Genomic DNA, 129,345 nt, shown 5'->3' with positions numbered 1-129,345 from the left:
AAAAGGACAAAATGGACCCAAAACTGAACAGGAAGTTCCTAAATAAAGGGCCCCTCCCTTCATCAAAAATTGTTCCCTAGTGTTCCAAGCAAGTTATTTAATCTTCATAATAAAGTGAATAAAAACACACTGACCCCACCAGAAGGATTCAAAGCTGTTGTTTCTCCACACTTAACAAGTACTAGTCACAAGCCAAAAAAAAAAAAAAATCATTTATCTTACTGCAGAAAGCAGTGAGGTGATTTCTGAGTCTTTCCTGTATATTATAGAGACTATAATTATTTTATTCGCAAGGAACCATGTTTGCATTTAGTGAGGTAACTCAGAAACTCCAAAAGACCTGACTGCTGATGGACATCTGGGGAGGTGTTCCATCACTGTATTTTTTAATAGCTCAGCAAGTGACCCGGCTACTCAACCATGTTTCAAATGGCAGCACGTGTATTCCGCAGTAGTCCTGAATATGACGTTTTTTCTGGGTTTCTCTGCTTCACTTACAAAAATAGTGCTCAGGGCTGTCTGCGAAGCACATAGGACTGTGGGGGTAGCGTTGCGTGGAGGTCTTGGGGATTTGAAAACACACCCCTGCTCTGCAGGAACATAAAGAGTCCCAGGATGGTCCACGAAGGAGATGCCCGCTGTGTCTCCAACTAAGTCCTGAGCCTCTGAAGGGCAGAACTGGAGACCTATGCTTAATCACCCACAGGACCTTGGCAGCCTGGTATCAGCCATTAACGAGTGCACGTGTCCCAAACAGGAACTCACAGAGGTGCTCAAGTTGGCCCTGTAAGTGGGAGAACAGAACCCCCCTGCCATGTGATTAAGAGAGACCACAGGGTTTTTTTATTATTATTATTTTATTTTCATATACAAAAAGATAAAACTTGAAATAGTTCTAGATTTTTCCTCCTATTCTGTTGGGGTGTGGCTGCTTCTTCACACGGGGGGTTGGGGGTAGGGGGGTGGGGACTACATTCACATCGGTTTATTTGAGGACCCAGTGCAGAGTTTAAGCAGCAAAACCCCAACTTAGCAGATCTAATTTCAAACTTGACACTCATTTCTAAAATTACCACAGTAAAAAGGAACAAAGATCCACTGCAAATGAATGAACTATGATACAATGTTCTTTCCAAAATGTCTTCATTTTGCAACTGTAATTACATGGATGTCTGCTTTAGGCCATTTTAGGTGTGTGCGGGTATTTAATATATATATATAGGTGTGTGTATTTTATATATATATATATTATATATATATAAAGCAGCACACTTTTCAAATCCAGACAGGGTAACAGCAACAAGCTTAACTCTGTGTGTGTATATATATATATATATTTTAAACATGATACTTTAGTATAACTTTTGTTAATTCAGTAGTACAATCTATTTCTGTTCTACAAAATTTTTATTGTATAGCTACAAGGGTGAAAAGTGACCTATTACATTTACATCTCACATATCCTGGTACACAGTACTTATTGAATTTGAGCCAAAAACAAGAAGTCTTTAGTTTTAGCACTTGAAGAGCTTCCTCAACTTCTACTGTCTGAAATCATATCCTAGTCACATTTCCAGAGTTTGCAAATTATTCATCATTGTAAACGGCGAGAAACAGGTGAATCCAAACTTTTAATTACAGTTTTATATACAAGTTAGATAACACAGCTCAAGAAGACTTTGCTATCCATCCTAAACCCAACACACACATTCTCCACAAAGGTATTAGACAAGTCTTAGGGTTTTCTGTCTTTCCCTTACAATAATACAAACATTTAGAAGGAGCTGGTAAAACTGATACATTACGATGGCAAATGAGAGGTGACATCTATTGGTTCCAAAATTGGTCCTGCAAATGTACCCTGCTGTGTTCTTTAACTGTGTGTCTGTTGCAAGCAGAAGCTCTTTTCACAAGAACTGACATCAAACTCAATATAAGTTGAATTTACAGTACTGTATGAAGTTATTCAGATTCAAGGACAAATGTGGAAAAATGTTAACACATGGAAAATTTGGCCTTTGATGCTACCATAAATATGTCAAATTCATAAGCAGATTCTTTTTGTACAGTTGAAAAATGGCATCATGTGGATTTGTGGTGTGGAACTGAAATCTCAAAGCATGTTTCTCATCTGCGGTAACCCTCACCCCCCCAATTCTCAAGTACCACCCAATTTACTTTTGCATTTTTACAGAATTCTAGAAGAAAAATAAAATGGAGGGGGCAGGAAAAAAGACGCTGGCATTTTAACAAGTCTTCCTCTCCTAGGAGGTCGTCAGGCTCTCAGATGAGGTCTCCTAAGAATCTCTGCATGGTCACTGGTTCTCAGACGGCCTCTCGAAAATGACCTGGACACCTTCCAACTCAAACTCCAGCTGTTGCCTCATCCTACTCTCACCTCTGCCGCTGCTGGTAAGATTTCTATGAGTGCGTTTCTCGCTTATGGAAAAACTATTTGGCGAAACAGACACTTAACTTGTGGCAGTACTCTGAGAAAGCCTCAGCTAAAGCCCCTGCAGAAAGCAGGGCGTGCACTCTGAGGGCTGCGTTGGGACCCAGCGGGGACACGCTGACCCTGCTGTCCCACGACCAGCAGCCCCGGCCAGGCAGGCAGCCCACGCTCACAAGGGCCTCACAAGGGCCGAGTTACCACTTTAATCTTGGTATGCCATCTACGCCCTGGAGACGCAAATTCAGATGTGGTGACTGCTGGTTAATTAAACTTTCTGAACTGGTTTAAAAAAAAAAAAAAAAAGGCTCTTTAAAAATATATATATATATTTATTTAAAATACATCAAAATGACAAACAGCCATAACCCGCAAGGCCTAATTTCACAGCAACGTATGCTACAGACATCTTCCCAAAATGCACTGCGGTGGATGGGGTCGGTTGGGGGTTCGATCCTGCCATTTAAGGGAATGTTCTACACTTGAGCTTTAGCGACTGGATGTGTGTTACAAAGAGCTCATTTTCAGAACTCGTTTGTGAACAAGGCCAACCTACTGAATCACCTTGCCTATTCAGACACGAGAATACTGAAAATGGCAGGATTCAGAGTGGAGCACGGGAAGCACCGTTCAGATGACACTCAAGACCCATCCCACCACAGGGCCGCGAAGAGCTTGCCAGAAGCCCCTTTTTTTTCAATCCTTGGGAAGAGTTTTACTTTAAAACAAACGAGTACCCATACTCGGCAGGGTTCCCGCGTGCGTGTGTGCGTGTCGCAAGCCTGCAGTTTCGAGAGGACCCAGACGGTGACACTGTTCCAACATGCGGTCTGAGGTAACTGGTTCTTAACACACCTGGAGCACAGAACTGCATCCAGAAAATACAGCTGGGAAAAAGGAAAAAGGTGGGATTTCTGGCTAGAAAAGACAAGTAGAAAAAAGCTTACAGCAGTTGCTTTTGGGGGGAGGCGGGTGACAAAAACAAAGGCACAACAGAATTACATTCCAAGACGCGTGGCTGGAGGGCAGACAAACGTTCTGTGATGGGGAACAGGCAAGCGCCGAGGGGCGATGCCCAGAGTGCTCCTGGATCCGCCGAAACTCAGTTCATTCAAGTATAAAAGGGGTGGCGTAAAAACTCTCGGCCAGACCGAAAAGAAGCACAGCAGGTTTAACAAGACACATCAGAGACTCTCCTGAAACACCGTCCTGACCAGCGCACCTTTGAACCCAGCGGCTGAAGCCAGGCCTTCAGCAACTGTGGACACAGAGTATCAGCTACATGCCTGACATCTTATACAACCCCGTCAGAAAGGCTCACCCCAGTGACCATCCACTCTCCACCCAAAAACCTAACAGGTAAAGACTGCCTTCCACATCACGGCAGTGATGCTGACCTTTGTAGGAAGAGCAGGAAAACCTTGTAGACGTTGGGCAGAGGCCCTGCTGGCATACGGTTCGGAGCCTCCTCTGCGGGCTCCAGGGTTGCTCGCTAGACTCAAGCGGCCCAGCCCCTCTCGCCTCCCAGCAGCCTTAATAGAGCAGACAGGCAGGCCGGGCAGCCCTCCATTTACTCTGATCGCAGTGTCCAGACACCATGCCCCTCCCTTTCCGAACAGAGAATTCTCTCCTGAAAAACTGGATAGTTTGGTCTGAGATCATTCGGTTTGGCAGATTTCTCCAATCACCGAATCCTTGTTTTACCCATTTGTTGCCTGAATCTTACTCGAGTCCCAAGCCACCCTAATCTGCACCCTGGTACCATTTCTGTTCCCCGAAACCCCTTCACACCACTACACCCATGAGAGTAACTTACAAAAGAATTATTCACCTCAGAACCGTTTGTTCAAAAGAAACCTCAGGAGGAAGCACGTATATAGAGCACACGGCAGGATCTTCTGGCCTCTCCCAGCCCCTCTCCTCAGCAGACTGCCTCATGCAGACAGTCTGCGAGTGGAGTTTTGGGCCAAACAAGACCCATCGGTGGACTGCAATCTGCCAGTGTATCAATGAGAAGCCACAGGAGCGCTCAGGGACAGCCCCACACCACTCACACTCCAGTGTACACTTATCTTGAAAGGTAAAGCTCATGACTCTGATTACAAAATCATTCTTACTCAAACTCACTAGACTTTATAAAAATAATCTGTGGTATAAAACAATCTCCACACTGTGCAGAAGAAATCTGTTGGGTGATATAACTAAATATATATGTAGTGCTATAGATTTCTTAAAGTAAAATTTCAAGTGTTGTTATCTCTATTATATAACCTATTCTTTTATTTACAATGCTACCTAACAACATTCTAATGCGAACGTGATTGGGAGAATCCAGGAATGAGCCCGCGCCCAACCCACAGCAGAAATTCCCAGGGCTCAAGACAGGACTCCTCCATTTGCAAAAAAAGACCCATCCACATCTGCCTGAAAAGCATGAGCTAATGGGTCCTATTTTTTGTAACTGTGAGCTTCAAAATGTAAACTTTACAAGTGAAGGAAACGCGTTTCTATGGATGTCCAGAAAAGCCCACAGTTGTAGAATCCACTGCACACACACGTCTGCGTGTATATTTCTTTAGTGTCCTGTAGTTGGCTTGCAGTAGTTCTTAGAATTGCCTAGGCTCCAGACAATCCAAAGACACTCCTGGAAAGGGCAGTGCAAAGCCCATCTCCACATGCTGGCATTTAGAGAATATGTGTTTTAATTCATGAGGAAAAAACACTTGTCTTATCGCTACGAGCTGCCATAGGAGCAAATAAAATCTCACTGGTTTTGGCACTACAGGGATACATGGAGGATCACAATCACAAAGTCCTGCTTCATTCATACCTGGAAGATACCGTCACAACGATGTAAAAGCTGGGTAAGAATTTTCAGTAGTGGTAAATCCTTTCAATTCAAAATTCTGTCCAAACCAAAGTTTACAGTGAACACAAAATGAGTTTAAAACAAGAATACTCAAAATATCCCACTAGATAATCTGGACTTCTACTTGATGGTAATTTGTAGTTCTCCTGGACCCACTGCAGTCATCCCTCTATATGGAGGGTTGCAGGGTGGAGATCCGAAATCCACTGATACAGAAACCTCTTGTATAAAATGACGTACATTTGAAATCACCTCCAGATTACTTATAATACCTAATATAATAAAAGACTATGTAAAGAGTTGTAAATACAATGTAAGTACTATGTAAAGAGTTGCCAGGAAGTGGCAAATTCAAGTTTTGATTTTTGGAACTTTCTGTAATTTTTCCCCCCAAATATTTTTGATTCGAGGTTGGATGAACCCGAGAATGAGGAACCCATGGATGCGGAGGGCCAACTGTAATTGTTTTTCAAGTGTGGCTGAGTCACATGAATAAATTTCCAAGGGAAGGGGTGCATTTTAAAATTCCATTTATTTTTGCTACAAAACTAAATCCTCTTTAAAAAAAAAACAAAACTTCCCCAAGCCTCCTAAAGGTCTGGGATACATTCATAGGTGGATTGCTGGTTGCAAATTAACTGTCAAGAATCTTACTTAAAGAACATGCCTATAACCCTGAATTCATTGTTTACAAATCTAGACTAAGAAGAAAAACAAACAGTTCATCAACGGAATCACTGGGCCGGTTTTTTTGCCTAAAACATAACTCCTGATTGAGACTTGAACTCATCATTCCTAGGCTGAACACATTAGCTGCTGAGTATTATACTAGTCCAGCTTTTGTAAACAGCCATTGACCAGAAAAAGCCACCTTGTCTCCTTTTCTTTTTTGGCCGCTTGCCCTGAACCGAAAGGGGAGGGAGTGGGATGGGGTTGAGGGCGGGGGTAGTCAGTCAGTTCCCTGTGCTTCTTGAAGAGTCAGGTCTGAGGCAGGCCTGGCCATCTCTCCAAAGATTCAGCAACAGCTGGGACTGACAAACGGAGTTAACTCCCAGAAAATGCTTTCCAGGTTAGGTATTTTTTTAGTAAGCCAAGTTCTCTGTGATAATGCCCGGCTGTTCAACTGCTAGGATGCATTCTCAGTCACATGCCACTCTTTGCGACCCCACAGACTACAGCCCACCCGGCTCCTCTGTCCATGGAATTTTCCAGGCAAGAATCCTGGAGTGGGTTGCCATTTCCTACTCCAGGGGATCTTCCCCACCCAGGGACTGAATCCACGTCTCTTGCATTGCAGGAGATTCTTTACCACTGCGCCACCTGGGAAGCCCCTTCACTTCTAGTACCAATTCTAAAAACTTACGTACGTACGCTCACTATATTACTTCAAAAAAAACCCACGAAATCCCTGTATTGCCAACAGATGCTGGGAACTTCACATTGTATTCTCGAAAAGGCAGAATTCCATTTTCAAGAGAGCCATCTAGTCCACCCACCCCAATGGAACAGCCCCCTCCCTGGCCTCATGGTTCAGAGTACAGGGACCACGGGATGGGGCTCTACATACACGACATATGGTGGACCCTCAATACACGGCTCGGCCTGCCATGGAGGAAACGTCACACACGCAGCCCCAGCACCCAAAGAGGAGCAGCACGGCGGCCGGCTGGAGAGAAAGGAGACAGAGAACTGCAGGATGCCGTGCTCAGCTCCCCAAGGCAGGGACCGGCCATGACAGGAGGGTCGGCCTGGTCCCTGGGGCGGAGAACCACCTCTGGGCCTGGAGATAGCAAATTTTTCCCTTGGCTGAGAAAGCAGGAGTGGGCGGCTCAAGCATCCTGAGGCTGTCCGAGGCTGCACAAGGTCCCTCTTCTTCTGGACACATGCCGCCCCCTGCAGACAGGATGAAGTCTGCATCAGAAGCAGCTGGCACGTGTAAGGAAGCCTCCCCAGCAGGACTGAGCCCTTGGGGTCCCTACTGAGAGCCAAGAAAACAAGAAGTCCATCTGAACACCAGGCTCACGGCGCTTACCCCACTGCCACCGGGCTGGGTCTCCCTTCCTCCTCAGAAGGACCTGGCTGTGGCCCTCACCCCAAGTAATTCAACCAGAGAAGGACTCCGGGGAAGGACCAACGGCCCCAGGATGTGCTAACGCCCATGCCCTTCCATGGCCTGTGATGAAGAGTCCTCTGCAGGACACTGTGACACAGCGACCTCTGTCCCCACGTGTCTCCTCCTTCCCTTGCTCACTCCTGGCTCCCTCTGGCTCAGGAGACCTCCCCTGCTGCTGCTGCTAAGTCGCTTCAGTCATGTCCGACTCTGTGCGACCCCACAGACGGCAGCCCACTAGGCTGCTCTGTCCCTGGGATTCTCCAAGAAAGAACACTGGAGTGAGTGGAGACCTCTCCACGAGTGACCAAAGAGAAGACACTCTCCACAGCCAGGAGCCTGACTGGACAACAGCACACTCTGGAGGAAGGGGCAGGGGTCCTGGGCCACTTCTGTCCTCTGACTTGGCCACCCTCCTATCCTGAACGGGGCAGGGACGATGAGACCAGACTCCACAGCTCGCACTCTTCCACAGAGCTTGGAGGGAAAGAGAAAAAAAATGTAGGAGTGATATGAGCTCCCTGGAAATGGAGAGTGCGTGAAGCATCTGTGGAGATGAGCACAGGCTGAGCCCCACAAGCCTGTCGGCACAAGCTGGAGCCGCGGATGGCTGGTTCCCCAGAGGATTCGTGAGGACAAAGATGACTTCATCAGAGGCAGAAGAGCCCCCCAGGCCCCAGCGGCATGTCGGGAGAGAGACGCCCACCTTCTCCTGGCCACGATCATGGGCAGGGACACTTGGCACAGCACGCCACCAGAAGCCCTCTGCCAAGACACGCCACCCGGGAGCCAATTCCTGACACCTCATTCTGGTGCCACGGCCCCGAGGAAATGACAGTGGCTGGGCACAGGGCCAGCAGAGGGGGACCCCAATCCCTGCCTCAGCCTAAAGAGGCCCCATAGCAGGGCAAAACTTGCTCTCAGGAGAATCAAGCCAGCACACAAAAGAAAAACTGCCCAGAGGAAACCTAAAACCAAACAGAGGCTGGGCTTCAGTGTTCCACACGGGATAGGATCAGGGATCTGATCATTCCTGTCGGAAATCAGCTACATTTCTTAGTGGTTTATTTGTTTCTTCTGAGGATTGAAAAGTAGAGATGCCCAGCACTGCCTACCTAAATAAGGAAAAAGCTGGAGAAACCAGATATGGCACTTTTTAATAAATATTTTAAAGCTTCTGAAAGAAATAAGTGGAAAAGAAAAGCAACTGCTGTAAGGCCTGTTTTGCTGTTAAAAATCATTCCGAGGGAAGAAAAAATACCACAGCACAAAATAGTTTTAAAAAGAAAAGGAAGAAGAAATAGACAAATAACTTACTAAAAAAAACAAAAACCTGTCCCTGGAGCCACTCTGGCCAGCTCACATTTTGACCCATGAAGCAAAGCTCACCTCCCACCGCACTGTGTCCAAACACGCAGAGGAGGACCCAGCCTGGGGGGCCCAGCGCCCCCGCCACCCGGCCCCGCCGTCACAGGCGGCCCGGGCAGTGCGGCTCCAGGGACCTGCCGGTCAGTTCCCCTCGCGCCACCGCTGATTTGCTTAAGAAATTAAGTCTCAAGTAAAATTACCTCATGGGGGTCTAAAGGCCACAGTTTTCCCAGGTTAAAGTGGGGTCGCCTGTCATTCTGAACAATGACCTCTCAAGTCGAGGGAAACAGCGGAACCTCCAAAAAACTCAGGAGGAGGCAACCCCCCTTCTCACCCCAGTCAACCTCCCCCATTGCCCACCAACTCGCCTACCCTCCAGGTGAAGAGATCCAGTTTTCAAATAAAATGGTCTAAAGCAATGGGAAGGAAACGCCTTCACAATAAGAGTGATGAATGCCCAGACTCAGCCCAGACAGCCAACCCACAGTGGATGACAATTATTTACAAGGGGATGTTATCAACGAAAAACGGGAGCATTCCCTAGAAGACTCACAACTTTTTTTCTTTTTCTCTATTTCTTTTAAACTTTCTTGTCATAAAAGCCAACTTACATTAAAATATACTTACTACGAGACAACACAACTAATAAAATATATAATAAACCTTACACAAGTAGAAAATTCTGAGGTATTTCTGGTTTGAGGTGGTCTGTGGTCGTGAAGTTTTAATTCTTTTACTTTTCAAAATTTAAACCTCGGAAGCCACATAGCAAAGCGTTTGTGTGGATGTGTGTGTTTTGTTTTTCTTTTAAAAATTTGCATGTTTCATAAATTAAAAAAAAAAAGTCAAAGGTTGAAACAGCAGCATTAGGAACATTCACTGACGAGAGCAAGGTTATGGCAAAACAGAGAAACGGTTTTTTCGAATATGCACCTCTTGTAAGGGGGTCTGGAGAAAGCTGTGTCCACAAGCTACATAAAGGGACAGACAGAGCCAGCGCTGCAGGACTCTGGGGCTCTCCAGAGAGACAGGCCTTGGCCAGGCCAGACCCAGGAAATCCTCTCGCCCCGGCTGTGCAGGGCGCCCCCCCGTGGCCATTTCCCTGAACTGCTCCAGGAGGAAACTATTTCAACTTTTCCTCCATTATAGATATTTACAGTATAATGTCTCATGAAGACTGTACTCACTAAACCGTGATGATTTCTACCCTCGCCGAACCTTAAAATCAGGGTAGAAAAAAATATTGTGTCCTATGCCCAAGCCCAAATGGGTGAAAAGAAAAACTGGACAGGGCACACAGATGGGCCAGAGCCACACCTGATTTCAGACTTTCTCCAAACCCCGCTCTTGCCGTTCATGCTCGGCCTCATGTGATCCTTCCCCTCGATTCCGGGTTACCTGAGAAGTAGTCTCATAGCAAAGGATGTTGCTCCGAGTGTGCCCGAGTCCAGTGTAACTCTGCTCCAGAACCCACCCCCAGCTCCGTCCTCCCCTCCAGTCCAAACCATCCTCATCCTCAGCCCAGTTTTTCCTCGGTCAGGACAACACCCGTTAATCCGTGAAAAGACACGCCTGCTGTTTCTTAAACTCACTGTCTAAAAAGGGAGAAAAACACAGTAAAAGGCGAGGCGGGAGGGGGATGAGGGCAGAGGGAAACTCCTCCCATGAGGAAGATGTGTTCTTATGTAACAGTCTTCAAAGGTTCCTCTAGGTAGAGTTTGCAGCATTAAGTTTCCTAAGACAGGATGGGTTTCTTTGTGTCACAGGTTCTGAGAAAACAAACAAAGAGAAAGCGGGGAAAAATGGACCCCGAAGGGCGGGAGGTGGCCGAGGCTCTTCAGCATGGCGCTGGTTCTGCATTCACAGCTCAGCACCTCAACGCCTGCTGACGTGTCCGCTGTTTGCGATACAGTAGAGCAATGTGCTGGTAAAAACTGATCCAATCCAAAAAATAATATTAATAATAATAATTATAATAATTATAATAATAATAAAAAGTCAAGGTAAAATAGCAGCTGCATTTTATGTGTTTGTTGGTATTATGGGATTTCCAAAACAAAACACAACTTTTTTTTTGTTTTTTTTTCCTTTCCTCTTCAGATCTACTGAGTCTGGAGATCCACTCGTGTCCTGGGCTTAGATGCTCGACTCCTTCGGGGGCAGGTCCACATTGGTGACGGAGGTCACCAGGGAGACAAGACAGTCCGAGGTAGTGCCGTTGACCGACCTCCGGATCAGGGACACTCGCTCCTCCACACAGCCCGCAGACAGGCGAGCCTCTGCATCGTGGTCCCAGCACTCCTCGATGGTCACGCAGAGCTGGGCCAGGCCCTGCATGCCGGCGGAAGAGGGGAAACACATGCCTTTGCTGGTGGCCCTCAGTGAGGACAAGCAAACCAGTGATGTTCCTGAGGACTGAGCCCACAGGCCTGTCCACAGGGGTCTGGGGCAAGCTCCCCTGCCAGCAGTCAGCATCCTGAGCCCACCGGCCTCCTCCACAGCCCCCAGGAAAGGGCCACGGAACCTCAGTACTCAACAAGGGAGTCCAGGGCCCCACAGGGCTGCCTGCCTTGGAGTGGTGACACTGCAACAAAATCTCAGGCAAAACCCAAATCACACAGGGGCCCAATGTGCAGTTACAGTGGAGACAGAGGGGGACTTCATCCCACCCTTTTCCCCACGGCCCCCAGAACCTCCCCAGAGTCCAGGGAATGTGGCCTGACACCCTGTGCTGGAACCAACTGCGTGTAGCTGGAAAAGGCCGCAAGATGAGCAAAGTGCCCATCCATACCCAGGAACAATCCGGCCTGCTTGGCACTAGGCCACACTCAGACCCCTCTGGACCTGTTCCACATCAGAGAACTGGACTGGCAACCGCAGCATCTCTGCCCTGAGAAACTGAAAGTCTGAGGCAGAAGGTAAGGCCCCACATCCCTCTCCCTGTGCCTAAATTTTCTCCATTTGCAGTCTTGGGTTTCACAGAGCAAGCAGCATGGCAGCAGAACCTGACCTCCACAGGTCAACCCCTGACCATGTGGGAAGAGGGCTAGCCCCCAATGGTGTCCTTCTGAATTAACCCTAGGGTGCCAGGGGAAAAGGATTCAATGGAGCTCAAGGCAAATATCCAAGAAATGTTAACGGTTTCCACAGCTGGGGTCTTTTGTACATGTCCCCAGATTGGAGGGGCCCAGATGCCACGTAGCTCAGCCCAGGCTCAAAAACTTGATGAGGGCAGGGAAAAGCGATTACTTCATCAGAGCTAAGCCATATTAAACACTTAAGTGATAGGTGTCCTGCCCAGTGAAGTACAGCAACTCCTTAAATCTAATACTACCCTGAGGAGACAAGAGCTCAGAGAATTAAAGCAATTTGCCTGATGTCACCCAGCTACTGATGGACAGATCCAGGACTTCCATCCCATGTGTCAGGTCCCATCACTCTCTGGGGTCAAAACCAGAGCCGCCGCCCCAATTGGAGAGCACTAGCCCGCACAGACACTCCCCAGGTGGAAGGGAGGCACTGCCCCGGCGTGAGGGGGGGCCGGTCCTGCGGCCTGAGCCCTCCCCTCTGGCCCTGCCACACAGGACGCTGGGTGAAGCTCCCCTCCTGGCGTCAGCATCCTGTGCCCACAGCCTCCTCCGCAGCGCCCCCCACCGGCCCTCACCGGGTGTTTCAGCCAGTGATCCTTGATGGCGGGCCGCATCTTTTTGTGCACCACCACCTCCTGCAGCTCCTCCAGTGACGGGTGCTGGCCGATCTCCTCCTCAAAAGGCAGCATGTACTCATCCACAGGTCCTGGAGGAGAGAGTGAGTCCCGAGGCGGGGTTGGGAGGGGGTCACCCGACTGCCCCACTTCTCCCCCACCACACCCAGGACGCTCGGGGCTCCTGCCCTGCTCACCATCGGCAGCTTTGCAGCGGGACACGAGCTCCCACAGCACCAGCCCCATGGCGTACATGTCGATGCGCAGAAAGGCGTCTCTCTGGAAGTTGATGGCTCCCTCGAGCACCTCGGGGGCCATGTACCGCCGCGTGCCCACCTGCGTGAGGACAGGGGAGGGGCTGTGGTCACTAAGCATGTAGAGATGCACTCACAGGACATGGGAGCTACAGCCCGTGTGCACAGCAGGGTCATCGACAATGACAGCTGTCCCCGATGGTCGTGGGGAGGAGGGGGCGGGGAGCCTACAAGGGGCACGATGCAATGACGACTGTGAATATGACTCCAGACAGTAGTAATCTACCACAGAACCGCTGCCTCTTTACTCCATCAACACCACAAGGGGCTCCACAGATAATGTGTATTTTACTGACTGCCACCAAAAATAGAAGGCGGAGAATAGTTCAAAATATTAACAGCAGTTTTTTTACGATGATCTGCTCAGGTTTAACTTTAGGTTACTTTTTCTCCAGGTTTTTGATTTGGATTCTTAATATACACTTATTTATTTATCTTATTTTTATCTTGTTTAATAATTACTGAAAGAGGGAAGGGAAATCTGTTTCTCGCTGACCAGCACAGGAAGCCATGCCACCCTCCAGGCCTCACCTCCCCACTGGTGAAATGAGAGCATAGCCCCTAGGGTTCTCAGACAACTCTGAGCTCACGGGGTGACCCCTGTCCCCTGCCAGCTGACACCAGAAAGGCAATGTCCACCCTTGTCTTCTATCCCCTGAGGCTCGTCACCTGCCCGTGAGTGTCCCCCGGAGGTTTCCCTGGCTCAAACCGAACAGCCAGGCCAAAGTCAGCCAGCACAGCAGTGAGGTCACTCTTCAGCAATACATTCTTGCTCTTAAAGTCCCTGTGGAGACAGTGGACTGAGAGGGAGCCGAACCTGTGGTCCGATCGACCTTGCTCCTGCCTTCCCACCTGGACTCCCAGAGCCCTAAGCCGGGGCCCATCCCACCCTGTGGGGAGCAGGGTCTGCACCAGGTTGGAGTTCCACGAAGCCACACAGGCAGGCAGCTTTAGGACACTCCCCTCCGTCAGTGTGAGAATCCCTAACTGCACTCCGACCAGAGCTGTCACAGCAACGCCAACCCCCGTCTAGTCCCCAGCATCAAAGGCCAGCCCTCACATTCTCAGAGGGTTTGAGGAGGGGCACTGCAGCTGGGGATGTGTTTCCTGGCAAGAATTTACACCGTTTGGGATGTAAGTGAAAAGAGAAGTTTCAATGAATTTGCCTGATTCTGAGCAGGCCCCAGAGCAGAGGTCCCCAACCTCCACGATCTAATGCCTGATGATCTGAGGTGGAGCTAATACAGTAATAATAAAAATAAAGTGCACTGAAATGTAACATGTTTAAATCAACCTGAAACCACCCTCACCCCAGTCCATAGAAAAACTGTCTTCCACAAAACTGGTCCCTGCTGCCAAAAGGTTGGGGACTGCTGCCCCAGAGGTTCGGGCTGCTCTGGAGGTGGTGCAGTGGGCGCTGGGGTTGCGCTCAGCCCTGCCTTTCCCTAGCAGGTCCTCAACTTCCTCATGCCTGTCTCAGCCTTACTCTAAGGACTAAACTGACGGACGAGCCACCCCGGCACACTTACTATGCACTATTGTTAGCCTGGACCCAATGAAGAGTCAGCATTCAACCGTGTTTGACCTACAGAAACGGTAATTTCCTACAGTCAATGCCCTATGTCATTCATGTTATGCCCACTGTGGCCCTGCAGCTTTGAACCCCAGAATCTGAGGCTCCCTCACAGTCAGAGAGGAGCCTCCCTCCCACACTAAACTAGGTCATCTTTTCTGTGCTGCTGTTCCTTCACCTGTAAGAAGGGCTGGGGAAAATAGTACTTATGTCACAGAGCAGTTAGGAGGCTTAAAGGACTTGGCATTTCGGAGTGTCTAGAGTAGTGCCTGCCACTGTGATAATGTAACAAACAGACTGGCTCTCAAAGCACCATCCAAGGACTCCAGAGAATCCCCGAGACTGTTTCAGGGGATCTGCAAGGTCAACATTCCTTTCATAATAATCCGTTATTTGCCTTTCTTAAAGCTCATTCTCCCAGGACTACAGAGTTTTCCAGAGGCTACATACACACGTATACACACGTCGTCACTCTGACAGTTAACAGGATATGTATGCTCTAATACAGCAAGGATCAACGCACAGAACTCCAACCAGGGACAGAATCAGCACTTCCTTCTGTGGCCACTGGAGGGCACCAGAGAACCAGCTTGCAAGACCACAGCCTGAGCAGACAAGGGTGGAAATCAGGGGAAGGGCCAGGGTTGCCCCTGACACACCACAGAGCGGCTAAGCATGTTTATGAAACTGAGAACCACCCCCACCGGGCCCTGCCCTCAACCTCTAACCCTCTCTGTGGCTCCAGGTCAAGAGAAGAGAGGGCAACTGCTAACCCAGGTACCTGTGGGCAATAGATGGCTTGTGGCCCTCGCCCCGGCACCAGGGCACATCCTCGTGTAGGTATGAGAGGCCTCTAGACATCGTCTCTGCCACGTGACACAGTTCGTTCCATGTGATGATGTTCCCCTTGAGGTAATCCGTGAGGGAGCCCTACGGGAGACAGCACAGGCTCTGGGCACGCGGGCAGGACCCAGCCCTGACCCTGAAGGGCAGTACCTGTGGGTCAGATGGCTGAGCTCCCCACCAGAAGGTTGGCACTGACGAGGCCAGGAGGGGCTGGGAAGCGGGTGATATCAGACAGTGATAATCATGAAGTCACTACTCCTGTTTGCAAGAACTGATCCCAGGGAGAGGGGCTCTTCCTGCAGACACTTGTGTCCACACCCGTGGAGGGGGACCTCGGGGGAAGCCCACGGTGGGTCCATGGTCACCTCCCGCGGGAGCAGGGTCCGCAGGGCAAGGCTCACCTTGTCGTGGAAGGCCGTGATGAGCCACAGCTCTGCCTCCAGGCTGGAGCCTCGCTTCTCAGCGGCAATGAACTGCAGCAGGTTCTCGTGCTTCATGCCAGGCGTGCTGAAGATCTCCCGCTCACTCTGCCACGACTGCTTGTCCTGAAGCAGGGAGGCGCAGCTGAACCCCACCGCAGCCACGCCGCCTGGCAGCTTCCCACCCGCTCCCAACCTCAGCCTGTCAGGGGGCAGGGCAGGACTGAGCCGGGCCAAGGACCACAGGCCAGCGGTGAGCCCTGAGATCACTAAGGCCAGCACCTGATTTACGACAGGGGGCACTGAGGTCCAGAGTGACAGAAATGAGTGGCCCAGGACCACCCAACCAACGAGAAGCAGAGCAGGCCTGGTTCTGCCAAGTGTCCTGGGCAATGGCTCCGTTAGCCTGTGTCCAGGGCCTCTAAGCAGAACCTGATGTCAAAGCAAAACCCTGAAAACCAGGGTGGACTGAAGTTCTGCAAATCAAGGTTTCACAAAGCTCTACCCTAGGCCCGCCACCCGCAATGGGGCCCATTCCTCTCACCCCGCTTACACAGGGTATGGACTGCTCTTGGGCAAGAGGGCTCAGGCCCCAGCCAGATGACCTGGAGACTCCCCCCACCACAGGCAGACACACACCTGGAGTGGGAAGATCTTGACAGCCACGAAGTCGTTCATGAGCTGCGCCTTCCAGACACAACCAAAGCGCCCCCGAGCCTTGATCTCCAGCAGTTGCAGAGGCTTCAGGCCCACCAGAGGGGACGGGGGTGGAGGTCCAGGGTCCTAGGGAGATCCAGGGCTTAACAGGATCTGGCCGTAATAGGATCTACCCCGCCCCACCCCGAGCCACCCCCGTCTCACCTCGTGGATGTCCACGTGGCCGTAGGGGGGCTTGCGATGTCGGTACATCCAGAAGGCGAGCAGGGCAATGAGGGAGAGGCCCCCGACGGGCAACAGCGAGTAGGCCAGCACAGTGAGCAGGGTGGGGGCTGTCGGGGGTGGCTCGTACGTGACTAGGGGACACACGGAGCCCAGCGTCACACAGTGCGCCTACCTGCGCACCTCCAGAGCCAGACCAGAGACCCCTGCAGCCGCTCCCCACCCCACGCAGAAGCCGAGCATCTGGGGGCCAAAGCTGGCCCACATCTGCTCCCCCCACGCCCTCACCTTCTGGGCCGCCCGCCTCGGGCAGGTGGGTGAAGCGCTCGTTGCAGAAGTTGCCTTCGCAGCAGCAGAAGTACACCTGGGGGTTCTCCTCGGTGGCCACGCACTCCTGCCTGGAGGCACAGTTTCCCATCCACAACTCGGCTGAGGAACAGACAGACTCCCAGGGCGGCCCAGCCAAAGCCCTCCCCACAGACAGAGATCCTATGGGGAACCGTGGGGGTCGGGCTCCCCGGAAGCGGGACGCAGATCCAAGGTGGGGACAACCCCTCCAGCATCACTGGGGACCTCAAAACCCGGGAGGGCTGGGACCCGGCGACAGCCCATGTGGACTCCAGACTCCCGGCCTCGGGGGTGCCGGCACCTGTCGTAGCAATTGAAGTCGTCCAGCCAGCAGCCTTTCTTGACGAGCTCGATGGTGCCCGAGCTGTTGCGCCAGGAGGCGTAGCAGTGCAGCCGCTTGTCCCGCTCGCCCTCACAGCGCTCCAGGCCGCTCTGGTTGGTGCGCTCCAGCTCCCAGTTGGCGTTGTAGTAGATGCACTCCCGCGTCTCGGCCTCCCCGCGCCCCGAACCTGTGCCCAGGAGGCAGCTGCTGCTGAACCGCCCCAGGCCCCTGGGCTGGAGGAGGGGCGGGCACAGACTGGCAGCCAGTGCGCAGGGAGGGGATCGGCCAACACCCGGAGCTCCGGGTGCCTCCCTGCAACCCCAGGCATGTCAGAATCACCGTGTGTGCTGGAGTGGGGCGGGAGGGTGATGCTAGACATGCCTATTCCTGGGCCCAGCCCAGACCCTGCCAACTGGAGTGGGGGCAGGATCTGTGTTTTAACCACCCCCTTTGTCCCAGGTGGTTTTCGTGCAAAACTCGGGGACCACTTTGGAGAAACTAGGAGCGCAGCTTCCTGCCCATGTCTCTGTCTTGTCTCAGCAGCTCTGCTAGCGAGAGGTGGGGCTGAGGGAATGGGATGGAAACGCTGTGGCAGGGCCCATGCTGGTGCCAACGATGCCCACACCTCCCCCTCCCCCCGCCCACCTGCAGCAGCATCGGCAGCTGCATACTCTGCAAAGCCCCCAATCCAGAGGGCACACAGGACCCACTGCATCCATGGCAGCAAATCTAGTGGGGGTCCTCTGGTGACCTGTGGGCCGGACCCCCAAGCTGGGCTAAAGACAGGTGCTGGGCACAACCCCACCCTCCTTCCTCCGACTGCAGCACACAACATTGCCAGGCTCTTGAATATGCTCGGCTTCCAGGCTTCACACAAGTTACTACCTCTGGCTGCAAGACGTTCCCCACTTTCTCCTTTAAATGTTGGCTCTTCTCTCTCCCTGGAGGCCAGGCCAATTACTCTCCACTTCCACAGGCCTTTGCACTTCCTCCATCACCTCATTTATCCCCTGTGACTAATTGCCTGTTGCTGTTTAAAGGGTTTTTCCAGACATTCAAAAAGTATAAAAATAATGCAACCAAAGATAATCCCCCCAGAGACAATAACATAATAAACACTCATATAAGAAACAAAACATTACAAATGTGCTTGATGATTGCTTCCTAATCCTGTGGGCTTCCCCCACAGGACTGCAAAGCTGATGCTTTGACAGCAGAAACCTTAACTGTCTTGAGTGCTAGAACCAGGTCCAGACACAGGCTGGAAAGATGGGCAGAGGCACCGAAAGAAGGATGGACCAATAATCAGACAGAAGGACATAGTTCTCTCCTGGCTGGAGCTGGATTGTCAAGGGAGGGGAAAACGAGGGATGGCCTCAGCCTGCAGCCCAAGCCCTAAGGTCCATCTGCGCTCAGACAACAAGCCTCCGCGCCCCGTATAAAGCTGGGAGCCCGCCGAAAGAGAGAAGTCAGCACACAGCAGGAGTGTCCCAAGCTTGGCCCAGCTCTTCTCTCCAGGCTACTGACCAAGCAGGGACCCCTCTGGCCACTACTGTGAGCAGGACCCATGCGGACAGGGCTGGGAACTCCAAATCTCAAGGCTCCAGTTAAGACCCAGGGCTCAGGATGACCGTGGACCCACACCTGACAAGATCCTCCTACACGTGCATGCATGCTAAGTCGCTCAGTCGTGTCTGACTCTTTGTGACCCCATGCACTGCAGCCCGCCAGGCTCCTCTGTCCATGGGATTCTCCAGGCAAGAATACTGGAGTGGGTTGCCGTGCCCTCCTCCAGGGGATCTTCCTGACCCAGGGATGGAACCCATGTCTCCAGCGCCTCCCGCACGGGCAGGCTGTCCCTTACCACTAGCGCCACCCGGCGAACCCCACACACCAACTGAAAAAAAGGGGCCTCGACCCCATTCAGGTCCTGGTTTGGACACCTCCTGGCAAGTGCCCCAACCACCTCGTGCCTGTGTTTCCCCACTCGGGTAAAGGGGATGCTAACGAACCCACTTCCTTGGCTGTCCCAAGAATGACTTGAGTTATTGCATTTTAAGTGAGAAAGATGCCTGGCACCATCACTGTTATATCAGAGTCAGACCCCTCCCCACTGCCAACGCCATTTCGTCACAGCACAAGCCCCCCGCCCCGTCAGGCTGGGGGTGTGCACACCCACACCTGCAAGAGCTTTGTCCCCCAGGGGGACTCGGGGAGACCGGGAGGCTGCATGCCCCCCCACTCCCAGACTCTGCTGCCAGCTGGAGAGGAATCCCCCTCCTCCCTCCTCCCTGGCACTCCTTCTGCACACACTCAGCTATTTATAGCCTCTGGCAACACTCCAACCACAAGGCCGCCTCCGCCTTTTAATAGACACAGGGCTCCTGCCCACGCTCATAGAGCCGGGGCCCCCTACACAGGAGGCTCCCCCAACCCCCGCCCATTCACCCATCCCAGCAGGAGAAGAAGCTGTGCCCGCACTTGCTGCCTCAGAGCCCAGAGGGGCACCTCCCCCGAAGACATGAGGGTAAGGGGTTCATTCTACCCCGAGCACCAGCCGACCTGAGCACTAGCCTCTCAAGGAAACAGGTATACAAGCAGCAGTGTCCCCAAGAGGTGGTCCTTATGTTCCAAGGAGTCTAAACCTCGGTGGGAAGACACCCCTGGTGCTCCCCAAGCCCCCAGTCCAGGCGAGACACGGAAACCCCAATCCTGGACACACAGAACCACACGCAGATTCCACTCGGAACCCACGATCTGAAAGCAGGATGGACCTGAATAGATGGGCTCTGACACGCAAGGTCTGTTTCCCAGGCCAGCTGGCCTTGGATGTACCCAACTTGCACTTGGGGAGACAAGGGGGAAATCTAATGGGGAGACAGAGAGGGCTGGAGACCTGAGGCAGACCTTGGGGGGAGGGGGTGCAGCCGGAGCAGCCACGCCTCCCCTGGGGTCCCCCGAGCTCTGGGTCTAGGGAACATTCAGCTCAGCCAACAGCTCTCAGAGGTACCACAGACCCCAGCAGCCAGCCGGCCACTGCACTCTGCCCTTGGTTCCCGGGGCTCCCTGAACAGCCCCGCCTCCCTGTGGGCGCAGTCCCCCTACACTGTTGAGTGGTGAGAATGGGATGCCAGCCACCACCCACCCACCTCAGGCACCAGGTCACCACCCCCGCTCCCTGCAGGAGCCACCAAGCCAGAGAGGCGGCCAAGTGAGGCAAGCCCAGCTTTCTCCCACATCGTCCAGCCTCCAGGTCTGCGCAGAGAAGAGAGGCAGCCCCCACCCCGCCACACAAGCGCACACAGGGGTCAGGCTCCCTTCCCTGGAGGCTGTGCTCTGGGCTCCCCTCACCCTGCCCCGAGGAGGGACCTGCCCTTAGCCGAGCACCCGCTGTCACCACAGGCTCCTCCAGAGCAGCCAAGGAGGGTCCTGAAGGTGGGGGCGCCCAGCGGCAATACCCGGATCTGAGTTTGTGACTCCGCCTCCCCCGGTCCACACAGGATGCTCTTCACCATCTTCCCCACGACCAGAGTAGGATGGCTGGTGTGTGCGGGATAAAGGGAACCTAAATGGAGGTGAGGAGGAGGGCTGGAGCACACACACACGTGTGCACGCACTGTGCAATGACACACACATACAAGAGGCAGGAAAGAATCCCAAACTGGACTACACCCATCTCTGAACTTCTCCCACACAAGAGAATAACTCTACCCAAGATGTTTATTAAGTGTCAAAACCAGGTTTTGAGCCCAAGGCTGCCTTGCTGTGGAGTACACACGCTCTTCACCTGCTCTTGACACCGCTACTCTCGGTGTTAGCAAACAGCTCACTGTACAGTCAGACCACCACCTCAGGGCCCACCCTCCTGTTGGACCTCGAGGGTCCCTGACAATGCTTGCTGCCGTGAGCCCTGCCGCCATGGGCCCTCCTGGGGTCCCCTGTGTGTTTTCTCATGAGCGGGTGCTCCTCTAGGGGATACACCACGGGTTAGAGGTCAGAGAAGGGGGACACAGGGATGAGCATCTCCAACTCACAGGTCACGGTCACACTGTTCTCCCACGTGGATGTACTCTGTACGTGCCCAAGAGACTCCAGACCCACTGAGCCACCCCGAGCCCTGCGACGTGCTAACCGGAGCAGGGTGAAATCGGACGTCACGGTTCTGATCCCCATTTCCTAATCGCTTGTGAAAGTGGTCATGCGTGTGTGAGTCAGCTCCTTCTGAAAACTGCCTCTTCACATCCTTTCCCGTTTTTCCACTGGGCTGCTTCTCCTTTGGGTTATAGAAATTTTTTATATGTTCCAATAAAACTTTTCTTACTACAAAATAACCCCTTTCATTTGTTTGTTTGCTCCTTGCCAGAAACCCTACTTTAATGTGACGCTAACACAGTTTTATGACATTTCTTGTAGTTAGTATTTTCCCAATTTATCTTTATCCAACTCGTACTTCAAATCTTTCTGTATCTCTTTTTATCCCAACTCAATCTAATATTGTCTTTGATCTAACATTGAATCCCGGGTCCAGGAAGATTCCACATGCTGCAGAGCACTAAGCCTGCGCAGCAGAACTACTGAAGCTACATGCTCTAGAGCCCGAGCTTCATGACAAGAGAAGCCACTGCAAGGAGAAGTGCGCACACTGCAACCAGAGAGCAGACCCCGCCCGCCACAACTAGAGAAAGCCTGTGCACAGCAACGAGGACCCGGCACAGCCAAAACCCCCGACTCTAGTCCCATTACAAGTACCGCTATGAAAACTGGAGCTATCAAGGGAACATTTCATGCAAGGACGGGCACACTTAAAGGACAGAAATGGTAAGGATCTAACAGAAGCAGAAGAGATTAAGCAGAGGTGGCAAGAATACACAGAAGAATGATACAAAAAAAGGTCTTAATGACACAGATAACCACGGTGGTGTGATCACTCACCTACAGCCAGACATCTTTGAGGATGGGCCTTGGGAAATGTTAGTACAAACAAAGCTACTGGAGGTGATGAAATTCTAGCTGAGCTATTTCAAATCCTAAAAGAAGATGCTGTTAAAGTGCTGCACTCACTATGTCAGCAAAATTGGAAACCTCAGCAGTGGCCACAGGACACTCCAATCCCAAAGGACAGTGCCAAAGAATGTTCAAGCTACCACATAACTGGGCTCATTTCACATGCTAGCAAGTTCCTGCTCAAAATCCTTCAAACTAGGCTTCATCAGTACTTCACCTGAGAACTTCCAGATATGCAAGCTGAGTTTAGAAAAGGCAGAACAACTAGAAATCAAACTGTCAATATCTGTTGGATCATACAGAAAGCAAAGGAATTCCAGAAAAACATCTGTTTCATTGACTATGCTAAAGTCTGGATCACAACAAACTGTGGAAAATTCTTAAAGAGATGAGAATATCAGACCACCTTACCTGTCTCATGAGAAACCTATATGCAGATCAAGAAGCAACAGTTAGAACCAGACATGGAACAACAGACTGGTTCAAAAACTGGGAAAGGAGTACAACACCTGTATATTGTCACAGCAAAAACAAGACCAGGAGCTGACTGTGGCTCAGACCATGAACTCCTTATTGCCAAATTCAGACTTAAATTGAAGAAAGTAGGGAAAACCACTAGATCATTCAGGTATGACCTAAATCAAATCCCTTATGATTATACAGTGGAAGTGAGAAATAGATTTAAGGGCCTAAATCTGATAGATAGAGTGCCTGATGAACTATGGAATGAGGTTCGTGACATTGTACAGGAGACAGGGATCAAGACCATTCCCATAGAAAAGAAATGCAAAAAAGCAAAATGGCTGTCTGGGGAGGCCTTACAAATAGCTGTGAAAAGAAGAGAAGCAAAAAACAAAGGACAAAAGGAAAGATATAAACATCTGAATGCAGAGTTCCAAAGAATAGCAAGAAGAGATAAGAAAGCCTTCTTCAGTGATCAATGCAGAGAAATACAGGAAAACAACAGAATGGGAAAGACTAGGGATCTCTTCAAGAAAATCAGAGATAACAAAGGAACATTTCATGCAAAGATGAGCTCAATAAAGGACAGAAATTGGTATGGACCTAACAGAAGCAGAAGATATTAAGAAAAGATGACAAGAATACACAGAACTGTACAAAAAAGATCTTCACGACCCAGATAATTACGATGGAGTGATCACTCACCTAGAGCCAGACATCCTGGAATGTGAAGTCAAATGGGCCTTAGAAAGCATCACTACAAACAAAGCTAGTGGAGGTGATGGAATTTCAGTTGAGCTATTCCAAATCCTGAAAGATGATGCTGTGAAAGTGCTGCACTCAATATGCCAGCAAATTTGGAAAACTCAGCAGTGGCCACGGGACTGGAAAAGGTCAGTTTTCATTCCAATCCCAAAGAAAGGCAATGCCAAAGAATGCTCAAACTACCGCACAATTGCACTCATCTCACACGCTAGTAAAGTAATGCTCAAAATTCTCCAAGCCAGGCTTCAGCAATATGTGAACTGTGAACTTCCTGATGTTCAAGCTGGTTTTAGAAAAGGCAGAGGAACCAGAGATCAAATCGCCAACATCCGCTGGATCATAGAAAAAGCAAGAGAGTTCCAGAAAAACATCTATTTCTGCTTTACTGACTATGCCAAAGCCTTTGACTGCGTGGATCACAATAAACTGTGGAAAATTCTTCACGAGATGGGAATACCAGACCACCTGATCTGCCTCTTGAGAAATTTGTATGCAGGTCAGGAAGCAACAGTTAGAACTGGACATGGAACAACAGACTGGTTCCAAATAGGAAAAGGAGTTCGTCAAGGCTGTATATTGTCACCCTGTTTATTTAACTTACATGCAGAGTGCATCATGAGAAACCCTGGACTGGAAGAAACACAAACTGGAATCAAGATTGCCGGGAGAAATATCAATAACCTCAGATATGCAGATGACACCACCCTTATGAAGAGGAACTAAAAAGCCTCTTGATGAAAGTGAAAATGGAGAGTGAAAAAGTTGGCTTAAAGCTCAACATTCAGAAAACGAAGATCATGGCATCTGGTCCCACCACTTCATGGGAAATAGATGGGCAAACAGTGGAAACAGTGTCAGACTTTATTTTTCTGGGCTCCAAAATCACTGCAGATGGTGACTGCAGCCATGAAATTAAAAGACGCTTACTCCTTGGAAGGAAAGTTATGACCAACCTAGATAGCATGTTCAAAAGCAGAGACATTACTTTGCCAACAAAGGTTCGTCTAGTCAAGGCTATGGTTTTTCCTGTGGTCATGTATAGATGTGAGAGTTGGACCACATGTGAAGAAGGCTGAGCGCCGAAGAATTGATGCTTTTGAACTGTGGTGTTGGAGAAGACTCTTGAGAGTCCCTTGGACTGCAAGGAGATCCAACCAGTCCATTCTAAAGGAGATCAGCCCTGGGATTTCTTTGGAAGGAATGATGCTAAAGCTGAAACTCTAGTACTTTGGCCACCTCATGCGAAGAGTTGACTCATTGGAAAAGACTCTGATGCTGGGAGGGATTGGGGGCAGGAGGAGAAGGGGACAACAGAGAATGAGATAGCTGGATGGCATTACTGACTTGATGGACATGAGTCTGAGTGAACTCTGGGAGTTGGTGATGGACAGGGAGGCCTGGCGTGCTGTGATTCATGGGGTCACAAAGAGTCGGACATGACTGAGCGACTGATCTGATCTGATCTGCTTATTTAACTTATATGCAGAGTACATCATGAGAAACGCTGGGCTGGAAGAAGCACAAGCTGGAATCAAGATTGCCGGGAGAAACATCAATAACGTCAGCTATGCAGATGATACCACTTTAACAGCAGAAAGTGAAGAGGAACTAAGGAGCCTCTTGATGAAGGTGAAATGGGAGTGGAAAAGCTGGCTTAAAACTCAACATTCAAAAAACGAAGATCATAGATGCCGTTTCCATCACTTCACGGCAAATAGGAGAAAAAGTGGAATCGGTGACAGATGTTATTTTCTTGGGCTCCAAAATCACTGTAGACAGAGACTGCAGCCATAAAATTAAAAGACGCTTGCTCTTTGGAAGTAAAGTTATGACAAACCTAGACAATGTATTAAAAAGCAGACACATCACTTTGCCAACAAAGGTCTATACAGTCCAAACTATGGTTTCTCTCGCAGTCATGTACAGATGTGAGAGCAGGACGATATTGAAGGCTAATTGCCAAAGAACTGATGCTTTTGAATTGTGGTGCTGGAGAAGTCCCTTGGATTGCAAGATCAAACCAGCCAATCCTAAAGGAAATCAACCCTGAATATCCATTGGAAAGACTGATGCTAAAGCTGAGGCTCCAATACTTTGGCCACCTGATGTGAAGAACTGCCTTGCTAGAAAAGACCCTGATTCTGGGAATGATTAAGGGCAGAAGGAGAAGGGAGCAACAAAGGATTTGATAGCTGGATGGCACTACCAACTCAATGGACATGAGTCTGGGCAAATTCCGAGAGACAGTGAAGGACAGGGAAGCCTAGCGTGCTGCAGTCCATGGGGCTGCAGAGTTGGACACGACTTGGCGACTGAACAACAGCATTTAAATTTGTTTTTTCTCTACCGTTAAGACCTTTACATTATCATTGTAGATCCCATTTCAGGGACTTCCCTGGTGGTCCAGTGGCCAAGACTCCTTGCTCCCAATGCAGGGGGCCTAGGTCTGATCCCTGGGCAGGGAATTAGACCCTACATGCCGCAAGTAACACCTGGCCCAGCCAAATGTATGCCTGTTTTAAATTCCATTATTTCAGCCACTTCTGGTCTGGAAGTAATGCACCCTATTTCCATTCCATTGTAAGCTAAGCTTTAACATGTACATTTATGCTAAAAGCCGAACGTTAATCAACATCTCTCCTATCCCTTATTGGAACTTCACTGTTCTAATTACCTCCATCCAACCTACATTAAATTAACATATTTGTGTTCCACGTGTAACCGATTGTTCATCTTCTTATCTGCCTCCCGAAGCAGATATATTTGGGTTTTACACAGTCGGCATCTTCTTCTCAGCTCATACATCCATCAGTTGGTCTGCGCACCCATTCATTCTGGAACTCCACTCTTCCTTCCAAGACCGCTGTCCTTTCCACGGAACACCTTCCTTCAGTACAGATCTTTGGATAAAGAAGCCTTCTCTCTCTGAAAATTTGTCATTTTGTTCTTTTTCCTAACTGACTCTGTTCTTGTTCCTAACTGACAGTTTAGAAGAACATAACCTTTTAGGTTGAGTTATTTTCTCTCAGCATCTTGAAGGTATTATTCCACTGTCTTCTGGCTTTCACTGTTACTGCAGAAAAGTCTATGATTAGTTTACCTTTGTAGATATTCTGCCTCTTCCCTCTGGTTGCTTTCTTAGATCTGCTTCTTGCAATTTCACTAATGAGCTGTATGTTTAAACTTATTTGTACTGCTCAGAGGCATGGGCTTATGCAGTTATGTGCTAAGTCGCTTCAGCTGTGTCCCCATGGACAGTAGCCTGCCAGGCTCCTCTGTCTATGGGATTCTCCAGGCAAGAATACTGGAGTGGGTTGCCATACTGCTCAGAAGAATATGCTTTTAATCTGATGATTCACATCTTTCACTGACTCTGAAAAATTCTTTGTTGTTGCTCAGCCACTAAGTTGTGTCCGACTCTGTGACCCCATGAACTGCAGCACACAGCGCTTCCCTGTCCTTCACATGGCCCAGAGTTTGCTCACATGCACGTCCATCGAGTTGGTGATGCCATCCAACCAGCTCATCCCCTGTTGCCCCCTTTTCCTCCTCCCCTCAATCATTCCCAGCATCAGGGTCTTTTCCAACAAGCTGGGTCTTCCTATCAGGTGGCCAAAGTATTGGAGCTTCAATATCAGTCCTTCCAGTGAATATTTAGGGTTGATCTCCTTTAGGATGGACTGGTTTGATCTCCTTGCTATCCAAGGGACTCTCAAGAATCTCCTCCAACACCACAGTTTGAAAGCATCAATTCTCCGGCGCTCAGCCTTCTTTATGGTCCAACTATCACATCCGTACGTGAGTACTGGAAAAACCACAGCTTAGACTATACAGACCTTTGCCGGCAAAGTGATGTCTCTGCTTTTTAATATGCTGTCAAGGTGTGTCATGGCTTTTCTTCCAAGAAACAAGAGTCTTTTAATTTTGTGGCTGCAATCCCCATCTGTAGTGATTTTGGAGCCCAAGAAAATAAAATCTGTCACTGTTTCCACTTTTCCCACATCTATTTCTATCTCCCTGTTCCATGTTCTGACATTCCTATTACAAGCATCAGACCATCAGATCAGTCTCTTAACTCTGCTTTCATATTTTTCAAATCTGTGTCTGCTGCTGCTGCTGCTAAGTCACTTCAGTCGTGTCCGACTCTGTGCGACCCCAGAGACGGCAGCCCACCAGGCTCCCCCGTCCCTGGGATTCTCCAGGCAAGAACACTGGAGTGGGTTGCCATTTCCTTCTCCAATGCATGAAAGTGAAAAGTTAAAGTGAAGTCGCTCAGTTGTGTCTGACTCTTAGCGAACCCATGGACTGCAGCCCACCAGGCTCCTCTGTCCATGGGATTTTCCAGGCAAGAGTACTGGGGTGGGGTGCCATCGCCTTCTCCGAATCTGTGTCTAAACACCATTATAGATAATTCCACAGATCTAACTTCCAACTAATTAATTCTCTTTTTAGCTGGGTCTAATTTGCTATTTAGTTCTAATTAATTTATAAATTCAATTAATCTATTATTTTATTTTGACAAGTTCTACTTAACAAAAAACCTTCTTGGTCAATTTTGATACTTCCATTTCTTGTCATACTTCCAAATCTCTAGTTTATATAAATTCCATAATTTAACTTCCTAAACATCTATTTATCCCACTTGTTACTTTTGATGATTTTACTCATGGAATCTTGTTTCCCTGTGTGTTTTGGAATTTTGGATTCTGTTTTTGGATACAGAACTTATGTTCAGTGGCGGCCTTTTCTGTGGGAATAAAAAGTGAAGCCAAGTTTGAAGGGGCAAACTTCCAGAAATAATTTATATTTTGCTTCTGCCAAATTCTGCCAAATTCTCTAGGACATTACCAATCTGGAATCACTGTAATTATTCAACGTCAGGTTCCCAGGAAACACAGATGGTATAAACTTCAACTCCAAGCTCATGGAAGCACACAGATCTGTTACAAATTCTCAAAGGAAACTACCCACCTCCCCAGCAATCAACAATACATCTATTCCCTTTATCAGCAAAAGAATGCTCCCTCTTGTCCATACTTTCACTGAATGAATAACCCTGCAGAATCTTATCATGTGAGAGCCTCAGTCTCAGTTCCACATCTTATCTCCTGCGCCTCACACCCTGCTACCACCCACATCTTGAAATTATGGAAAGAGGCAAAGTCCCTCAGGAAAAAGCAGCTTTAGCCAGTGAAAGGGCACAGCTCTAGTTTCCAGCCCACTCTTGCTTCTCCCTCTTTTATACATGCAAGTATGCATATACATTTAAAAAGGATATTCGCTATACTTTATCCAGCATTTCCATGTGTCTTGTATAACGAGGTTTTTTGGCTCTTCTGTTCACTATTATTGCCAGAAATGCAAGTTCGGAGCAGTTTTCAAGGCTGACAAGAGGAGCTCTATCAGCCTGCATGCTAAGTCACTTCAGTCGTATCCAACTCTTTGAGACCCTCTGGACTACAGCCTGCCAGGCTCCTCTGTCCACAAAATTCTCCACAAAATGGAGTGTGCTGCCATGCCCTCCTCCACGGGATCTTCCCCACCCAGAGATGGAACCCGAATCTCCTGCATTTCCTGCACTGACAGGTAGGTTCTTTACGACTAGTGCCAGCAGAACAAGAAATCAAGCGAGGTCACCTCGAGTCACATTCAACTTCGACTTTGTAAATGATTCCGTAACACCACCCACAGAACAAGGTTGGGCCAGTGAGGGGGCGGAGGATTTCCCTGGTGGCTCAGTGGTAAAGAATCCGCCTGCCAATGCAGGAGACAAGGGTTCAGTCCCTGATTAGGGAACATCTCACATGCCACGGAGCAATTAAGCTGCACCACAACTGCTCAGCCTGCGCTCCGGAGCCTGGAAGCCAACTACTGTAGCCCGTGCGCCCCAGAGCCCTGCGCCAAAGAGAAGCCACTGCAGCCAGAGAGGAGCCCTGCACTCCGCAACCAGAGAACCCCGAGCAGCAACGGAGACTCAGCACAGCCAAAACTAAAACATACAATTAAAAAAAAAAACACACACACAAGGGTGCAGGACCATTCTCCACAACACCTGCTTTTCTCCAGAGCCCATCATTCCTGAAGGACACTGGCAAGAGAGCTTGTAGATAAAAGGTCAAGGATTTTACACAAATGTTATTTTTGCTCCCTCCTGTAATCCCACTAAAACCACAGCAAAGAAAAGGTTTTTAAGGCATAAACCCATAAAGACAAAAGGAACAGCAAAGAACCACAGAAGTAAAGTTCTGAAGCCGGAAAGCAAATACGCGAGTGGCCAATGGCCACACGGACTCCTCAACTAGCTGCACAGAAAGCTGAGAAGCAACATGATTTCTACCACCTAACATCTTCATCCCACTTTAGAGTTTGTCTTCTTCTGGCTCCGCCTCCACTCTATATCTTTGGAGTCCCAAACCAAAAAGAAGGGCTCACTATACTCACCCTCTATTTAAAATTCCAATTCCTGTCTTCCTCGCCCCGCAAGGGTGTCAAGTGCAAGGCTCAGCCTCTCAGTTGCCCACGTGGAACTGAAAACAGACTCAGATGTAAAAGTCACCACCCAGGGCCTCTGCAGTCACACAGATCCTGGCCTGGTAGGTATTCCCTATCTTCTTAGCTGTACAATGCTTTCAACCGGAGGTATTTTCTCTGTTCGTCCATCTTTTCCAGGTGCCTTCAGAAAAAGGATTGATACTGATCATCAAAAGAGGGAACCTCCGTATCTACTTTGACCCAGATTTTAAATATATTTTCAGGACTATATATAATAGCTCAAGAGGACACCTCCATACATACACGGCAACTGAGATCACCAGTGCAGATAAGACTGCCCATCTGCTACTGCTAATCTGCTAAGTCGCTTCAGTCGTGTCCGACTCTGTGTGACCCCATAGACGGCAACCCATCAGGCTCCACCGTCCCTAGGATTCTCCAGGCAAGAACACTGGAGTGGGTTGCCATTTCCTTCTTCAATGCATGAAAGTGAAAAGTGGAAGTGAAGTCGCTCAGTCGTGTCCGACTCTTAGCGACCCCATGGACTGCAGCCTACCAGGCTCCTCCGTCCATGGGATTTTCCAGGCAAGAGTACTGGAGTGGGGTGCCACTGCCTTCTCCAAAGACTGCCCATAGAAAGTGTTAATCAAGAACACTGACCCCAAAGCAGGGTCCTGAAGAAAGTTAACTTCCCTTCCAAAGGGTAAGTCAAAGGCAAAACAATCCCCTTTCAACCAACTTCATTATTTTAGACTCTTGTGAACTGAACTGCATCTCCTTGCCCTCAAATTCGTAACCGGCAATATGACTGTACTAGGAAATAAGGTCTCTGAAGAGGTAATTAAGGTCAGTCAAGGCCACATGGGTGGGGCTCTAATAGGAATTCTGTCCTTATAAGAGGAAGAGACACACCCAGAGAGAAGGCTGTGTGAGGACAAGCAAGAAGGTAGCTCTCTGCATGCCAAGGAGCAAGAGCTCACCAGGAACCAATCCTGACAAAATCTTGGTCTTTGATTTCAAGCCTCCAGAGCTGTGAAAATTAATTTCTGTTACTGAAGCCCCCGAGTCAGTGGTATTCTGCAGCCTAAGCAGATTCCTACCCAGACAGCGCCCATCACCTGTGCAATGTGGGAAAGCTGGCTGGGACGTCACTCACGCTAGAAACAGTACCCACTGACACCCAGCTCCACAAACAGGGCCTGACAAGCGGGCTCACACAAGGAATCCCAGGAAAACAGCAGTGAAAGAACAGAGTGCATGGTGGGGAAGGAACTCGGACAGCAGGGGCTTTGGAGAACAAGCCATCTCAACCTGCCCTCTTTCATTCTTCAGCCAGTCAGGGCAGAAGAGGGTGCAGGGGAACAAGCCACACGCCCATCCAGGAACTGAAGCTCACGCAGCCCCTTCTGCTGTGAAAAGCCTCTCCCCAGACTCCAGGCCCATTCTTCTACAAGTTTCTCCCATCCTCCCTACCTCCATTGTCGCCACACGTGAGACGGGATCCGGCCACGCCCAGAACTTGCCGAACGCACTGGCTGCACCAGCAGAGCCTGCCCCCCACAACCTTCTGCAAGAGCCTCAGCCCCTCTGGGCATGGAGGCAGCGTGGAGCCTGACTGGTGAGCACACACAGACGCACACGTGCACGTCCACCCTGAACCCGGACGCATCCTGGTCGGTCCACGGCCACCTCCATCTGTTGGCACAGTGACTCAGACGTGGGAAGCAGCCTCTCTGGAGCTCCTCAGACACCAGGTCACTGGAAGTGGACATCCTTCCTGTCTGGGCACCCTTCGTGAGGTGGGCGATTTCCAAGCTCTGTAACCTACCATTACACAGGGACACAAACACACATATACACAACCACAACACAGCATAACCGTGTGTAATCGTTTCTCGATATCTATATTAAAATTCAAAACATACATGCCCTGTGACTCCGAACTCTCTTCTTGTCATCTATCCTTAGCAAGCAATCTGCATAAACTGTGAGCAATCAGAAAGTCCATCAACAGGAGACCAGACAAAACGCAGCCTATCTCTGAACTCTGAAATTTCACACTATTAGAAAGACTGAGGTGGATGCATAAACACTGAAAAAGACTGCCAGAGCAAGTCTCTGAGCTTAAAAAGCCATGACAGGGACTTCCCTGGTGGTCCAGTGGTTAAGACTCCACGCTGCCACTGCAGGGGACACAGATTCAATCCCTGGCCAGGGGAACTGAGATCCTGCATGCCATGCAGTGGGGGAAAAAAACACACACACACCACGAAAACCACATGTGACAATGTGGATGCAAGTTACGAAACATGGTGAGCAAAAGATGGGGACACAAACCGTTCACCCTGCAAGATTACATCCTTTTAAAGCACAATGGCAGCTTCCCTTGTGGCTCAGCTGATAAGAATCCGCTTGCAATGCAAGAGACCTGGATTCGATCCCTGGGTTGGAAAGATCCCCCAGAGAAGGGAAAGGCTACCCACTCCAGTATTCTGGCCTGGAGAATTTCATGGACTGTATAGTCCATGGGGTGGCAAAGAGTCGGACACGACTGATTTTCACTTCACTACACTTCAAAGCACAATGACAGGCTAAACTAACATATGCTATTAAAAAAGGGCAGTGGTTACCCTCCAGGGTTTAGGGGTCAAGACTGGAATGGAGAAAAAGAGGGCTCAGTGGGGAGGGGGCGAGCACCTTCATCTGGATGCTGATGACATCAGCATATTCAGTTTGTGAAAATTCCTCAAGCTGTCACTTAGAGTAATTACACTATCATATACGTAATTTACACTTCAGTTAAATGTTTGAAAAAGGGTAATACCATTTTAGGTTAAAAAGAAAAAAAACAGCTTTCTGTCTTTCTCTATGTCTAATACTTCTATAGATACACAGGTTAAACTCCACCAACTGTGAGAAGGCTCATTTCTGGAGGAGGATTCAGAAGGCAGACAGAGCTGGCAAAAGAGACCATGGGTTCGGTTCCCCTGTAATATCTAAATTTCTGCAACTAAATCCATGTGTTACTTATAAAACTAAAAATTAACAAAAATTTTAAATGGGACAAGAAGTTACGGCCAAAGTGACTATTACTATCAACTACACCCCAGATGGCCCACCAGGAGACCCCAGGATGAGCGCAGGTTTGGAAGGGGCTTTTCAGGGAAGGGAGACAGGACTGTCTCCCGACGGAGTCCTGCAGGACTCACTCTCAGGTCGGGGTGGGGGCTTCACAGGAGGCACCAGCCAGGTGGGAAGGGAAACCAGAATTCACCTGACTCCTCTGCCCCTCTATTTTCTAAGCTCCAGAACAGATGAACCCTGATTCCCTTCTGCCCTCAGGGCACCAAGGGCTCTCCTCTAACCCCTACTTTCTACTGGTAAAGAATCTGTCTGCCAAGGCAGGAGACATAAGAGACGTGAGTTCAATCCCTGGGTCAGGAAGACCCCCTGGAAGAGGGCCCGGCAACCCACTCAATATTCCTGCCTGGAGACTTCCATGCACAGAAGAGCCTGGCAGATTACAGTCCGTAGGGTCAGAGAGAGTCAGATGTGACTGCAGCAACTAAGCCGGCAGGCTCGCACTCACTCCCACCCAAGCTAGCGGTTCCAAGGGGGGCTCTGGTCTGCCTGGCCTGTGAGGCCCCAAAGGGAATGTCAAACTTGGACAGGAGGGTAATTCTCAAACAGAATACAGTAATGGTTTCTCAAGCCAGGGTTGCCAGTCCAAGACTCTGAGAACTCACGCATGCTTTCCGAGTCAATGAGGGGAAAGGGGGAAGGAGAGTTGTCAGTGATACTGGACGCTAAAAGGCATTGTCCTCATACCTGCAAACACTGTGCTCCACTACACAGGCCAGGGGGAGAAAACATCCTGGCATCAACACTCAAGAGCAGCAGCTTCCAGGTCAGCCTCCCGTTTTCATTGGTGCTTGTCTAGGAGGCAAGCAGAGGCCCCTCCCTCTCCTCGGATGGACAGACAACAGCTGGTCTGGTCACATCTTCCCCGAAACGCTGGGCCACCAGCCCCAGGAAGCAGCCTCCTCCATCCTCCAGCCAAGTGCTTGGGTTTCCAAGCAGCCTTCCTTTTCCTTCCCCAGAACTAATTTTAGCCTCCTTGGTTGTCAGAGTGGAACTGAAATAGTCGGCAGAGGAACGTTTGCAAACAAGAATACGCACGCACCTCACAAAACGCCTCAGCTCCAGCCCAGAAACCGGCCAGAGAGAAGTCACCCCAGTGAGTGGCAGGCCAGACCCCTAGAAGCCACGCACACCCCACCTGGGGAGGAGGAGGACTCACATCCGCCCACACTGGGGCAGCAGCCTTCCTTTCCCACACCCACTCCCAGCGATCACGTGCCCATGCTAGGGCCGCCAGTCCCTGAGAGAGTTTGAAAGAGGCACATGTATGTGCACAGCTAGACAGGGAGAACCAGGGCAAGGCGTGGGGCTGTCCAAATGCAGCAAGCCAAGACTAATCCTGGGCCAGGGGAGGCCCAACGAACTCCCCAACAATCAGCCTGCGTTACCAGCCAGCTTCCAGCGCCTACCATAGTCTCAGACAGAGAGAGCACTGAGAAATTTCACCGTCAGGCTCAGAAGGGACCAGCGCCCTCCCCTCTCCCCCATCCCCACCCAACAACCAAGGCATCCAGGGGCCGGACCACAAAGACCAGGCGCCTCTGGGGCTGGGATGGCAGGCCGCAGTTTGGTGGAGAAAGCCCAACAAGGGGGAGGTGTTTATTCCAGAACAAAGAACAGGTGACAGAATGGAAGGGAAGAGAAAAAAGATGAAGAATCCTGAGACGGCAACAAAGTCCCCTTTGGGAAGACCCAAAAGATGGTAGTAGAAAGTCTCAACACCAACAAAATAAATAAATAAATACAAACAAAATAAAAACCTTTAAGCACTTCACACACCACACAGTAGCGACAGAGAGCACTTGGAAACTGAAGCTTTGGGGACTGCTTCCTCCCACTCTGTAATAGTGCTCAGTTCAGCAAGGTGTATTTTGCTGATCTCAAGATCAGAGAGGAGACCCCCGCAGAAGGCTCCGGAGTCGAGGTGCGAGTAGATTGGGGGAGGAGGGGAGGAGGAACAGGGAGCTGCCAGTCTGCCAAGAACAACCAACAGGCGCCGGAAGAGATCAACCCCCGGGTCGGGGCCGTGGTGCCGGCGCCCATCTGGTCTCCAGCCTCCAGCCGCGCTGCCCACCACACCTCCCCAGACCCAGGTGGAGCTGCGCAGCCGCCCCATACCTTTGGGGAAAGGCGGCGCCCGCGCCCCGGTGTCCACGGCCTCGGAGCCCCAGGCCCAGGGCGGCGGTGGCTCCCCAGGGTGCTCGGCGGCCGGCCCGCCCGCAGGGCTCGCAGGGGAGGGCATGCCCGGTGCTCCGCTGGGCCCGCGTCGGCTGCCAGGTGCGCGCACAGGGACACTGAGCGGCGCAGAGGCCCGGCCAGGGCGGGCGAGGCAAGATGCGAACCTGGCGGTGCACTCAGAGTGGTGGGCGGGGGCGGCAGGCAGGCGGTCCGGCCACCCGCAATCGCCGCCTCCCTGAAACCTGAACCACTTCTGGGAAAACTCAAGGACGCCAGGATTCTCTCCACGGTGGCCAGCGGCACTCCTGAAGCACAAATTTGAACCAAACCCTGACGCTGAAGCAGGAATCTCCCAGACTTTTAGAATCCAACCTTCCGCCCTGAATCTTATGAGGAGAGTGTGACTGTGTGTGTATGCGCCCGCACGCTGGGGGGAGGGAGTAAGGAGGATGGTATTGTGGGATCTCCCACAACTCTCTGTCCCTTTAAAATCATGAGAACATTCTAGATCAGGTTCTCAATCAGGTGATTTATGCCCTCTCCACTCCAAGCATTTTTGGTTTTCCGGATTACAAGTGCTATTAGCATTTTGTTGGTAGAGGCCAAGGGATACTGCAAACCATCCTACAATGAACAGGACACCCGCCCCCCTTCCCACCTATACAAACATCAAAGAATCATGGGATCCAAATTGTCAACAGTGTCAAGGTTGAGCCAGCCAGGACCCTGCCTGAGGGCTGTGTGTCCAGTGTCATTCTCAAAAGAAGGATCCAGATTAGTCACTGCCTACCTAGGTCCCCAGATCCCAGTCTTTGGTAAAGGGCCAGTATTTACAAATAGATCTAGGGTACTCTGGTCCTCACTTGCACTATGCTAAGTTCCCAGGTAGGAGGCTGAATGCACAGGCACTCAAGAGAGGGCTTCCTGAAGAAGGGGGTGGGGGTGCGGGGTGCGGGGAGGAAACCAGGGCTGGCATGTGGACAGTGGGCAGGGTCACACAAGGCAGAAGTAAAGAGAAGTCACGCGCAGTGGCTAGAACATGGAGGTGGAACCCGCCCGGTGCAGCATGCCCGCCAAGGACAGCACGTTGTCCCCTGAAACAATGGGCAGGGCAGGCCGGAGAGCCAGGCCTTCACAAAATCCCACCCAGGGGGCCACAGTTACCTGGTATCGGTGCAAACAGTGAGTGTGCACCGAGTATGCACTCACTCTCACACGCACTATTTGCATTTTCCTGGGGGAAAGATCCACAGCTCTCATCAGATCCTCAGAGTGTACGATGGGCGTGCTTCACTGGGTTCCCCGGAAAGGAAGTTCCTTAGGCTAAGTGCCAGAAGTCCAGGTGCTACCTGGGGGAATCAGGATGACCCGAAAGACCCTGCAGAGTAGTGGGTGGCCATCAGGGCCTCGTGTGTTTTCACCCAGGTGGACAGCCTGGGAGGCTGGGTGAGTGTCTCACATCATCTACCTTGGAAGCGTCTGTAAGAGCTGAGGAGAGTGCCCGCTTTTCCCCAGGGGGCAGCCCGGCCAGCCGGCCAGGGCAGAGCCTGGAGTGCTTAGCAGGTACAAGGACACGGACACCCTTCCCCGGGAAAGGGTACTGGTGGCCTGTAACTCTCTGGTCTGTGTCCCTGAGAGCTACCACTACACTGGGCCTGAGAGTCACTTCACTCATTACATACACACATCCCCCCGAGGAAATGGAGCACGTCTTTGGGTGGGAGAATAGTTGTCTACGAGGACAGCAGGGAGCAGTCAGGGCTTGCACTTTCTGGGGACAGACAGAAATCCGGTCCTCCTCCCCAGCCAGGGGCCCCTGACATTTCACTCAGCATACTCCAACCCACAGGCCCTGATCTAAAGCCCAAGCACACAGACAGAAGTCAGGATTCTTGGGGGATACACAGATGCGTGTCTGGGATATCCTCTGCAAGGCAAGAGCCAATGACGTGTTTCCCAAAGACATTTGGCCAGGCACAGATCACAGAAGACTTGCAAAACTCACTAAGGCTGATCTTGTATCAAGCACTGTATACCATGACTGCAGCATCCATTCTGCCTTTTCAAATAGGCCTGCATCATCTAATATGGTAGCCACTAGCAAAATGAGGCTACTGAGCATCTAAAATGTACAAAGTCTGAACTGAGACATTCTGCAAGTATAAAATATGCCGTGGATTTTGACGACAGTACAGAACGTAAAAAGTCTGTTTTAATACTGACTACAAGTTGAAATGACTGTTATATACATTAGGTTAAATAAAATATACCATTAAAGTCAATTTGCCCTTATTATGGGCTGAATATGTCCCCTCAAAATTCTTATGTTGAAACTCTATTGCCCAATGTGATGGGATTTGGAGATGGGGTCTTTGCAAAACATCAGAGGTTCATGAGGGTGGAGCCCCCTTGATGGGGTTAGTGAAAGCAAAAACAAAATAAAACAAAACACAGTGCGCCCAGTATCCCCACCTGAAGCACCAGGAAAGGCCATGTGAGGATTCAGTGAGAATACAGCCATCTGTAAGCCAGCAAGACAGCCTTCACCAAAACCTGACCATGCTGGCATACTAACCTCAGACTTCCAGCCTCCAGACTGTGAGAAAAGAGTTAAGTCACACAGTCTGTGGTATTTTGTTATAGCGGCCTGAGGAGGCTAAGACACACCTGTTTCTTTTTCCTTTTATTAACAAAACTACCAGAAAAGTTTAAAGTCTTCTATGTGGTTCCCTCTATATTTCTGTTTGACAGTGCCGTCCTAGACCTTCCTTCTACCAGGAGGTGGGGGTACTTCTAAACCACAAGCCCAGGGTTTGAAGGAAGCACATCCAGGAGGATGGCGGAACAGGAGGACCAGCTCTGCCCCGACCGGGGTCTGCTGAGGCTCCTCCCATAGTTCCTCACAAGTCAGGCAGTGGCCACCAGAGGACTGGGACCACAAGAGACACGCAGTGACTCCCACCTTCCTACAGTAAAGAATCCGTCTGCAATGCAGGAGACCTGGGTTCGATCCCTGGGTTGAGAAGATCCCCTGGAGGAGGGCATGGCAACCCACTCCAGTATTCTTGCCTGGAGAATCCCCATGGACAGAGGAGCTTGCTACAGTCCATGGGATCACAGAGTCGGACATGACCGAGCCACTAAGCACACACACACAAGCACTGCCCAAGCCAGCGAAGAGCATGGAAATCCCAGGGACCCAATCCCACCCTACCTCACCTAATCAGGCGGGGACCTGAGACTGGTCAGGACAGAAGAGTTAATTAGGGAAGAGGCCACCCCTGAAGGCCTGGTCTTGGAAGACCACAGCACCTCCAGGAGGAATCCAGAGACAGCCACGTGAGCCGCTGCTTGCCTAGTAAGTAGGCTAGCGGCAGCCCTTCCCTCTAAAGGCCAATGTCTTCCTTCACTTCAGAGATCTCACTTGGGAGAAAAGCATCTCAAAGCAAAACTTCAAAGGCAGAGAAAGGAACAGGTTCAACACTTTGCTTCTGTGACACAAGAAATGGCTCCAAAAGACCCATGACCCCCTTCCATATTGTGCCCAAGTACCAATAAGGGGCAGTTTCCCAGGCGGCTAGTGGTAAAGCATGCGCCTGCCAATGCAAGAGATCCAGGTTGGCTCCCTGGGTCGGGAAGATCCCCTGGAGGAGGAAATGGCAACCCACTCCAGTATTCTTGCCTGAACAATCCCATGAACACAGAGGAGCTTGGCGGGCCACAGTTCATGGGATCGCAGAGAGTCGGACAAGACTGAGAACGCATGCATCCACCAATAAGGAGTCTTCCAGTCGCTGCATTCAAGTTACGCAGCCCAAGCCCCACAAGGAGAAGTTACTTGCCTTCGGTGGAGAAGGCTAAGCCATGATACACCGGAAAAGAGGCCGGTAGAGTGGGAGTGGGGAAAAGGAGATCCGGGATCCCCACCCCCGCAGCAGCCCGGGGATCCCAGCCCCGCCCCTGCACTCCCGGCCCCGCCCTTAGCGGGTTTCCCAGACTCTAAGCTGCTGCCACCGCGGGCGGCAGGGGACCCGCGCTGCATGTGTAATGGGGGCTGGGAACAAAGACGCACAGGACCAGCTCCCCGGCTGCCGCGCACCAGCCTAAGAGACCGTCCCGGGCTTCTCCCTGAAGCTTTAATGCGCTGCTTCCCAGGGCTGCCCAGAGCCATCCGAAGCCTAGTGCGGAGCCTGTCCGCGCGCGCACACTAGAATAGGGCGCGTCCCAGTACCGCTCAAAGAGGAAAAATCTGTGCGCCGGCCAGGGAAAAAAGCGATCTCCCAGCGGAACTCCGCGTGTATATACACCCGCACCCACCCACCCTCAGCCGCCAGCACGCAAGCCGAACGCTAGCCGGGTCACCCGCCCCCGCCACGTGCTTTCCTAGAGGTCAGAACGAAGAAGGACCTGTTGGTTTTTCTTCTCGCCCCACCTCTTCTTCCAGGTGCCTCAAAACAAAGCAGTTACTCGGAGTGACCGCACCTCGCGTACCGGGGCGCCGCAGGGAAAGCGGGCGCAGGTGGGAGCTGGCGCCAACGGCGCGCCTCCCGGAGAACACCACGCAGACGTGGTGGGGTGGAGTGCAGGAGACTCCTCTGGGCTGTGTGAAGCGGCCCGCTTCGCTCCGCTACACCTAAGTGGCTGTGAGGGTCGCGCAATCCTGCCCCCAGCCGCTGCTGGACCTACAATCCCACTACCTCCGTATAAGATCTGCCCGCCCCTCTTGGCCACCTTCCCCATGCTCCGATTTTCGTCTCACTCTCCCTGGGCTCCACGCGCCCATATAGTCTGAACCCCGACCCTGGGGTCGCCTCCGCCAACGGGAGCCCCGCAGGCCGCCGCACAGGCAAGATCAACACCCCCCCGCCAAGATCAGCGAGCGGGGCGCCCTGCGCGCCCCCTGTCCCCGCCCCGGGAGGTGCAAGCTGGATGCAGGTGGCGCGGCAAGGAGGCCGCGGGCCCGCCCTTTGTTGGTAAACACCGCGCGGCGCCCGAAGCCGCTCCGCGCGCCCTTCCTGCGCCCCCCATGCCGCGCCTCGTTCTTACCGGCGCACAGCGATCCCCAGAGGAGGGCGAGGGCCGCCCAGGGCGCCGTCATGTTCCGCGGCGCCGCCCCGCGGACACCCGGAGCCCGCGGGCAGGGCCGCGCGGCGCTCCCGGGGCGCGCAGGGCCCGGCGGCGGCTGCGCTTTCCTTCCCGCTCCTTCCTTCGGCCTCGTTCCCCGCGCGTTTCCTGCGCCTTCGTCCCCGGCAGCGTGCAGGCTCCAAGGGCCGGACGGCGGGGCCGGGCTCAGGGCCGCTGCGGGCGGCGCAGGCTTCGGCCCGGGCTCTGGGACGACGCGGGGGCCGGGGGGCGGCGGCGGGGCGCAGGCCGGGGCGCGCCCGACTCAGGCATCGCGCGGCGGGGCTGGGCCCGGGCCCCGGGCACAGGGGCCGAGTCCGGAGGGGCCATGAACGGGGGGAGGGGTGGGGGGGAGGGGAGCTGAACCGAGTCCAAAATGGCTCCTGAGCCGCGGCCGCGGAGCCGAGCCAGCGGGGAAACCCGGATGTTGGATACAAAGAGGCGGGCGAGCTGGGAGGGGAGGGGGAGGGGAGGCGGGCCCTCCGGCCGCGTGGTCCGCGCCCCCCTCGGGGGCGGGGCCGCAGATAAACAACAAACGAAGGCCCCGCCCCCCGACCGGCTTGGTCTGGAAGGCGTGTGCAAAATGCACGACCCGAGGGCGAGGCAGGGCGAGCTGGCAGGATTGGGTCCTGGACCACTTAGCCTCAGGACCCCGGGACCTCGTGGCCACGGCACTGTGATTCCTGCTTTGCACTCGAGCCCAAGCTCCCGAACGCATGCTGCTTTGCGACCGCGGAGAGGCTGGGTCGCCCCGGTCTCGGGCCTGGATTCCCCTCTGCGCCTCCGTCTCCCTACCTGAGATGGAGGGCACAGTGAACCACAGGAGTCGTGTCTGAATTGATAGGCGAACTAATCTGCAGGGGAAAAAAAGGCTGATTTCCCTAAAATGACAAGTGGTCTCTTACGTCTGTAACCCAACCCCAAACACACACAAAGGCACAGCTGGGGATCTTGAAATTGGACATATCCCAGGGAGGGAGAGTGGGAGCCCCGCCCCCGCAGAGCAGCGGCAGATGGAATAGGGCCTCCAGCGACTCGCCTCTCTACCCTTAACCCCACCCCACTGCCGCTTTAATCTGCACGTTCAAAACTGTTCTCAGCTCTTCCCGTAGTGGAGCTTGTCCAGCGAGTGTCTCTGCTACCCTCTTCACTCCCCAAATGGCTTCTTGAGAGCTCCTTGTTTTCTGTGTCGGCTTCTACCATCCTTACCACAATCAGGGCTTGGGAGGGTCATGATGGAGAAGGAAATGGCAACCCACTCCAGTATTCTTGCCTAGAGACTCCCATGGACAGAGGAGCCTGGTGGGCTGCTGTCCATAGGATTGCAAAGAGTAGGACACGACTGAAGCGCCTAAGCAGCAGCAGCAGATGAGGCTCCCAGCTAAAGAGGGAAAGCCAGCTCACATCTCAGGGATGAGGGGCAGAATCCTTCGGTACAGAAATGGTCCTCTGGCTCCTCCTGATTCGCCACAACCTTTCTTGGAGCAGGACAAGAGGAGCCAGGCTCGAGGTGGAGCCTGGAAGTCTGAGTTGTTTCACTTCTCTGAGCCTCAGTTTCCTTTTACAGAAAGCGAGGAGGCTAAATAAATAAAGGGGAAAATGTGAGTAGGCTAGATTCCTTCCATGCTCTACATTTTTTAAATAGCAGAAACCTTATTCAAACGAGATCTTATGTAAAAGTCCACTTTGTAGAAAGTGTATCAGTGAAGTTGAAATGAGGGTCCACCACCCCAAGTTTCCACAGCACTAAGAACACCTAGAGACCACACTTCGGAGTCACTTACAGATTATAGGATGCTATACTGATGGACTCGACAAGAAAAGCAACTGTCATTTCCTTGGAAGGGAAGATAAATCACTGCCTCCTTCCTGCTGGAAGGTAGCGGCCATGATCTGTGTGCCAACAATTAGACTGGCTGCTGCTTCTCTGCTACTCCACACCAGGTAGGGTATCACAATAAAGGCTCAGGGTGGTCTAAACAGCCAACACATCTGTGTCTTCCACCCTGGCATCTCTGGGAACTTCAAATTCATATAACCAAATGCCTATCTGACATCTCTATTGGGCAGCCTATCAGGTATCTAGAACTTGCCCTAACTAAAGCAGAGTTCCTCATTCCCCAATAAATCTACTCCTCTAGTTGTGCCTGTCTGAATCAATGGCATAACCAGCCAATAGTTCAAGTTGAAGTTTTATGTAATTCTTGATTCCTCCCATAACTCAGTCCATCAGCAACCTAGTTTCAGAAACCCATCCACCATCAACCCACTTCTCTTCCCAATACACTATCACCGCGCAGTATCTCACTTGCGGACCCCTGCAAGAGCAGTGAACTAAAATCACGTCTTGTTACCTTCTTTCGTTCTTGCCTGGCTATATGTTCTGGACAGAAATTGAAATGATCTTTTCAAAATGGGACTCACTTCACATTCCTCCCTTGCTTCAAATCCTCCCATGGCTTCCTGTTATGATGGCTAACAAACTGGTATGTGAACAGCCCTACTTCCTCCATCATCTCATCATCATCAGCCAGACACACTGACCTACTTTCTGTTCCCAAGACACATTAAGGTGGTTTCTGCCTTAGACCCCACCCCCATCCCAAACTCCCCACTGGCAAGGCTGGAATCCTCTTCCCATGATTCTCTTGCAGAGCTGAAATCCATGGTGTTAGGCTCATAGGATTAGCCTCTGTCTCGACCACCATTTGCTCATGTGCCCACAGGCTGTTTGGGAAGGTGATGCTGGGTATCTGAAATATCAGGCATGAGATGACGGGAAGTTGAAAGGCAAAAACCCAACAAATGTCCACTCTAAAACTTATGGCAGGGAATTCTGCCATTCAGGAATTCTGTGTGTTCAAACTACTCTTCCCGTTTTCTTCCTTCCTCAGTGATCAAGGTGGGAAACCAAGGGGTCAGGAAGAAACAGCTGAGCATGGCATCCTTCCATATCAAGTTAATGAGAGAAGACAGAAGACTATAACGTTATACTACTTGGTATCTGTATACTTATAACACATTCTATTGTGAAGCTTAAGTGCATTCAGTTGGCAAGATAAACTCTTAAAGGAAGCACAATTTTTGTAATTTTATTTAGAGACCTCTTTACTTAAACACACAGAAGTAGCCCTAGCCTGTTTCAGCTCACGAAGGCCCTGATTATAGAGATATACCATAGGGGGGAATTATGAGAACTATGGGAAACATACATGAGTATATATTAGTGGGTAATTTAGGTACATTAAATTACCAGTACATTAATCAATTTATGGGGGCTAACATTAATTGGATGGGTGTATGGGGTTTTTTTGGCAATACAATTCTCCCCAAATATATCCATTTACTTCCAATCTGTCTCATGTGCCATCAACTTCAAAAGTTATTTCCCAGACATTTCAAAACTGTTTTTTCTTTCTTGTCCCCACGGTTCTTCTTCCCACCCTGTCTTAACTTGGTGGTGGCTACCTTGAGGTCAACTAAATTAATTGGCTTGGATGGTAATTAGGTAAAAAGGTAACTCTCCATAGCTCTTATAACAGATTAGATTATGCTATGCTAATAGAAGAAGCACAAGCTGGAATCAAGATTGCAGGGAGAAATATCAATAACCTCAGATATGCAGATGACACCACCCTTATGGCAGAAAGCGAAAAGGAACTAAAAAGCCTCTTGATGAAAGTGAAAGTGGAGAGTGAAAAAGTTGGCTTAAAGCTCAACATTCAGAAAACGAAGATTGTGGCATCTGGTCCATCACTTCATGGGAAATAGATGGGGAAACAGTGGAAACAGTGTCAGACTTTATTTTTGGGGGCTCCAAAATCACTGCAGATGGTGACCGCAGCCATGAAATTAAAAGACGCTTACTCCTTGGAAGGAAAGTTATGACCAATCTAGACAGCTTATTAAAAAGCAGAGACATTACTTTGCCAACAAAGGTCCGTCTAGTCAAGGCTATGGTTTTTCCAGTAGTCATGTATGGATGTGAGAGTTGGTCTGTGAAGAAAGCTGAGCGCCCAAGAATTGATGCTTTTTATAACTGTGGTGTTGGAGAAGACTCTTGAGAGTCCCATGGACTGCAAGGAGATCCAACCAGTCCATTCTGAAGGAGATCAGCCCTGGGATTTCTTTGGAGGGAGTGATGCTAAAGCTGAAACTCCAGTACTTTGGCCACCTCATGCGAAGAGTTGACTCATTGGAAAAGACTCTGATGCTGGGAGGGATTGGGGGCAGGAGGAGAAGGGGACAACAGATGAGATGGCTGGATGGCATCACCGACTCAATGGACCTGAGTTTGAGTGAACTCCGGGAGTTGGTGATGGACAGGGAGGCCTTGCGTGCTGCGATTCATGGGGTCACAAAGAGTCGGACACGACTGAGCAACTGAACTGAACTGAACTGATGCTAATAGAAAATCCCCAAACCCCAGTGGCTCAAAACAACAAAATTCATTTCTCACTCATACTGTAAGTCCACTGGGGGTCAAGAAGCAAGCTATACTCATTATAGTAACTTAGTGACATTGGCTAATGGAGGCTACATTTTGATACACGCTTCTACTATTGCAGAGAGAGAGAGAGCCTGGTAAATTACATTTAAGCTCTTAAAATTTCTACCAGATTCTGAGAAGATAGGGGCTAGGTTGGTGGCTGCATACCAACCTAGCCCCCAACCTTTTGAATCTTCCAAAATTCTCACAGAGTAACTACATGGAAGAAGAAAAGAAAGAACAGAAAATCCATGTACATTTACAATAAAGCCAGGTGACAAGGTTTCCCCCAAAACACCAAAATACAAACGAACCGAGATAACTACCAACAGCAATAAAAGCTTCATGGACTAGTCTCTGTGCAAGGGGAAGCTGAGGAATGGGGTGGAAAAGGTACCTGGGAAATGCAGAATCCCAAAATAGCTAAGAGATATTCACTGGAAAGCATTGACTCAGTAACTTAAGAACAGTAGGCGAAACCAGAAGGGGTTTTCCCCTTCAATTCAATAGTGAGTGAATCAAAGAGCCTCTGGTAAGAACAGAAAAAACTAGAATAGTCTGTCCTTGTGAACTCTTAAAACTGACAGGCCAAGCCTCCTTTTTAGGTCAGGCTCCTACAAGGTGGAGAAACCTCTGGAAGTGCTGGATAAGATGTTTTACTTCCAGTTATTTGCCCTTCGGAGCCATGACAAGAAAACTGGACAAAAGATAGGAGTCAACTATCTTTGGATTTTGTACCATCCTGAAATCTCTGTGAAAAGAGAAATAGTTGAAGTGAGGCTTACGATTGCCCCTGCTTTCTGCCTGGAGACACATTCCGGTCCACAGCGCAGGGAGTGCATTAAACAAGCAGAACCTGGCCGCCTTGCAGAGCTGGGATCAGAGAGAATGGTTGGAGATGGGGAAACTGAAGGAGCAGAGTGGAGAGAGGAGGGCCCCACATTGAGAAAGCTGGAGGTCTGCAGACAAGTCTCCTCGGGGCTTTTGCTGAATTCAAGGTGTCACATCCTTAGAATCAAACTCCATGAGGGAAGCAAGCAAGCAAGCTGAAGAGCTCCAAGCCTGGCACAGAACACTTTTTATTTCTAACTGGTTAAAGTGGACAAGTCCTTACTCAACACCCAGGACACTGAGAGTGAAGACTCAGAGAGTCACTCCAAGGGCAGTGGGGCTGAACCAGCCCTAGAGTCAAGGCTACTGTAAATCCACACTACCAAGCCTTGCTGTGATCAAGCTGGTCTACAAGTAATTTAAATACCTACCAGACAACAGGTCAACCCCTTTTTAAAAGAATTCAACAAATCTGGCTTTGTACCATGAAAGAATTTACAATGCCCAACATTTAATTTTTAAAATTACTAAATATGAGAAGCAGCAGGAAAAGGTAACCATCAGGAGAAAAATCAGTCATTAGAAACAGACAGAAATAGCACAGATGATGTTACTATCAGTCAAGGAATTTTTAAAAAGCTATTATAAACATGCTGAAAGACATTTGGAAACAGGAACATCATGAAAAGAGAATGAAACACTTCAGAAATGGACTTTCGGGAGATAAAAGAAATACAGTGTCGGGGACATATGTATGCCTATGGCTGATTCATGTTGATGTTTGGCAGAAACCAACACAATTCTGTAAAGCATTTATCCTTCAATTAAAAAACAAACAAAAAAGAAACATTGTCTTTTTTTATTGGGTAGAATTGACATTTTTTCCCTGTATTTTTAATTCATTTAACTGTTTTATTTTTATCAGTGTTACAGTATTATAAAGCTATACGTCACCTATCACTGTTTTAATTATATCCTATAGATTTCATTATCAATCTTTTTTCTCTCCATTAATTTTTCTTTTTAACACATTTCTATAAGTATTTTATACCCAGGTCTTGAACATTTTTAGTTTTTATTTTTGCTCCACTGTGCAACTTGCAAGATCTCATTTCCCCTACCAGGGATCGAACAGAGACAGTGAAAAGTGCCGAGTCCTAACCACTGGACCATCAGGAAATTCCCTCAATCACTTTTCTGGACACTCTGAAATTCTGCTTTATGTTTTCCCTTTGCCCCGGGTACTCTGACTTGCACGTTTTACCTTTGCAACAGAGTTCTTTGAGGTTATAAATATATACATGTATAATTTTTTTTTTAATTTATCTATTTATTTACTTATTTGGCTACACCAGGTCTTAGTGGGATTTAGTTCCCTGACAAAGGATCAAACCCAGGCCTTCTGCATTGGGAGAACAGAGTCTTAACCACTGGACCACCAGGGAATTCCCATGACAGCTCTTTATACTGTCCTCTTTTTTTTTTAATTTAGTTGTTACTTCTACCTTGTCAAAACATGTACCATTTGATACTCTTCTCCCACCCCAATCCCCACTTTCACTTTGGTCTTAGATCTAAATCGATTCAGTGCTCACTAGCAATCCTTTTGCTGACGTTTCCCCAATGATCTCCTAATTGGATGAGGCTTGATTTAGTAGAATACTGAGGAGTTATGTGTACAATATTTCCTGAGCTATTGCATGATTAAAACTTTTTAAAAAACATCCTTGATACTTACAGGGCAGTTTAGCTAGACACAAAACACTCCGTTCATATTTTTTCCCTGAGTTTCTTGAACATGTTGCTCCACTGCTACCTCGCTTTTTGATGCCAACCTGATCTTTCTGGAGACTTTTCTGGCCTTTTGGCCTATAGAAAATCCCCCTCACCTTCAAAGGATAATAGTTTGCTAGGAAGTATCTCAGCTGATCATTCTGAGTCAATTTTCCAAGTAACTAGACAGGCCTATTCAAGACACGAATTCAGATCTTGTTTCCAGGACTTCCTCTTTGGATAGTTTTAAATATTAAGTCTGTTTCATTGTTTTATCTTTTGGCTTCAAGACTCCAATTTTGCCCGTGTTAATTTTTCCTTGCCTATCTTCTCTGTCATTTTCCTTCTGGGCCTTTCCAGCTCTTCACGTTGTTTTTGCTGTCTTAGCTTTCTTCATTCTTATCTTCTATATGATGTATAGTACTTGCAGTCATTCCTATTTTCATTTGGATATGTTGTAATTTAGTCATCATCTAGGGTGATTTTATCTTTCTGTTCAAATTCTTTCCCAAGCTTGGGCCATTCTCTTTTCACCTTATCTGTTGTTCACATTTTTATTCTGAGTTTCTAGATTTCTGATCTGTGGTATTCTTTCATAGCCACAATTGTTTCTTATTTTTTGAAGTTCATGTTAGAGGGTTGGTATAATTTACCTTCTGTTGCTTTTTACGTGAAGTATTTCATTAACTTTAAAAGTTATGGTTCTCACTTTTCTTCTCATATTTGTATAATCAGCTCCTTTTTCTGTTTATGTTGATATCCCTGTAATAATGGGCAACTCTATGGGGGCAGGGGTAAAATGAGTGGATTGAGCGACTTTCTCTGTTTTTTGGTAGGAGACTCTTGTTTGTTGGTTGGTAATGGAATTTCTTTAATAAGTAATGTCCAAGTGGTGGTGAGGTGGGGGGAGAGTTCTTCTGAATCTTTGACCTGCTGTTGATGGGCTGTGATCTTCAGCTTCTTGCTTCCTTTTTTTGCCTTCATCCATGGAGCTTAGAAGGGTATCACTCCCTTTCCAGATGACTTCATCTTTTTCAGATGTGATATCTCTTATCCTACTTAAACCTCTAAACTCCTTCCCTTGACTTCCCACTAGTCTCTGCTCTGATCCTCTAAGGTCTCAAACCTGTTGCAGCATTTGTGTCCTCTGGATGAGACCATGAGTAATTTGGTTTAACCCAAGTCCAACTTAGGTGCAGGCCTGTAGCAACAGAAAAATCTGGAGGATTTTTCAGGAGGCAGGTCACAGAGGACTTTCTACGTAGGCAATTTCAGCAAGGAATAAAAGGTTCTGAAGTAAAACAGGGAGGGATGGAGAGAAAGGAACTACTTTTAAGGGATTACTGAAGGAATAACCAAAGTTACTTGGTGACTGATCTGAGGTGGGAAAGCAGATATCTGAGTTCTAAGTTTGGGTTCCTGAATGAATGAATGGATAGATGGTGGTACCAATTCACTGAAACACGAACTCTGGACGAGGAGGTTTGGGGAAGGGCATGTGAAGATAAGTTGCTTCTGAAGTACCCCTGTGAGAATGCTGACCAACTCCAAAGAGAGTTCTGGCTGGAAACACAGAGCTGGGTATAACTAGTATTTAAGGAGCAGTTGAAGTCCAAGGCTAGTTGAAGTCATCCAACAAGAGGGGACAGAATCGGAGGGAAGGAGGAATGAGAACAGAGATTTGGGGCCCAGCAATAATTAAAGGGTAGACAGGGCAGAAGGCTCAGTAAAGAAGGAAGAATGAATGATAAATAAGGAAAGTGGGTGGAGAAGAAAAAGTAACCCACTCCAGCATTCTTGCCTGGGAAATCCCACGGACAGAGGAGCCAGGTGGCTACATCCATGGCATTCAGAGTTGAACATGACTGAGCACACACGCGCACAAGGAAAGCAGGAGAAAAGCTGGAGGCAATGGCTATCAGAAAGAAGACAAAAAGAAGAAGAATCACTGCAATGGACTAAGACATGCAAAGTATGTTAAATGTATCATACTAAAAACCCAATTGCTTTCAGAGGATGCTTGGGGATCAACTTATCATCCTGAAAACTGGTGAATAAAGAGGAAAGAATCTATTTATTTTGCTTTGTCTTTCCCAATCTGCTGATTTAGGTCCTGAAAGGGGAAAAGTCACAATTTTTCTTGGACATATCCCAAGCTCAGTGTTATCTTGCCTCCTGGGATAAAGACAGGAAAAGAGAGATGCTTTCCTGCCCTGGGCACAACGGCATGGGGACACAAGCAGCCCATCTGGGTTCAGGAGGATGTGCTAAGGTGGGCTTTAAGGTGGTCCTGGGCAGGGCTGGAGCACCGCAAGGAATCAGGTGGGGAAGCGGGGAGGGCAGAGCTGCCCAGAATAGAGAAGAGGATCCCAGCTTTCCAAGGCCACATCTCCAAGTGGGGCGGGGGGCCTGGGCCTGCAGAATTCACTCCGGAGGCCCCCGGGTCTGGCTCAGGATTCTCTGCTCAAGCATGGCATACCGCTGGAGGAGGGCCTCATAGACCTGGAGAGGTGGAAAGAGCAGTTTAGGATGGGGAAGGGAAGGTGCCACTTACATCTCTTTGCAAATTACAGTTTAAAAACTTTTCCATCCCGCTCACTGGCAATTTAACATTTTTGCTGGGCAGACAAAAGAGAAGTGTCAATTCGCAAAAGATGAAACGGTAGTAGTTCCCCAACCTGTAGTTTAAGATCTTTAAAAAATGGGAACTTGAGACAAGAAACCAATTTTTGTTCTTAAATCTACAAAACATTAAAAAATTCTGATGAAAGTGCCTGGAAATGACTGTCTCTTTGCACAGTTGGTAGAAGTTGGCAGTGCAACACTTTTGGAAATCACCTCAACTTTATTTACATTAGGATAAAGGGGCTCAAAAATGCCCATAGCTTTCGACCTGGTTATTCTACTCTGCAAAGCTCCCCTAAGGAAATAATCCTAAATGTAGGGTGCTAGGTACACCAAGGGTCTTCTCAGACACCACTAAACATTCAGACTCATAAGACTACTCTGGGTTACACCCTGACCCTCAACAGAATATACTGGAGAAACGTGAGTGCTGGCACAGTGCTGAAGGGGCCCATGAACAGTCTGTACAGGTGTCCAGGGAAGGGTCTCTTTGCCTCCCTGCCTTCTTCCCTCCCTACCCTCCAGGTCACAGCTCAGATGCAAGGAGATGAAATCCACATCTTACAGGTGCACTAGCCTCATTTCCCACAGAAGTATCTCTCCCAACACCTCCGTGGGCAAGAGACGTGCCTGTAAGAGGTCACAGCACTCAGGCAGCCCTAAGTCTGACTTACCCTTAGGTATCTGTGTTTTCCCACTTATGATGCAATTTCCTCATTCAAGGCCATACGGCCATAAGCAATGTTGCCTAGTAACACTGTTGACATTCCATTTTTATTAAGTCTCAAAGGAAACAGAGCTGGAACATTAACCAAAGGTCAAATTCTCATGCAGAATAGGGAGAGGTTTTGTTAATCCTTTACCCACATAGGGTTAATTATAATAATCAAAAAAACTAGAAGCAACTGCTCTTAAGACATGGAAAATGCTTGAGAAATGTGGTTCATCAGCCAGTCAGAATATTATGTAGTCATTAAAAATAACATGTAGGCACATTTTTCAGAATATAAATACTTGGTTGTATTTATTGGTTGTAAAAATCTATAGAATTTTAAAAGTGGGATAAATCTGAAAGAATGCTTTAACACACAATCAGGCAAACTGTGACTTGGGGGAATATTTCTTGATGAAAATGAGGCATAAAATGGAAAGTGAAGAGACCTTGCAATATAGAATGTGCTATGCTAAGTCACTTCAGTCGTGTCCAACCCTGTGCGACCCCATAGACGACAGCCCACCAGGCTCCCCTGTCCCTGGGATTCTCCAGGCAAGAACACTGGAGTGGGCTGCCATTTCCTTCTCCAATGCATGAAAGTGAAAAGTGAAAGTGAAGTCACTCAGTCGTGTCCGACTCTTAGCGACCCCATGGACTGCAGCCTACTAGGCTCCTCCGTCCATGGGATTTTCCAAGCAAGAGTACTGGAGTTGGGTGCCGTTGCCTTCTCCGAATATAGAATGTAGAGATTTGTAAAATTAAAATCTGTCAATAGAGTAATAGTTGCAGATATTCAAACAATAAAGACTGTGGCTAAAAGAGCTAAAAGAAAAAAAACTAAAATGGACTACAAAATTATGTATATAGTGTGCTGTATAATAAAATAAAACCCAAACCAAAAAACCAACAAGGGAAAAGTGGCCAGAAAGAAACACAAGTCCACATTCTTCCTCTTTATTCCTTTTATCTAAAGCTCTTTTCGCCTGTAGCTTGCACAAGTGTAAGCCTTGCGGTTCAGGTCAGTGAGTGTTACAGATAAGACATCACAGACCAGCAACACTGAAGACCAGGGATCCATATTTCCATGGGACTCACATATACCACCAGGAGGTCATGCCAATCTCAATTGGCTTAATTGGCCCCTAAGCCAAGGACTTTAGCAACTGATTATGCAACAGGGCCTCTGCCCATGAACTCAATGGGGAAGTAAGGGGGCCTTTGATCTCCTCTCCAAGGAGGAAATTGGAACATTCAGCTGAGCCTACAGAGAAAATACTGTTCCTGTCTCAAGTTTCCACTTGAGCATACAGGTGCGTCATAGAAGGCAAACAGAGGATGCTGCCCGGCTCTCAAGGTTGTTTACAATCCAGTCCTCAAATAAGTCACTTGTGCCTACAATCACAGGCTGTCACTGCTTGCCACCTAGTGCTGAGAAGGATTCTGAGGTTGCACTTGGGTTTAAAGAGTTCCACGAGCTTTTAGCGACCGGTCATAAGCAAGCCAGGGAGAGTGGCAGGACACACGCTGAGTATTCGCCACCTGTCAGGAGGCAGTCACAGCCGTTTGTTACCCTAAAGCTTTCCCCAGCTACGTTCTTCCTTGCTGGCCTCCTTCTAGAGAGGATAAAAGAGCAGCCAGACTACCCCAGGCTGACCGTATAACCAAGGGGTCATCTGCTGGAGGAGTTGCGGGGAACAGAGTGGTAGGTTTCTCCCTGATAAGCAAGAGTGTGTGAGGAGGCCCTCTCTGCCCAAAGGCATGCTCTGATTCCTGCCTGTGAATACAGCTGTGGGCATCAGGATGTTAGAAGCAGCTGCACACATCCCTGGTCATGTGGCGTATACCTAGCACAGCACTATCCGATACGGTAGCCACAAGCTACATGCAGTCCTGAGCGCTTGAAATGTGGCTGCTGCTGCTAGCAGAAAATACATACCAGATTTCAAAGCTCATCCACACACACACACACAGTAAAATATCACACGAGCAACTTTTCTTATCAATTACATGTTGAAATGACAGTATTTTGGACATTTTGAATTAAATATATTAGTCACTTTTTTTTTTAATGAGAATACCAGAGAATTTAAACGACATACGTGGCCCTCATGATGTTCCCTTTGTCCACTGATGACCTGGAGAACGTCAAAGAGCCTGACCCCGAGCCCTGACACTGCTGAACCACTGAGCCAATACTAGCAACACCACCGACCTCCTGTTGTACAATAAACCCATGCTAGGCAAGGGTTCTTTTTAAGCCTCACAATGAGTAGGTTAAAAGCAGGCTGGACAGAGTTCCCCCGTTCCCAGACGAAGAAACACAAGTTTGCAGATGAGGAGGAGGCAGGTAAAGGTCATGTGAAGGTCACATGGAGAGGGAGAGGCACGATAAGAATCAGAACTCAAAGGCCCTTTATCTCAAGGCAGGCTCTTTTCGACTGCACTGAACTGCCTTTTAAACAGGACACACAACAGAAAGTAACGGAAGCCTGGGCAGACCCCTGTGGGCGGGTTATCTAGTCACCTGGAAAGCAGGAGCTTCTGCTCCCAAGACAGGCGGGGAGACAGTTCTCCAGGGTGTCTCTACACATCTTGTGACAGCTTTTGTTCCTGACTATCTCTTCAAGGGTGTCTGTATAGCAAAAACCCTGGGAAGATGGAGAGAGGGGAAACTGGTGTGCCGATCAGAATCAGAAAGATAATGACCCCTTTGAGGGCCAAGGCTGGACCGGTTTGTTGGCAGCTCATTTATGATGCTGGGGGATTCCTAAGCTTGGGGTCCCCTCAGCTGGGTCACAGACACAGTGAGAGCACACTATCCACGTGGGTCCACTCCACTCCGCCCCACGGCTCTTCAAGGCCAAGGAACACCGATACAAACGTGGAGCCTACACTGCCCGCGGTACTGACAGTAATAAAGCCGTCTGTTTGGGTCGCCCCTGCTCCTGGGCTCCAAGAACCTTCTGCAAACTGGAAACGTGGTGCAAACTGTCCAGACTGCCTCTCGCTACAATTGCGTAACACTCGAAAGAGTCATCCCAGCTTCAGAACTTCTGTAGGATTGGCCGAGGGCTCCACTGAGATGGCACTGCAGCAGCTCCTCTCCCACCTCGGCCCAGCCCTGCCTCTTTGCCCTTGCACAGATGCAGATTCCAAGAGTGTCCCCTCATAAATCTCCTACATGTGAAAGTGTTAGTTGCTCAGTTGTGTCCGACTCTTCGAGACCCCATCTGTAGCCCGCCACGCTCCTCTGTTGATGGAATTCTCCAGGCAAGAATACTGGAGTGGGTAGCCATTCCCTTCTCCAGGGGATCTTCCCAACCCAGGGATCGAACCCAGGTCTCCTGCATTGCAGGCAGATTGTTTACTGTCTGAGCCACCAGGGAAGCCCATAAATCTCCTGCTTCCTCATCAACAACTCAGGGTCTGCTTTCCAGGGTAGCAACTTGTAGCAAGTGGGGTCTGTGTTCCCCAACTGAGGAACCACACAGTTGTCTTGGATCCAGACTTCAGATCTGAGCGGTAGAAGCCCAGCATGTCTTATGCTTAAGTGACAGAAATCTTTCAGCGGCTTCTGTAATCCTGTGAATTAGAAACAAGCACCCACTCCAAGGCATCAGAGCAAGGAAGATGTGCCCAGTGAGCCATCTCATCCCTGGGGCTACAAGATTAGAGGTATCTCTGAATCTCAGAGACAACCTGCTTCCTTTGCTGTTTTTTTGACAATTAAAAAAAAAAAAAGTAGATTTCCTCTTCAGTTGAGCACATCAACTGTAATGGAGGTGACAAAGAAAATACTTACCTTTTGGAAATAAGAACCTAGTGGGTTTTTCACAATGCAAGTGCCACAGATATATTTGGATGGTCTCTTACCTGAGACGCTCCTGGGGTTGGGGTCGCAACTAATCTGGGATTTGGGGCTAACTTCACAATCTCTGCGAAGGGCATGTCTGTTCCAGCTGCAAGGCCTAGAAGGGACAGCTCATTTTGTGTCAGTGCATATTGCAAACGAAGGCGTTACCCGGAAATAGCATTTTTATCTCTGGAGTGAGAATATGTTCTAAAACTGGATTATGGTGACAGTTGTACAACTTAATAAAGTGTTTTGTTTTTTTTCTTTTCCTTTATATTGGCTGTGCTGAGTCTTTGTTGCAGCACACGGGCGTCTCTTGTTGCAGAGTGCAGGCTCAGTTGCTCCGAGGCCTGCAGGATTTTAGTTTCCCTATCAGGGATCAAAACCATGTCCCCTGCATTGGACGGTGGATTCTTAACCACTGGACCACCAGCAAGTCCCACTACTTAGTAAAGTTACTAAAACACACTGAATTGTATAGTCAAGCATGGGTGATTTTTTATATATTATACAATTGTACCTCCATAAAACCATCTTAAAAAGGGGGAGAAAGAGAGGAAAAGTTTCACAAGCAGCCCTCCTTCTCAGCAGGGCCTAGTTTGTCTGAAGTGCATGTTAGGAGGCAGCTAACCTCTGACCTCTGACAGAGGGGAGGGTCTGCCTGCCTCCCCTTCCTCACGTGACTCCACTCTCCCCATGGCTCACTGCATTGCAGTCACCCCAGCTTCACTCAATTCCTTCTTCCCAGAGCCTTTTCACTGGACGGAATGTTCCCTCCTCTCTTTTCAAAGAAGCGGCCTCTAAGAATATCCCTGCCACCCCTCAGCATCTTCCGCTTTCCTCAGGGCGTGTCACACTGCTGCCACAGATTCAAGGTCTCTCCCTTCCTGAGGTGGAAGCTCTGAGAGGCCAGGACTTGGTCTCCACTGGAGCCCTGGTGTCTAGCACTCTGCCGGCATCCAGGAGGCGCTCAGTAAATGCTCACCAAGCAAAGGAGAGATGGGGCTGGAAAGAGGGAAGGCGGCTGGAGATGGGCAAGGAACAATGAGGAATTTCCAAGCAAATTAAGGAGCAGTATCAGACTGAAGGGAAACTCAAGACCACCAAGAGGGAAGGAAGGCCCACTAAAGACGCGAGGCCTTCCCTCGGAAAGCTGGACTACCCCAGTCCAGAGCTGTGTGGATGAGGGGCCAGGGGATGGCGGGGTGGCCCCAGAGAGACTTCTCCAAAGATTGTGGTCCCCCTCCACTCACAGCCTCGCTTTGTGTGACTGGTTTTTGTCCCTAGACATAGCTGGAGAGAATGGACGTGGACATAAAGTGGAAACTGGTATTCTAGGACTTAGCTCAGGTTTTTGTTTTAGATGGTAGCACAGGGCAGGATCTGTAGGTAATCTCTGGCAACTAAACAGGCGCAGAAGGGAATTCCCTGGCTGTCCACTGGTTAGCACTCGGCACTCTCATTGCCAGGGCCCGGTTCAATCCCTGGTCAGGGAACTAAGGTCCCACAAGCCAAGCAGCGCAGGAAAGAAGAAAAAAGGTGGTACAGAAAAATAAGAAAGAAAAACAGTGCAGAATAGTAGTGGAGGCCCCAAAGAGCAGTTCCTTTCCTGTTTTGGCAGAAGGAGTATAAAGTGAACCCCTCTGAAGGCTGGAAGCTTATGGAATGGAGTTTTCAAAGTTCTGAGAAAAACATTTTAAAGTCCTTTGTCCAGCCAAGGTAGCATTCTTTGGGAGGGTGGACATATAAGCCCTCAGAAAAGTATCACCTACTGAATTTTTTTCTTAAAAATGTATTCAGGCTGTATATTCTAACAAAACTAGCATAGAAATGAAGAAGGAAAAAGAAACTGAAGGGAGTCACCAAAGAAAAAAAAAGAAAAGAAAGACAAAGTCAAAGGTATGTGTAGATAAAAAGTCAACAGGATGTAAAGTTTGATTAAAAACAAGAGTCTAGAAATAAATTGCCCAATGATCTTTATACGGAGGTGGCACCATGTGGGATGAGGCAGACAGGGGTGAGGGAAGGGAATGAAAGAGTAAGAGTTTATTAAGAGAAGGCTACGCTCCCTGATTAATTCTCAATGTTCAAAGAAAAAAATACAAGGTTAAATAGGTGTGTTAAGAAGTTAAGGATAAATGTGCGAAAAATGGAACCGCCAGAGGGAAAGGACACAGCCCTTGAGGTACATGGGTGGGCAACCTGAGCAGGCAGGGGACGCGGCAAACGGACCACATGGGTGAAACAACATCCCTGTGGGCCTTTGCTGCTCCCCTAGTTTCTGCAATGCCTCCATCAGAGCCACGCTCCCCCCATGGAGCTGTCCAGGGTCCTGGACTTCTTGGCTCTGAAGCATTCACCTTTGTGTCCATTTCCTGCTCTCGTTGAAAAGACAGCTCTGGACGTTATCCACCCCTCCTACCTACCCGCTGTCCAGACTCAGCCCGAATGCCCTCAACCAATGTCTGAGCAGGCTTCATTTAGTTAGGACTGTGCCTCTCTTTTCCAGTTTAAGTAAAGAATAAAGCCACAGAGGGTTTGGGAGGGGAGAGAAGTGAAGCCCGCCATGTTCCTAAAGACTGGGAACATCCCAATCTCCCCTTTCCACTGTCTTCAGCCCAGCCAGTGCCCCAACCGCTTCCAGAGGTGTCTGCCCCCATCCATCCACCTACCATGGAAAGCTCGGTAAGCAGAGCCCACACAGGCTGAGTTGGCGGTGTCTATGACGTACACGGGGGCACCAAACACATCTGCAAGCACCTGGAAAGGACAGAGGTTCTTACTGTGGTGAGTCGTTCCTCAGAGGGAATGTGGACACAGACCTGAATTTCCCAGGCTCTCTTTTCTCATGTCTTCTGATACCTTCGATTCCACCTCTACTGCCTTAAAGGAAGTACATTTGACCATGCCACTCTGGTGATCCTAGGGCTCAGGGTGACCTGGGAGAAGTCGTCATTGGAGGGCCACAGATCTCCAGGTTGTCCCTGCACTGTTCGACCATTTTATCAAAGACAAGGAGGAAGTTTTAGACTGAATGCTTAGCAAACAGCCAAGGTGGAGACGGCTTGGGCTCTGACTATTACTAACAAGCTCAGACAAACCCAAACTAACAAGAGCAGGTCTTACAGGGATAAACATAAAGCTTTCCATGTAGGTCCCCCAAATAAATTATATTAGTTTAGAATAGAGGGCCTGTACTAAGAGGAGCTCACGTGGAAAAGACTCGAGGTTCTTAGTTGATGAGAGATATTGGGCATGTGCTTCCCTAGTGGCTCAGCAGTTAAAAAAAAAAAAAAGAAAGAAAGAAAGAAAAAAAAAATTCCCCCTGCAATGAAGGAGACACGGGTTTGATCCGTGGGTCAGGAAGATCTCCTGGAGAAGGAAATGGCAACCCACTCCAATACTCTTGCCATAGGAAATTCTATGGACAGAAGAGCCTGGCAGCCTACAGTCCATGGGGTCACAAAAGGGTCGGACACGACTTGGCAACTAAATGACAGAATTGTTGATGTCCCAACAGATCCCCTTACTGGGCTGGTGTGCACCCTCACCTACACGTCCTGAGAATTGGCTAACAGTTCATGACTGCCTCTCAAAAGAATTGCTCTTGGTTGCACATGCTCAAAAATGCAGAGAGTGAGACTGAACAGAAGGACTTAGATGCAGATTCTCTGGTCATCGAACACATCCAGGTGAACAAAGCCCCCAGGATGGGACGCAGGACTTACAGATCTCAGGGTCAGATCAACCGGTACATAAGCTCTCCTTGCCACACTGAGACAATCCTTACTGAAAAAGAACATTTTGCTCCTAAACCAGAAGAGGAGGTTGCACAAAAGAAAAAGAGATTCCAGAAGAAATGGAAGAAACAAAATCTTATGGCCCTGGAATAAATGCCGCAAAAAATAAATGCAAGTAAAAGTGGGAAAAAAAAAAAAAAAAGAATTGCTCTTGGAGCTCCCCTGCCAGTCCAGTGGTCAAGAGTCTGTGCCTCGCAATGCAGGGAGTGCAGATGTAATCCCTGGTCAGGGAACAAGGATCCCACATGCCGCAGGGCACAGTCAAAAAATAAATAAAATTTTTGAAAATTGCTCTTGGCTGAACAGAGGCTCCCTCTCCCAGGAGGTCATTCTCACCTCTTCCCATGGTAGCTAGTTGCCCCCTTACTCCAAGGTGGAGCCAAGCCTGCAGCATAGCTCAGGTACCTCATCTCCACCTGGCATGGAGCTGAAGCTGACTCTAGCCAGAACCACATCCTTGCTTATCCTTCTTCCCTTGCCCTGCCTGCTTCCCTCACTCCCTTCTCCTGGGAGCACTCTCCCAACAAATCACTTCTAGAAGAGTTCCCATTTCAGGCTCTGCTTCTAGAGAACCTTACCTAAGGCAAGTATGTTACACATCAACAGTTGACACACTTACTCAAACAGCTAAGGCAGCCTCAGGCTTATCTAAAACTGCTCAGTGTCCCAGTAAGACACTGACAGACCCACGATGTGACGGCCTGGTTGTCAGATGTTTGCAGGTTGATTCCACTTTGGGTCATATATTTCTAACACAATGAAGGACCAGAAAGACAGTGACAAAGTCTGGCGACTGTTTAACAAGAGGAATGGCTGGGAGAATCAGAGACGTTTAAATTGGAAGGGGGAAACCTTGAGGAAGACAAGAACACTGGCCTTAGATGTCAGAAGATCTGCTATGAAAGACAGGCACTTTCTGTGTGACTCCAGAGGCTGATGCTGGGATCAGAGAGTGGAGCTGGACAGGGCAATGGATTTCACTGAGTGTAAGATTGAACCTGTTCTCCATGTGAGCCGTAAAGAGCTGGCTTCCTGGGAGAGAATGAGCTGTAAGCTCCCCATCTCTGCAGGATTGGGAACAGAGGCAGTATTAACTGCTGAGTCCCTTGCTCTTAGAAGTATTAGACATGGAAGAGGCCCCAGTGCAGAGCTTGCTACCAGCACTCACCTGTAGGAGGTCTCTGTTGTGAGATGCTCCTCCAGTGGCCAAAATCTTTGTCTTGGGCACTGCAAGGAAAAACAAAAAACAAAACAAAAAAATGGCCATGACAATTCCCCCAAGGCAGAAAGGGCTGTTGTTCAGAGTTCTTCTACCACAAAAGGCTAGTGTCAGGTCAATGCCTCTTGCTTGTCACACGGGGCTTGGGGGGAGATCTGAGGCTGGCTCTGTCCACGTGGACTTGTGAGGCCACTGCCTCACCCACCTCTTGGGGATGCAACTCATGAGGGCACACAGGATGGTTCTAAGGTCCTGGCAATGTTGCGCTTCTTTTTTTTTGAGGTCATCTGTTTCAGAGTACAAGGACAGAGGTTTTTTGTTTTTTTTAACTTTTCAAAAGTATTTATTTATTTACGTTTGGCTGTGCTAGGTCTTTGCTGCTGCGCGGGCTTTTCTCTAGTTGCGGTGTGAGGGCTTCTCACTGCGGTGGCTTCACTTGTGTGGAGCGTGGGCTGTAGGGCCTGCAGGCTTCAGTGGTTGTGGTGTACAGGCTCAGCAGTTGACCAGGAATCGAACCCATGTCTCCTGCATTGCCAGGTGGATTCTCTACCACTGAGCCACCAGGGAAGCCTCAGTGTTGTATTTCTTAACCAGAGTGCTCAATGAACAGGTGTTTGATTTTTTTACTGTTTTTACAGTTAGCTGTATGAAGCATATATTCTGCTGCATGCAAGGTATTTTCCACAATGAAAAATAATAAACTGCCATCTAGTAAAAGACATATAGTTCCACTTCAGGTTAAAATGGAGATGACCAAGAAAGAACATGCCTTGTACTGTAACAATGAGAGACCGCTGAAGCAAAAAAATACATATATATTTATTTAATGCTAACAAAAAGTGGTAAACGCAGGGAATTCTCCAGTGGACCAGTGGTCAGGACTTGGCAATTTTACTGATAAGGGCCTGAGTTCAATCCCTGGTCGGGAACTAAGATCCCACAAGCCATGCGGCATGCCCTCCTCCCCCACAAATAAGTTGTAAATGGAAAAAAGTGTAAATAAATTCTGGAATGAGATGAGCCCTTAAACGCTGACTTGCCATACCTGTAGTACAAGATAGGTGGCGTAGTGACCCTCCAGAGGCATATAAACAACCAGAAGAGAGAACCTGCCAGGCATTAGGTGGTGTTGGTATGAAAAAGGTGTCCCAAAGGCAGAGCTAGCCCTCAGTATCCCCACGCCTCCCCCACGGGCCGTCTAAGTGGTGATGTGGAAGCTGGAGCAGGGCGGGAAAACAGAGGGAGCGCTCTGTAATCTCATAGTGCTTACATCCCTATACTCCTGTGTCACAGGACTCTTTTACAATAAAAAGGCATTTATTTATTATGCAGGTATTTGAAAACAAATGTTATAAGCCCCTCTCAGCCTCCCCCATCTTCACCCTCGGCCACGAAGAGAGTGCCTGGGCTGGGAAGAGGGGAAGGGATGACAGCCAGCTAAGAAAACAATTCAGGACACACGAGTAGATGTTCCCATGTGATTCCATGTTGGAAAATCAAACCATACTCCATTCACGACTGCAAGAGGAGTCAGCTGGGCGCAATGTAAAGCACCATGAAGGCTCTGACAGTTTGGGTTTGTATGTACCCTTTGTAGGTAAAACGGGAACAGGACTCTGGCTTTATAAAAATAAGTTCATAAAGGGGACTGAAAGAAAGTGCTCCCAGACTGCAAGTGATTAGGGAGAGGAGATGGGATTATAGGTGGCTTCCTCTCCTTTGTTTTCAAAACTTGCTATTAAAAGGCTGCTTTTTAAAAAAAAAGTTTTTGGCTGCACCACACGAGATGTGGGGCCCTAGCTCCCCAACCAAGTTTCAAACTCGTGCCCTCTACACTGGAAGCACAGTCTGAACCACTGGACCGCCAGGGAAGTCCCTAAGGCTTTGTTGCTCTTATAAGTCAACCTAAACATAATGAAACATACGTGGAAACGTAAGCTGAAAAGGAACCATGGCGTTGGCCCCGCCCAGCTGGGCGCATATGTCTCCTGGTGTCTAAATATCAAGACAGGGATCATTCCTTAAAGGAAGCAGATGTAACCCAGTGGTTAAGAATCTAGAGTCTAGGACCAGATTGGCTTGGTTCAGAAGGTCTGCTAGCCTGGAACCCTGAGCCTTGGTTTCCTACTTTGGGAAGCAGGAGTGATACCCACCCCAGAGATATTGCTGTTAATAAAGATAAAGTGCTTAGGAACCGGGCTGGGCACACAGTAGACACTCGGTACATACTGACACCTGCTATTATCATGATCACCAGTCTTACTTCAGATGTCTTTTTATTCTTCTTAGACATTATTAAAATGAGATTATGACTGTTCAATACAGAAACGAGAGGGACCTCCCTGGCGGTCCAGTGGTTAGGACCCAGCACTTTCACTGCCAGGACCTGGGTTCAATTCCTGGTCTGGGAACTAAGATCCTGCAAGCTGCTCAGCTGGGAACATGATGCCTGCAGTCCGTGCAGCCCTTGTGCCCTTTTAGGTTCAAGCGTGTCCATTCATGTGATCTTGTTTTGAGAGGAGCTCAGAAGAGCTGGAAGGACAGGTTTGATTCGCCCCCTTAAGCTTGCTAAGAGGATAAGTAACTTTACGCTGTTTGCACAAGAATTGCTTCAGAGGCTGGGAATGCTGACATGATTGCACTAGTCCCCTGGAGCCCAGGAAGGTCTCTCCACTCTCACTGCCTCTCCCTACATACTGGGCCAGTGGGGACAGCCCCCCAAAGTGCCCCCTGCTGACGACCAAAGAACCCTTCCGGCCAGTCACTCATGTCCACCTCAGCTCTGGCCCTGTCCTGCTCACCTGGGCTCACTTCTCAGGGAGCTTAGAAGCCTGTGGAGACCCTTGGGGAAATTTCTTTTTACACTTTTGGTGGAAGAATGGAGAAGAGTGGGACTGTTTATAAAAGTTCAGTTCAGTTCAGTCACTCAGTCGTGTCCAACTCTTTGTGACCCCGTGGACTGCAGCACACCAGGCCTCCCTGTCCATCGCCAACTCCTGGAGTTTACTCACACTCATGTCCATTGAGTTGGTGATACCATCCAACCATCTATCCTCTGTCATCCCCTTCTCCTCCTGTCCTCAATCTTTCCCAGCATCAGGGTCTTTTCCAATGAGTCAGTTCTTTGCATCAGGTGGCCAAAGTATTAGAGTTTCAGCTTCAGCATCAGTCCTTCCAATGAATATTCAGGACTGATCTCCTTTAGAATGGACTGGTTGGATCTCCTTGCAGTCCAAGGGACTCTCAAGAGTCTTCTCCAACACCATGGTCCCATGGCTAAGACTCTACGCTTCCAATCCAGAGGGCTCAGGCTCCTTCCCTGGTCAGGGAACTAGGATTCCACATGCTGAAATGAAGATCCTGCATGCTGCAGCTAAGACCTGGTGCAGCCAAATAAATAAATCTTTAAAAATGAAAAAAAAAAAAATGTTGTTGAGCTGTATACATCCTAACAAATGCACATGTGCACCATATGCTGACAGCCTGACGTGTTTTCAACTGAAGACACTTGTATAACCTATGAAACAGAGTCTCACCAGCACCCCAGAGGCACCATGGCCCCCCCGGAAGGTAACTACCAACCAGCCAGACTTTCAACGACAGCAGACACTTTCGTCTGCTTTTGAACCCGCTGTACACGGAATCTGTCACACACTTTTGGGTTGGTTTCTTCTGCTCAGCGTTTTCATTTGTGAGACACATCCATTTTGCTGTGCTTGGTTGAGGCTGGTTTACCTTCATTTCTGCGTAGGATCATGTCATCTGAACACCCCACGAGGCATTTATCCTACCTTCGACAGACACTGGGTTGTTTCCAGCACGGGTGTCAAGCACAGGGCCCCGGGGAGTGGCCTTCTGCACGACTTTAGTGAACACGTGTCCACATCTCTGTCCTGCATCCGCCGGGAAGTGAGGTTGCCAGGTGGGTTTGTACGCAGCTTTAGTAGCTGCTGCCTAACGGGTTTCCAAAAAGGTTTACCTAGTGCCTACTTTTAAAGTGTCTTTTTTACCTGATAGGTTCAAAGACATAAAATACACACTCCACAGGACTTGGATTGTCGGTAGAAGTATCATGAGACCCTCAAGCTGAGAGGATTCCAGGGGTTTCGACCTTCTGTTGACCACAGCTGCTGCCCAGAGGGATAAATACATCTTGGAAACCTGGACTCTGTGGTCGGCTGGTCCAACATCCTTCAGACTCCCCCAGACCATTCCAGCAACATCAGTAGGGGCGCTCACTGACCTCCTAAAGCTGCCCATCCATCGCTCAGTTCTTAGAAGTCCCTTCCTCCCGTGGGTCTGCCCCGGCCCTGGTTCTGCCCTCTCCATTGCAGGTCTCTCAGTTCTGACGGTGGTTCTACATCCCCTCTCTTACCTGTTCAAGCTGAAATGCCCAGAGCTGTGCCCCACGGGCAGGGGTGCGCCCAGAAGGTGAAGGTTCAGTGATGGCCCCCCCAGACCTTTGCCACCCGCATTGCCTGTGTCCTCAGGATCCCAAGCTTAGGACATTTTGTCTGCAGGATGGGGCTGAGGCTTATAGACAGATCTCTCAAATCCTACAGTTCCTGGCCAGGAGATGAGGCCACTGGTGCCAGAGCAGAGAGGCAGGAACAACCCACCTCCTAGTCTATGCCTGCCCACAGGAACAGTCCACCTCATCCCCCCACCAGGTCCAGGCTCTATTTCCCTCCTGCAAAAACAAGGACCCTGTGATGGAGCCTTAAGAGTGTCCACGAGGCCTGGTGTGAAGGCAGAAAGGGTCTCAAGCACCTCAGTGTGTGAGCAGGACCCCTGGACCCCACTCCAGAACACAGCCCCCTGGCAGCTCACTTACTGACTCGATAGCCCAGCGCCTCAGCATGAATCTTCTTGGCCATGAACTGTCCCTCGATCAGTGCTCGAATCTCTACATCCTGGGGGAATGCCGAGACCTGTCTCCAGGAGAAAGTGGACAGAGTGAAGAGCTCTCATTGTCCACTCACTCTGTGTGTGTGTGCGTGTGTGTGTGTGTGTGTGTGTGTATGCGTGTGGTGTGTATGTGTGTGTGTGTGGGTATGTGTGTGTGTGTGTGTGTGTGATGTTTTCAAACAATAGCCCAGATCTGGTGCTCATGACAGACCTCCACTGGAGCTCACCCATAAGTGGTGTTCTTGAACCACTGACTTTGCCTGTCAAACACACACACACACACACACACGTGCACTCATGGCCTCACTCACCCCAAAGTGGACTTGGGGAGTCAGAGCATGGGAGAGCTCAGGCTCAGTCTGTATGGGATTAATCTCCAGCTTATGGGATTAGCAGATACAAACTACTGTACATAAAATAGATAAGTAACAAGGATTTACTGTATAGCACAGGGAATCATAGTCAATATCACGTAATAACCTATAAAATATATACAGGTTACATATTTTTTCAGAATATAATTTGAAGAAAAACTGAATCGCTGTGCTGCACATCTGAAACTAACACAATATTACAAATCAACTTTACCTCAAATCAAATTTTTTTTTCAAGTATTTGTTTTATCACTGGCTGATTAAATGAATGAGGTCCCTAAAGCTAGCATAATTTCATAGGTATTTTTAAAAATTTAATAGTCAAAAATGGAGTCAACGTAGCTCAACTGACCAATAACATACATACCTCATGGTTTTCTGCACTAAACCTATGGCGCCCGATAATTTCTGGGGTGATTTCCATGACATCAAAATAAAAACCTGAAACAAGACCAGGAAAAGATTAGCTATCAGTGGTCAAAAATAAAAGATCAGCTTCTCAACAGCTTTGGAAAAAAGCAGGGTGAAATGACCCTACATCCCTGTTCCCTGGGCCTCCCATTCCCTGGAGGAGACTGTGAATATTCTAAGGTCCTTCTCTCCAGCAAGACAGAGGGAAACTGGAAAGGCCCAGGCTAGCTCCTCATGGAGACAGTTCTTCCTACACTCACCTGGCAGCCCAAGCCAGGGGGCAGCTGGCTGTCCAACTAACCCTACCTAAAATGCCAGCACAGGTTTGACCCAGGGAGGCATGTTCCCTCCCTGCTCAGATGGCCTGCCCCAGGGCGGGGCACTTTTCCTAACAGGACCTGGTGTCTGGGGCAGAAAGCTGCACGCAGGGATGCACCCGGGCAGAGCAGACACTGTGGCTGCCACCTCTGATGCTGTCACCAGGCGCTTCCAGGGCACAGAAGATGCAGCTCTGGCCTGGTCTGCCGCTCCCCGCCTCACTCAGATCGGGGGGGTCCCACATGAGTTTTAGGGCCCATGGAGCAGAAGTGGAGACAGTCAGGGCTCCCCTTGGCTCCTCCCCGGCCCTGTCCTGCTCCCCCGGCAGCTGTTCCCTCACAGGCCCGCTCAGCAGCCTACCCAGGTTTCCGCCGTTCCCCATCTCTGTGGACTGCAGCGCCTTGGAGAACTTGCTCCAGGAACCAGAAGCAGACTCATCACGGATCTTCTCTCTCATCAGGGAGCCATTTTTAAAGCTGCAGAAGTGCACACACAACCCTGAGGGAGGTGCTAGGTGCGTTCTGAGTGGATCCACGGGCTTTGGGGAAGAGTCCCAGGTAGAGGGGCTGCAGGTCAGGCTGGACCCCATCCCAGCCAGTGCACAGCAAGGACCTGAGGTTCCGCCTCATGTAGCAAGCCCGGTGCACCTCCCCAGGAGTCACCAGAAAATGCACTTGTCCTGGGGGCTCTGTCTACAGAGGAGGCTGCCACGGAAGAGTCCCAGGGAGAGACAGAGCTGTGGTTTCGGCACATTGTACCCTCTGGACAATGGGCAGAACTGGCCAGATTTACTAGACTGACATATTCTCCAGTGGTTCCTGGAGCTTAAAGGCTAAAAACCTTCTCTTGGTAGCTTCCAGCAGGTCGCCAAATGCCTGTTTGGAAGATGCAGAACAAACCCCTTTCATGAGAACTGTCAGGAGGCAGGATGCCCTTACTGCCATTGGTTGAAGGTCCACCATGTGCCAGATACGTCGTAACATCACTATGAAGTAAACCTCTTGATCCTCCCATTTCATGGGCAAAGTGTGGCTAAGATATGCTCTGGGGTCTACCTCAGGCCACACGCAATACAGGTGTTGGGGATGGAATTTGTACCTGGGCTTGGGAGAGACTTCAGGTCCTGGGCGCTTCCCCCCACCGCACCCCAACACCAACTCTGCTCTCAGCAAGACCCAGTGAGTCCCTGGGGTCTCAGGTGCCCCCAGAGCCTGCTCAGTGGAATGCCCCGGGGGCTCCACACGGTGCCAGTCCTGCCCACACCTCCTCCCCCACACCCAGCCTACCACAGGAGTGCCATGTAGTGCTGGGGGTCAACCGGGTTGCAGAAGATGTGGCCTTCCAGGGCAGGCGTGGGCTCCTGGAGCCAGAGGAACAGCGTGTCGCTGGTGCCCAGGCTGACCTGGAGAGAGACAGGCAGAAGTGAGGTGGCTCCACCTCTGGCACTCCAGCAGAGCCGCCCTGACCCCCTCCTCGCTTCACTGTCCAGGCTGCAGACCCTTGGGTTAAATGCCATTTCTTCAGCGAAACCTCTGCTGACCCTCCCACACCAAAATCCAAAGTCAGCTCCCCAGATTCGAGCTAGCACGAATTCCGTGGGCTGTTTTTCTAGAACTTACTACAACTACCTCTAAGTCATGGATCAGGTGACGACTGGTTTCCCACTAGAAGCAGAAGGGTCTGGGTTATGTCTTTATCGCCTGGAGGGCTCACAGTCCTCTGGCCCGAGGTCTGACCCTTCTGCCTGTGCTCACTGTCAAGGCAGGCAGGGGACCTGTCTACTCAGCACAGGCAACTGACCTCCTAAGAGAGGAGCTGTGGGCAGGTCCTGGGGCCTGGGTCTCCCTCTCCCCTCCCTCAGCTGCCTTTTGACCCTGGATGCCCCACTGATAGGATACTGCTGACACCCAGTACCCTCGTCCCCTGGGGCAGGAGCTGACCCCGCCTCTGGGAGGGAGAGGTCACCTTACCGCAATGTCACCTTCCTCCAGCCTCATGCCTGCCAGCGAAGCTGAGAACGGGAGGGGAGCCTGTGGTTAGCTGGAGGTCGCAAGGGAGCCACTTAGCAAACCAGTCACCTCCCTCAGATAGGAGTGAAGCCCCCACCTCCAAACCCCAGCCTACAAGCTGAGAGGGAGGCAGGAGCAGGGTGGGATGAGGGCCAAGGACGCCCCAAAGGCCAGGAGGTGAGACTTGGACCATACAGAAGGCTGAGCACCGAAGAACTGATGCTTTTGCACTGTGGTGTTGAAGAAGAGTCCCTTAGAGAGCAAAGAGATCAAACCAGTCAATCCTACAAGAAATCAACCCTGAATACACATTAGAAGGGCTGATGCTGAAGCTGAAGCTCCAATACTTAGGTCACGCGATGCAAAGAACTAACTCACTGAGAAAGACCCTGAAGCTGAGAAAGACTGAAGGCAGAAGAAGAGGGCGACAGAGAATGAGATGGTTGGATGGCATCACAGATTCAATGGACATGAACATGGGCAAACTCCAGGAGATGGGGAGGGGCAGGGAGGCCTGGTGTGCCGCAGTCCATGGGCTCACAAAGAGTCAGACTGAGGGACCAAATGACAACCAAGGCCAGAGGGTGGGGTATCCATGCTCCAGGCCTCTGACTGGGCTCGGAAGCTGCATCTACAGGGATCCACAGTCCCCACCCTCTGTTAGGACACACAAGGCGAGGCCTGAGTATGGGGCTGTCCCTGACCTCAGCTGGGAAGGAAAGGGGCAAGATTATGTTGACTGTTCCCTTTGACATGAGGCCCATGGCAGCTTGTTTATCTGCCTTGCTCACTGATACACCAGGTGTCAGAGCTCTGGACTCAGGAATCCCACCTCTAAGCCTGCAGGGACAAGGGACAGGACAATGTCTGCACTGTCTAAATACTAAAAGCCATTCCTACCTCACTTTCCACTTCCATCCGAGGGAGACTGGTGAACTGAATGCCAGAGCAGTGGAACCCGAGACAACCACATACGAAGTTCACAAAAACACTGCCTTGGTTGATTAAAATGTGTTATTTATGGGCACAGAAAAAGAAAGTTAGAAGGACTAGTCCTCAAAGTTTTAATTGTGGTTATCTCTGGATTAAGGGATCGTGGATGATTTTTTCACATTCTTCCCTTGGTTTGTCAGTACTTAAAATCTGTTCCTGCAATGAAGAGGTATCCCTGGTATATAAGAAAAAAGCGTAAGACTAACACATTATTTGAGGTGGCAGGAGAGTGAAGGTCAGACTTAGGGAGGGACTGGCTGAGGGCTACCTGCCTGGTACTTCCAACATTCAACCTGAAAGCAAAGCCCCAAAGGTAGGTTTAAAAAGCTGCTTCTTTGTCATTCCTTCTCAAACTTGCCCAGAAGCTCATGTTTCAGTGGTAAAAAAGCAGGCTCATTATTTTCCCTGACATTCTTCTAGTTGATAGAGTAGGCCTAAGAATATACATTTTTCTAAAAAGACTCAAGGTTACCGAAAGGGAAAGGGGAGAGGGGATAAATTAGGAGGTTGGGATTAACATACACACATTCATATACATAAAATAGACAAGCAACAAGGAGGCACAGGGAACTCTACTTAACACTCTGTACTAACCTATATGGGAAAAGACTCTGAAAAAGATACATGTCTATGCATAACTAAATCACTTTGCTGGACGTCTGAAAGTAACGCAACGTTGCAAATGAACTATATTCCAATATGAAAATATATATAGTTATATTTTTCTTCTAATGAGACTTGATGAACTTATTTCCATTTTAAAAGAAAACAAACCTGGCCCGCAAAGTGTAGGGCTGTCCTGAGTTGCGCACCAGCTGCTCTTTTCTGAGGGAGACTGGGCCCCTCAACCTTTAGGATAGATAGGAACTGGGGGCCTGGCATCCCCGGGGAAGCCTGGGCACCAGAACACGCCCGTCGCAGCCCAGAGCTGCCTCTCAAACTAGCGCCAGGAGGACAGGCCTCACACCTCGCTGCTGCAGGAACTGGGTCAATGTCCACCAGCCTCCGTCTCACCTCATCTCAGGCCCCTAAGGAACATGAGGGGCCCTTCCCCAAAACCTGCTCTGAGTCTGGGTTTGTGCCTTGACAACAGGGCTCTGCGCAAAGGGCTACAGAATCTGCTCAGGGACAGGGCGGCCCTCGTCTGGCTCCTGGGAGCTCCCAGCAGATGCCAGAGTGGTGGTCACCCTGGAAGGGAGGAGACACAGCCAGGACACTGACGCAACCACACGGTGGCAGGGACATGCTCACGTGCCCCCAGCTCCAAAGCAGACGGGCCCAGAGCAGACCTCGGAGCACCATAAGTGCTATTTATACTGGGGACAGAAACAGCAGTAATGGCAACTTAAATGCTTTTTTCTCCTGGTCACAAAAGTACACACAGATACTGCAGGCAATGTGGAATTTAATAGCATCATTATGATGAAGGGCTTCCCAGGTGGCACTAGCGGTAAAGAACCCACTGCCGAAGCAGGAGACATAAGGGACACGGGCTCAATTCCTGGGTTGGGAAGACCCCCTGGAGGAGGCATGCCAACCCCCTCCAGTATTCTTGCCTGGAGAATTCCATGGACAGAGGAGCCTGGTGGGCTACAGTCCACAGGGTCACAAAGAGTCAGACACGACTGAAGCGACTTAACACACGACACATTGTGACGACGCGTGCATTTTAACAAGACCTTCAGCTCCATTCTTAGGCACACAGCTCCACTCCTAAACACAAGTGCCTCTTTTTATTTTATTTTTGCCGTCCACATCCTCATCTGCATAACCAGTAGGAGGCAAGTACAGGGAGGCTGTGGGTGTGGAAGCCAGGGGGAAAGCTGAAGCCAGACCCCAGCCTCCACCGCAAAGCAGCCCAAGCCCTTTCATATGCACCTCTCAGGCTCACCTTCTTAGAGCAGGAATGGCTGCACAGGGTGGCAATTTGGCATAGAGTTGCCAGATAAAATACAGGGCACTCAGTCACATTTCAATTTCAGAGAAATAACTTGGGATACACACTGAAAAAGCATGTTGTTTGAAGTTCAAACAATGCCTGAGTTACACTTATACTACTAGCTCATCATTTGTCCTTCCTCTGAGTTCAAGTTGGTATTGTATTTGCATTTATTCTATTTCTGTTTACTTTTTCCATCAACCCTGATTTGGTGGCTCATTAGGAAAGGGCTACCAGGATGAGGTGAGGGGCAGCAGTCTGGGGCCATTTGGCCTTCCTTGAGAGACCTGTTGGGAAACCCCAGAGAAGAGAAGGAGGAAGAGGAACCAAGAGGCTTCGATGAAGAGTAAGTCGTATCTACATCACTGACTCGATGGACATGAGTTTGAGCAAGCTCCAGGAGATGGTGAAGGACAGGGAAGCCTGGCATGCTGCAGTCCACGGCGTCGCAAAGAGTCGGACACAGCTGAGTGACTGAACAACAACACGTCAGAAAAGGGGTGAGAGTCTTAACACTGGGTACTGGAGGAAGAGGTGGAGGAACTGAGATGCTTACTTTGGAACAGAAAAGGCAGGTCAGGGAGGGTGGGCTTGACTGTCTTCCTCCACTGATCAGCTCTCACCTTGCTGGGCAGCCCTGGGTGGCCCCAGGTGGGTACCTGTACCCTGTGGGTACAGCCAGGGCCAACGCAGGGCAGGTACAAGGAGTCAGTGTTCAGGCGAGCAGGGGAGCAGGTGGCCACGGAGAGAGGGCCTGCCAGACAGGCCTCCCCAGGAGGTTGGTTGGCATTCGCCAGTGTTCAGCAAGGACCAAAGCAGGCTACTGGGGGGGTGAAGTCCCAAGAGGTACTCACCTGGGTTGTCCCCAGTGAAGGCCACCACTTTGCATTCTGGAGGAAACCCATAGCGCTGGACAAAGTAGGAAGAGATGGCTCCCTGAGGAGAGAAAGCAAGTGTGTTCTACAGAAGCAAATCCCACCTGCTTGGCACAGCTGCCCACCTTCAGGCCACGGGAAAGCAATAGGCCTGGGTGGGGCCGAGAGGCTCATCACAGCCGGGACGTCCTGTTCACAGAACACCAGCGGAGCCCAGCACGGGGCTGGAACCATGAACACGAAGTTGTCCCACTGCCTCAAGGCACGCTTGATTTTGAGAGTCAAGGCAGCTAGAATAAAACCGTCCCCAACGTGGGCTCGCTTTGTAAGCCCCAAATTCCGGATGTTACATTAAAAATTATTAAACAAACTTGTGGAAATAGATAATGCCTTACACACATGCTCTAATAGCCCAGCAATCAGATCATGAGCAATCAGACATGCATACGCAGAGGTCAATGTTCTGAAGAAAATAAACCAAGGAAAGGCGCCGTGGGGGAGGAGCCTCCACCAGCAACCAAAGCCCTCAGGGCCCCTTGGAGACTTCCTGTGGGATCAGAGGCAGGGGTGCCTTCTAGACAGACCTACAGTCTTTAGAAAGCACAGTTATGAAAAGAAAGCTCCCCGACCCCACCCTCTTCTTTCCCTGACTTTCTCTTAGTTCCAAAAATTTTAAATAAATGATGAGATTTCCGGGACTTCCTTAGTGGCCCAGTGGTTAAGAATCTACCCTTCCACTGCAGGGGGCGTGAATTCGCTCCCTGGTCGAGGAACTAAGATCCCACATGCCCAGTGGCACAGCCAGAAAAACTTTTAGAAAAGGGATTTCCCACTGTCTGGGAAGACCACTTTGCTCCATCCAACAACATTTCGGATTTCCATGAGAATAAAGCCTGGGAGATAAATGTCTTGGCCTGAGTTGCCTCAGAGAACAGAGTCTGAGTCAGGGCTTGTGCAGGTGGCTTATTTGGGGAAGTGACCCCAGGAAATGAGGGTGGGGGTTGAAAGAATGAAACGGAAGGGTACTCTGGGGAGCCGGTGCTGGCTGTGGGCAGCATTTGAGGCAGGCTGTCCTCTTGCGGGTGGGACAGGGAGCAGCTCTGCACAGCTTCTCACAGGAGAAAGGTGTGTGTGTGTGTGTGTGTGTGTGCGGGGGGTTAACCCCGATCCCCCAGGCTGGCAGAGCACAGCTGCAGAGTTCCAGAAGCCCCCAGGGCAGAAGAGGGAAATGAGCTACAGCTCAGGCAGGAGGCTGCCAAGGGACACGTGAGGCCACATCTCCTGGTGAAAAAGGTGGGCTGGGAGGTTGCGAGGCGGAGGCGTCGCTACATGACATCTCCAAAAATCTTCCTGCAGAAGGGGAGAGAAAGCCATCTGGGCACCACCTTCAGAAAAAGAGATGACAGAAAACATGAATTTTCCTTGTTTCCCCCCATCACGTGGGTACATATGTTTCAAACGAAAACACACTTTTCCAAATCAGTTCTTTTCTGTTCCTCAAGCTGCTCGCGTCTGCACGAGGCCCCTCTTGGAGGCATGTGTTCTTGGTGTAAGGCAAACAAAGCTGGCTGCCGTGGACAAAACACTGCTCTCCATCGACTGGAAACTAAGAGCCGTGTGCAATACCGGTCCCAGAGGCTTGGCTGTTTTCTGTTCGCCCTTCCTTTTTCCCTTTCTGCTGTGCATCAGCCTGCCTGGGTTCTGAATTGTCTGCTTCTATGGGGCAGGACACCCTTAGCTCTGTGTGCGGGCTTCACAGCACCCTCTGGGTGATATGTGTGTGCTCAGTCGCGTCTGACACTTAACCATCCCATGGTCATTCTATCCTAGGCAAGAATACTGGAGCAGGTTGCCATTTCCTCCTCCAGGGGATCTTCTTGACCTAGGGATCAAACCCATGTCTCCTGCATTGGCAGGCGGGTTCTTTACCACTGAGCCACCTGGGAAGCCCACCCTCGGGATGATGACAACGATCTGGCTTTGACATTCTGCTCGTGGTGGCAAAGGCTGTTTTCAGCTCCTCCTGTTGATAGATAAGTGTTTCCATGGCTGGAACTGCCAACAGGAGGCACTCATGGTAGCCTGGTTCTCCATGTGCTCTGGTCTCCCTCACAGCTAACACTCAGCCCCACTCAGCGCTTCCACTTGTTCTGGTGTGGGGAAGGTGCTTCCCACCAAATGGCCGAGTGCAGGGTGCTCTAAGAACTCAGTTGGCCAACTAGGAGAAACCAGAGCATGGACAGTGGCTATGCTGAACATGGGTACCACACCGATGGTTGAAGTTCTTTCACCGAATCGTTCCCTTTATCAGATATGTATGCTTAGTTGCTCGGTCATGTCTGACTCTTTGAGACCCCGTGGACTGTAGCCCGCCAGGCTCCTCTGTCCATGGGATTCTCCAGGCAAAAATACTGGAGTGGGTTGCCATGCCCTCCTCCAGGGGATCTTCCCCACCCAGAGACTGGACCCAGCTCTCCCACTCTACAGGCAGATTCTGTATCATCTGAGCCACCAGGGAAGCAGATGTAGATTTTGCAAATATTTTCTCCCAGTTGGTAGGCTGCCTTTTCACTTTGTTAATGGTTTCCTTTGCTGTGCAGAAGCTTTTCATTTTGCTGTAGTTATATTTGTTGGGTTTGCTTTAGTTGTCTCTGCTTTTAGGTTTTTTTTCTTAATATTTGGCTATGCCAAGTGTTCGTTGCAGCACACTGGATCTTCAATCTTCATTTTGGTGGCATGCAAACTCTCACCTGTGGCAGGTGGGATTTGGTTCCCTGACCAGGTTTGAAGCTGGGCCCCCTTCACTGGGAACGTGCCGCCCTAGCCACGGGACCACCATGGAAGTCCCCTGCTTTTAGTTTCAAATGCAAAAAAAATCTCTGCCAAGATGAGTATCAGGGAGCTAACCACCTGTTTTCTTCTCAGAGTTTTACGGTTTCAAATTTTAGATTCAAGCCTTTAATCCATTATGGATTAATTTTTGTATCTGGAGTCAGACAGTGGTCCGGTCTCATTCTTCTGCATGTGGCTATCCCAAATGTTCTTCATATTAGCCCTGGGACCAAGCACCATCTTAAGTACATTACATGTATCACCTCATTCATTCTGCACAACAGCCTGACAGAAAGTAGTAGCGTTCCTACCGCTCCAGAGACAGTGGAAGTGAAGAGGAAACAGGCACAAGGTCACAAAGGCGGTTAGCAGCAGAGCCCACTTCCACCCCAGACGGTGCGGCTCCAGGGCCCATGCTCTCCCCAGATCATTGGCACTTCTTTTTATTTTCTCCAGACTACCTGCCCCAAGCTTCAGTGGTGGTCCCTATCCCTTAAATTTCCATCTTGTGCATTTTTTCCTAAGGAGTGCAATCACCCAGAACATATGCCTTCAATCCTTTTCCCATTCTAATTATTTTCCAGGGCGCAATTTTCCAAAGTCCACTCCCCAGCCCCCTCACCCCCTCACCCCCTCACCCCCGCCACGAGGCAGGAATCTGCAACCAGGCCTGAGCACCTGAATGCAAGGCAGGGATCCAGACATTGTGCACTGACTCACGTCAACTACTTATCTTGTACTAGACAAAGTTCCAAGTGTGCGTGCCCTTGTGTAAATGGATGGATGTGTGTGTGTCGGGGGTGGGGTGCGTGTGTGTACTATACCACTTCCCCAGCAGCAAACCAGCTCTCCAGTGAGCCTCGCCACCGGGCAGGGGACCTACCACAACGGAGCAGGATGGCACCGGCCGGCCAAGCTTCTCCTCTAAGCGAGGTGCGCAGGCCCCAAGGCAAGCCTGTGACCAGACTTTGTCCTGAATCTGCAGCAAATTCATTCCAGAACCTAAGGAAGGAAGGATACAAGAAGGAAAAAACAAAATTTTTTAAAAATGTGTCCTTTATTCATTTTTTTCCCCAATTTCTGGGCCATACTTTGTGGCATGTGGGGTCTTAGTTCCTCAGCTAAGGAGCAAACCCACGCTCCTGCTATTGGCAGTGTGGAGTCTTAACCACTGGACTGCCAGGGAAGCTCCAAGAGAAATCTTTTAAAAAATCTTTTGTAAAAATGCACAAATCTAGCCAAGAGTGGATCATTCTCACAGCAAACATGTACCTGGAGCTCTTCCCTGATGGAATGTATACAACAGATCTGGGTCACTCTGCAGTGGGCCTCTGGTCTCTAAGACCTGGTCGGGGGAGGCAGCTCCCAGCAGCAGCATCTAGGATGGCTCTGAGTGTCCCCTGGGGTTCAAGGCTCTGAGGCAGCCCTGGCACCAATGTGGGTTTCTCAATCACATCTAACTTTTCGAGGGAAGTTCTCAGATGCCTCCAAACTTCCTCATACTCATCACTAAGATCAGCTATGTGTGTGTGAAAGTCACTCTGTCATGTCTGACTCTTTCCGACCCCAGGGACTGTAGCCTGCCAGTCTCCTCTGTCCATAGAGTTCTCCAGGCAAGAATCCTGGAGTGGGGAGCCATACCGTTCTCCAGGGATCTTCCTGACCCAGGGATCAAACCAAGGTCAGTCTCTTGCACTGCAGGCAGATTCTTTACCGTCTGAGCCAACAGGGAAGCCCTGGTGATCAGCTAACTCTTCCCTAAAATAATCTACTTCTCCTGAGGATGGAGAGTGGGGAGAATCCAGAGCACAGGTGGATGGGCCTCTTCCTGGGGCCCAGGAGGGCCCTGCCTCAGACCAGTGGGCTGGGTGCTGCTGGAGCCCTGTCCCCATGTGAGATGGTTAGACAACTGGTAAATCAGTAGGTGACTTCTAAGGCGACAGTGAGGGGAATGGGTGGAGGCCCAGCTGAGGGTGAAGCTCAGTCGTGTCCAGAGCAGCAGTGGAACTTTCTCCGGTAGCGCTCAGCAGCCCAGCTGCGTGTGGAGAACACCAGTGGGAACGGGCTGCTCCATGTGTAGCTCTCTGCTGGCCTAGCTCCAAGGAGCTGGGCTCCTGGGCAGGAGGAAGCTTTTCTTCTCCAGATCGTGAGCAAAGCTTGGGGAGCACTCCTTCGTCACTTTACTCTCTCTCCTTGTAAACTAAACCAGTGTCTGGCACACAACAGCACTCACACACTTCAGCTGAACTCCCAGAGACTTGGAGTGTCCCAGGGGTCTCCTAAGGTCACTCTCCCAGGCCTGGGCTCTTGCTCTGCCTCCTCCTCCCTCCTTGGTCCCTCCTTCTGCTCTAGCCTCAACCCAGAGCTACTTCAGCAAGCTCCTCCCAGCTCTCCTTCCTCATTGGCATCATCTGCATTTATTTTTGTCAGGGTTTTGATTCCAGAAGCTCATCACTCTCCTGAGTTCTCCAAATGTGAACAAGAACTTCAAAATATAACTCCTGAGGGAGCCAGGCTACAAGACGGTGCCTGTTCATCCCCTGCCCTACTGTGCACACCACGTGTGGTCCCTTCTGGTACCCGGAGGTCTGTGTGCCCAGGGATGGGACAGAGTGATGCACGTCACTCCCAAGATTAGCATGTAAAAAACTCTGCAGCTTCTGCTTGGCTGCTGTCTCTCTTTCCCTTCCCTTGGGGTGAAATCTAGCTCCCATATGGTGGTGTTGGGGGGGTTAGGACAAGGAACTGAGGCCTCCGGCCAACAGCCACGTGTGGCCTGGAAGAGGATCCTCCAACCCCAGTCAAGCCTTTAAGTGACCTCAATGCTGGAGGCCAGCTTGACTGCCACCTCCTCAGAGACCCAGAGCCAGAAGCATCCAGTCAAGCCACTCCCTGATTCCTGACTTTCAGAAAGTCTGTGAGATAATAAGCATTGATGGCCCTCAGCTGCAAAGCACTGGGCTCATTTGTTACCCACAAAAGATAACTAATACCCTCCCTTCTTGGCAACAGACGGGATGGAAGACTGGGTACGGTTCACGCTGCCGCACACTTGCTGAACAGGCCCATCGCTGGGCTCTGAGGACTTACCGTCACTGTAGTCAACAGGGGAGTAAGACCCAAGGAAGACAGAAGCAGCAAAACTGCTGACCAGGGAAATTCTCTGCGAAAGACAAAGATACCGTGCGATTCATGACTCACTTTCATGAACAACCGACTACTTGTGACACGCACACAACAGGACAAGAGTTTTAAGCTGGGGAGGGAAGTAGAAACTCTGAGCAAGACGCCCCAGCAGTGAGAGGCCGGAGGATGCCTCGGTCTCGCAGGGCATTTGGAGTGGCGGGGACACCAAGTGGTGACTCCTTAGGAAAGCCCCTTGCTCTGCGGTTTCTGACAAGTCATCAATCGGCCAGGTTCAACAATGACAAGGGGAAAAAGGCGTTCCCTGGTGGTCTAGTGGTAAGGATTCCGGGCTTTCCCTGCTGGGGGCCTGGGTTCAATCCCTGGTCAGGGAACTAAGGGTCCCACAAGCCTCGCAGTGCAGCCAAACAATACCAAAACCGTATGAAGACGCCACCCTGAGGGAAGGCAGTTTTCACCGGAATCCATGTGCCGGGGAGTGTGGTGCCCTGATTTCCTTCCTCCATTTCTATGGCTTCCATTCACAGAGGAAGTAGATGTATGGCCACAGAATTCAGAACCAACCAAGACAGTTTCAGGGGTTCCGAATGAGTAGAAGTGAAAGCCATCCCCTTTGGAAGCCAGAGACCCCAAACATGAATGGGAGGAACCGATAATTGATTTCAAATGTCACCCTGAGGGTCTGTGCTTCCACATGGGAATCACAGGCACTTGGATCAGGGGAGAGAATGCCAACACCTCCTGTTCACAATCGGGCCACTTCTGTTCTACACACAGACTCTATAGCTAACACTGCAGAATAATCTGGAACCTCGACTCACTAAATAGTAAACTGCATGCTAAGATTAAAAAAGCAGCATGGTTTAACACAAGCTGATCATTTTCTAATTACTTAAAGATGAGTATCACTAGCCAGGCTGTTGAGCTGCTTCTCAGGTGGCATTAAGTTCCGGCTTTCAGCAACTATGGCTCAAGGAATGGAACCTGGGTTCCTGGGATACAGGTTCTGGTTGAAGGGCCACAGCTAGAGACACACTGGTTCAGGTCCACAAATTTCATAAGAAAACAGAGACTCCACGCCTATCAAGCGCCTGTTAGGCATCCTGCATCAATGATAGGATACTGAGCCCAAAAGTAAAAGTGGTAGTCACTCAGTCAGGTCCAACCCTATGCAACCCCATGGACTATAGCCCACCAGGCTCCTCTGTCCCTGGGATTCTCCAGGCAAGAATACTGGAGTGGGTTGTCATTTCCTTCTCCAGGGGATCTTCCTGATTCAGGGAGCGAAGCCAGGTCTCCTGCATTGCAGGCAGATTCTTTACTGCTGACCCACCGGGGAAGCCCAGGAAATTGAGGAGACAGAGATGAAGGGCACCCAGATCTACTCAGGTGGTCCCCAGAAGACACCAGGCCCCCTGCTCCCACTCTGACCCTGACTTCTACCCTTCTAGTCAGGAAAGTCCCTGACTTTTCTTTCCTACAATTCCGTTCTTTCCCTCTTCTTTGGAAAAAGCCTGACAATGAGAATAAAAGCAAATTGAGTACATATCATTCTTAACGTCTGCTCATCAATGTTTTTAGCCCATGTACATGAGATGTATATTTATGCAAAATTATAGGAAGAATTCGACCCTGATTTGTAATCAAAGAGGAACGTTTAACCAACCTCTGTGTGTGAGTAGGCCTCGGGGTTCTGCTGGTAAATCTTTGCAATCTGGTTTCCTGTAAATCGCTGGAAAAAGAGTGCAAGTGCTTAAAAACCCATATCCTATGGAGAATGATCAACTCCATAAAGTCCTGACAGAGTTAGCATAGCAGGCTCTGAATAAGAGCGTAAGAAGGTTCCTGAAATCTGGAAATGTTTGATTTCTGTTGAACACCCTTGGTAATAATCTCACTTCTCATGTGGCAGGATGTCTGCTCTGACCAAAGGCACCCATGCAGGGGACTCACGTATTTTCCTAACCCACATCCTTCCTACCTCAGGCGACCCAAATAGGGTCAGTCTTATCCCCCGAACCTCTACTCCAGGGAGGGTGGCATGAGCCTGGCTGAGCCAAGAGCAGCCACCCCGTGGGAGGGGGTGGGACTGTGGCTGAAGCCAATTAGAAAGAGGTACTCAATTTTTTTTTTTTTTTTACTTTCCCAGGAGCTGCACCAAGTGCCTGTAAGTGCTGACGCCTTTCAGCTTCAAAACTACCCAAAATGTAAGTGCTCTTTGTATCTCCAAGTTAGAGAGGCTGAGATCGAGGTGCCACTATCAGCCACAGACACAGCACAGCTCTGACCTGGGAGCAGCAGCAGCAGGCCTGCCCTCACTGGACGGGCAGTGCAGAGGGCCTAGCTCAGAACCACGGGTCAGAGTGCCCGGGCCTGGCTCCATGGGGCAGCAGCCACACGGCCTCCCAGGATTCCCACAGGGGCAGGTCACCAGCGTGTCCTCCCAGACCCCCAGGGAGAAGGGACCAGGGCCACCAATCAGGTCTTCCTCCTAGACCAGCCCCTGTCCCCAGATCACGGCAGGCGCTCCCACCTCGTAAGCGCGGGAGCCGGTGAGGCGGCTGAGAGCCTGGGCCCCGCCCACGGCGGCCTCCAGCTGGCGGCACTGGGCTGCGGTGCTGGAGTCCATCCATACCGGGCAGTCGCTGATGGAGAAACAGGCCTGGAAAGAAGGAGCACAGGTGTGAGCTCCGCCTGCTGACCCTGGGGGCCACCTGGCATCTGCGGCCACACTGCCCAGCACAGCAGGGATGAAGTGGACGTCTCTTCCCTGGACGTGACCCTGGAAGACCCATGGGTAAGCCATTCATGTCCAAACCTTGGTCTGGCCTGGGTGGCGGGGTCTTTCCCCAGAAAACTCTAGGTAGAAGGTTCTGGCAAGCGTACCTGAGCACCACAGGCAACAGGAGAGACAGGAAGGGAGTGGTGGAGGGCCAGAGCTGTAGCCAAGGGCAGGCTGGCCCGGGCATGTGGAGCTTGGGAGAAAAGAAGCCAGAGCCTGCCTTACCAGCACCGCTGGGAGGCACTAGGTCCCCTAGTTTGAGCAGGGAGCTTGCCAGAGTCGTGCTGGATTGCAAGCGACCCACGTGATGAGGGCTGTGAGCACCCAAGCCTTTGTCCCAACCACAGGGATGTGCATGGCAGACCATGCTCACAGGACTATTGCTCAGCCACGTTCCCACACCCCTGACAATGCCCAAAAGCCCTAGGCTTCAGGACCTACAGGGCTTGGAGCCCTTCTTCCCTACCACCTCCCGTAGAAGTTTCTCAGCCTCCCACAACCCGGCCACACTCACCTGTAGCTGCTCACGCAACGGAAGGTCCGGGGACAGGCTTGTCAGCACCTGGCTGGCCCCAGTCTTCCAGTACACGCTTCCATGTTGCTGCCAAGGGAAAACCCAAGCCCGCATCAGCCTCCTGGAGACCGGAAGGGCCCAGACTACACACCAAAGAACTGGACTCTGAGTCTGTCTCAGTACTTCTAAGTCACAAAGCTCATCACCTTTATGAGACTTGGTTTTCATTTCTATAATATGAGGAGGAACTCTGCCCTGTCCACCTCAAAACATGGAGGAACAAACAATTATTGGTCTAGATTTTGGAGCCTTTGTAAAACTGTATTTAAATATATTGCTTAGAATATTATCTGACACTCACTCATTTATTCATTTACCACTATTCAGTCAACAAACACTGACTGATCACCTAGATCATGCCAGGATGGGGCAGAGGACGAGGGTAGTACCATCCCTATTCTAAAGGATGCTGGAGTTCAGTCAGGGGAAAAGACACAAGTGGACAATTACAAACTCTATTAAGGGATTTCCCTGGTGGTCCAGTGGTTAAGAATCCACTGTGCAATGCAGGGGACATGGGTTCGATCCCTGGTCAGGGAATTGAGATCCCACATGCCACAGAGCAACTAAGCCCACGGGCCACAGCTAGAGAGTTTGTGCTGCAACAAAAGATCCCACGTGCTACAACGCGGACGCAGCCAAAAAAACCCTATGAAGTGCAGCGGCAGGGCTGTGGAAACGCCGGGGAGGAGTCTAGCCAGCTGGGGGTATGTGTGCACAGGAGTGGATGCAGTAACTAGGAAAGGGTCCCAGGGTTGGGTACAGGGGTATGCCAGGAAGAAAGTAACTGCGGTTGAGAGCAGCTGGCATGTGCAGGGAAGGAACTTTAGGTTTGGGTGGGGGAAGAAGGGACTGGATGGGGAGATGGCAGCCTACCCCTTGACATCCATGCTCGGGAGGTTGGGTTTTATCTTGGTCTGGTGAGAACTCTGGACGGCCAGAGTTGAATGGATGAAAGTGCTTGTGAGAGTCCTGGAGAAGGTAGGCTGGAGGCAGGGAGGTGGAGCAGAGGCCCAGAGAAACACAGTGGGTACCAGGCCTGGGGCCACAGAGGTGGCGCTGGAGAAGAGGTGGCAGATTCAAGAGTCAGGGACAAATGAGCAGGATTAGGGGACCCCCTGGAATGCGGGGGCAGGAGGATGGGGGAATCGAGGCTGACACTTGGGTTGTGGTCCCAGGTGGGGAGGGACAACTCCCTGAGAAAGGGCACCGAAGGAGGGCACCTGGGGCAAGACGGAGTGCTCGGTCAGAGAAATGGCAAGCTTGAGGCACTCCTGGGACACCTGGCCAAGGGGGCAGAGGGGGCGCGTGGGAGGGAGAGGGGGTCCAGGTGAGGGAGGCAGCCGAGACCACCAGGGACTCTGTTTAGTGGAACAAGGACATAATCAATACGCTTCCGTTAGGTCAGGGGAAGAAGAGGCACCTTCAGAAGAGTTGGTGAGCACTCTCCAATGAGGACATGAAGACACGCTAAACCAGCATGGGGCAGAGTGACTCAGAGGATAACACTGGACTGGAGTCCTCACTCCCCTCCTAGCAGCTAAGTGACCCTGGACAAGTGACACCACCTCTCGGCACCTCCGTTTCCCCATGTAAATGGCAATGATAATAAAAACAGTAGTAAAACTTGGGGTTTTTTTGCACTATCCTATCTATTTAACATTCATGTTGACCTCACAGCAGATTAGAGTATGGAGGCACCAGAAAGCTGGACAACGTGCCCCGGGTCACTGCTTGCAAATGGCAGAGCTAGGGATCAAACCCGGAGCCCCCTGTGCTAACCACCGCACGATACCTCCTGGTACAACTGTTATGAAGACTCAGTGCATGTGAAACGTTCAACAACGCACCTGGCTTACGCTAGGCATTTGGTGTTCTTTGTCATTATCACACTGCTATCGTTGTTAGCATGATTTCTGACTTTATTTTTACTTCCAGAAAAGAGAAAAGCCATTGTGTGCCCTCAAACAGTCATAATAAATTCATGTCAAATGCTTCCTCCATCCCCTTGGAGGACCTGGATCCAGTTCCTCCTCACCCAGCGTTCTCTTCTGTCCAACATTTAACTACGAACTGTCTCAGATCCTGTGTTTCATCCTCCAAGGTGAAACAGCTATAGGGATTTTCACTGCAATGAAACATGTGCAGTGACTCTCAAGGATGTGCACCGTCCTTTGAGGGCAGCCAACACCTCAGCACCCACACCACCACCCAAGACAGACGCCCCTCATGTTGCGAACAGAGGCTGCAGCAAACCAACCTGGCCTGCCCCAGACAAGGCGAGGACTTGAGAGAAGTCAAAGCCCGAAGCCTTCATCTTCTCCAAGATGATATCCAAAGCCTGAGAAGAAACACAGAAGCCACCATGACTGTCCTGAACCACGGAGCCAGGCTAATGCACAAGCCTGGATTGTAAGTGCCTGCCCTGTCAGTGGAGATAAAGAAGGAACCAATGACTCAGGGTTTGGAAGCACTCGGTTCAGTTCAGTTCAGTCGCTCAGTCGTGTCCGACTCTTTGAAGCACTAGAGTACATCAATTAAATGAGTAGGCATCAACCAAATAAAAAGGTGAGCTATGCTAAAAATATTTTAAATAAATGGAATCAGAAACCAGCAATTCTCAAATTTTGCCTTTCCAACTGGTGACTTCCAAACATGCAGAAGGGCTTCTCAGGTGGCTCAGTGGTAAAGAATCCCCCTGTCAATGCAGGAGATGCTGGTTCAATCCCTTGAGTTGGGAAGATCCCCTGGAGGAGGAAATGGCAACCCAGTCCAGTATTCTTGCCTGGGAAATTCCATGGACAGGGGAGCCTGGTGGGCTACCGTCCACGGGGTCGCAAAGAGTTGGACAGGACTGAGCATGCACGCAAGTATTCAGGAAGAGCCAAAATCAGGTGGCTCAAATTTCTGTTTCTTTTGTCTGCATTTTCAGTCACCATATACTGATATGACTTCACTGCAATGGAGAAGCAAAGAGCAAAGTTGAAGGTCCCATCAGAACAAGGCTCCAGAGACTTTGCTGGTGGTCCAGTGGCTAAGACTCTGAGCTCCCAGTGCAGGGGGCCCTGGTTCAATCCCGGTCAGGGAACAAGATCCCCCATGCCATGCAGCACAGCTAAGCATCTGAGAACTGAAAAACCTGTGGGCAGAGGACATTCAGTTGCTACCGTTGTCTGACCTCTAGTTCCAGGGTCTCAGGTCCTCTGTGGTCAATGAGAGAGCCCTCGGCTCCTATCACACCTGCCTGTGCTGTCCACACCCTAGTCCTGTGGCCTCACAGGTAACCCAGGTCTGGCAACAGGCATCTTCCTTCCTCACTGGTCTTGAGCAGACAGGCCTGGCTTGGGATGGATCTAAGCCCGACTGGGCAGGTCACAAGTCACCATGCTGAGGGCCCCTGCCCCTGGAGTCGAAGGGTCTGGGGACTGAGCACTAAGAGAAGAGTGTAAGGGCCATGTTTGGATCTCAGGGTACAACGGAGGACACAGGGCCTAAAAGTAGAATGTTTGGGAAAGGTCTGCTCTGTGTCTTTTTCAAGATGGCAGGACTTTCCAGCTCCTCTGGTTTCAGCACCTGGAAGCCCCTCTGTGAGTCTCTTCAGCTCAGAAGTCCTGACACCAGCTAAGACCTGGGTCGTGCAGATTCCATTTGCCCAGGAGGACCTGGTCCCAACAGGGGCTCTCATGAGCTGCCACCTTCAGGCTTCTGAGCCAATTTCCAAGTCTGCTGGTAAGACGGGCTGGGACAAGAGAGGGACAGGAATCCCTGTCTTACCTGGACCCACATCAGGACCGGAGAGGTCACTGTCAGGCCATCCTTGTGAACATGAACTCCACCCTGAGTCCTACAAGTAGAAGAGATAATGTGGGACAGAGCCTCAGGTGGGGGCCCGGCAATGGCAGATCCTGGATCCCTCCCGCAGAAGGAGAAGCACCCCGTCCCCAGCCTCGTGGGGGAACTCTAGATTGAACAGGGAAGATGATGGGCAAGATGGAGAGAGAAGGCATGGAAACTGCCCACTGTGGCTCAGAGGTGGCAATTCTCCAAAAGCACCAGCAAAGACAAGTCTTCTAAATACAAAGTGTTCACCCTGCCAGGCTGTCACTTGGAGCAGTGGGCATAAATGGGGTTGGGAAAGTTTGGGGTTGGATGAGAAGCCCTTCCAAGTCGACTTCCTAATTTTGGAGAGAGGAGGCCTTTTAAATGATGACTCAAAATCAAGAAGCAATAAGAGACTGAGATATTCAAAGACATAAAAAACAAAAACTCAAATATGGCAACAATAATCCAAGCAGAAGAGAAGAAATAATAAATTTAATAAAAATTAGAGCACAAGTTGGAGAAGGCAATGGCACCCCACTCCAGTGCTCTTGGCTGGAAAATCCCATGGACGGAGGAGTCTGGTGGGCTGCAGTTCATGGGGTCACGAAGAGTCGGACACGACTCAGCAACTTAGCAGCAGCAGAGCACGAGTCAATGAAGATGAAAAGAGAAAAATCAAAGAAACCAAAAGCTGATCCTATGGAAAGGTGAACTGATAAATCTCTAGTCAAGCTAATCAAGAAAAAAGAGAGAAGATGTAAATTACCAACATCAGAAATGAGAGAAGGGTCTTCACTACTGATCTCACAGACATCAGAAGACAATAAAGGAATATTATGAACAATTCTCGGAGAAGGCAATGGCACCCCACTCCAGTACTCTTGCCTGGAAAATCCCATGGACGGAGGAGCCTGGTAGGCTGCAGTCCATGGGGTCACTAAGAGTCGGACACGACTGAGCGACTTCACTTTCTCTTTTCACTTTCATGCATTGGAGAAGGAAATGGCAACCCACTCCAGTGTTCTTGCCTGGAGAATCCCAGGGACGGGACAGCCTGGTGGGCTGCCATCTATGGGGTCACACAGAGTCGGACACAACTGAAGTGACTTAGCATAGCATAGCACAGCACGAACAATACTATGGCCACAAATCTGATAGGCTAGATGAAATAGATCAATTCCTTGAAAGATACAAACTTTCAAAATTCTAAGAGGGGTGGCCTGTAGTGATATAAAATACGAAAGCAAGATAGCCTCCAACCTCAGCTCCAAGGAGACATATCAGCTGGGGAAGAAACAGATGGCGACACAAGGTGATGGGCAGTGAGACGGACAGGCCAGAAGGGAAGGCTTCAAGGAGAGAACTCGATCTAAAATAGACACGGAGGGGCATGTCCACCAGGACCACTCCAAGCCACCTCAAAATCAACAAATCCACAACGGTTATGAACTGAATTGTGTCCTTCCAAGTTCACCGTGTCCTAAGCCCCAGTACCTTACAATGTGACTGTGTTTGGAGATAGTACCTTTAAAGAGGTAATTAAGTAACGATGAAGTCATCAGGGTGAGCCCTAATCCAGTATGGTTGATGCCCTTATAAAAGATAAGGGTATAAATAACCAGGAGATGCCAGGGGTGCACTCACGTAGAAGGATGACCACGTGAGAGGAAGCAAAGAAGGCAGCCGTCTGGAAAGCAACGAGAAAGATCTCAGAGGAAACCAACCCTGCCAGCACTTTGAACTTGGACTTCCAGACTCCAGAAGAGTGAGAACATAAACGTCTATTGTTTGGATCGCCCTGGTGGTCCAGTCATTAAGAATCCAGTGGCAATGCAGGGGACACAGCTTCAACCCTTGGTCCAAGAAGATTCCACACGCCTCAGGGCTACTAAGCTCATGTATCCCAGCTACTGGGCCTGGCCTCTAGGGCCTGTGCTCCACAGGAAAAGTCACCCCAGTGAGAAGCCCACACACTGAAACTGGAGAGCAACCCCCACTCCCCACAACCAGAGAAAGCCTTCTCGCAGCCACAGAGACTCAATGCAGCCAAAATATTAATTAATTTTTTAAAAAGTCTGTTGTTTAAACCACCCAGTCTGTGGGATTTTGTTCTGGAAGGCCTACCAAACTAATACAAAATTCTAAAATCATGATCTTTTCCCCAGAAAGCAATTCTCTTTCACAGTCTACTATCCACCCTCAAGACAAGCCAGAAGCCTCACCCTCATATCTCATAATAAATTCTGTACCAAGACCTGTCAATTTTACCACCCAGCTCTCTCTCTTGCAATCAATATCATTTCTCAGCCGGATGATCTTTGGAAAACCTCCTCAGTGGTTTCCCAACATGTACTTTGGCCACATCCTATCTGCTTTCCCACTGCACCCAGAGAGATCTTTTTAAAAAACAAAAACAACCATCTCACACTGTCCCCTCCCCCAATCCCTACAGCCCTACAGTGGATGACCATAGTTTTTAAGATAAAGACAAACTCCATTCCATGGCATATATGGCCCAACCCAGCCTCTCTGCTCCCTAGTCACTCAGCCTTCTTCAGTTCCATGAACGAGCAGTGCTCCTTGCCACAGGGCCTTTGCACATGCTATTCTTTCTGCCTGGAAAGCTCTCTACCATCTATCACCTGGCTAACCCCACTCATCCAGATCCTGGCTTAAGCACTGCCTCCTTAGAAACATTCTCTAACCTACTCTTCCAAATTTAGATCACACTTCTTTACAATAAGTACTTAAAGAAGTGAGTTCCTTTCCGTCAATGGCCTTCTCTGAGTTTATAATAAAAAATTCTTTTTTTTTAAATCAATCAGTCTTTGCCTGATATCAATCTTGCCCACTAAATGTGAAGAACTGAGAGAGCAACAACCATGACTCTTTGCTTCACCATCAAATCCCAGCATGCAGCACAGTGCTTGATACAAAGTGAGTCTCAACTGATACCTACTACATATACGAAGCCACGTGCAGAATTCAGAAGGAATGCAGGAGAGTGCGTTCCAGGCACAAAATAAAGATGTTGAGTGATGTGTCAAGATCGCCCTTCTTGCAATTTGAGGAAACCAGAATAGTGTGGTTTATAAATATAAAAAGTTGGAATTCCTTGGCAGTCCAGTGGTTAGAATCCATGCTTGCACTGCAACGAGCACAGGTTCGATCCCTGGTCAAGGAACAACCATCCCACAAGTGGCATGCAGTGGGGCCAAAATAAAGGGTTTAGGGTGGACCCCAAAACCACCCCCCTACACACACACAGGCACTCTAGGTACATACCCAAATTCTACAAGGTCTCTGTCAAAATGCACACTGTCTTCATAGAAGACACTCAGCTCTGCATCAACAGCAACAACTTTTACCTGGAAGGTAAAATATTAAAAATAATGGATAGACTTTTCCTCAGCTTCTATACTAGACTGGTCCAAGGATATGAACACCACCAGGTGAAGCCCAGCCCTCTAGAAGTGGTTCAGCCTGGAGACCTCCTTGAGGCTGGGGTGCATCATGGCAATTATCCGGGTAAGAGGCCTCATCTGACGACATATCCAAAGACTTAGTAAAATGAAGAGGTGGAGGCTAAACAGAAATACCCCAAAACACTCAGGGATAAAATGAAGAGGTGGAGGCTAAACAGAAACACCCCGAAACACTCAGGGAATTTCTGCCCTCCCAAACAGCCAAAGCCAAAATCCTCTAGAAGTAGATGTTCATAGATGAGCTGGTTCCTGTGCCAGGCAAGAAGGTCTGAGCAAGTCCTAGAGAAGGAATGGGAGGCACGGTTTGGAGATGTCTCTGGGGTGTCCACGCCTGCAGGGATCTAAGAGACCAGGCAAGGTCCCCGGTTTGTTCCCAAAGGCCATGATCAAGGACCAGAGATACATGTCCCAATAGAGCAGATTCCAAACTCAAGGGAACAACTCCTTTACTGGACAGATGGGGAAAGAGGCCTAAAAAGACAACCTGACTTATCCAAGGTCCCCCCAGGAGCTTCTGGTCAGGGATAGACCACAGCCTTGCTCCCCTGACCCATTTGTGGAGAGGCTTCTCTTTAACCGCGACCATGACTTAGTTAAGGAGAAGGAGCCCCTTGATACCCCAAACTGGAAAGCAAATCTTGACTCTGCTTGCCTGCGTGCCTGACTCAGGGAGCAGCACAGTCGGGCACGTTGACCTGGGCACGCTGGTGCCATCCAAGGGCTGTCACAGGCGGAACAAAGTTCAGGTGTACAACGTGCCCATTTCTTAAAAAAAAAAAAAAAAAAAGCTTCAAGCGGGATCTGGTTCCCAGTCACTGGCTCCGCCTGCGTGTCTCCCCGTCTGTCTGGCCCCCTGTTTAAAGCTGCTGAGTTCCTTCGGGTCCCTGGGAACCTGTGCTCAAGACGGCGCGCGAGCCTTTTGGGTTCCCCGGGCATTTCCCCGCCGCGTGCCCGCGGATCCCTTGAAGGAGTTGGGGTGGAGGGCCCCCTTTCTGGGAGAGCCGGGGTACAGGCCTGGCGGAGGTGCCGGGTCCCCGGGGAAGCCCGAGAGAGAAGCGCTCGCAGCGCGGCCCAGGGTTCGGGCGCCGGGGTCCCCGCCAGCCCGCCCGGGGTCGCGGAGGAAGCGGCCCCAACCAGCCCGCCCCGGGGCCCGCGCCGATACCTGCTGCGTGCTGAAGTCCCAGCCAAGGCAGCAGTGGCGAGCGGCGCGCTCGGCCATGGCCGCGGAGGATCCGGCGGCGCGCGGTTCCGTCAGTCCTTCCCGCGGCCGGACTGTCGCCGCGCTCCAACGCGCAGATACGCCGGGCCCGCCCCTCGCCCCGCCCGGCCGATCTCCCGGACCCGGGGCCCCCGCCGCCTTGCACTCTGGCGCCACCTGCGGGTGAACGAGGTGGGGACGCGCCGCAGCTCGGCGTCAGCCTGCTTTTAGCACCGGGGCGACCGACCAATCCCATCCAATGTGCTCCCTGCGCAGACCCGGCCTTATCGCGGCCTGCCTTCCCTTGGAGGACGCCTGACCAGAGGATTCATCCTTAGGCCGGCTTGTTCCTACCTGTCTCTCTGAGAGCCCGGAGCCTGGGACCTCCAAGGTCGTCTCTCTCAGGTACTGGAGCAGCTGTCCACTCATGGTGCTGAGTTAAGGGGCACAGGGAAATGGACCCAGGAACTGAATCCGCCATGTCGGCAGTGAAAGCGAGTCCCAATCCCTAGACCTCCAGGAAATTCCCTAGGCGTTAGTTTTGAAGTACTTTTAAAAATTCAGCACTGTTTTTTACAGTTTGTTGCTGCTGCTGCTAAGTCGCTTCAGTCGCGTCCGACTCTGTGCGATCCCATAGACGGCAGCCCACTAGGCTCCTCTGTCCCTGGGATTCTCCAGGCAAGAACACTGGAGTGGGTTGCCATTTCCTTCTCTGATGCATGAAAGTGAAAAGTGAAAGTGAAGTCGCTCAGTCGTGCCCGACTCTTAGCGACCCCATGGACCGCAGCCTACCAGGCTCCTCTGTCCATGGGATTTTCCAGGCAAGAATACTGGAGTGGGGTGCCATTGCCTTCTCCGGGTTTTACAGTTTACTCATAGTTATATGTATTCTCTGGTTCCCAAACTGCACCCAGGTGCTCTGGGAAGGTGCAGGGAACCCACAGGGGTGCAGCGGGGTATTTTTACTTTTGGAGGGAAAGACAGGGATACTCATCTCAACCTTTGTCAGTCTCTAAGGGCACTGGTAAGTAGTTGACTGTTGACTACTGGGCAGTCAACGGTTCTAACACTGGATTTGCAAAGATCATATCTTTGCAACCCTATGTCATAGTGATCAGCAAATTGCGGTGATTAAGCAGTCATGGTGATAAACAAGTACTGCAGGAAAATTAAAGTGAAAAAATAAGGGCAGCGGTTTTCAGTCTGATTCTAATCTTTGAAGAGTTGTGCAACACTCAATGGGCACATACATCCCCTTAGTGAGTAGTTACGCTTAGTTAAGAAGGAAATGAAATTATTTTCTCTCCCTACTTATGTGCACTAATTTCTTCAAAGAGCTTTTAAGTTCTTAGGGCACAAGTACATATAAAGCCGTTTGGGTCTAACTATTGATACTTAGTAAACAGAACCCTTAACCTGTTCTTTTGGCCAAGAAGCACATGGCAAAACTGAGATTCTGAGGGATGCCATGAAGGGCACAGTGTGTGGGGGCCCCTGATCCACTTGGTTGCTTGTAACAGCTCTATCGTGTTCATTAGTGTACTGACCCCAGGTTTTGCTGCTTGAGCTGCCCCCGAGGGACACTGGGGTGGACTCCAGTTCCCCACTAATGCAAGTAGCACAGGTTGAAACATCCTCATCCATGGTTCTGTGGACCTCTGGGAGGGAATTTTTTTTTGCGGGGGGTGGGTGGGTAATATCCAAGAGTAGGGTTTATATTATGTGTGTATAACTCGTATCATCAGAGTGCTGGATTACTTCTGAGAATCGCTATACTGGTCTACACTCCCACCTGGAATGCCCAAGGGTACCTGAACTTCTCCATCCTATATATAGTACCTGGCATTTATATCCTTTTTGATTTTGCCAGTGTAATAGGTGAGGAGTGGTTTCTCATTATTGCTTTAATTTGCATTTCTCTCATTATTGATGAATTTGAGCTTCTCTTCATATACGCTCACCAGCCATTTAGGATTTCCCATTCCGTGAATCCCCTGCTTATTCCCTTTGCCCATTTTTCAAATTGAGAATTTTTGTCTTTTTTAAAGGATTTGCAGGAGGTTCTTATATTTCAAGATGTAAGTTCCCATTTGGTCTTAGGTCTTGCAAATATCTTCTCCCAATATGTCATTTATCTGCTAACTTTGTCCATCTTGCCCTTCATGGACTGGAAAAATTTAATTTTAATGTAATAAAATCTGTCAAATTGTCTCTGTATTGATTTTGTTTAAGAAGTGTTTCCCCACCTTCAAGCCACAAAGCTACTTTCTGACATTTTCTACAAAGATATTAGCGTACATTTTCTTCTCTTAGCAAGCTCTATGACCAACCTAGACAGCATATTAAAAAGCAGAGACATTACTTTGCCAACAAATGTCTGTCTAGTCAAAGCTACTGGTTTTTCCAGTAGTCATATATGGATGTGAGAGTTGGACTATAAAGAAAGCTGAGCACCAAAGAATTGATGCTTTTGAACTGTGGTGTTGGAGAAGACTCTTGAGAGTCCCTTGGGCTGCAAGGAGATCCAACCAGTCCATCCTAAAGGAGATCAGTCCTGAATATTCATTTGGAGGACTAATGTTGAAGCTGAAACTCCAATACTTTAGCCACCTGATATGAAGAACTCATTGGAAAAGACCCTGATGCTGGGAAAGATTGAAGGCAAGAGGAGAAAAGGACAACAGTGGATGAGATGGCTGGACTACATCATCCACTCAATGGACATGAGTTTGAGCAAGCTCCGGGAGTTGGTGATGGACAGGGAAGCCTGGTGTGCTGCAGTCCATGGGGTCACAAAGAGTCGAACATGACCGAGTGACTGAACTGAGCAAGGTCTTTGACTGAATCAAGTTTTCTTTCAATCTAGGTGTTTGTTAACTGAATGTATTACATCTTGACACACGAGTCAGTGAAAGCTAATCTATCTGAGGGTAAGCACTAGATGTAAGCTTTTCAGAAAGAGAAAAACATTTCATTTAGTAGATATAATAATAAGGACTCATTGTAAAATAGGAAAAGGGAGACAAACATAAATTCAGTTTCTATACTCTGTTCACCAGTGAAACACCCCTGAATTATCTCTTCATTCTTTAAAGTCTGCAGCCACAACATGAATTTTTCTCAAAGTTAACCTCTTTCTTTGAGAAAAACTCTGAAGAAATATGCTTTCTGGATAAAAATGCACTGTTTTTAAATTCCAATGTATTTTATTCTGTTTGTGTAATAATAGCAGACTAGTTGTTTTTATCCAACCTATGTAAAGCTGTATTCGTTAGTACTGATTCTACTGAAACCATTCAGGCATATATACATCCTTCTAAATAAGTAGTTTTAAGAGTGAAAAGTTAGGAGTATACTTGTAGCTTTATATATATAAAGCTATCGGAGAAGGCAATGGCACTCCACTTCAGTACTCTTGCCTGGAAAATCCCATGGACGGAGGAGCCTGGTAGGCTGCAGTCCATGGGATCACTAGGAGTCGGACACGACTGAGCGACTTCACTTTCACTTTTCACTTTCATGCATCAGAGAAGGAAATGGCAATCCACTCCAGTGTTCTTGCTTGGAGAATCCCAGGGACGGTGGAGCCTGGTGGGCTGCCGTCTATGGGGTCGCACAGGGTCGGACACGACTGAAGTGACTTAGCAGCAGCACATATATATATATATACATACACACAAAGTTTTATATGTAGTATATATATACCTATCCCTTCCACTTTTAACACAAAGATAAAATCACTGAATCAAAAGTAATCAGAAATTGGGAAATGAAATAGATAACTCAGGACTTCCCTGGTGATCCAGTGGTTAGGACTTGGCACTTTTCACTGCCATGGCCCTGGGTTGGGGAACTAAGATCCTGCAAGTTGCATGATGTGGCCAAAAAACAAAAGTTAAAAAAAAATCACAGATGGCTAACAAACACATGAAAAGATGCTCAACATCACTCATTATCAGAGAAATGCAAATCAAAACCACTATGAGGTACCATTTCACGCCAGTCAGAATGGCTGCGATCCAAAAGTCTACAAATAATAAATGCTGGAGAGGGTGTGGAGAAAAGGGAACCCTCTTACACTGTTGGTGGGAATGCAAACTAGTACAGCCACTATGGAGAACAGTGTGGAGATTCCTTAAAAAACTGGAAATAGAACTGCCTTATGATCCAGCAATCCCACTGCTGGGCATACACACTGAGGAAACCAGAAGGGAAAGAGACACGTGTACCCCAATGTTCATCGCAGCACTGTTTATAATAGCCAGGACATGGAAGCAACCTAGATGTCCATCAGCAGATGAATGGATAAGAAAGCAGTGGTACATATACACAATGGAGTATTACTCAGCCATTAAAAAGAATACATTTGAATCAGTTCTAATGAGGTGGATGAAACTGGAGCCTATTATACAGAGTGAAATAAGCCAGAAGGAAAAACATAAATACAGTATACTAACGCATATATATGGAATTTAGAAAGATGGTAACAATAACCCGGTGTACGAGACAGCAAAAGAGACACTGATATGTATAGAACAGTCTTATGGACTCTGTGGGAGAGGGAGAGGGTGGGAAGATTTGGGAGAATGGCATTGAAACATGTAAAATATCATGTAAGAAACGAGTTGCCAGTCCAGGTTCGATGCACGATACTGGATGCTTGGGGCTAGTGCACTGGGACGACCCAGAGGGATGGTATGGGGAGGGAGGAGGGAGGAGGGTTCAGGATGGGGAACACATGTATACCTGTGGCAGATTCATTTTGATATTTGGCAAAACTAATACAATTATGTAAAGTTTAAAAATAAAATAAAATTAGAAAAAAAAATCAATTATAATTCAGATTCACTAATTTAGGGCTTCCCTGGTGGCTCAGATGATAAAGAATCTGCCTGCAATGTGGGATACCTGGGTTTGACCCCCGGGTTGGGAAGATAGCCTGGAGAAGGGAACAGCTACCCACTCCAGTATTCTGGCCTGGAGAATTCCATGGACAGAGGAGCCTAGCATGCTACAGTCCATGAGGTCGCAAAGAGTTGGACACGACTAAGTGACTTTCACATTCAATAATTTATTATACCTGTCTGAAATCTTACAGATTTCATCTTGAGATATGTCAGAAATTAAATAATTCTTCTTTCTGTTCTATCTCAAAAGTAGTACAAAATTTTTGTAAGATCAGTGGGACACTGTTATGAGTGAAAAGAAATGTTTTGAACTATAGCCCTTAGCAGGGCAAACGTCATACAGATTTGTTTATCCAAGTCTGAGGGTGAGGGGTGGGTCCTGCCTCTAGTTAAATAAGTAACTCAAACAGCTGAGATTCAGATTTTTTTAAAGCTGATCTCAGCTATTAAAAAGAATGCATTTTAATCAGTTCTAATGAGGTGGATGAAACTGGAGCCTATTATACAGAGTGAAGTCAGAAGAAAAACACCAAAACAGTATATTAATACATATATATGGAATTTAGAAAGATGGTAACATATATATTACTCCTTGGAAGAAAAGTTATGACCAACCTAGATAGCATATTGAAAAGCAGAGACATTGCTTTGCCAACAAATGTCCATCTAGTCAAGGCTGTGGTTTTTCCTGTGGTCATGTATAGATGTGGGAGTTGGACTGTGAAGAAAGCTGAGCACCGAAGAATTGATGCTTTTGAACTGTGGTGTTGGAGAAGACTCTTGAGAGTCCCTTGGACTGCAAGGAGATCCAACCAGTCCATCCTAAAGGAGACCAGTCCTGGGTGTTCATTGAAAGGAATGATGCTAAGGCTGAAACTCCAGTACTTTGGCCACTTCATGTGAAGAATTGACTCATTGGGAAAGATTCTGATGCTGGGAGGGATTGGGGGCAGGAGGAGAAGGGGACGACAGAGGATGAGATGGCTGGATGGCATCACTGACTCAATGGACATGAGTCTGAGTGAACTCCAGGAGTTGGTGATAGACAGGGAGGCCTCGCGTGCTGCAATTCATGGGGTCTCAAAGAGACACGATTGAGCAACTGAACTGAACTTAACTGAACTATGATCCTATATGAGAGACAGCAAAAGAGACACAGATGTAAATAACAGACTTTTGGACTCTGTGGGAGAAGGCAAGGTTGGGATGATTTGAGAGAATAGCATTGAAACATGAATTATCATATGTGAAATAGATGGCCGGTCCAGGTTCAATGCATGAGACAGGGTGCTCAGGGCAGGTGCACTGGGATGATCCTGAGGGATGGGATGGGGAGGGAGGTGGGAGGGGGTTCAGGATGGGGAACACATGTATATCCAGGGCCGATTCATGTCAATGTATGGCAAAAACCACCACAATATTGTAAAGTAATTAGCCTCCAATTAAAATAAATTTAAATAAATAAATAAAGCTGATTTTATGTTTACATCTGGAGAAAAGTTTGATGGACTTTGATGTTCCATCAGATTCTAAAGAGCTTTGAGGAGAAAAGCTCCTGCTCTTTCTGTCTTTGTACTCACCTCAGAAGCGAATTTGATTTAGGAAAACTAAACGTTGGTGTTCTTCTCTTGCATTTTCCTGGTTTTACTGCTTTTATCCCTTGGAATCTCAATTTCTCCTATTCCAGGAGTGTTTAAAGCAGATAATTAAACCCTGTAGTTTTGTATACATGAAAGGAAGGTCTGGAAATATATACTTCAAGTTTTTTTTTTTTAATGAGTTTCTTTTCTCTCAAAGACAGACTTAAATATTGATTCGGCTGCACTGGGTCTTCGTTGCAGCATGCAAACTTTTACTTGTGGCATGTGGGATCTAGTTCCCTGACCAGGGATCAAACTGGGCTCCCTGCACTGGGAGCACAGAGTTTTAGCCACTTTCCATTAGGGAAGCCCCTCTAAATGATTAACAATTATCTGTTGGAGTGGGATTTAGAAACTGGTGGTTAGGGAGTGACTTCTGCTTTTGAATTTCCTCTGTACTGTTGAGCTTTTAACTTTTAGACTAAAAGAATAAAGAAAAAGAAAACAAGCAACAAAATAGCAGTAACGGGTTGGATCTCAGGCTGCTTAGTGCTTTTAACTTATGCTCTTAAATAATTACTGAGTCAAAGAGGAAGTCAAAATACAACATACTGTTTAGAACCCAGGAAAAGGAAAACATCCTTTTCAGAACTTTGGGGATACACATACTCAAAACACATTCTTGAATGCTTTCATTAAGGAGTGAAAAGAGCAACTAAGCCCCTGCACCTGAACTACTGAGCCAGCATTCTAGAGCCCATGAGACCACGTGTTGCAACTACTAAAGCCCGCCCACTCTAGAACCTGTGCTCTGGAGCAAGAGAAAACTCCTCCATGAGAAGCTCCTTCACCGCAACTAGAGGAGCTCCAGGCTGCTACAACTAGAGAAAGCCCGAGTAGCAACGAAGACCCAACACAGCCAAAAATAATTAAAAACATTTTTAAAGAGTGAAAAGAAATTAACGAACGTCATATAGGGAGCAGAAGGGCTTCCATGGTAGCTCAGATGGTAAAGAATCCGCCTGCAATGAATGCAGGAGACTCTGGTTCAATTCCTGGGTGGGGAAGATCCTCTGGAGAAGGGATAGGCTACCCACTTCAGTATTCTTGGGCTTCCCTGGTGGCTCAGCTGGTAAAGAATCTGCCTTCAATGAGGGAGACCTGAATTCCATCCCTGGGTTGGAAAGGCCCCCTGGAGGAGGGCATGGCAACCCACTCCAGTATTTTTGCCTGGAGAATCCCCAAGGACAGAGAAGCCAGGCAGGCTACAGTCCACGGGGTGGCAAAGACTCGGACATGCCTGAGCGACTAAGCACAGTACAGATACATAGTGAGCAGAGTTGTGTATTCCCCAAATGTGCGTTCAGGTTCTAATTCCCAGTACCTGTGAATGTGACCTTATTTGGATATAAGGTCTTTGCAGATGTAATCAAATGTAAATGATTTTGTACTGGGTGGGCCCTAATCCAGTGACTGGTATCCCCATAGGAAAAGAGAAATTTAGACACACACACAGATACACACTCAAGGACTGCTGGCAACTACCCAAAGCTAGAAGAGGCACAGAAAGATTCTTTCCTAGATTCTCCAAAGAGAACACTCAGTTCAGTTCAGCCACTCAGTCATGTCTGACTCTTTGCAACCCCATGGACTGTAATATGCCAGGCTTCCCTGTCCATCACTAACTCCCGGAGCTTACGCAAACTCATGTCCATTGAGTCGGTGATGCCATCCAACCATCTCATCCTCTGTTGTCCCCTTCTCCTCCTACCTTCAATCATTCCCAGCATCAGGGTCTTTTCCAATGAGTCAGTTTTTCACATCAGGTGACCACAGTGCCCCACCATAATCTTAATTTTTGGATTGTAGCCTCTAGAACTGTCAAAAAGTAAATCTCCATTTTTAAACCACCCACTTGGTGGTACTTTTTTCAGCAGCCCCAGAAAACTAATACACTCCATAAATCAGGGGCTCTGAAAGATACATAGCCTTTTGATGAACTTCCCTATATGTATAAAGAAATGCCTGAATTTTACATAACTGCTGAAGTCCCTGTTAAACTGCCCACTTCTCTAAACATTATGTCATGGACAGCTTTTCATGTCCACAAATATAGAGCTTTAATAAATTGTATTAACTATATAATCTGAACAGTAGCATCTCTTACTAATGACTTAAAATTTGTTTTAAAAAAAAGATTGGGACTTTCCTGGCAGTCCAGTGGTTAGAATTCCACTCTTCACCGATCGGGACATGGGTTCAGTCTTTGGTTGGGGAACTAAGATCCCGTAAGCTTCACGCCCCCGCCCCCCTGCCCAAAAAAAAAAACTGAAATTAAAAAAAAAATTTATCACACAGGGTCCTCATTCTTCGTTGCAGCAGGGGGGATCTTTAGTTGCATGTGGGAACTCCCAGTTGCAGCATGTGGGATCTAGTTTCCTAACCAGGGATCAAACCTGGGCCCCCTCCCTTGGGAGCATGGAATCTTAGCCACCAGATCACCAGGGAAATCCCCTCAAATTGTACTTTCCCCAAATTGTATATTTTTAATATAACAAAGCTGCAGTGAACATCCTCGTGTACACCTATCTTTGTATCTCCTCCTTTGGGTAAGTCAGGGGAGGATTCCTGAGTCAAAGGGTAGACAGAGTCAAAACATCAATATTTGAGCATCTTACCAAACTCCCCTCCAGAAATGCTGCACAACGCACCCTTCTAACTGCAGTCAGGTGAGCACCCTGCTCTCTGCTCCTTCATTACTCTGCCTTCTGCTAATCTCTCTTTTCTAACATCCTCACTGATACCACACAATCACATACCACATACCACACAATCTATTTAGAGTACTCAATCAATGGTTTCGAATGTGTTCACAGAATTGTTCAACCATTGCCACAACCAATTTTAGGACACTTTCATAAGCCCCCAAAGAAATCCCATTGTTCATTCTTTCCCATTATCCCCAAACACTGGCAACCACTAATCTACTTAGCCTATTTAGGATATTTAAATTAAATAGAATCATACAACCTCTGTGGCCTCTTGTGACTGGTTTACTATACTCTGCATACTTTGTCAAGACTCATTCACACTGTAGTGAAGCTGAGCCTCCTAAAACAGAGTTCCCTTACCTGGTTTATGATTAACCTCTCTATCTAAACCATTATTCCTTTTCTTGTCCCCTCTGACCTTGATCCTGTGCTCACTGAACACTAATCATCTAGAGGTATCCAATGACTAAGACAGCTACTGTTGATAACATGGAAACAACATCTATGTATTAAAATTGCTGTTGTAGACATCAAATATACAAACTCAAGTTACATCTCCAGGGCAAGATGAGCTCACAGGACCCTGAGAGGTGGAAACTGGAAAACTCATAACTCCTTGAAACTATGATTTTTAAAACATCACAGAAATGATACAGGACAATGACTAATCTCAGCTTCCTTGTTCTTCCCTTTTAAAAACACCTCCAACTCAAAGTTGGAATGGATCTGAAACATGTCCCCCACTCCCTTTCTTGGTACTCTGCGATAAACCATGACTGTGCTGCCACATCTAGTGTCAGAGTTTGGCCTCTTACACTGCAGACACAGGAGCCCTTTGCTGAGCAACAGTAGTGCATATAAGTACTTCATTTCTTTTTTGGGCCAGAAAACGTTCTACTGTATGCATGTATCACCCTACAGCCACCAGGGTGACCCTTGTGGAAGGCAAAACTGACTCTGCATCCACTGCCTAAAAGCTGGCAGAAGCCCCTCACTGCCCTCAGGATAAAGACACAGCCTGACCTCGGCCTACGGGCGTGCCCACATCTCAGCTCCAATGACCCACATTTCAAGCCCTCAACAGCCTTATCTGGCTAGTGGCTAGACTATGGCCTGTTAAAATATACAATGCCAAACTCTAGGTAATATTAGCCATTGATTAGATAAACAAACAGGCTTCCCTAATGGCATCTGGTCCCATCACTTCATGGGAAATAGATGGGGGAACAGTGGAAACAGTGTCAGACTTTATTTTTGGGGGGCTTCAAAACCACTGCAGATGGTGACTGCAGCCATGAAATTAAGAGATGCTTACTCCTTGGAAGAAAAGTTATGACCAACCTAGATAGCATATTCAAAAGCAGAGACATTACTTTGCCAACAAAGGTTCGTCTAGTCAAGGCAATGGTTTTTCCAGTGGTCAAGTATAGATGTGAGAGTTGGACTGTGAAGAAAGCTGAGCACTGAAGAATTGATGCTTTTGAACTGTGGTGTTGGAGAAGACTCTTGAGAGTCCCTTGGACTGCAAGGAGATCCAACCAGTCCATTCTAAAGGAGATCAGCCCTGGGTGTTCTTTGGAAGGACTGATGCTAAAGCTGAAACTCCAGTACTTTGGCCACCTCGTGCGAAGAGTTGACTCACTGGAAGGGACTCTGATGCTGGGAGGGACTGGGGGCAGGAGGAAGAGGGGACGACAGAGGATGAGATGGCTGGATGGCATCACCGACTCGATGGATGTGAGTTTGAGTGAACTCCGGGAGTTGGTGATGGACAGGGAGGCCTGGCGTGCTGCGATTCATGGGGTCGCAAACAGTCGGACATGACTGAGTGACTGAACTGAACTGAACTGAATGGTTCAGAGGTAGAGAATCTGCCTGCAATGAGGGAGACACGGATTCGATCCCTGGGTTGGGAAGATTCCCTGGAGAAGGAAACAGCAATGCACTGCAGTATTCTTGCCTGGGAAATCTTATCACACAGAGGAGCCTACTGGGCTACAATCCATGGGGTCGCAAAAGAGTCAGACACTACTTAACAACTAAACAACAGATAAGCAAACTAGGTCCTATCTGCAAGTGATCGACAAATCCTGGCCGCCTAAGGAATATCTAAGTGAGGTAGGGGTGTTCTAGATCTTCTGCCAGTCACATCTGTGGCCACCAGCTCTTTCGACTCTGCCCCATCAGTTTTCTCTGTCTGGACCCATGTCTTCCTCCTGTTCCCTGCAGCACTGGCTGAATCCTTCCAGCAAAGTAATGTGAGATGACGCGTTTAAACAGAGCTAATGTGTGGGCCATCACAGTTCACAGACAAGCCTCTCCCAGAAGGAGCAAGGGAGGCCTTTTAAAATATCCTGTCGTCCTGTAAGCAGAAACTTCAAGAGATCTTTTTTCCTGGGCCTTTCAAATCCCTCTTTGGAGGCAATCCTGGGAAACGGGGTAAAGAACAGAGAAATCAGAAAATGATACCTTTATACATTTAGAATGGATAAACAGCTAGGTCCTAGTGTATAGCACAGGAAGCTGCATCCAACATCCTGGGATAAACCATAATGGAGAAAAACATTAAAAAAAAAAAAAGAATGTGTATATGTTTATAACTGAGTTACTTTGCTCTACAGCAGAAATTAGCACCACATTGTACATAAATCAACTATACTTCAGTTAAAAAAAAAAAGAAAATGGTATTTAAGATGGAGTCCTGGACACTAGCTTCTTACTGTCCTCAAGTTTGGATGCCCTGCTGCCCTGCACTCCAGCCCCTGCCCAGGGGCTGAGGTTCCATGAAAACACTCTTTCCTTCCTTCCCACAGAATCTCTGGGGAGTTAGCACCTCTCTGCAAACTGATAATGATCTTCCAAATAAACTCCTCTCCTGGGGAGGAGAGAGAGTAGAGCCCAGCTAACTGCTAAGTCACTTCAGTCGTGTCCAACTCTGTGCGACCCCATAGACGGCAGCCCACTAGGCTCCTCCGTTCCTGGGATTCTCCAGGCAAGAACACTGGAGTGGGTTGCCATTTCCTTCTCCAAAGCATGAAAGTGAAAAGTGAAAGTGAAGTTGCTCAGTCGTATCTGACTCTCAGCGACTCCATGAACTGCAGCCTACCAGTCTCCTCTGTCCATGGGATTTTCCAGGCAAGAGTACTGGAGTGGTGTGCCATTGCCTTCTCCAAGTAGAGCCCAGGGCCTGACCCAAATGTTTCTAGGTCTGACCAGTGGATAAGAAATTCTGGGCCCTGCCTGAAAGAGCCCATACACTGACTGGGAAGGCAGACTCACCTCCAGGGCAGCCGGGACTGTGAGCTGGGGTTTGAGGATTATCCTAAGGGTGGTGGAGGTCAGAGGTGAGTTGGGATGGAATCATCAAGGAAGACACAGCCCTCCCCTCTCCACAGGATGAGAGTGAGATAGGTAATCCCCAAGAGGAGTTTGGGAAAAGCAAAGGAAAGATGGCATGAGAAAGCCTTGTGCCATGGCACAAAAGGGAGACCTTCTCATTATTCCTTTACATTCCACCCCTCCCTTGACAGGTGCGCACACAGGGGTGGGCCTGTGGAATTTGTCCCCAGCCTACACCCGCAGCAGGAAGCCCAGCCACACTAGTGGACACCTGAGCTGAAGGATGTGAGCAGCGTGGAGGTGAGTGCTGCCCTTCCCAGTCCTGGCCCCCACAGACGCGACCCACCCCCACACCCCAATCAGATGACTTCTCGCTGTCCCCAGAGGCCAGCGGAGACATCAAGGACCACTCTCCTCCAGGCTTGGGCCCCTGGGTCCTCTGGACACAGTGAATTTTGACCTAGTCATCTCAAGTGAAACACGGTACTTTTATTGGAATGAATCACACGCTAGCTCCCTGAGAGGTGGGAGGGCTGGCCTTGGAGCAGGACTGACCCTGCCCCCCAAGTCAAAATAGGCCTAGAATTCACAGCCCCATATCCAGCCGCTCAGCTCCCACCCGAGGGCATACAGGGCCTGGTGCTCAGTCCTCCTCCTTGTCTACTGTCTCTTCTTTAGATTGCAAAGACGGGCTGGAGAGGCCATCATGGTCTATGCTTGTCAACCTGGCGTTGAGAATGGTGTTCTTGGCCGCTTCCTCCGTCACATCGTCACTCAACATGTCCTCATTCGAGAGTTCCTCGCTTATGCTCCTGGAGAAACCATTGGAGAAAAAGTCTGAGCTGCATCCTTTTAGGAGCTGAGAAAACAGGCCAGGCCTGGCTCTGTATTCCTGAGAGGCGGGGCTTTCCCATGCCTTGGTGGGTCCCCAGCCAAGCTTCTGTGTGAGCCTAGGAGGGGTCCTCGCCTCTAGAATCAGGCCTGTTGCATCTCCCAACCCTGGTCAAACCCTTTGCTCTTCTGCATCTTTGGGATGCCGTTTACCATCTTCATCACTGGCATTTACTGGGCACTTGCCTTGTGCCACTGTGCCGACCACTCTACTATTTATTTATTTAATTTTGTTTTTTGGCCTCACCACACGGCTTGCAGGATTTTAGTTCCCCGACCAGGGATGGAAGCCCAGGTCCTTGGCAGTGAGATCACAGAGTCCTAACTACTGGAATGGCAGGGAATTCCTGCCAACCCCTTCATTTGGCTTTAACCTTCCCAATTCCTATGAGAGAGGAAGGCTAGGGTCTATGTCTTCACCTCTCTATGCCTCAGTTTCCTTACCTGTAAAATGAGGGATAGTGACAGGACCTGCCTGTCACTACTGCACGTGGTGACTGTTAGGACACAGGTGGAAAGGCATGCAATGAGAACAGGCCCTGACACATGGGAAATGCTCCATGCATGTTATCATCCCATGTTGCAGATACTGAATCTCAGAGGTAGTAGGTCACCTCCCTGTGCACATGCTGGCGAGTGTGAGCAGGGATAGAGCTCCAGGCTCCCTGGCTCCGGAGCCTGTGCTTTTAGTTACCATGCTGTCCCTCTGCTGCATGCCAGTCCCCCTCTCTACAACGGACCAAACGCCTATTCATCCTTCAAAGCCCTACTCAAATATCCCTTTTTCTGGGAAGCCTGCCCCAAATCCCTAAAGTAAAGCTCCTCCCTCCTGGGGTTCCTATAGGTCCTGTATATTCCTGTGTCAGAGTCCATTGGTGAAAACTGTTTGCATATCTGTCTCCCTCGCTCAAGCCTGGGAACCTCTTACCTCTGACAGCCCGGCTCTGGTACCATGCCTAGCTCAGGGGCTGTCAATGAGAGTTTGAACAAGGAGACAAGGGAAGTAGACCGATGGTGGGGAGGAGGACTGAGGAAGCCAGTGGCAGAGGCCCCTGTGCTATGAGCAGAGGGCACTGGAAGACATCAGGTAGCCTCTGCCCCTCCCTGTTGCTCAGGTCCAGGGAGAGAGTTGTGGGCTCTGCTGGCCTAAATCCTAGGAGGAGTGTTTCTACCAATCCTGACAAGCCTTCTCCAGGGGCACTTAAGAGACCAGAGACCAAAGAGTCCATAAAGCAGTTGGGTGGAGCCCATTTCCCAAGCGGGGTCCTGGGCTACTGGGGCCAGGAGGCCAGAGTCATCAATCAAGACTGGGTCCCTTTGGTGGCTTCCCGGGCTGCCTACTGGTTAAGAATCCACACGACCACTGCAGGGTGTGTAGGTTCAATGCCTGGTCAGAGAACTAAGACCATCCATGCTGTGTGGTGGTATGGGCAAAAAAAAATCATAATAAAAGACTGGGTCCTTTTTGAGGAACTGGGAGTTCAGAAAGGATTGGAGAAATACTCAGAAAGCTGATTCCAAGCCAGTCCTCTGTGCCCTGGGAGGGGAGGAAGCCCAGAGCATCGCCACGGGCATCACCCGTGTAGACAGGCATCAGGGGATGAGGAAAGAAGAAGGTCTGCCCCACGCTGGGTCAGGAGAGCCAGACAGGATGGGAGCTGGCAGAGGCTGGGCTGGACCAAGGCAGGTTGCAGCACCCAGGAGAGCGAGGGAGTCTGTGTGACTACAGAGTAGCCTTGGTATCACAGGCCTCCTGGCAGCAGGGCAGGGATGGATAGTGTCTGACATGCTCTCATGGCCAGCAGCTTGGAAACCAGGCCCTGTTCTGGCCAGAGCCCAGAAGCCACGCACACTCACCTTGTATGTGGGGCAATGTGCTCCAGGGTATCAGGCAGGGGCTGATCTTGCGTTTCTGGCATACTGGAGCAGTAGAACAAAGCCACGAGGGCCGAGAGGCAGCAGAGAATGATGGCTAAGATGGCAATGTTCTGGCTGACGAGTGTCAAAGAAGAGATGCCTCCAACTGCCCAGACCAGAGACACTAGACCCAGACCTGTTGCCCTGGAAGGGGAGGTGAGAGTTCATTTGGAGGCTTTTGGGGCCCAGCGACTGGACTGGGTGGGAAAAGCAGCTTCCCAAAATCCCACACCCTCATCTCTACCCTGTCCAACTCACTGTGCAACCTTGGAGAATTTAGTTCCTTGTTATTGCAAGGTAGGTAGTAATTTTTTATGGAGCCAGGAGTAGGAGAATTATAAGGCTCATACACCATAGTGTGGGTGTGTGAGGGTGGCTGGGGAGGGGGATACTATAGCCATCATCAAGGGTTCCTCTGGAGAAGGGCCTGAACCTCAGAGTGGCCCAGACACAGTTTAGGCAGTCAGTGCCAGTCAGGGACTGGAGTCAGACAGCCTAGGTCCAAACCCCATGTTTGCCATCTGCTATGTCTGACCTTGAGCCAGTGCCCTTACCGCTCTGATTTCATGTCTGAATTAGGGTTGATGATGGTGTTAGGGGGATATTTAGGGTGAGAGCTAAATGGAGTAACCCATGTAAATTGCTGAGCAGAGTGCCTGTCACCAGGTGAATGCCCAGTCTCAGCTGCTGTTATTCATTCTATTATTGCCCACCCCCGACCATGCCCCGCCCCCACCATCACCCTCCAGGCCCCTACCTGAGGACAGTGGGGAGGAGTTCAGAAGTGTAGATGTAGAACATGGTGATGGAGGCGGCCAGGTTGAACTCTCCAAGCAGGGTTATCAAGACCAGAAGGGATTTCAACTCTGTGGCCAGACAATGCAGCTGCCTGAGTCTGTGGCCACCCTTCCCTCGGGGCAGCCTGGGGAGGCCTGCCCACTGGCCCTCCCTCAATCCCCCTCAGAAGGCATCTGGACAGTCCACCCCCCACCACCTGGTCAGCTGGCCAGCAGACTCAGAGAAGGGTCAGTCTGCTAGAGGGAATAAGTACATGAGCAGGCAGAGCTGGTCAGTAGAGTGGGGCCCATGTGGGCTCTCGGCCAGCACCCACTGTGTGGACTCCGCTCCTGCATCCCTGCCTCCAGGCTCTCTGTGATCCTGCACATGTTCACCAAGGCCCAGCTTCCCCCGCCCCACCGCCTGCTCCTTCTGGAGCATCCATTCAGCCCCAGCCCGGCACCTTGTGTGCCTGGCTGCCTGCTCAGGGCTCTCCCCACTTCCCCTTCATTCTCTGCCAGGTAGAGAGGGGTAAGGGGGCATTTAGTCCCCGGGGCCTGAATGGCTAGACATTCCAGGATGCCCAACTCTGGGGAGCCAGATTATACACTGGAAGAGGCAGAAATGATTTCAGGAAAGCCCATTCCTCAGGTCTAGGGGAGTTGAACCCAGGCTCACTGACCTGGAGCCAGGAGTTCCAGCTCCTCCCCTACCAGCCTCTGCGGGACCCTGCCCTAGGCCTCCTCCCCGTGCCCAGCTCCGGGTCTGGCTTCACTTGGCTCCAGGACGAAACTGGAGACCTAGTTTTATTTACTGGGGATTTTCCTCCTAGTCTGTCTAGTTTCAGACAGTTCTGCTTAAGTCATTATAGACCCACATTTTAAAAAAACCACTGAACAATAGAAACTGAATAATGGCTTTGTTTCTTCTGTTTTGTTTTAGCCAGTCAACACTGCCAACAGCAGGAGAGGGAGAAAAAGGGTCCAGGTCAAGACACACAAAATTGCAGTCCCCAGGGAGAGTGAGGGAACGCCATGAGGCAGATCCTGGACACAGCCTCCCTGACCCTGGCCCCAGAGGCTGAGGGGGCTCCTGTGGTACCCATTCTGATCAGGTGAATGAATGCTGACATCTTAATGTCCACATCTCAGCCCTGCCACATTCTGCCAGCCTGGTGACCTGGAGCATATGCATTGTTCTAGGACTCTGCAATTTTGAAAATACTGAGAGTCCGCCCTCCCATTTCCTTCCCTGGTTCTGAACTGACAGGGCACGGGGCATGGGGCCCCCCTGGGAATGAGTGGCCTCCATGCAAGAATTGTTCCTGAGAGTTTGGCCCAGTGTTATGCTCAGTCTTCAGTGGGCAGTTGAGCTTTTCCTGGTGAGGCTACAGATGACACAGGGCTGGGGTGGCAGTTGAAGACTACTTCTACTGCCTCTGTTCGCATTTAATTATTGATGTGGGTAGGACTCGAGGGGAAGAAGGCTGCCCGCTCTCCTGCCCAAGGACGATTCCTCTGAACAGCACCTCTTCCCCTCCCAGGACCCTGGGACCTTCCAGTGCCCTGTCCTGGGAGGCCCCTCTTCACCCATTCTAGAGAATGGTTCCCTTCTCAGGAAGTGCTAGGGCCACTATAGGGCTGGCGGGCTGTGGATGCAACAGGCTGACCCCCAGGGTGTTGTGTTGCCTGGATAGGGGCAGGAGGCACGAGGAAGGGATTCGAGGAAGCTAGAAGGTTGGGGGGTGCCACCAGGGAGGCGGAAAGGGGGTTGTGGAGGCTGTACCTGATGGGAGCGTAAGGCTAAGGAAGCACATGATGGCACCTTGGAACAAAGTCACAATCAGTGTTCGTCTCCTCTTCAACTGCTCGATGAGAAAGATGCAGCAGAGCCGGGCGGGCACCTCCATCATGCCAGGAATCACTTGTGTGAGGTAGATGTCCACACCCAATTCCTTTATCTTGAGGCCCAGCATGTAATAATTGCAACCGACGGCAAACCTGGAATTCGTTACCGGAAGAGAGAGACACTCCGAAAAAGACACACGGAAAGCCAGGGCCAGGAATAAAGACAGGCAGAGGAGAGCATGGCAGGGTGGCCATGGAGGACAGGAACAAACACAGAGATCTGGGTTCTGCGGGCTGCACCAGGGTTCTCAGGCCTTGCTCCCCCACCGGCCCCCCAACATCTATTCTCTCCCTGGATCCCTGAACTGCAAGCCCGTTTGCAGTCCCCGCCGCCAGCCCTGGGTACTCACCATATGCTGCACATCACCAAGGTCAACTTGCGGAGGTCCTTGTTGCTATAGAAGTCCAGGATAGAGGCCGAAGCCACCTTCTTTCCAGGCAGTTGCAACTACAGGACAAGCAGGACCGGCCACAGCAGGGCCAAGACCCCAGCTTGCTCCCCGCCAGCGGGACTCACGAGGTCCCCTGCCCTCTGCCTCCCAGGGCCAGCCTGGCCTCTGGCTTTTCCCTGGCAGGGTTCCATTTTGCCATCACTCTTTTCCTCAAGCAGTGGGCTGGGGACACCCTCTGGGCCGAGGTCCCACGTAGCCCTCCTGCCCGGGCCCCGACTCCAGGCCAGAGGTCTCTTACCTTATCCAGCAGACTTAAAGGAATGGTCTTTTTGTTCACACCAGCTGCATAGCACAACACTTGCTTGGCCTCCTCCAGCTTCCCTTTCATTATCAGCCACCGTGGGGACTCTGGAAGAATCCTGCATGGCCCATCCCTCTCTTACCCATCACTCCAAGATGGCCCCATCCCAGCCTCAGCCATGGCCATTCTGTTCCAGCATGAGGTGACTCAGATGTTGGAGGCTTTGAAGGTGATCATCATCTTTGGACTCCCATACCCACTCCTGCCCAAGCCATTCTACAGTATCCACCACTGCTCAGTGACACCCCGGCCACTGGCTGCTTCTGCACCACAGCTTCTGTCCCCCTCAGCCACCTCTAACAGCTATTTTCTATCTTAGGGGTTGTCCACACCTGCCCAGACATACTGAGGCCTCTTCCCTCTGCATCCACATCCTCTGTTAGAGCCTCGTTCTCGTAGCTGGGGATTCTCCTGTTTCCTATCTCCTAATAGCCTGGAGAGTATGGGAGACAGGACCCCAGTTTTGACTGCAGGGCCCAGCGCCTGCCTGGGTGAATGGAGGTCTCTACTCCGGCCCACTTCCTTCTGGTTACATCTCCCGTTGCCTTTGACCTCAAAATAACCCTAGGTCCTTGGTTCTTCCTAATCCTTCCAAGTTGAAGAACCTATACATTTTAACATTTAAAGCACTTCTTAAGTGTCCTTATTTTATCAGTCTGTTAATCCTCTGCCCAACCCAGATCTAGTATGACTATTCCCAATGTATTCTCAGCCTCAGGGCCTAGTGGCTTGCCCAAACTCTCAGAGGCGGAGCTAGTATGAACCTCAGTCCCCTGGAAAGGCACTCTCAACAAAACCTTGCCATCAGCCCCTGCTGATTTCTTGTAACTGTCCCTCTTCCTGCCCCAACCTGGACTCTGCAGCTGGCCACTGTACACACACACCCAGGACTCTAGAGACAACTTCATCCCCTCTACCTGCCCCTGCTCCTGTTCCCTACCCCCTGCAGCCCCCCAAGGGGCCAGCAACCAGTCACCCTGTTATCCTCCTCCATTCTAAGGCTACAAAACTGTCCTCAAGTCATTAAACTGGGATGTCTCCAAAAAGATGGGAGATTGACCACATGCCTACTAAAATAGAGGAGTGAGGAGCTTCCCTGGTGGTCCAGTGGCTAAAATTCCATGCTCCCAATGCTCGAGTTTGAACCCTCATACGGGAACTAGTCGCTCAGTCATGTCCAAATCTTTATGAGCCCATGGACTGTAGCCCACCAGGCTCCTCTGTACCAGGGATTCTCCAGGCAAGAATACCAGAGTGGTTGCCCTTTCCTTCTCCAGGGGATCTTCTGGACCCAGGGGTCAAGCCTGATCCCCCAAGCTGCAACTAAGAGTTTGCATGCCACAAGGAAAATGGAAGATCCCGTATGCTGCAACTAAGACCTGGCACAATCAAATAAATTAATAATAAATAAATTTTTTTTTAAAAAAAGGAGTGAAAAAAGATACCAACCCTCAAGTAGGAGAGATGGGAAGAAAGATTTGGCAAGTACATGAAGCCCAGAAGTGGATGAAGTGGACCGACTGGGCAGGCAAGGCCCGTGCCGCACAGCTGGAGAGGTCAGAGAACCTTGCTCCTGGCTTCAGAGGACCCTGGAGACCCCAGTCCTCAGATGTGGAATAGTTGGCACTGAAAGCATAGGAGAGGCTGAAACTGAGGAGGACCCTGTGAGGATCCTGGGTTGGAAACCTTTCTGTGTCCCCCGTTTCTTGTTTGTAGGGAACAGACTCCAACCTCCATGAGTGTCCCTGAATGCCAATGGACTAATCAGGGAAGGGAGGGGATGCAGAAACAAGGAAGGAGCAGCCAAGAAACAGCAGTGCAGATTTGGGGCAGGGTCCTGGCTCAGCCTCAAGGGATACACAGAACAATATCTTCTGAGTTCTTTATGAAGCCCCCAATAAATGGAAGCTGTCGGCACTCTTCATTCCAAAGAAGACATTTGGAATGACATTCCAAAGACATTCCAAAGACAAAGAAGACATTCCAAAGAAGGCCCAATTAAAGGAACCAGAGAAGCTCATCAAAAGATTACTTGAGGACTTCCTTGGTGGTCCTGTGGCTAAGACTCTGTACTCCCAATGCAGGGGGCTGGGTTTGACTCCTGGTCAGGGATCCCACGTGCCATAACTAAAAAGATCCCATGTGCTGCAACAGATTTGGCACAGCCAAATACATAAAACAAACAAACATATATATATATATATATATTTTTTTTTTTTTAATATTACCTGAAACCAGATTAGAGGAGTATAGGTCCTGCACATACCCTAATCTTATCAGCAACTCCGCCCTTGAACCATTACTATAAAACTCCTCATTGAATCCTCTGGGGTTGGGACACAGTTTCTGGGGCAGGAGCCTGCTTGTCCCCTCTTTTGTCTGGCAAAGCAATAAGGCTTATTCTTTTCTGTTTCACTCAAAACTGTGTCTCTAAGATTTGATTTGCCATTGGTGCACAGAGGCTGAGTTTTCAGCATCAAGGGTGAGGAAGAAGGGAAATGAAATGAAAAAATGAAATCAGAGAAAAAAGGAAGAATCGAATATAACATGGAACTTTTTTACCTGAAATTTCAGCTGAATTCCTAAAGCTGTTAAGAATGTCTGATAACCTCACCTTTGAAAGACAGGTATTACCACCTTCAGGACAGCATTTATTATTAAAAAAAAAAAACAAAAAACCACCACGGCCCAGTGGCCATCTTCCTTTGCCAACTAGAAAGGCTAGAAATTTCCTGTTCGTGGAAGTGAGAGTCTTGAATCTCTTTCCCTCCCCATGTTGCCCATCTACTCATGAAAGACACAGTCTTCAAGTCATCTACTCAAGCCTGATGAAAAGCACAGTCTTGGAGAAAGGGAGTCTGTCCTTACATTCTGTGGCAAGATGATCCTTGCTTCACCCAGAACTGCCAAACCCTTAACACGGTGATTCCAGTTTTCTCCCTCTCTGCCTTCTCTTTTGTTCCTCTCCTTTTGCCACCTGGATGACTCTATTTTTTCAGGGCCTCCTCACTCCTCAATCTCCTCTGGCTCCACAGAAGCCACCTCAAGGTCACCAAGACCAACAGATGCTTCTCACCTTTCTTGCCTTCAACTCTGACCATTCCCTAATCCTTAAACTCTTGCCTTTCAACATTTTTTTCTTCTGGTTTTCTGACCACCTCTCTGACATCTCTTTGAGGATCTCCTCTGATGGCATAAATGCTGGGGTTCCAGAGGGTCTGCCTTGTCTCTTTCTCCTCTCATATACTTTCTCCCAGGGAAAATCCCATGCACTCCAACCCTTCACGGACTCCCCACCTTCCTAGTCTCCAGCCCATCAGACCCATCCTTGTGGCATGTCCTATATTTGTTTACTCACCAGATATAGCAGATGAGGGGGAATATAGGTGTTCCCCCCAACAGAAACAGCAGCCGCCAGTGGGGAAGGCTGTAGGCAAGTCCTGTCAGGAAAACGACTCCCATGGCGAAAAAGCAGTGTCCCAGGATGAAGGCGTAGGCCCGGTACATGCCCATTAGCCACTCGGTGACTATGCAAAGGACAAAATCGTAATCAGCTCAGGTTCACAAGGCTGCCCTCACACCCAGGCTTCTGAGATGCCCCAGCTCTGCTCAGGGACTGGCGTTCTCCTGCCTGCTTGGGATCTGGGTCCAGAGACAGCACTTCAAAGCCACAGAGAGTGCCTAAGTGTCCCCAGGGCACACTGCAGGCCCTCGCCCGAGCTCCCAACCACAGAGGTGGCCTCCACTTTGTCCTCATCCTGGAAGTTCCCTCTAAACACCTCCTGCCTGACCACACACCTATCACTGAGAAGGCCTGGTCCTGGGCACAGGACTTCACATGTGGCCTGACACATGCAAGGCGTCACTGTCCTTGTCTTTACTCTTAGTGCATCAGTGCTTTGGCCACTTAGAGCTCAGCCTCTGTGGAGGACCCAGTTCCCTCTGGCTGGGACTCTGGAAATTTCCCAGTGGGAAGCGGGAGCGGAGTTCCCCCGCAGGTTTCACACAAGGCCATGGCAGCAATAAATGTATGGGTGCGTGGGAGTTTTGCATCACGGGTTGGGGGTGGGGGGCAGAAATCCCAGCTCTTTCACATAACTACCGTGTGACCCTGAGCAAGTTGGTTAACTTCCCAAGGTTCAAATATCTTCCTCAGCTAAAGGAATAGCAGAATAGTCCCTGCTGAATAGACAGTTGCCAGGATGAAAGGAGTCAGTACGTGCTTACTAGCGACCTGGGCTTTCTTAAGAGTTGAATAGGCATAAGCCATGTAGGTGAAGCAGGGAGTGTGAAGGGGCAGGGAATGTGCGGGGTACCAGGGGGATGATGGTGCAAGGGCAATGTGGGCACAGATTTTCTGGCATCCCTCAGCCTCCACTGGCTGCCAGGTTGGGCCATAACCCTAACTGTCCGGTGGGTTCCCAGCAGGTGCGCGCCAGCTCCACCCGCTTCCCAGCGCCCCGCCCCCAGCGCCCTGCCTCACGCCTCACGTAAAGCCGAGCTGCTGATGGCGTAGCCCACCACGGCCTGGGACACACAAAAGCGGAAGAATATATACTGGTTAAAGCTGCTGACAAAGGCTGTCCCGAAGCCGAAGATCATCAGCTCCAGCAGCGACAGCAGGATGGTGGGGTAGCGGCCCAACCTGCAGGAGTGGAAGGGCGCTTGCGCCGAGACCGTGGATCTCTGCGGGTGGCCCCACTCCGCACTCAGGACCAGATCCTGAGCCGTCCACCCGCCTCTGGAGTGCCCCTTCCCTTGCCTCCCTTAAATTGAGATTCATTGGCTCTGAATGGCCACGAAGAAGAGGGAGGGATGTCCCAGGGCCCAGAGGAAACTCCAAAAGACTTACTTGTCAGTTATGAACCCGAAGAAGAAAGCCCCCGTCAAGAGCCCAGCCAAGAACATGGTATGCACGATTTCCTTGTTTGGTTCCCCGCCACACACCAAGTCAAACTGGGGGTTATATGCAGGGATTGGCCACAGGCCTCCACCCAGGGCCTTCTAGGTCCAGAGACTGAGCCTCCACCCAGGGTGGGCTTTTAGGCAAAAGGGGCCAGGGGCAATGGCAGGTAACTTGTGTGCAGCAGGCCTCAGCTGCGTTACCTCTGCATCCCACCTACATCTAGCAGACTCGAGGAACTAGGGCTGGAGAGAGAGACTGGAGACACAGGCCAAGAAAGGGGATAGATGGACAGGTGACTGAGCGAAGGCCAGAATCACCAAAGACTCTTTCCCAAATACAGATGCTAGGCTCCAGGCTAGAGAATCAGATTGGGCAGACCTATGCTGTGAAAGGGCCAGGTTAACAGCTTAGGCTGAGAAACTGTTAAGAGGTACCAGATCAAAGCTGTTCTTTCCCCAATTCTCTAACTTTTGTGATTTTTGAAGGCAGAGCCACAACTCCAGAAGCAATTTCCTGGACAGATGGCAAACACCACCACCTGCCCATACTCCCCAGCCTACTCTAGCTTCCTGGCTAAGATTGGTAAGCCTAGGGCTGGGCAGAAAGAATCCTGTTTCTGCCCTGGCCAAATGCTTCACCTTCGTGGGTCTCAGTTTTCCCCCCACTGTTCAGTGAGGGTGAAGGCACATCTCTGGGGCCCTGGGGTAGCTTCAGACAACTCAGGACAAGGCATACCTCATTTATCAGCGACCGCCTCTTCATTTCAGGATAGATCCACCCATTTTGACATGAGTCTGTGTGATTGAGGCCAAATTGGATGATAGAATGCAGATCCCATTCCACAGGCACGTACATGAGGCAAGTCAGGAAACTGCCATTGGGTGCACGGGGCAGGGTCAGATTCATCTGCTCAGCCTCTGTCAAGTTGCTGTCTACTGCCAGTATCCAGCTGGTGTTGCAATAGGGCTTTTGGGGTGTGAACAAAAAGATATCAGCAAACATGAAGAAGGAGGCCAAGAAGTTGGGAATAAAGTTAAGGGCCACCAGCCTCCGCTGGAATGTGCCAAACTCCCCCACCACATCCATAATGTTGGTTAATTTATCATCCTGGGCATCTATGGCCCTCAATCTCTGTAATAGCATATCCAGAGAACAGGAACGGGGGCTTTCTGCTCCGTCATGTTGGTGGAGGTTCCTGGGATGAGGATGGGATTTGAACTCTATCTTGAGGCTGTTTTCCTTTGCCATCTCTGCAAAGAAAGGATGCAGCTCAGTCTTCACTGACACCACTTTTCAGAACATCAGAGGCCAGTGTGGGAGCCACTGGCCAGAAAGTGGCCTCTCTGGCTTGAAAACAGTTTAGATCCCAATCTCAATGGCCTCTGTAGTTCCCTCCTCTGTTTCGGAAATTTCTTAATTTGTCCCCCATTGTCCCACCCGTTGGTGACATGTAGAACACTTAAGATTTTTTAATGTGTTAGAAAATGCTCTGTTATCATGAATAGCTAAGTCCTGAGGAGCTCCCCTGAAACTTACCCACAGTAGAAACTTTGTTTATACACGTACACACACACACACACACACACACACAAGCTGAGGCACAGCCAGTCTTGCAAAAGAAAGGAGAGGTCTCCGGGGATCATTGCTTAAAAAAATTTTTTTTTGGCTTAGAAGTGGCCATGAACTGAGGCCAAGGTGGGTGGCAAGAAGCCTTGGCTGCAGAGGTGGGGAGCCAGGAATGGTGCCATGGGGTGCCAAAATGGTAGGGTATTGGACAGCAGTAGCATGCCGAGCTGGAAAGACACGCAAAGTGGAGGAGTGAGGTAGCAAAACTGACTGTAAGGATATTACCTTGGAACAGCAACAAGGGAGTGGGGGGACCTAAGCTTAAAACTCTGTTTTGAGCAGAAACCCTCAGCAGAGCTGAAGAGATCTTGGGTTGGGGTACCACTTGGCTATCAGCAAAAGTAGATGCAAGTCTGCTCGGAAGGAAAGTTTCTCCAAACTAAGCTGGCAAGGTTCTCACAGATTAAGATGAAGCCAAGGACTCGAAACAAATATTATCAAATTCTTGAGAAGTTAAGTCATTCTGAGAGTAGGAGGTGGAAGTTACAATTATGGAGACGGACTTACAATCAGAGGCAAATAGCAGATACTTTGGAGTGAAGACACAACTTGTAAAGTTAAAAACTATGGAATAACAAGTTGTTGTTCAAATAAACACCCTAAAGGGAAGATTAAATAGATGCAACACAAAATGAATGAGACAATAGAAGAGGACTTCCCTGGTGGTACAGTGGTTAAGAATCTGCCTGTCAATGCAGGGGACACAGGTTCAATCCCTGGTCTGGGAAGACTGCACATGCCGTGGAGAAACTAAACCTGTGCACAATTATTGAGCCTGTGCTCTAGAGCCTGTGCTCTGCAGCAAGAGAAGCCACAACAAGGAGAAACCCATGCACCGCAACTAGAGAGTATTCCCGCTCTTCATAACTAGAGATGCCTGTGCAGCAATGAAGACCCAGCGCAACCAAAAAAGTAAATTAAAAAAAAGAAGAAGAAGATAGAAGATTTAACATGCATCCAGTTGCAGGCTCAGTGGGAGAAAGAGAGAGTTGATATTTAAGGAGATAAAAGCAATCATTTTCTAAAAGTTGAAAAACACAAATCCTTAGACTCAGGAAACAGCATATCCCACTCAGGATAAATAAAAGAGAAATCCACTGTAACACAGCTGCAGAACACCAGTGACAAAGAAAAGATCTTCAAAAACATCTAGAGAGAAGATAGCTCAGTTCAGTCACTCAGTTGTGTCCTACTCTTTGCGACCCCATGGACTGCAGCATGACAGGCCTCCCTGTCCATCACCAACTACCAGAGCTTGCTCAAACTCATCTCTGTCGAGTCAGTGATGCCATCCAGTCATCTCATCCTCTGTCATCCCCTTCTCCTCCTGCCTTCAATCTTTCCCAGCATCGGGGTCTTTTCCAAGGAGTTGGCTCTTCGCATCAGGTGGCCAAAGTATTGGAGTTTCAGCTTCAGCATCCGTCCTTCCAATGAATATTCAGGACTGATTTCCTTTAGGATTGACTGGTTTGATCTCCTTGCTGTCCAAGGGACACTCAAGAGTCTTTTCCAACACCACAGGTCAAAAGCATCAATTCTTCGGCGCTCAGCTTTCTTTATAGTCCAACTCTCACATCCATATGTGACTATGGGAAAAACAATAGCTTTAACTAGACAGACCTTTATCAGCAAAGTAATGTCTCTGCTTTTTAATATGCTTTCTAGGTTGGTCATAGCTTTTCGTCCAAGGAGCAAGTGTCTTTTAATTTCATGGCTGAAGTCACCATCTGCAGTGATTTTGGAGCCCTCCAAAATAAAGTATGTCATTGTTTCCATTGTTTTGGCATCTATTTGCTATGACGTGATGGGACTGGATGCCATGATCTTAGTTTTCTGAATGTTGAGTTTTAAGCCAACTTTTTCACTCTCCTCTTTCACTTTCATCAAGAGGATCTTTAGTTCTTCTTCACTTTCGGCCATAAGGGTGGTCATCTGCGTATGTGAGGTTATTGATATTTCTCCCAGCAAACCACTTCAGTATTCTTGCCTTGAGAACCCCATGAACAGTATGAAAAGGCAAAAGGATAGGACACTGAAAGATGAACTCCCTAGGTTGGTAGGTGTCCAATGTGCTACTGGAGAAGAGTGGAGAAATAACTCCAGAAAGAATGAAGAGATGGAGCCAAAGCAAAAACAATGCCCAGTTGTGGATGTGACTGGTGATGGAAGTAAAGTCTGATGCTAAAAAGAACAATATTGCATAGGAACCTGGAATGTTAGGTCCATGAATCAAGGTAAATTGGAAGTGGTCAAACAAGAGATGGCAAGAGTGAACACATTGACCTTTTAGGAATCAGTGAACTAAAATGCACTGGAATGGGCGAATTTAACTCAAATGACCATTATATCTACTACTGTGGGTAAGAATCCCTTAGAAGAAATGGAGTAGCCCTCATAGTGAACAACAGAGAGAAGAGAGATCATGGACAAATGCAGTCTTTTGTTAAGAAACAAAACTTGTGGACAATATATTTGGATAATTTTTTTTACTTTCTTTTTGGAGGAATTTTATACTAAAACTGACCAAATCCTTTCTGTGTAAGATAAGACATTTGAACCATTGAGATCTAAGTTGTGATTTTAAGCTTGTTACATTTTTTTCTTTTTTTCCCAGCCTACTCTCCCAGCTTCATTTGTAGTTACTCTGTTCCATGTACAGAGGGTTGTGGTCACTCTGGGTTACCTAACAAAACACTATGAAGTTTCATGTTTACATTCCTGCTCTTCTTCTTAGCTGCTAAACTTAGGCATATCTGCCTGTTACATTTTTATAAGGGTGAAATGTTACCACTACCTTAATTACTGTTATAAATAGCTTTATAATGTTGAAGAATCACTGTTTAAGATTTTTGACTCTTCTTTTTTTAAAAAAGAAACAGAAGTTGTTAAGCAACAAGGAAACCAGGAAGAGTGAAGAGTATCTTCAACATTTTGACAGGAAATAACAGCCAACCTAAAACTGCTTACTCAACAAAATTATCTGTCAAGAATTAGAGTAAAATACAGTTATAGTCACATGTTGAGGCAGCAACACACTGATGGCACTTCTAAAGGATAAGGAGGAGGATGCGCCAAATAAAACGAAATGTATGCGAAAATGCAAAATCCTATAACACAAAAGTCAAGCAAATGGTTTTGGTGGGAATTCCCAGGCAGCCTAGTGGTTAAGACTCTTGAGTGTTCACTGCCAAGAACCTGGGTTCAATCCCTGATCTGGGAACTAACATCCCAAAAGCTGTGTAGCATGGCCAAAAAAAGAGAATAGTTTGGATCAGGGTTATACGGTGTAGTGAAAAAGGAGTTCAGAAACTGTGTAAAAGAGGAACTCATTAATAAATGGGTCTTAAACTGTTGGGAAAAAAATAAAGGATTAGGAGGAAGAAAATTATGTCAGGACAACCTGAGATGCAGTGGTGAGCAATCAAATATTGCAGTAAATAATAAAAGCTCTGTTCAACTGTAGAATTAAAAAAACAAGATAAGATGGTGGGTAGCAATCATATATGTTAGGATAGGTATGATCAGAACCTGGGTTATCTTAAAATCTTTCTATTGTTCAAGGTAGAGGAGAAAGACGCCAAAATTTCAAAGTTACTTTTTTTTTTTCGGCTGTGCTTCCTGGCTTGCAAGATCTTAGTTCCTCAACCAGGAATCAAACCCATGTTCCCTGTAGTGGAATCGCAGAGTCTTAACCACTGGACTTCCAGGGAAGTGCCTCAAAATTACATTTGCATTTGATAAAAATTTTAAGGATGACCACTATAATAGTATAGCTAGAAAGAGTAGTGGAAAAAGACTAAAGAGAAAAACAAAACCCAAACCTCAGTCCAGAAAAAGTGAAGAAAAGAAAAAAGAAATGTAGAAAAAGTGGAATTCAGTAAACGTGATTGGAAGAATGAATCAAAGTACATTGATTATCGCCGGTTAGTAATGCAGAGACATGGGTTCCATGGGTTCGATCCCTGGTTGGGGAACTAGGATCCCACATGCTGTGGAGCAACTGAGCCCACATGCCACACACCAAGAGAAGCCCTCAAGGGCTATAACAAAGACCCCACATGATGCAACTAAGAACTGACACAGCCAAATAAATAAATAATGAAAACCACAAAGGCTGAAAAGAACGGTCATTTTTTAAAAAGAGATAGTTGGTTTCAGCTTTCTAAAAATCAAATTAATATGCTGTTTTTAAACAGTCCAGTTCAGTTCAGTCACTCAGTCATGTCCCCCATTAACCACATTAACCACAGCACACCAGGCCTCCCTGTCCATCACCAACTCCCGGAGTTCACTCAAACTCATATCCATTGAGTTGGTGATGCCATCTAACTATCTCATCCTCTGTCGTCCCTGCTCCTCCTGCCCTCAATCTTCCCCAGCATCAGGGTCTTTTCAAATGAGTCAGGTCTCCACATCAGGTGGCCAAAGTATTGGAGTTTCAGCTTCAACATCCGTCCTTCCAATGAACACCCAGGACTGATCTCCTTTAGGATGGACTGGTTGGATCTCCTTGCAGTCCAAGGGACTCTCAAGAGTCTTCTCCAACACCACAGTTCAAAAGCATCAATTCTTTGGTGCTCAGCTTTCTTTATAGTCCAACTCTCACATCCATACATGAGTACTGGAAAAATCATAGCCTTGACTAGATGGACCTTTGTTAGCAAAGTAATGTCTCTGCTTTTCAATATGCTGTCTAGGTTGGTCATAACTTTCCTTCCAAGGAGTAAGTGTCTTTTCATTTCATGGCTGCAATCACCATCTGCAGTGATTTTGGAGCCCAGAAAAATAAAGTCAGCCACTGTTTCCACTGTTTCCCCATCTATTTGCCATGAGGTGATGGGACCGGATGCCATGATCTTAGTTTTCTGAATGTTGAGCTTTAAGCCAACTTTTTCACTCTCCTATTTCACTTTCATCAAGAGGCTCTTTAGTTCTTCTTCACTTTCTACCATAAGGGTGGTGTCATCTGCATATCTGAGGTTATTGTTATTTCTCCAGGCAATCTTGGGCAGCCAATATTTCCCCATTTTCCCAGAACATACCCATTTTCTGTCTTTTATGCTTCTGTAATAAATCATAGTGCCCCCTTTCCCTCCCACAGGTGTCCTGATTTTGATGACAAATGGTCACTGCAAAAGTGAGAGCTGCTCAGTTGTGTCCAACTCTTTGTGACCCCATGGACTGTAGTCCTTCAGGCTCCTCTGTCCATGGAATTTTCTAGGGAAGAATACTGGAGTGGGTAGCTGTTTCCACTCCAGGGGATCTTCCCAACCCAGGGATCGAACCTGGGTATCCTGCATTGCAGGTGGATTCTTTGCCAGCTGAGCTACAAGGGAAGCCCACTCTGTAAGAAGGTACACTTAAAGCATACAGTCATGAAAGGCTGAGAGTAAAAGGATGTAAAAGTTATATTCAGTTCAGTTCAGTCACTCTGTCGTGTCTGACTCTTTGCAACCCCATGAATAGCAGCACGCCAGGCCTCCCTGTCCATCACCAACTCCTGGAGTTCACTCAAACTCATGTCCATCGAGTCGGTGATGCCATCCAACCATCTCATCCTCTGTCGTCCCCTTCTCCTCCTGCCCCCAATCCCTCCCAGCATCAGTCTTTTCCAATGAGTCAACTCTTCGCATCAGGTGGCTGAAGTATTGGAGTTTCAGCTTCAGCATCAGTCCTTCCAATGAATATTCAGGACTGATTTCCTTTAGGATTGACTGGTTTGATATCCTTGCTGTCCAAGGGACTCTCTCACAGTTCAAAAGCATCAATTCTTTGGTGCTCAGCTTTCTTTATAGTCCAACTCTCACATCCATACGTGACTACAGGAAAAACCATAGCTTTGACTAGACAGACCTTTGTTGGCAAAGTAATGTCTCTGCTTTTTAATATGCTATCTAGGTTGGTCATAGCTTTTCTTCCAAGGAGCAAGCATCTTCTAGTTTCATGGCTGCAGTCACCATCTGCAGTGATTTTGGAGCCCAAGAAAATTAAGTCTGTCACTGTTTCCATTGTTTCCCCATCTATTTGCCATGAAGTTATGGAACTAGATGCCATAATCTTAGTTTTCTGAATTTCTGAGTTGAGTTTTAACTCAGATTTTTCACTCTCCTCTTTCACTTTCATCAAGAGGCTCTTTAGTTTGTCTTCACTTTCTGCCATTAGGGTGGTATCCTCTGCATATCTGAGGTTATTGATATTTCACCCACAATCTTGATTCCAGCTTGTGCTTCATCCAGTCCAGCATTTCACAGGATGTACTCTACATATAAGTTAAATAAGCAGAGTGACAATATACAGCCTTGATGTACTCCTTTCCCAATTTGGAACTAGTCTGTTGTTCCATGTCTGATTCCATCTGTTGCTTCTTGACCTGCACACAGATTTCTCAGGAGGCAGGTAAGGTGGTCTGGTGTTCCCATCTCTTTAAGAATTTTCCACAGTTTGTTGTGATCTACACAGTCAATGGCTTTGGCGTAATCAGTAAAGCACTAGATGTTTTTCTGGAATTCTCTTGCTTTTTCTATGATCCAACGGATGTTGGCAATTTGATCTCTGGTTCCCCTGCCTTCTCTAAATCCAGCTGGAACATCTGGAAGTTCACAGTTCACGTACTGTTGAAGCCTGGCTTGGGGAATTTTGAGCATTACTTAGCTAGCGTGTGAGATGAGTGCAATTGTGCGGTCATTTAAACATTCTTTGGCATTGCCCTTCTTTGGGATTGGAATTAAAACACCTTTTCCAGTCCTGTGGTCACTGCAGAGTTTTCCAAATTTGCTGGCATATTGAGTGCAGCACTTTAACAGCATAATCTTTTAGGATATGAAATAGCTCACCTGGAATTCCTTCACTTCCACTAGCTTTGTTCATAGCGATGCTTCCTAAGGCCCACATGACATCGCATTCCAGGATGTCTGGCTGTAGGTGAGTGATCACACTATCGTGGTTATCTGGGTCATGAAGATCTGTTTTATATAGTTTTTCTGTGTATTCTTGCCACCTCCTCTTAATATCTTCTGCTTCTGTTAGGTCCATACCATTTCTGTCCTTTATTGAGCCCATCTTTGCATGAAATGTTCCCTTGGTATCTCTGATTTTCTTGAAGAGATCTCTAGTCTTTCCCATTCTACGGTTGTCCTCTATTTCTTTGCATTGGTCACTGAGGAAGGCTTTCTTATCTCTCCTTGCTATTCTTTGGAACTCTGCATTCAAATGGGTGTATGTTTCCTTTTCTCCTTTGCCTTTTGCTTCTCTTCTTTTCTCAGTTATTTGTAAGGCGTCTTCAGACAACCATTTTGCCTTTTTGCATTTCTTTTTCTTGGGGATGGTCTTGATCACTGTCTCCTGTACAATGTCACAAACCTTTGCCTGTTCTTCAGGTAGTCTGTCTATCAGACCTAATCCCTTGAGTCTATTTGGCACTTCCACTGTGTAATGGTTAAGAGATTTGATTTAGGTCATAGCTGAATCATCTAGTGGTTTTCACTACTTTCTTCAATTTAAGTCTGAATTTGGCAAGAAGGAGTTCATGATCTGAGCCACAGTCAGCTCCTGGTCTTGTTTTTGTTCACTGTATAGAGCTTCTACATCTTTTCAAAGAATAGACATCATATAACTCTTTTTTTTTTTTCTCTTTTTGGCCAGCTGTGCAGCATGCGGGATCGTCCCGACCAGGATCAGGGACTGAACCCCGGTCCCCTGCAGTGGGAGAGTGGAGTCTTAGCCAGGGACGCACCAGGGAAGTCCTAGACCTATCTTCTGACTGTTGTTGTTTTAGTCACTAAGTCATGTCTGACTCTTTGGGACCCCATGGACTGTAGCCCTCCAGGCTCCTCTGTCCATGGATGTCCCAGGCAAGAATACTCAAATGGGTTGGCATTTCCTTCTCCAGGGACTCTTCCTGAGCCAGGGATCAAACCCGCCTCTCCTGCATTGGCAGGCGGATTCTTTACTGTTGAACCACCAGGGAAGTCCCATCTTCTGACTACGATGTAATTAAATTAGAAATCACTAACAAATGGTTAATTTAAAATATATATTTCATACAGGCGTAATACAGTTACATTAATCCATCACAGTCTGCATTCCATCCTGCGATCCCTCCAGCTTTTAAATAATTTTTAAAAATTTTGTATATGGTATAGTTCATTCTTTGGGCTGTAAAGTTCTATGGGTTTTTAACAAATGTGTGGAGTCATGTATCCACCGTATCAGACAGATGTCTCACTGCCCTAAAAGAATCTGTTCTCCACTTATTAAACCCTGCTCTCTCCTCTCAAACCCCTCACAATGACTAATCTTTTTTACATGTATCTTGCTTTTTCTGCAGTGTCATCGATGTGGAATTATAGCGTATATAGCCTTTACAGACTGGTTTCTTTCACTCAGCAGTATGCACTGAAGGGCCATTCACACCTTTTCATGCCTAATAGCTTGGTTTTTTTTAATCCCTGAATATTATTTTTCAGTGTACGCATGTACTACAGTTTTGTTTTTTTTCCCATTCATCTATTATTGAGGGATATCTCAGTTGTTTCCAGTGTTTGGCAGTTGTGAATAAAGCTGCTATAAATATTTGCATGCAGGTTTTTCTGTGGACAAAATTTTTAAGTGGGTTGTGTAAATACCTAGGAACACAAATGTTGGGTCATATGGTAAAACTATGTTTAGCTTTGTAAGAAATTGGAAACTGTTCCAATGTGGCTGTACTATTTTGCACTCCTACGAGCAATGAATGAAAATTCTTGTTATACTGCATTCTTGCCAGCACTTGATAATGGTTTATTGGACCTTAGCCATACTAATAGATGTGTTCTTTTTATTTTTTCATTCTTTTAAACCGCAATTCCCTGATGACAAATAGGGCTTCTCTGGTGGTGCTAGTGGTGAAGAACCTGCCTGCCAGTGGGTCAGGAAGACCCCCTGGAGGAGGGCACAGCAACGCACTCCAGTATTCTTGCCTGGACAATTCCATGGACAGAGGAGCCTGGCATCACAAAGATTTGGACACGATGGAAACAACTTAGCACGCATGCACAATGTCAAATAATGTTGAGCATCTTTTCATATGCTTATTTGCTATCATGTATCTTCTGTGCCCATTTCAAAAAATTGGGATGTTTACTTCCTCATTGTTGAGCTTTGGGTTATTTGTATATTTTGGATACAAACCTTTTATTAGATATTTTTTGCAAATATTTTCTGTGGCTTGTGACTTCCCTTTTTATTCTTAACAGCATCTTTTGCAGAGCAGAAGTTTGCTTTAATAAAATCCAATTTATCATTTTTTTTCTTCCATAGACTTTGCTTTTGCTGTTGTATCTAGTAATTCACTGCCAAACCTTTTAGATTTTCTCCTAGTTTGTCTTCTAGAAGTTTTATATAGTTTTGTGTCTATGACCATTTTGAGTTAATTTTTATAAAGAGTATAAGATCTGTGTGTACCTTAATATTTTTTACATTGTATTTTTGCATATGGTCATCCAGTTATTCCAATACCATTGTTGAAAAGACCATCCTTTCTCCATTGGATTGCCTTTTTTTCCTTTGACCAGTTAACTATATTTAGGCAGGTCTATTTCTGGAGTCATCTACTCTCTTTCATGTTTCTGTGTGTCTATTCTATTTGCCAATACCATGTATTTTAATTATGGAAAACCTTACAGGAAGTCTTAAAGTCAGGTCTTTAAAGCCTCCAACTTTGTTCTTTCTTATTACTGTGTTGAATATCTCTTAATAAGTCTTTTGTCTTTCCATCTGAACTTTAGAATCAGTTTGCTGATATCTGTAAAACAGCTTGCTCTGCTTTTGATTGAGATTATATTGAATCTATAGATTAGTTTGGGAAGAACTGACATCTTAACAATATTGAGTCTTCTAATCCATGAACATGTAATATACATATATTTTTTCTAAAATTTTATGAATACATATTTTAAGTTAATAAAAACTTTGAATATCTCAGAAGTCAAAGAAGAGATCATAATGAAAAATTTTACAATATGAAAAAGTTGAGTGATAACAACACAAATGCTTATAAGTGAAAATTATAAAACTTTATACCATTCATATCAAACTTATGGGCGATATAAAAAGTGGTACTCTGGAAAATGTATAGTTTTAACTTGCTTTATAATAGAAAATCGGAAAGACTGAAAATGAAAGAACTAAATGCTCATCATAAGAGAAAAAAGAACAAAAGAATAAACCCAAATAAAGGAAAAAGATTATAAAGTTAAGACAGAAATGGAAACAGTGAACAAAAACAGCCAGATACGGAAACAACACCGTGTCCATCGGTGGATGAATGGATACAGATAACGTGGTATTTCATTTCACACAATGAAATACTACTTAGCCATGAGAAAAAACGGAGATCCTGTCATTCGTGACAACGTGGATGGATCTTGGGGGCATTAACACTAGTCAACAGACAGAGAAGGACAAATACCACAGGGTTATCACCTATATACAGAATTTTTGTTTAAAAAAGAGTCAGACAAGTGGAAACAAAGTGAAAGTGATTTCTGGGAGTGGGAGAAAAGAGAGAGGTTGGTAAAAGAATAATTACTTTCTACTGTAAGATGAATAGGCCTAAGGATAGAATGTAAAAACATGTGACTATAGTGGATAACACTACATTGCATAATTGAAACTGCTAAGACAGCAGAACATAAATTTCTCACCAAAAATCATAATAAATAAATAGGTAGGTAATGGATGTGTGAACTAACTAGATGGAGTCCTTTATATATATATATATATACACACACACACATTTATTCCTGAGTTTTCCATCCTGTTCCATTGATTTATATTTCTGTTTTTGTACCAGTATCATACTGTTTTGATGACTGTAGCTTGGTAGTACAGTCTGAAATCAGGAAGCCTTATTCCTCTAGCTCCATTTTTCATTTTCAAGATTGCTTTGGCTATTTGGTGGGGTCTTTTGTGTCTCCATACAAATTTTGAGTATTTTTGTTCTAGTTCTGTGAAAAATGCCATTGGTAATTTGATAGGGATTATATTGAATCTGTAGTTTGCCTTGGGTAGTATACTAATTTTTGACAATACTGTTTCTTCCAATCCATGAACATGGTATATCTTTCCATCTGTTTATGTCTTCTTCGATTTTTTTCATCAGCATCTTATAGTTTTCAGAATACAGGTCTTTTGTCTCCTTCAGTTCAGTTCAGTTCAGTTCAGTCAGTCGTGTCCGACTCTTTGCGACCCCATGAATCGCAGTACGCCAGGCCTCCCTGTCCATCACCAACTCCCGGAGTTCACTCAGACTCATGTCCATCGAGTCAGTGATGCCATCCAGCCATCTCATCCTCTGTAGGTAGGTTTATTCCTAGATATTTTATTCTTTTTGATGCAATGGTAAATGGAATTGTGTTGGGGGCCAGAGTGAGGTACTCCGCCCATGGCAAAGGTCATGAGGAAGGAGGCTCGACATACGCAAAGGCGGGATCGAGCCTCAGGAGTCCCCCTGGAACTCCTCGAGCATCTACCCCCATAACCAGAGCCTGCCTACTTTACTACTTTGTGCTCTCACCTACATCTCTGACTTTACGGGGGGCTGTCCCCCACCATCTCTTTCGGAGAAGGAGTTAACCTAGAGCTCCAGTTAATAATAATTCCTGGGCGTGATAAGAGTGTTTTAACCTACAAACTCCTCTGAAGGTTCTCTAGCCTGCCTGACAGGCTCGTCCGGCCACATGTGATTGCTCACAGCCTCCCAACCGTGAGAGGCACGAGATGCTTTAAACCTTCTAAAAACAGGTTCCTTAGAAAAGTTAGAAAACTATTAGTATAAGTATAATGGGCTAATTAGAAATTGTGTTGGTGAAGGGTTTTTCATTTGTTGAGCCAATGTTTGTTGCTAAGTCTCCATATCCCCTGCCCTTACACACATTAATGAATATATAGAATTGACCTTTGATATTAATCACGTTAGACCTTAGGCTAAGTAAATTCTTTCCTTAACTAAAACCCACTACACCCTCACCCTGTAGGAGTGTAACTTTACTTGGGTGGCGTCTGTTTTGAGAATAATCAGCCCTGGAGAAATAAGTGTCCTGATTGACTGACCACTGTCACAAGGAGAGGGTCGTAAATTGTCAGCAGGCCCCCCCTGGCCAGAAGATGATGTAACACCCCTAAGACCTCTGTATACATTTGTGTGAAGCACCTGACTTTAATAAAAGTCAGGACTGCTGTCCCCACGTGACTTTTGTATAACATCTTAGTGTATAAAAACAGACTCTGGAAAATAAAGAATTGGGATCAGTTTCTCGAAATACTGGTCTCCCCATGTCTCTCTCTCACTCTGGCTGAGTCTCCATCTGGAGCGCGGAACCCACCATGCTTACTAATTATGCCTGGGCTTCTAAGATCCGACCGGGGAGGCCTCAGTGTCTCCTCTCCTTCGGGAGAACGGAAGGACGCCTGCGGCCTACGTAAGTGGTGCAAACTTCTTGTCTTGAAGTTTTATTGGTCTCCCGCGTAAACCAAGCTACTCAGCCTCTTTTCTCCACTGAATTTTCCTACTGAGCTATCCTTATTCTATTACTCTTTATATCTTTAATTAATATCTAATTGAAGCTATTGTATCCTGATCCTCGCCTACGCCGTCTCTCCTTCGAATACCCTGGATCAGCCGGGGCTGGTCCCCGGCAGAATTGCTTCTTCTTTTTTTTTTTTTTTGGAATTGCTTCTTAAATTTCTCACGACTTAGTGACTGAAGAGCAACAACAAGCAAATATACCTGATAGCTCTTGCTGCTGCTGCTGCTGCTAAGTCACTTCAGTCGTATCCGACTCTGTGCGACCCCATAGACGGCAGCCCACCAGGCTCCCCCATCCCTGGGATTCTCTAGGCAAGAACACTGGAGTGGGTTGCCAGCCCTTGGGCCACAACTAATGAGCCCCTGGGCTGCAACTACTGAAGGCCATGTGCCTAGAGCCTGTGCTCCATAAGAGAAGCCACCAAAATGAGAATCCCATACACTGCAATTAGAGAGTAGCCCCCATTCTGCACAACTATAGAAAGCTCGTTTGTAGCAACAGAGACCCAGCAGAGCCAAAACTAAGTAAATAAACATAATTTTTAAAAACTTTTAAATTATTAATTTGACTACTCAAAAATGAACATTGTAAAGTAAAAAACCACACAACTGGGAGAATATATAACAAACATGCATCAGTCGGGGGATAAAAAGGATCAAGAATGTGTAAAGAGGCCACAAATCAATAATAAGACAATATAAAAATGGCCAAAAGACATGAATGGGCTTTTCACTAAGAGAAAATATAAACAAACATATGAAGAGATGCTCAATCTCTTTAATAATAAGGGAAATGCAGATCAAGACCACAATTTACACTTTGCTTGAGAAAATTTAAGAAGTCTGACAATACTCAATATCCATTTTTCATACATTTCAGGCAGGAGTATTCATGGTTCCATTTTGGAAAACAATTTGGCATTGTCTCGTAGAGCTGAATATCCTCACACCTTGAGTGTGTGTGTGTTGTGTCCAACTCTTTGTGACCCCATGGACTGTAGCCCTCCAGATTCCTCTGTCCATGGGATTTCCCAGCAAGAATACTGGAATGGGTTGCTGTTTCCTCCTCCAGGAGATCTTCCCCACCCAGGGATCACACCTGTGTCTCCTGTGTCTCCTATATTGGCAGGCAGATTCTTGACTGCAGAGCCACCAGGGAAGACCCAACCTCACACTTATGACCCAGCAATTCTATTCCCACTTGTATATTCTGGGTAAACATTTGTACACATGATCCAAGAAGAGTATCAAAATATTAATGATAATACATTCCAAATATGGGAGGTGGGGAAAAGAGCCCAGAAACCCCATCAAGAGAGGAAGGGATAAACTGTGGTATATTTCTCTAATGGCATACAATACAGCAGTGAAAATGAATACACTTTAGTTATATCTCTCCAGATTTGACCAGCCATTGCTGGATTTGTAGATACAAGGGACCATTAGCCAAGGAATTGTGGGCAGTCTCAAGAGGCTGGAAAAGGCAAGGAACTACATTCCCCACTAGAGCCTCCAGAAAGGAATACAGCCTTGTGACACCTAATTTTAGCCAAGTGAGGCCTATTTTGGCCTTCTGACCTGCAAGACTATAATACTTCTGTGTTCTTGAAAGCCAGTAAGTTTGTGGTAATCTGTCACAACAGCAACAGGAAACTAGCAGAGTGTGTATGTGTGTAAGGTTGGAGAGGGTGTCACACAATAGAGGAGACTTCCTAGGGAGGGAGGGAAAGAGGGGAGTGAAGGAGGGAGGGATGGAGAGAACTTTTGTTTTGCTCACAAAGATTTAGTTTGGGGCCTGGAGCCAGCTTCTCTGGTAGAGTGCCTTTCAGTGTCCCCCAAGCATCACCTGAATGCCCAACAGGGGCCTGACAGTCTGCAAGAACCTGAAGCATTTGTTCCCAAAGGTCCCCAACCAAGTGGACAGGCCCCAGCAACTGATTCCCAATATAAAAAGAGGAAACTGAGGCCTGGGACAGGGAGGTACAGCCAGGAGCAGCCCCCTTTCTGAGGGCAGGAAATGGCCAGATGCCACATCTTAGAACTCACGCTTCTTGGGAGGGCAGTCTTCTTCCAT

At 48.6% G+C, this 129,345-nt stretch overlaps 3 protein-coding genes and 1 long non-coding RNA gene across 14 annotated transcripts; 1 reads left to right on the top strand and 3 right to left on the bottom strand.

The window, feature by feature from the left end:
• Nucleotides 1–5,831: 5,831 nt before the first annotated feature.
• Nucleotides 5,832–40,798, bottom strand: ACVR2B (activin A receptor type 2B). 6 transcript variants are annotated; one of them, XR_015150917.1, is made up of 12 exons: nucleotides 40,289–40,772; nucleotides 17,180–17,387; nucleotides 16,819–16,928; nucleotides 16,513–16,664; nucleotides 16,291–16,434; nucleotides 15,634–15,777; nucleotides 15,168–15,316; nucleotides 14,837–14,991; nucleotides 13,483–13,597; nucleotides 12,697–12,835; nucleotides 12,461–12,591; nucleotides 10,801–11,127 (listed from the first exon to the last, which is right to left on the bottom strand). XR_015150917.1 is itself a non-coding variant. In XM_086365947.1 (11 exons), exons 1-11 carry the CDS (start codon nucleotides 40,338–40,340, stop codon nucleotides 10,933–10,935), a joined length of 1,539 nt encoding a protein of 512 aa, XP_086222073.1. In that variant the 5' UTR covers nucleotides 40,341–40,798; the 3' UTR covers nucleotides 5,832–10,932. The 6 variants fall into 6 exon arrangements, 4 of the variants coding, with proteins under 4 accessions (XP_086222073.1, XP_086222071.1, XP_086222074.1 ...); XR_015150916.1 differs by lacking the exon at nucleotides 40,289–40,772 and adding an exon at nucleotides 35,183–35,434; XM_086365947.1 differs by lacking the exon at nucleotides 14,837–14,991 and having other exon boundaries at nucleotides 5,832–11,127; nucleotides 40,289–40,798.
• An 8,713-nt stretch (nucleotides 40,799–49,511) lies between these two features.
• Nucleotides 49,512–89,408, bottom strand: XYLB (xylulokinase). 6 transcript variants are annotated; one of them, XM_086365939.1, is made up of 19 exons: nucleotides 89,297–89,408; nucleotides 87,935–88,017; nucleotides 84,602–84,671; nucleotides 83,088–83,168; nucleotides 80,768–80,854; nucleotides 80,005–80,133; nucleotides 79,138–79,203; nucleotides 77,418–77,490; nucleotides 75,211–75,329; nucleotides 71,475–71,556; nucleotides 67,650–67,690; nucleotides 66,966–67,081; nucleotides 66,040–66,155; nucleotides 65,318–65,391; nucleotides 64,503–64,599; nucleotides 59,618–59,676; nucleotides 57,322–57,409; nucleotides 54,670–54,764; nucleotides 49,512–49,958 (listed from the first exon to the last, which is right to left on the bottom strand). In XM_086365939.1, the coding sequence occupies exons 1-19, from the start codon at nucleotides 89,351–89,353 to the stop codon at nucleotides 49,881–49,883; spliced, it is 1,611 nt and encodes a 536-aa protein (XP_086222065.1). In that variant the 5' UTR covers nucleotides 89,354–89,408; the 3' UTR covers nucleotides 49,512–49,880. The 6 variants fall into 6 exon arrangements, with proteins under 6 accessions (XP_086222065.1, XP_086222066.1, XP_086222067.1 ...); XM_086365940.1 differs by lacking the exon at nucleotides 54,670–54,764; XM_086365941.1 differs by lacking the exon at nucleotides 84,602–84,671.
• A 93-nt stretch (nucleotides 89,409–89,501) lies between these two features.
• On the top strand, nucleotides 89,502–103,674 carry LOC147348040 (uncharacterized). Its single transcript, XR_015150915.1, has 3 exons — nucleotides 89,502–89,737; nucleotides 102,121–102,229; nucleotides 102,608–103,674. It is a non-coding gene; the product is annotated as an uncharacterized LOC147348040 (long non-coding RNA).
• SLC22A14 (solute carrier family 22 member 14) lies at nucleotides 102,401–114,361 on the bottom strand. Its single transcript, XM_086365938.1, has 10 exons — nucleotides 113,816–114,361; nucleotides 113,027–113,130; nucleotides 112,665–112,819; nucleotides 111,533–111,701; nucleotides 108,112–108,232; nucleotides 107,772–107,869; nucleotides 107,300–107,514; nucleotides 105,495–105,603; nucleotides 104,678–104,881; nucleotides 102,401–102,741 (listed from the first exon to the last, which is right to left on the bottom strand). The coding sequence occupies exons 1-10, from the start codon at nucleotides 114,326–114,328 to the stop codon at nucleotides 102,573–102,575; spliced, it is 1,857 nt and encodes a 618-aa protein (XP_086222064.1). The 5' UTR covers nucleotides 114,329–114,361; the 3' UTR covers nucleotides 102,401–102,572.
• Nucleotides 114,362–129,345: the final 14,984 nt, after the last annotated feature.

This window comes from Bos grunniens, chromosome 22 (assembly GCF_055505025.1).
Source record: "Bos grunniens cultivar Pamir isolate PY7600 chromosome 22, Bosgru_T2T1.0, whole genome shotgun sequence".
Lineage (NCBI taxonomy): Eukaryota > Metazoa > Chordata > Mammalia > Artiodactyla > Bovidae > Bos > Bos grunniens.
This window is presented reverse-complemented; position numbering and strand designations above follow the sequence as displayed.

Excerpts from the sequence above, each read along its gene's own strand:
- XYLB (XM_086365939.1), bottom strand. The coding sequence starts at position 89,353 with ATGGCCGAGCGCGCCGCTCGCCACTGCTGCCTTGGCTGGGACTTCAGC. Across the intron at positions 80,855-83,087 it reads CCTTGTCTGGGGCAGGCCAG|CAACATGGAAGCGTGTACTG; the intron begins GTTGGTTTGCTG and ends TTCCCTTGGCAG. Across the intron at positions 65,392-66,039 it reads GGGGAACGGCGGAAACCTGG|GTTTTTATTTTGATGTCATG; the intron begins GTAGGCTGCTGA and ends GTCTTGTTTCAG.
- SLC22A14 (XM_086365938.1), bottom strand. The coding sequence starts at position 114,328 with ATGGCAAAGGAAAACAGCCTCAAGATAGAGTTCAAATCCCATCCTCAT. Across the intron at positions 105,604-107,299 it reads TAGCCTTACGCTCCCATCAG|AGTTGAAATCCCTTCTGGTC; the intron begins GTACAGCCTCCA and ends GTCTGGCCACAG. Across the intron at positions 104,882-105,494 it reads CTCCTCCCCACTGTCCTCAG|GGCAACAGGTCTGGGTCTAG; the intron begins GTAGGGGCCTGG and ends CTCCCCTTCCAG.
- ACVR2B (XM_086365949.1), bottom strand. The coding sequence starts at position 21,373 with ATGGGGATCAGAACCGTGACGTCCGATTTCACCCTGCTCCGGTTAGCA. Across the intron at positions 15,317-15,633 it reads TCACGGCCTTCCACGACAAG|GGCTCCCTCACGGATTACCT; the intron begins GTGAGCCTTGCC and ends TGTCTCCCGTAG. Across the intron at positions 12,592-12,696 it reads CCGCTGCAAAGCTGCCGATG|GACCTGTGGATGAGTACATG; the intron begins GTGAGCAGGGCA and ends TCTCTCCTCCAG.